This window comes from Delphinus delphis, chromosome 1 (genome assembly GCF_949987515.2).
Source record: "Delphinus delphis chromosome 1, mDelDel1.2, whole genome shotgun sequence".
Classification (NCBI taxonomy): Eukaryota; Metazoa; Chordata; class Mammalia; order Artiodactyla; family Delphinidae; genus Delphinus; species Delphinus delphis.
In genome coordinates this window covers 134,824,914-134,961,861 of record NC_082683.1, presented here as the reverse complement: position 1 = coordinate 134,961,861, position 136,948 = coordinate 134,824,914, and the positions used below count along the sequence as shown (strand labels likewise).

Below are 136,948 nucleotides of genomic sequence, written 5' to 3'. Positions count from 1 at the left end.
AAAATCAGAGGAACGGCAACTTTAATTTAGCATTAACACATATATTTGCTTAGGATTTTCCCTCTTTATCTAGGTAATAAGGATACATAATCCTAGCCCTGCCATACGTGCCTCCCACGCCTTAGCAACTTTACAAATACCAACTTTCATCACTAACTGAGAGGTAAAGGTAAACCCTTGTCAAACCAGATATTCTGCTGTAGCTGTTTTCCAAACTACAAGGGTGGCCGAAAAGAGGTGAGACAGAGACAGACTCATAGCTAATATTATAAGGGAATTGCTGGGCTGCCAATACCAAGAGAGGAAGCATGAGCTCCAGATGTTAAACAATTACTTTGGGAGTTTGAGATATGTAGAGGAATTCAGTGAATCAAAACAGAACAAGAGAAGAAATGATTACAACAAAGAATGTACTCATCAATTTAATTCATATATTTATTAAACACAGAATAGATGCTTAATAAATATATGAATTAAATTAATGAGTGTTCTTTACCCTGAGGGAATTTGCCATATACTAGGGAAGACAGATATACAAAAAAATTATAATTCAGGTTAAATGACTGGCAATTTAAGGACCTAGCTATTAGGCCTAAGTCTAGAAATCTAATGTTCTTGACAATGGATTTCTAAATAAAGCAGCTTTTTTTTTTTCTTTTGCGGTACGCGGGCCTCTCACTGTTGTGGCCTCTCCCGTTGCGGAGCACAGGCTCCGGACGCGCAGGCTCAGCGGCCATGGCTCACGGGCCCAGCCGCTCCGTGGCATGTGGGATCCTCCTGGACCGGGGCACAAACCCGTGTCCCCTGCATCGGCAGGCGGACTCTCAACCACTGCGCCACCAGGGAAACCCCAATAAGATAATTTTTGTACATGAGTTTTTTGTTTAGGGTAAGCAGAAATCCTGTTGTTTACTGAGAAAGCATTTATCAATTAATTGTACATAATATCCACACTTTTGATCAGAGAAATAACTTTGGGATTATATCGTAGTAGAAGGAGGAAACATTGTTATTTTTAATAAGGAAAAGATTGAAATATTAAATAAGAGGAAGTAAAGACAGTAGCTAGCTGCATTTATTCCCCATCCTCACAAGTGATAGAAAAAATACTTTAAAGACGGTTAATACAAATGAAAATGTCTAGAAATGAAGTGATTAGAATATAAGTCTTCCACTTATTCTTTGTTGAATTAGAAATTGCAGTCAATTAAACAGCGTCTAAGAATGTTCCCAAATCCCGTGTCCTCTGCCAAAAAAAGGATGGTTGAGAGGTGAAGACACCAAAAAATCAGTTACATGAAGAATCAGTAATCCAGTAAATTATTGAGCTAGTGCTATGTACTAGGCAAACCCTGTTCTAGGTGCTGGGGATACAGCAGTAAAAGAAGAGACCAGAAGGCAACCCTCCCTGCCTTCTAGGCTTTTATATTCTATGGGAGTCAGATAAAAATCAAAATAAGTACAATAGTGTGTTGGTCAGGAGTGTTATGGGGAAAAATCAGGAAAGGGGAAGTGAGATTTATGTGAGTAGATTTCTTCTATGTTGTATTGAATTGGTGCAGGTCAGGAACAGGACTTTTAGACTTACTTGACTTTGCCCTTAACCAATTATGTGTTCTTGCGTAAATTGCTTGCCATCTCTCAATTTTCATTTTTATAAAATTAATAGATTAAGATAATAGCTATTTTTTATTCATCATTTACTAATGTCGTTTAGTAGACACTGTTATGTACATTAGCTCATTTACTCACAACCACCTTATGAGGTACTATGTATGTAGCGTTGTCTGCATTTGACAAGAGCAAACTCGGGCTTAGATTAAGCAACTCCTTTGAGGACATGCACCTCGTAATGGTAGAGGCCGGCTTCTAAGTCAAGTCTTACTGGTGCTTGCCAGTATCATTGGCTAGTACCTCTCACTGTGTTGGTTCCATTAGTTCCTCGAGCCTATGAACTTTAGGTCTTTATGAGGGTTTAGGGTCCTCCAGGGTCTTGCAGGGATGCCTGCCTCCGGGTCTGGTAGCAGCCTGAGAACGCGGGGAGGCTTGCGGTTCTGCCGCTGCACTCACCGCACCTCCAGCCTCCAGCTCGGCCGCTGGCCGCCTGCGGGGAGGAGGGGCCGGCACCTACCAGTCCCAGCATTCCGCGGGCGCCTACCCTCCCCGCGGAGGTCGCGGTCACGTGGGCAGGGACGGGACGACGTTCTGTTCCGCCGCGTCCGAGGGGTGCAGCTCAGCGTTGTGGAGCAGAAAGAACACTCTAAGGGCCCTCCTGACATTGACAGTCGACGATTTAAAACCCCGCTAGAATTTGTAAGTAAAATTTGTATACAACTTTTCCATGTTTTAATATTTGATCTGATACCTTCTTTTTAAATATCTTTCAGAAACGGTCCTTCCCCACCCCCACCTCCTTACCGCAAAAACCTTAAACGGAGCAGGTTGGAGGTATATTTTTGTTTTGGAGTGAAAAAAGAGAAACAGAATCATATAAACATTAAACAGAATAAGGTGGGAATAAATGTTTGGTTTGGACTTTGAGACGAGAAGCAGAATTCCTATAAGGTTCAAATGTAAACGGGAAATCTACCAGTGCAGGTGTTGATTACTCCCTTTACCTTCATGCTTAACAGGATCCCATCATTCGTCTTTTTAATCTTTATAAGATAGTGTCCGCGTTCCCCCGCCGCCGCCCCGCCATCCCTCACTTGCCACCCCTGCCTTTTAGCCTTTATGGTGCTAAAAAGAGAGAAGTTTTAGTAAGACCCTGCAATTACCAATTAATTACATATTATATATGTAGTCCCAATTGTATTTCATACCCGAGAAAGTTTACCCCTTTTTCTTTCCTTCAAAAAAGTTTACTCTCTACTTAATCAGTAGTGCTTAATTGTTAGACTTTATACACAGTTACAGAAATCAGTTAATCTGATTCAACACACTGTTTCAATTTTACCTGTCTTTAGGTTTTAAAACATTTTATTTTTGGATCTATATGAGAGATCCTTTCCTTGTCTCTGTTTGTTAAGAATTAGGGCTGTGGCTGTTATCCGTATTTATCAGTTTTGTTTTTCAAGCACAGGATTACTATATAAATGGTCAGTGGGAAATAATCTAATTTAAAAAGGAATTTACTGGTAGAGGAACTAAAAATTTTCCTGGAAGCCTTTGTGTGGATTAGAACGGTTTGAAAACTGACATTTGCTGTGAAAACTTTCGGAGTCTCTCCTGAGTAATGCTTATGCTGAATGCAGAGCCCAGAACTTGATTACCAGTTTTACTCTGGTTTATCATAACCATAAGTGACTCAGTTCAGCTCTACTTCACTTGTTTTTCTTCCTAGTGTAGAGATAATACTAGCCTGAGAGCTTCTATAAGTAACAAATAAAGTAAGAAGAATTTAGCTAATTATTTGAGGATTATTGGGTATTTAAATAACGTATAGCGTCTTGTATGTAATTTATTTTTGCGTAGGCGGTAATTTTAAACTGTATACCATGGAAATCCACATTTCTCTGAAGTGCCGCTTGAATTTCCTGAAGGAAAGTTTGCTGAGAGAAGCCTTGTCTGCTTTATGCTGTTTTTCATTTTTCATTTAGAATTTTAATTGTGTTAAAATTTCATTAATAGTCTATATTTTATAATGACTACTGTGTCCAAGAGATAAGTCAATATAGTGATTATACTTTATCGTAAGTTTTGCACAGCAAATCAAGCATTTGTGAATAAAGAAAGATGTCTCCAACATTGGTTATGAGCGTAGACTTCGGAGTCAGAGCTGAGTTTGAATTCCTGTTCTGTCAATTTGTGGCTTGGGCAGGTTGCTTTATCTCTCTGAGCCCATTACCTCATCTTTAAAGTGGAGAGTCATAGGGTTATTTGGAATATTAAATGGGTTTAAGGACTCAATAAGTGGAAACAGTTATTACTAATTGGACTACTTTCTTCTTTACTAATATTAAAGGAAGTGGCACATGGTTTTGATAATCAAAATAGAAAGGAAGAAAATTCACCAATTATTCCACTACCTGGACAAATCAAATTGTTTTTATTTTTATATACTCTTCTTTAGCTCTTGATCATGGGTGTACATAATGTAAATATAATAACATTTTTGCCAAAAGGCAAATTTAAAACATTAATTTGTAAACTTCTGAGGGTTTTGTTTTAATTATATAAATAGAGCTCTCTGGTTCTGCCTTTATTTTGATCTACTAGTGAAGAAACAGCAGAACTTTCCTTTAGCACAGTGTCCACTTGCTTTCCCCATTCCGAAAAATAAAACCTCTAGTTGCACTTTTACTTAACAGTTCAAATAATAATAAACACATCCTGAGACTTCTTTTGTGCCCCCATAGCGGTAAGTGCTGCACATTATCACTTTAACCCTCATAATGCTTCTTTCATCTGGGTAGTTATTCCATTTTGTGGTTAAGAAAACCAGGGAAATAGAGCAGAGTTCACCAAGTCAGGTGCTGGAGCAGTCATTCAGGCCTAGGCAGTCTGACTTTAGAGGACTGTGCTGGGAGGATTTCATATTTATAGATTCACTATATGGATGTTGAGTCATATATGTAGGCAGGAGATGGTCCTGCAGGCTGACTTAAACTTCTTTGTATAAGAGTAACAATATTTGTACTTTATAACTACCATGACCACCACATGTAAAAAAAATTTTGTAGGAAAACAAGAGTAGGGAAGTGTTCAGTGCCTTAACAGATGAGGCATTCACCTATAGTTTTATTAGTTGTGGCAGTAAAAATATAATTTATGCACAAGTTATTAAGAGTAAATTTTCCCCTTTTTTATTAGGGATAGATATAGTAAACATAGGGTTTATAGTGATGGAAAGCTAACTCTTCTTCATTAAAGCAGTGTTTCATGTTTCTTAAATTTTATAGTGAGCATCAGAATCATCTGGTGAGCCTGTTAAAACAAATTCCTGCACCAGACCCTCAAAGATTCTAGTCTGGTAGGTCTGGGGTGGGTCCCAAGAGTTTGCATTTCTAATAGGTTCCCAGGTGATGCTAATGATTTCCAGCTAATGAGTTTAGTAAGGAAACAAATAATAGTGGGGGTTGTCCAAATTGTTGACCGGATGGTGAAACCCCAGTAGCAATGAGCACCCAGCTCTTGTTTTTAAACACTATCCTCTGATAAAAGGAACTAGGATTTTTTTTTTTTTTTTTTTTTTTTTTTTGAGCCGTACTTGATTCCAGGTCTGAGTCAGGGAAAATACAAGGTGAGCCTGGAACATCTTGTGGTGCTTGAAATTAAGTAAATGCTCAAAAAGGTTTGGGAGCTTGTTGAAAGGACACAGGAGGAACTTGAAGGAGCTTGATGGCCAAAGTTGGAACAACCTGAGTAATAAAATGAGTAATGGTAGTACTGGATTTTAACCCATAGAATAAAGTAAAGTAAGTGGCCATGAGTCCATACTGACATAGTTGATAAATAAATAGAATTCAAGAAGGGACAGCTCTTTCTTAGAGAAGAATTCCAATGAGTAAACATGGTAAAAAGGAAACAAAATCACTATTAGACAAACAGCCGCGTAGTAATTATTGCAGATAAAATCTACCTATAATACTGGTAGGTGAAATTTTGAGGAAAATCAGGGTATTTGCATAGTCTCAAAATATCTCCCCAATATAATTATTAGCTACAAAGGAAAAATAGTAACTTGACAGTGGAGATACTGTGTTAACCAACTGATTGAGGTTAACATCACCAGTAATAAGACATACAGACATCATGACCCCAGTGATATGATGCACTTAGAAGGACTCAACATTATTTCTGTGGTATTATTCTTGCCAAAAATGCATAAACTCTTTATCTTTCTACTCACAAATTGAGGGACATTCTACAAAGTAACTGGCTAGTACTTTTCAAAAGTGTAAAGGTCACAAAGACCAGGGAAAGTCACAGATAATTAGAGACAGAAACTGTCACGGATTGGAGACTCAGGAGAATTGACAACTAAATGCAGTGGTGGATCCCAGATTGGACTATGGAACAGAAAAGGGACATTAGTGGAGAAACTGGTACAATTCGAGCAGTCTGTAGTTTAGTTAATTGACTTGTACCAATGTTAATTTCTTGGTTTTGTAACTGTATTTTATGAGATGTTGACTTTAGGAGAAACTGGGTAAAGGGTATAAGGAACTCTCTGCACTATTTTTGCAACTTTTCTACAAGTTTAAAATTCGTTCAAAATAAAACATTTAATAACAATGTGCTGGCTTCCTGTAGATACTAAAGATGATTAGAGGAGTTGAGCTAAAACTGGGAATTAGTTATGCCACCCACTGTTGGAAATCGTAGCAAACTCTTTGATCTTTGTGTGTTGCTTTTTGCCTCTGCGTGGGTCAGCCTAAATGTGAAATGCAAATCGAGGGAGTAAGAAGGGTAAGAAGGAAAGGAAATTTTTTCTCTATCCTCAGAAAAAATTTATATCTGAACTGCTCCAGACATCCAGTCCCTATATAAGAAACAGTTCCCTAAGAAAGTAAGTGGAGTGCTTTTTGTTTCTAGTTTTTAGTACTTTCTCAACCTCCCCTTCAAAAATATGGAATAAGTACTATTTAGTGAAAACACTGGGAAATGAGTGGGAAATCTTGAAAATAATAATCCTGGCATATTATGACAATGGATATGGTGCAGAGGCGTGGGCAAGACTTAGATACTTAGTTTTCAACACAGACACAAATAGCTGATACAAGTATATAAATACCTAACCTTAGCACTAGGTCTCACTGTTGAAAACTGCGTATTAACTTTAAAGGTTTGGCTGCTGGTGTTTTAAATTGAAACTGTAGATAGAATTTGAACCATGGACTTTTGTCCATTGGGGCAAAGTAGATTGAAGTGCACCAGTAAAATTTTAAACCAGTTGTTCCCCTTTATGGAATGCCAGCAATGCACACACACACCTGTTATGTTTGTCAGTTCCTTTTTTTTTTTGTTATTTTTATTTTTGGCTTCGCCGCAAGGCTTGTGGGATCTTAGTTCCCCAAGCAGGGATTGAACCCAGGTCCTCGACAGTGAGAGCTCGGAGTCCTAACCACTGGACTGCCAGGGAGTTCCCTGTTTCTCAACTCCTGGGTGACTCAAGATCATATTTTTTGTTTGGCTTATCTATTTTCGTAAGAGGGAACAGTGTGTGTGCTCAACAGTGTTGAAGATTGTGCCTTCTCTCTGTGATCTCAAGACTGCCAAATTAAAAGTAGTTCCTCACAAAACAGGCTGAAACCTTTTTTCAGGAGCATGTATTTTCATAATATATTTTAAGCAAAGAATTATTTTAGATTATGTGAATTTAAAAAGAAGAGTGATTCTTTTTTTTCATACTCCTTAATCTCCCAACATCTAAATTCAGAACTAGTTAATGAAATATGAAGCTCTTGAGATTTCACTTCGTGTGTGAAACTTATCAGAGAAGCTGTCTCATACAAAAAATAGTTTTGATTATTGAGTAGTGTTAGAATAAATTATTCCATGGGTGAAAATATTTAAAATGGAAATGCAAGAAAATTTAGAGCATTTATATTTTTTCTATGTGTCTGTTCTTTTGATTTTATATATCATATGAGGACTTGGCTGAGGCTGAAGTTTAAGTGATATATTTGCCTGGAGCAGTCATCCCAGTCCTGACTCAATCTGAAACTTATATTATCCTATCACTAAAAAGAACAAGAGGGACTTCCCTGCTGATGCAGTGGATAGGACTCCAAGCTCCCAATGCAGGAGGCCCAGGTTCGATCCCTGGTCAGGGAACCAGATACCACATGCATGCCACAACTAAGGAGCCCAGCTGTCACAACTAAGACCCATTGCAACCAAATAAATAAATATTCTAAATAAATAAATAAAAAGAACAAGAGAATTTTTGTTTATCAGAGGCAGATTTGAGCTAGCTTACTAACATCAATTCAGGAAATAGCGAAGAATGATACAGACTCAATATTTAGAGATGCTAATTATTTAATATGTATTAAGCTGCCATCATTAATAGTGTAAATTTCACTGGTTTGAATAGAACTGCATTTTCTATTTTGATGTTAAAGTGCTTATTTTCTAAATTTTCCTCTAATAAATCTACAGGATGAAACTTAAATTTACTTTAGTTCTCATACACAAAAAGTCTGATCTGGGAAGTCCCTGTTGGTGCAGTGCTAAGGACTTGCCACTTTCACTGCCAAGGCCCAGGGTCAATTTCTGGTCGGGGAACTAAGATCCCACAAGCCACGCCACGCAGCCCAAAAAAAAAAAAAAAAATCTGATAGAAAATATTTGTGGAAAAAAATTCAGAAAGTTCCAAAAAGCAAAACTTGAACTTGCTGTGCTCTGGCAGCTATTTACATAGCATTTACATTACATTAGGTATTATAAGTAATCTTGAGATGATTTAAAGTATACAGCAGGATGTGCATGGGTTATATGCAGATACTACGCCATTTTATGTAAGGGACTTGAGTGTCCCTCTGGTCCTTGCATTTTGGTATCTGTGGGTGGTCCTGGAATGAATCCCCCACTGATACTGAAAGATGACTGTATAGCATTTATGTGGTAGGGAAGCCCTTTAAATTTGTTTTTTGCCCACTGTTGTTGGCTGCAAGGTTCGCTTGAAGATAAGGACATTCCAACTTCTGTGGGCCTTCCTGAATTTCCTGTGATCTCTACAGGCAGTCTTTTTATATCTATCGAAAAGCTCTTAGCCTTTACCTAAAGCATTGGTTCCAATCTGGATTCCCTCGACATCTGGAAGCTCTGTAAGATTTTTCTCTCTGTATGTATAGTATTTGGCATTGGGCCTAGTACGTGGCAGTTTCCTCAATAACTTAAACAATAATCAGTTGAGTAATGGTGGTTCCCAAGGTATTTTTTGCATTTCTACCAGCCTGGTGGTAATCATACATTTACCTCAGATCAACCACTTTTTTTTTTTTTTTCCCCAGATCAACCACTTTTGACTTAAGCTAATGGAGTTGAGGAAGGAAACAAATCCAGAGTAGCCGAAATCTCTCTGACTTTATGTTGTAGGCATTTTGAATATTATCTGTAATTTAAAATATTGAAAATTTCTAAATCAGGGCTATTAACACTAGTTTTTTTCTTGTTTTTATTAGAAGTTCTGATTGGCAGACCTACATGTCTAATTAATAAAATGAGAAAACGAAGTTATTACAAGAATGGTAGTTGTTCAGGGATCCTTCCATATTGAGATCTGGGGAGGGGGGTGCCAGGAATAAAAATTGCCTTTGATGGTAAAATGATTAGGAACCATTCATGCCCAATGGTTCTGAACCATTCCTTTGGGAATCTAAAAGTGTGTACAGTTGACCTTTGAACAACACAGTTTGAATTGTGTGGGTCCACTTACATGCAGATTTTTTTCAACAATAAATATTTCAGTACTACATGGTCTGTGGTTGATTGAATCCGAGGATGCAGAACGATGGCTACAGAGGAACTGCATATACGAAGGGCTGACTGTAAGTTACATGCAGATTTTTGATTACTTGAAGGTTGGTACCCCTAACCCCCACGTTGTTCAAGGATCAGCTGTACTCTTTTTCCAGAAAAAAATGCACATGTGTACATAAAAAATTTTATATGTAATTTCAGGGGATTTAGGACTCCCTGAAATGTATCCTGGATTTTTTTGTGTGAAAGTGGAAAATTATGGGAGAGAGTTTCTCCCACCCCCACTTTAATATAATACACACAATTGAAGAGTATCCTGTAACTTTGCAAATAGCTTATGAAAGGGTTTTCTAAAACTCAACAGTCACTGCTTCAGAAAGGCAGTGTCTTATAGTGGTTAAGAGTACAGGCTCTGGAACCAATCTTCTTGAATTCAAATACTGATTTCTCTACAAAGACCTGTGTGGCTCTGGGCAAGTTGCTCAACCTCTGTTTCTTTAACTATAGAGTGGATTATTGTAAGAATTACATGAGTTAATAGATGTAAAATGTATTACATGTATTAGAACAGATAGTGACGCTCAATAAGTATTAGCTATTATTATTAAGTATTATTATCTTGGGGACTTCCCTGGTGGTCCAGTGGTTAAGACTGCAATTCCACTGTAGGGGGCGCAGGTTCAATCCTTGATTGGGAACTAAGATCCCCATATGCTCCATGCGTGGCCAAAAAAAAAAAAAAAGTATTATTTCAGAGATGGAGTTTTTCTGTTGAATATCTGGCCAAGTGAAGTTCTTTTCCATTAGGTAGCCTAATGGAAAAATTAATTCCATTAATTAACATTAGGTAGGCCTCTTTTACCTTATTTCTTTTTTCTTTCCATAGAGATTTTTAAAAATTGAAGTATAGTTGATTTACAATATATTTTCTGTTACTTTATTTCCATGAAGAGATAGTTGCTTCCAATATTATGAGAAAAACAAAGATCCATGTCTTTCTGTAGGACTCCTGTTTTCCTCAGTCACCCACTTTGCCTCTGAGCAGAGTAACTGCTCCTGGTCTTCTTGTCCACAGGGTGAAAGTTGGTTTTGCCTATTAATCTCTTTTTCTAGCCCACTGCTATTTTCCACTCTTTTCTTTTTTTAATTATAAAATATTGAATAGAGATTGGGATTAACGTATACACACTACTATATATAAAATAGATAACTATTAAGAACCTACTGTATAGCACAGGGAACTAACTCTATTCAGTACTCTGTAATGATCTATTTAGGAAATGAATCTAACAGAGAGTGGATATATGTAGATGTATAACTGATCCACTTTGCTGTACACCTGAAACTAACACAACATCGTAAATCACCTGTACTCCAATAAAAATTAAAAGTTAAAAAAAGTAAAAATGAAGACAGAAGTAGAAAAAAATAAAATATTGAATAGAGATTATGTAAACTATTATGATGCATTCTTGTACCTCCAGCCATTCAAAGAAAAAATGTTTACAGTTATCTTTGAAATACTCTGTATGCCTTTCTCAATCCCATTCCCTTCCCTATCCCATCAAAGGTAATAGTTATCCTTGTACTTATCCTTTTCTTTTTAGCTTTATTGCATTTATTCCTAAGCAATATATTGAAACTTTATGTAAATGGAAACTATATAAGAGAGTGAGTATGTGTGTATTCTTCTGCTACTTGCTCTTTATATTTCAGCTCAATATTCTTGAGTTTCATCTATGTCTGTGTGGGACTATCTCAATTTTTTTAATCCATTCTACTGTCTTGGGCATTTTGGTTGTTATTTTGCTGTTATACAAAGAACTACCTTGAATATTTTTATTCATGTTTTTAAATAAACGTGTAATTTTCTCTAGGGTAGTTACCTGAGACTACTCTCAGGTAATTACTGAGTTACAGGAAGTGCACATCCTCAGCTTTACCTGATAATGCCAAATTAATTCCAAAAGTGGTTATTCTAATTTATGCTCCTAGTGTTAGGGTATAAGGATTCAAATTACTCTATAGTCTCATTATTTATTCATTCAAGAAATGTTTATTGGGTATGTACAGCAGTAAATAAAAACAAAACACCCTACTCTTGGAGTTTAGGTTTTAGTAGAGACAAATAGCTAAAATATTTAATATCAAAATGGTACATGTTTTATGGGAAAAAAAGTAAAGAAGAGAAGGGGATATTATCTTACTGCTGTCAGAGCCATATGGGGATTAGAGACTATAAGAGGATGAAGTATAACCAGGAAGCTCTGGGCTCCATGTGGTGATTGACATAAAAAGAGGTACAGGTGTGATGAGATTGGTTGGTCCTCAGGCTTTCAAGCAGATAATGGTAGTGAAGCTTGTGAGGCTGGGGGTGGGGGTAGTTCGAGAATCTTGCCAGGAGTATTTTCAGGAAGGAATGAGTTAGGAGGCTGGTAATAGGTGATCTTATTCTGAGCATTTAGTGCTTTGGAGCCCTGTTTTGACTCCCCTCTTGCCCATTGTGGTTTGGAGGATGAGGGGAGGGGTGGTCTTGTCGGGAACATATGGAACACTAGATTGCTCTTGATTCAGGAATACTTGGAGCTCTAGTCTTGCTTAACTCTTGAAGATAGAGAAATGAAGGTTGGGGGAAGGCCATGCTTCATTCTGAGCATTTGGAGCTTAGGGAATGGAGCTTTAGCCAACAGAGATGTGGAGTTTGAGGGGAGGGTAGTCTTGCCTAGAGTATATAGAGCCCACATTGTCAAACTTGTTAATTTTTGCCAGTCTGGTGGATGTGAAATACAGTATCTTGTTGTGGTTTTAATTGAATTTCCCCTTTTCTTTCTAAAAACCCAAAATTCTATACCTTTTCAATGTCAGACTTAGTCATATAACTTTACTACTAACTTCTGTGATAAACCCCACAATCATGTGGGTTTTATTCATCATCTATTTGTTTCATGTACTAGACATCCAAGATTTCCCAGTTCAACAACTGAAACTTTTACTGTAGTGGCTCTTGACAGTAGACCCTCAGGGAAATCTGTTATACTCTATGTTGTCACCACAAAGGTCAGGAACCCTACTTTCTGTTCACTCTGCCTGAGGAGCTGAGTTGGTAATCTTCATGCATACTGTCACCTAACCTCAAAAAACACATCAGTGTATCTACACTGATTCTATCCCACCCCATCCAGGGCTCCCATCAGACTATTGACCCCAGGTTGCAGCACTGGCAGAGGCTGCTCTTCAGTTGTCTTTTAAAGTTGCCGTTTTAAAATCTGAGAATCACAGCTGCTATTGATAGTCTGTAAGGAAAATGCTTTGGCTGATCACAGCTAAGGGTTATAACTCCCTCTGCTTTTCAGGTTATATCTTTTTTTTTTTTTTTCGCGGTACATGGGCCTCTCATCGTTGTGACCTCTCCTGTTGTGGAGCACAGGCTCCGGACGCGCAGGCTCAGTGGCCATGGCTCACGGGCCCAGCTGCTCCGCGGCATGTGGGATCTTCGCGGACCGGGGCACAAACCCGTGTCCCCTGCATCGGCAGGCGGACTCTCAACCACTGCGCCACCAGGGAAGCCCCAGGCTATATCTTTATACAGTTTTAACACTCACATCTTCCCCAGTGTCCCTTAGTGCTCTCACAGGATCAGGCCTCAGAATTCACAAAAGAACACTGGAGAAAGGCAGACTATATATTGTGCTCTGGTGATCTGTGGCACTTCCTAGGTGCCTGTCTAGTTGTTCCATGCATCCTGCTCTACCCTACCTTGTTTACTTGTTACATTCAGTGTCATGAAGGAGTACAAAGATGATGAAAGCATCTGTAAATTCCAACTGATTTACTATATATTTTCCAAGAATAGCTCAGGACCGTGCCTTAATTGCCTTCTTAAACTTAAAATGCATATGAGCCTATAAAGGCAGATGTGGACAATGAGACGTGTCCCTTGTGTTTTCTTTTTCAGCCTTCAAAAGGATTTCATCCAACTTCCTATGGTTAGTTATTAAGAATATTATCTAATAATTTTGTAAGCTTTTCCCTGCATGGATTGAAGTCTGTTTTAGAAGGCTGTCACCATTGTTAATGTTATCCCACCCATTATGGGAGAACTATATATACGGCACCCATTTCACAGAAGAGAGACAAGAAATCTCAAAGTTTTACCACATTAACCATGATTATACAGACCTTATTATTCCCAAAGTTCCAAAGGAGTAGGAAAAAGAAATATATAGTCCTAAAATAAAGCTAATACAAACCTTAAATGAACCAAAATCCTCCCTGTTGCCCAATCAAGCATAAGAATAACTCCCAACAGATAAATTGGTTTGAACCCATATGAAGTTGTTATGGGGAAACCCATGAGACAATTCTCATCCAAATGCATGTTTCTAATAATATTGTGAGCAACTCAAAGCCCACATGAGTCGTCTGAAGTTTTATTATTTACAGGTATGTGAAGCATTCCCAGACCCTTCAACCAACTCAACAGCAGCTACTTCCCTGTGACTGGGTCCTGATTAAGGTCCTCCCAAGAAAGACTTCATTGGATCCACGCTCAAGAGGACTCTGCCAGGTTTTCCTGACCCCTCTACATCGCTATAAAGTGCCAAGGCCTTAAGACTTGGGTACGTGTATTACAACGGCAAGAGTGCCAGCGCCCACCAAAGACCCATTGGACCTGTCAGCTCCTCTGTTTCACCAAGCAGACATAATAACTTACCAGCAAAGCAGAGTAAGCCAGATGCCTCTGCATGATACCACCAGCTGATAACACACAAGAAAAAATAATTAACTTAGACTAGAACCCTATCTTTTCTTGAGAAGCTGGAATTTAAAGGAGCTATTCTGAGATCTGTGCTGTTAGTAAGTGACTGATAACATAGACTGGATCAGTCCCTGAGTTCAGAGACTGGGTTGCAAGTGAGTGAAAAATAGACAACGAAATCTTGAAGAATTGCACAGAGGTGCAAGCCACATTTTACCCTCTCCAAGTAATGGTGGTTGGACTGAGAAAGTGCTAAACCAAACCTGTAATAGGACTGGTTGTTTGGGTGTCTCTCTTTATCATTGTTGCCTCTTACAGTTACATTGCTTTCTGTGTTGTCTCTCTAGGTCCCAATGTTCTCAGATAATTCACATTGCCCTGACTGTGGACAGCAGTGGTTCCCTAGTTTAGAACTAGGCCACTGGTTGTACCAAACTGAACTGGTTGAGAATGAATGTTACCAAGTATTCTTAGACCGTATTAACAGAGCTGATTATTGCCCTGAGTGTTATCCTGATAATCCTGCTAATAGAAGCCTTGTTCTTCCTTGGTCTTTCCCACTTGAGTGGGCTCCCCAAAATCTTACCAGGTGGACCTTTGAAAAAGCTTGCCACCCATTTCTTCTGGGTCCTCCACTGGTTAGAAAAAGGATACATGACTCTAGAGTTGCTGGTTTTAACCCTGCATTACAGTTAATCCTGACCAGAACAGATAAAACCTTGAACAAAAAACTTGGCCAAAGCAAATAACTTCTGAAACAGTCAAAATCATGGAGACTCTAGAGGGTTTTGTACTAGTAGCCCAAGGAAGATGGAAAAATGACTCCTTTCTATATCTGATCCAGACTGTCACTACTCTGGGAAACTGCTTAAATTGTTGTTGGATCTGCTTCCAGGGTCTGTGCATCTCTTCTTCAGCATGAATTTAATCAGTATTCCAAGCCAGATTGTTCATCTAGAACCTGACTAATCCATATCTCCTATGTTTTGAAATTAGCTTACTCCTAAAAATCTCCACAGCCTAATTATTGACGTTATTATGACATGGTAGTCCTGGAGGAGAAGCCCCATACTGTGTGTACTTTCATTATATTCTAGTGAAAACTTTTCTGGGAAAGCATCCTTGTAGCTGAATTCTAGATTATTCCAGTAAAACAACTAAACATTTTAATAATAAACTATATTGTTCTAAATTCCACCTCTTAAATATTAATCAGTGATAATTATATATATATATATATAAAATTTATTCATATATAACCATTTATTCATCATTGGCTCTATTTAGCTCATCCTCAGTGTGGCTATGACGTTATCCATAACTGGTCACTGTCAGAGGAATCACATTCAGTCAGGCAGCACCTATATAGGTGACAATAAAAACATGCAGAAATGCCTCTGTCTACACCTCCTTGGCTCTACATAAGCAAGGACTATCCTGTCTTTGTGGTGACTGAACTTAGAATGTCCTCCCCTGGCAATGGAAAAGTACCTGTCCTAGGAGATAGGTGACGAAAGGAGTTACCCAGCTTGACTGCATATATATTATGAACAGTTTAGGGGAAGCATTTTTCTTAGAACTAAGAAGGTCTTACCTGACATTGGCCTCATTCTGGCCTTCACTTGTTCATAAGAATCATGAAACTAGAGTTCAGGTTAAGAAACTTAGAAAACATCTCAGAGGCCACTGAACAATTTAAAAATTCCACTTAAGATTCTAGATAATCCAGTGCTTGTGTAGCAACTCAACAATGTTCTCAAGGCCCCAGGTTCTTGCTATCTTTCCCCTCTGGGATCTTTAGCATATTGGCTTTTTGTCCTCATAGTTCTCACCGAGTACAATGTAGCTTGTTGCTGCTCCAGACATTTCAGTCCCAGTCAAAGGCTGGAAGTAAGGAGCAAAAAGCTTTCTCCTTTCAAGTCTGTGTCTTTTATTTGGGAAGAAGATCTTTCTCAAAAGTCCCTCACAGATTTTTTCTTACATCCTTGATTCACAAAGGAACCTGGGAAACCTGGCAGAGGGGAATGGAGTTGCACTGCCTGGGTAGGACACATTGTCTCCCCTAATAAAATCAGGGCTCTTTTAGGAAGGAAGAAGTAAGGAATGAATGGCTGTTTGTATGCAACAAATCATGCCTGCCACATGTTAAAAAGTCACTTGTTAGTCTGCTTAAAGAATGTACCCCAGAGATCTGCCCTGTATCTGCCTTATGTCTGTCATGATGGAAGTTCTCTTCTGTTCTATTGCTGAATAAACTGTGTGGACTGCTAAATTGAGTGAAGACTAATTAGTTTATCATTTACCATTGGTTAAGAACTACACTATCCTAAAGCTCTTTCTAAAAAGTGAAAATTTACTTTGAGGTATTGCTTTTGAGTGTGGTGTTATGATCAATATTATTGTCTCCTAAACTTTTTCAGACACATACCAAAAAGCACTACATGTGTGCAATTTTAAATATCGGCAAAATAGAGAAAGGGTCTTTGTTTTAACCAATCTCATTCTTAAATAGTGAGGACATATTAAATGGATTTATACAATTGGTTTTCAAATCAGTGCCTGGGTGAGCTTGTCAGAAATGCAAATTTTCCGATCTTACAGAAATTTTTATTCCTTAGATTGCTTGTGGGGCCCAGGTAGCTACATTTTACAAATAGTGCCTCAGGAGATTCTTATGCAGGTACTCTATGAACTATACTTTGAGAAATACCATAGCAGCATATCCAGGGTATTTAGTTATCTGGCTTAAAAGAATAGGAAATGAGGGATTCCCTGGTGGCGCAGTGGTTGAGAGTCCACCTGCCAATGCAGGGGACACGGGTTTGTGCCCCGGTCTGGGAAGATCCCACATGCCGCGGAGCGGCTGGGCCCGTGAGCCATGGCCGCTGGGCCTGCGCGTCCGGAGCCTGTGCTCCGCAACGGGAGAGGCCACAACAGTGAGAGGCCCGCGTATCACAAAAAAAAAAAAGAATAGGAACTGAATACTCATAATACTGTAAGGTAGTGATAGTTATTGTACTTTGCCGGTGACATAAAGAGGTTTCACATCAGAGTGAAGGTCACTGCTGATATTTCAGGTTGTAACTCAGTCATTTTTCTCAACTGTGAGGAGGGCTCTATTGTAGCCCTCCTCAAAAACAGTTCTGTGTGTTGTCATTATAAGGTATGTGAGTATATAGGCAAGAGAAAGGAATCAAAAATGCTAATTTTAATATTACATTAAGAAGGGTACTTTGCCTTCATACATGATTATCATTACATACCTGATATATGGTCAGCTCTCAGAACTAACATCATGGGGTAGAGTTCATAAAATTGAGCAAGGGAAAAAATTTAGAAAGCTTTGTAGCTTTTCAGCTTCGGTCTTTTTAAGTATGACTTTACTTGGCTTAAAATATTGCAGATTATTCTAAAATACTCTACTTCATAGTTATGAATAATGAATTTTAAAGTATAAGTGTATTCTTAAAATTCTCATGACAATTGATTCACTGTTTTGGATTATATGAGCCATAATAATCTATACTTCTGTACTGTAGGAGAGTTGATAATTACTTACACGTAATGGTGGCCATTTCTAGACTTCTAGAACTACTCTCTGTTATTTTAATGCAGACCTAGGAGTGGAAGTTTAATGGAAACAGGCAACTGGAAAGTACCTACTAAAGCAGAGTCTGTCTTGAGTTGTGCGTGACTAAGTTAAGATTCATCTCTAAGTTGTAGGAGAAGGTAGCCCAGGCAGACAGGCACGCAAGAAAGAATTCCATGACATCCAAAGTGTATGTGGCAATCAGCAGAATACAGGTATCTGTAAAAGTGAGTTGAGCCATACCCCTTCTATCTCTTCAGTCTCCTCTGGCAGCCCTTGAGTCTCCATGGAAGCTTGGGAACACAGCTTGAAAACTACTTGTTATAGAGGAAAAATAATAGCTTTGGAGCCAGCTGACCTAGGTTTGTCTTCTGATTCTGGCACTATTAAATGACCTTGGGCATTTTAACCTTTCTGTATCCAGTTTCTTCATCTGTGAAATAGGTTATGTAGTAATACCTACCTCATACTGTTGTGAGGTTTAAATGTGGTAACATACGTCAATCATATGGCATGTAGTACGTCTTTAGGACTAGGAAGGGTATAAGAGAATGAGGCAGAAGTTAGAACTAGGGATGAGGGAGAGTCTTAGTTTTAGAACAGGGATTAAAGCCAGTTGTTAGAACTTGATGCTGAATTGTTAAAAACTTCTTAAATCCTTCCTGGTGAAGAACAAGATTAATCTTGGGACTGAGGTCGATCCTGTAATTATGTATGTCAAATGGTCTTAGATGTAAAGATTAAGAGGCCTGGTGGGATGAATGACCGAAGGCAAATCATTGTCATATTTTTTAGGCCCATTTATAATCATAATTGTGGTAGATGTAGTTGCTACATGATTTATTATATCACTTGAGACTTTCACAACACCAAAATAAGCAATTTGAGAAGAGTTGAAGAATATGTGCAAATTTACCCAGGTCATATGTGCTAGAGTCACAATTCAAATATAGAATCAGGATGCCTTATAGTATGTTTATGATACATATATATATTTTTTACTAGTTGTGTGTTCTTGGGTAAGATTCTTAACATCTCTATATCTCAGTTTCCTTATCTGTAAAATAGAAGGAATATTAATAGTCCATACATCATAAGACTGAGGTTTCCAGGATGGAGTAGGTTGGGTGAGGTCCTACTGCTCTCCCAGCTCTGATTTTGTTCTCATGGGTAGCTTTTCTTTGTCCTATCTCTTCTCAACTGGATATGACAAAATGTATAGGAGGCTGTGGTTGAAGTGTGCCTCTGTAACATAAGTTCATTGTGTGTGGGCTCAGAGTTACCATTACAGGCCTTTCCTTTTTTTTTTTTCTTTTGAATTTTATTTTATTTATTTTTTTATACAGCATGTTCTTATTAGTTATCCATTTTATACATATTAGTGTATATATGTCAACCCAATCTCCCAATTCATCATACCACAGGCCTTTTCTTTTGATTTTTACTTTTCCTCACAGAAGCTAATATATTTTTATTTGATTACTCATTTAAAAAATATATTAACATCAATCATATAGAAAAGTGCAGGAAATAACATTCACCTATGTACCCAGGTCTAAAATACATTAACTTAGGAAAGATATCCCATGCTCTTGGATTGGAAAAATTAATATTGTTAACATGGCCATACTACCCAAAGCAATCTACAGATTTAATGCAATCCCTACCAAATTACCCATGACATTTTTCACAGAAATAGAACAAATAATCCTAAAATTTATATGGAACCATAAAAGACCCAGAATTGCCAAAGCAATCCTGAGGAAAAAGGGAAAAGTAGAAGGCATAAGCCTCCCAGACTTCAGATGATACTACAAAGCTACAGTAATCAAAATGGCATGGCATTGGCACAAAAACATATATGGATCAATGGAACAGAATAGAGAGCCCAGAAATAAACCCACACACCTATGGTCAATCTTCAACAAAGGAGGCAAGAATATACAATGGGAAAAAGACAGTCTCTTCAGCAAGTGGTGTTGGAAAAGTTGGACAGCCGCATGTAAATCAACGAAGTTAGGACACACCCTCATACCATACAGAAAAATAAACTCAAAATGGCTTAAAGCCTTAAACATAAGACATGACACCATAAAACTCCTAGAAGAGAACATAAGCAAAACATTCTGACATAAATCATACCAGTGTTTTCTTAGGTCAGTCTCCCAAGGCAATAGAAATTAAAACAAAAGTAAACAAATGGGACCTAATTAAATCTACAAGCTTTTGCACAGCAAAAGAAACCATAAACAAACCGAAAAGACAACCTACAGAATGGGAGAAAATATTTGCAAATGATGCGACTGACAAGGGCTTAATTTGCAGAATATACAAACAGCTCATACAACTCAACAACAAAAAAAAACTCAATTGAAAAATGGGCAGAAGACCTAAATAGGCATTTCTCCAAAGAAGACATGTAGATGGCCAAGAAGCACATGAAAAGCTGCTCAACATCACTAATTATTCGACAAATGCAAATCAAAACTACAATGAGGCACCACCTTACACCAGTCAGAATGGCCATCATTAAAAAGTTTACAAATTTTAACAAATGCTGGAGAGGGTGTGAAGAAAAGGGAACCCTCCTACATTGTTGGTGGGAACGTAAGTTTGTGCAGCCACTATGGAAAACAGTATGGAGGTTCATCAGAAAACCGAAAAAGAATTACCATATGGTCCAGCAATCCCACTCCAGGGCATATACCCAGACAAGACTATAATTCAAAAAGATAGGGAATTCCATGGCGGTCCAGTGGTTAGGACTCCGTGCTTTCACTGCCGAGGGCCCAGGTTCAATCCCTGGTCGGGGAACTAAGATCCTGCAAGGTGCATGGCATTGCAAAAACAAAAAGATACATACACTCCTATGTTCATAGCAGCACTGTTCACAATAGCCACGACATGGAAACAACCTAAATGTCCATTGACAGATGAATAAAGAAGGTATACCTATATACAACAGAATACTGCTCAGCCATAAAAAAGAATGAAATAATGCCATTTGCAGCAACATGGATGGAACTAGAGATTCTCATACTAAGTGAAGTAAGTCAGAAAAAAAAAGACAAATACCATATAATATCACTTATATGTGGAGTCTAAAATATGACACAAATGAACTTATGTACGAAACAAAGACTCACAGACATAGAGAACAGACTTGTGGTTGCCAAGGGGGAGGGAAGGTGGAGGGAGGGATGGAGTGGAAGTTTGGGGTTAGCAGACGCAAACTATTATATACAGAATGGATAAACAACAAGGTCCTACCGTATAATACAGGGGACTATATTCAATATCCTGTGATAAACTATAATGGAAAAGAATATAAAAATGTATATATATGTATAACAAATCACTTTGCTGTACAGAAATTAACACAACTGTAAATCAACTATACTTCAATTTGAAAAAATAGATAAAATGCGCTAACATTTTGCCACATATACCTTTTTTTCTTTTTTTTAGAGGCTTTACAGGTACAGTTGAAACCGATTCTTGTTCTCATCCTATTCCTGTCCTTTCCTCCATAGAAGCAAGCATATATCCTTTCTGTTCATGTGTTTAAACAATGTACAGAGCAATAAAATAGTTGAACACTTTCAAAATTTTATTAGTAACATTCATATATAAACATGTATTATGCATCAATCTGTAGAGATAACCTTACAACATTTAATTTTATGTGTTGGAGTCTGCTAAACTTGGTTGTATTACTGCAGTGCAAAGGTCATTCCATATACCAGACAATGAACACCTACCAGGCTGACAAAACATTACCACTGGTACATTGAGATGGAGCAGAAAAGGTGCATCTTAAAGACAGAGCACAGGGTAGCCACAACAGAAGAAGAGGCACTGAGGCAAATTTGTGTCCCTCTTCAGGGAGGTCTCAGGATATCGAAATAGTAGGCATCCCTCAGCCTACTATCTGTTGATTTTCTCCAGTTATGGAGAATGCAGCCTTACTACTTTAACCTGGTTCACGCCCTCATGGAGACAGTTAAAGCAAAACAATAAGTTTTGGTGCAGATTTCAGGGTCACAGAGAAGTGGAGATAACTACCAGTGATAAGGCTGTTTTCTTTAAGTGGAAAAATGAATCATAACCTCCATAAATGGGGCACTGAAAACCAACATTTCACAATTGAACTTGAAAGGGATTCACTTCATCAGTTCCTTTTTGCAAAAGATACCATCAAAGGTATTTTTTTTTTTGGACATTCTTATGGAGTGGTTTTTCCTACAGCTGCAGAAAGTCTCCAACATGCCTATTTTCCATCAGCATGAGGCTCTGCCTCACTTCTATTACACAGTCCAGAGATTCCTAATGTATACATTTCCTGGTATTGATTGGACACTGTTGAAAAGATTGACCTGCCTCTGGAATAGTGGCCTCCAGATCTCCCAGATACCCCACCATGTGACTTTTTGTGAGGATGTGTCAAGAACCTCTGTGTTTGTACCACTTCTTCCTTGTAGCCTCGAGGGACTACGTTTTGGCTATGTACAACGATGTTACAAAGGGTCTGAGTGAAATGGGCTATAGGAATGATGTGTGCCTTGTGACAAGAAAGGTGTATATTGAACATTTGCAAGATTATTGAAATATCTCTCATGATTTCTTTGCAGACTGCTTATTGACCACAACCCCGTTTCCAAGTAATACGTTTTTTAAAGCATTCAGTTGTTATTTGAAAAAAAGTTTTTTGAGGATATTCTACATGCAATAAAATGTACAGATTTTAAGTTTGGTGACAAACACTACCTCAATAAAAATATGAAGCACTTTCATTACTCCAGAAGGTTTTCTCATGCCCTTTTCCAGTCAGTAGTCCTTCCCTTAGGAACCTCTGATCTGTTTTCCATCACTGCAGACCATTGGCAATTCTAGAACTTCATATAAATGGAATCATTTGGCATATAATCTTGTGTGTGGCTTTTTTCGCTCATCACACTTTTTAGATTCATCCATGTTATGGTATGTATCAGTAGTTGGTTCATTTTTTTTTCATTCGTTCAATTTGTTTTAACATCTTTATTGCAGTATAATGGCTTTACAATGGTGTGTTAGTTTCTGCCTTATAACAAAGTGAATCAGTTATACATATACATATATCCCCACATCTCTTCCCTCTTGCATCTCCCTCCCTCCCACCCTCGCTATCCTACCCTTCTAGGTGGTCATAAAGTACTGAGCTGATTTCCCTGTGCTATGTGGCTGCTTCCCACTAACTATCTGTTTTACGTTTGGTAGTGTATATACGTCCATGCCACTCTCTCACTTTGTCCCAGCTTACCATTCCCTCTCCCTGTATCCTCAAGTCCATTCTCTAGTAGGTCTGTGTCTTTATTCCCGTCTTGCCCCTAGGTTCTTCATGAACATTTTTTTTTTTTTTAGATTCCATATATATGTGTTAGCATATGGTATTTGTTTTTCTCTTTCTGACTTCACTCTGTATGACAGACTCTAGGTCCATCCACCTCACTACAAATAATTCAATTTTGTTTCTTTTTATGGCTGAGTAATATTCTATTGTATATATGTGCCACATCTTCTTTATCCATTCATCTGTTGATGGACACTTAGGTTGCTTCCATGTCCTGGCTATTGTAAATAGAGCTGCAATGAACATTTTGGTACATGACTCTTTTTGAATTCTGGTTTTCTCAGGGTATATGCCCAGTAGTGGGGTTGCTGTGTCATATGGTAGTTCTATTTTTAGTTTAAGGAACCTCCATACTGTTCTCCATAGTGGCTGTATCAACTTACATTCCCACCAAAAGGGCAAGAGGGTTCCCTTTTCTCCACACCCTCTCCAGCATTTATTGTTTGTAGATGTTTTGATGATGGCCATTCTGACTGGTGTGAGATGAAATCTCATTGTAGTTTTGATTTGCATTTCTCTAATGATTAATGATGTTGAGCATCCTTTCATGTGTTTGTTGGCAATCTGTATATTGAGAAATGTCTATTTCTTTGGAGAAATGTCTATTTAGATCTTCTGCCCATTTTTGGATTCGGTTGTTTGTTTTTTTGATATTGAGCTGCGTGAGCTGCTTGTAAATTTTGGAAATTAATCCTTTGTCAGTTGCTTCATTTGCAAATATTTTCTTGCATTCTGAGGGTTGTCTTTTGGTCTTGTTTATGGTTTCCTTTGCTGTGCAAAAGCTTTGAAGTTTCATTAGGTGCCATTTGTTTATTTTTGTTTTTATTTCCATTTCTCTAGGAGGTGGGTCAAAAAGGATCTTGTGTGATTTATGTCAGAGTGTTCTGCCTGTGTTTTCCTCTAAGAGTTTGATAGTGTCTGGCCTTACATATAAGTCTTTAATCCATTTTGAGTTTAGTTTTGTGTATGGTGTTAGGGAGTGTTCTAATTTCATTCTTTTACATGTAGCTGTCCAGTTTTCCCAGCACCACTTATTGAAGAGGCTGTCTTTTCTCCACTGTATATTCTTGCCTCCTTTATCAAAGATAAGGTGACCATATGTGCATGGGTTTATCTCTGGGCTTTCTATCCTGTTCCATTGATCTATCTTTCTGTTTTTGTGCCAGTACCATACTGTCTTGATTACTGTAGCTTTGTAGTATAGTCTGAAGTCAGGGAGCCTGATTCCTCCAGCTCCGTTTTTCTTTCTCAAGATTGCTTTGGGTATTCGGGGTCTTCTGTGTTTCCATACAAATTGTGAAATTTTTTGTTCTAGTTCTGTGAAAAATGCCAGTGGTCGTTTGATAGGGATTGCATTGAATCTGTAGATTGCTTTGGTTAGTAGGGTCATTTTCACAGTGTTGATTCTTCCAATCCAAGAACATGGTATATCTCTCCATCTGTTTGTATCATCTTTAATTTCTTTCATCAGTGTCTTATAAGTTTCTGCATACAGGTCTTCTGTCTCCTTGGGTAGGTATATTCCTAGATATTTTATTCTTTTTGTTGCAGTGGTAAATGGGAGTGTTTTCTTGATTTCACTTTCAGATTTTTCATCATTAGTATATAGGAATGCCAGAGCTTTCTGTGTATTTTGTATCCTGCTACTTTACCAAATTCATTGATTAGCTCTAGTAGTTTTCTGGTAGCATCTTTAGGATTCTCTATGTATAGTATGTCATCTGCAAACAGTGACAGTTTTACTTCTTTTCCAATTTGGATTCCTTTTATTTCTTTTTATTCTCTGATTGCTGTGGCTAAAACTTCCAAAACTATGTTGAATAATAGTGGTGAGAGTGGGCAACCTTGTCTTGTTCTTGATCTTAGTGGAAATGGTTTCAGTTTTTCACCATTGAGGATGATGTTGGCTGTGGGTTTGTATCATATATGGCCTTTATTATGTTGAGGAAAGTTCTCTCTATGCCTACTTTCTGGAGGGATTTTATCATAAATGGGTGTTGAATTTTGTTGAAAGCTTTCTCTGCATCGATTGAGATGATCATATTGTTTTTCTCCTTCAATTTGTTAACATGGTGTATCACATCGATTGATTTGTGTATATTGAAGAATCCTTGCATTCCTGGGATAAACCCCACCTGATCATGGTGTATGATCCTTTTAATGTGCTGTTGGATTCTGTTTGCTAGTATTTTGTTGAGGATTTTTGCATCTATGTTCATCAGTGATATTGGCCTGTAGTTTTCTTTCTTTGTGACATCTTTGTCTGGTTTTGGTATCTGATGGTGGCCTCATAGAATGAGTTTGGGAGTGTTCCTCCCTCTGCTATATTTTGGAAGAGTTTGAGAAGGATAGATTGTTAGCTCTTCTCTAAATGTTTGATAGAATTCTCCTATGAAGCCATCTGGTCCTGGGCTTTTGTTTGTTAGAAGATTTTTAATCACAGTTTCAATTTCAGTGCTTGTGATTGGTCTGTTCATATTTTCTATTTCTTTCTGGTTCAGTCTCAGAAGGTTGTGCATTTCTAAGAAATTGTCCATTTTTTCCAGGTTGTCCATTTTATTAGCATATAGTTACTTGTTCAGTTATTTTTGAATCACTCTATATATTATTGTGTTTATTAAATTTTATATAAATGCTTTAATATTGTATCTTTATAAATTTTTGATATCTAACTCATTAATTTATATACAATATTATGTTTTAAGAATATACTACAATGGGCTTCCCTGGTGGCGCAGTGGTTGAGAGTCCACCTGCCGATGCAGGGGACACAGGTTCGTGCCCCGGTCTGGGAAGATCCCACATGCCGCGGAGCGGCTGGGCCTGTGAGCCATGGCCGCTGAGCCTGCGCATCCAGAGCCTGTGCTCTGCAACGGGAGAGGTCACAACAGTGAGAGGCCCGCATACCACAAAAAAAAAAAAAAAAAAAAAGAATATACTACAATTTAAAAATTCCACTTCCTTATTTATGGACATTTAAGATTTTCTCATTTTTCCTCATTTTAAACAATGCTGCTACAAACATCATTGGGCACTTGAGGAAAAGTTTCTCTAAGGTATATGTCTAAAAGAATTGCCGATTTATAGAATGTGTGTGTGTCTTAACTAGGTATTGCCATATTGCTCTCCAAAGCTATAACAGTTTACTTCATTGCCAGTAAAGATCTCTGTTATCTCCAAATCCTCACCAACACTTGGTATTGCCTGATTTAAAAATTTTTGCCAATCTGGTGGTTGTGAAATGGTATCTCATCATTAATTCATTTTGCATTTCCTTGACTAAGTTTCTTACCAATTCAGTAGACTTTTAGATGTCCTCTTTATTTAACTGCTTGTTCATCTCTTTTGCCCACTGCTTTTAAAATAGCATTATTTGTCTCTTACTGATTTGCAGTAGTCTTTATGTATTCTAGATATTAATCTCTTAATGATTATATGTGTCGCTGATATCTTTATAGTCAGTGAATTTATCTTTTAACCATGATTTTGATGATTTGTCTAGAGATTAACATTTTTAACGTCATCACATTTGTCAAAGTTCCCCTTATGGTTTGTATATTTTATATCTTGATCAAGAAAACCTTGAGATTATAAAGGTATTCCATGCTTTCATCCAAAAATTTCAAAGTTTTGCTCTTTACATTTAGGTCTCTTATCTGCAATTGATTTTTGTGGAGGTAGAAATCTAATTTTTTTCCCATTTGAAAAGTCATTTGTCCCAAAACTATTTATTCACTAATCCATTCTTTTTCTTTTGTCACTCAATTTCCTTTATTTATGTATGCATATATTTCTTGTCTCTCTATTCTGTGTAATCTGTCTCTTACATCAATGCCCTATTGTTTTTAACATCTTGATATATCTGGTAAAAATATCCCCCCTTCTTCAAAATTCTTTTTTCTTTCTTCAGAATTATCTTGACTCTTCTCAATCCTTTACTGCTCTTTGTGAATTTTAGGGTCAACTTGTTCATTCCATAAGAAACATATAACAATAAAAAAATTGTCTCAAGATTTTGTTTCAAATTGCAATGAATTTATAGATTAATTTGGAAAGAAGTGGCATTAAATGGCTTTGAGTCTTACCGTCTATATGTATTTCTCTATTTAGGTCCTTTTTATGTCCTTCAGTAAAGTTTTATACTTTTCTCCCTAAAAGTTCTTTTCTTAAAACAGTTTATTGAGGTATAATTTACATACCATAAACTTCACCCTACTCTAAAATTCTTGCATATGTGTTGTTAGATTTATTACTAGGTACCTTTTAGTTTTTATCATGAGGTACCTTACAGTTATTGTGAATAGCATCTTCGCTTTCTAAAATTTTTGTAACCGGACTTTATTTTTAAAGGATTGGGGACTTTTTATTTTCTATCACAAAATAGGATAGGAGGTAACCCTCATTGCAACATATGATGGTAATGAAAAGGAGATGTATAAGCCCAGTCCCAGGAGTCTGAAGCAGATAAAAGGGTGACAAGGAACCCTCCAAATCTGAGACTTGTTTCTAAGTGTTCACACCAGCAGAAAGGAGGCCTGTTTTTAACCCCTCCCTTCACATTCAGTTTATAGTTGACACCACTCTATTCGTACATTCAAGCATTCATTCACTTATTCATATTCTTTTCAATTAAAATATGGGGTTCTTGCTGTATACTAAGATCTGTGCTAGGCATTTGGGATTAAATTTTTTAACTTGTAAAATTAGATTTTATAAAAGAGTGTTGTGAGAAGGACACAAAAAAGGCTAGTTGACTAACTTCTCAACTAGGCTATCCCAAAAATGTAGCACTTTACAAAGCTCTTTCACACATATTTTATATTTAGTCATCATAGCAATCCTTAATCATTTTTATAGATAGTGAAGGTTAAGTAACTTTGAGTGGTATGGTTTTTGACAAAAAAATAAGATTTAACTATAAAATGACATGATTAAGTTTTTATTGCTTATAAATTGCCTCTGATTTTTATTCCTTTTATATACAGCTCATAATCATTTATTTTTTTGTGTTTCTTTACAGAAACATTTAATTAAAGGCTATAGAGTAAACATAATATCTTAAGATCATAATCATTTATATTTAGTCTTCTTTGAGCACTGTATAGAAGGGCATTGTATAAAGAGATACCTGTCTCCATATTTTACAAAAGAATACTGTGTGAAAACCACTAAGAAGGCAGTGACTAAACACAAAATGTGTATTTCCTCTTCCTAACACCAAGACAGCCATCTTAGTTTGTAGGTAGCTCGTGTGCATTGTTACTTGTTAATGATAAGTGAAAGCTTCTGATAGGCAAACTCTGAGAAATATATATGGGACAGAAATTGAAGACATAAAGGAAATCTGCAGTGATTAACTCAACAGTGACTTAAATTTTTACTCTTAGAATTACTTTTCATTTCAATTTTTACTCTTAGAATTACTTTTCATTTAAGTTTCACAGATGTTCTCTTCAAGATTCTGGTCACTTGGTCTTACTTTTTACATCCTTCCAGACACATTGGAATGTATTAGAAGGCTATGGCATCTATACAAGGTTAATAATCTGAAGCTTTTCTTCAGTTTGTAGTCTAGGATTTGGAATATGATCCTCATGAAAGCCAGAAAACACTTTCTCTTCACTAGAAAAGTTTCAGAGAGGAAATATTACTCAAACTAAACAGATTTAGTAAATAAAGCTGAAATTGGCATTTCTCCCATGTATGAATAAAAAAGTCATTTAATTTTTTTCATTTTATTTTAGTCCCTGTATATATGCCTTGTTTCCTGGGTCCACGGGAAGCATGAGCCTGTTGGGACTTGGGACAAGAAGAAAACAAGACATCTGCACAAGGAAAACCAGACACTAACAAAAAGTATCCCAAAGTCTGAAGAGATAAAACGCAAATATGACCGACAGAGCACTTAGGGATCCTCCAGAGGGTAAGACTAGTTTGTACAACACTAGGTTTGTGCTGTAGGAAACTAGGGCTGTGCTAGAGAGAAAGTCTCTGGTGACTAAAACTGAAGTTTGGAAGTAAAAAAGAAATTAACGTAATTGCTTAATTTGTTATGATTCCTATTCTTTGATATTTACTGAATTTTACCATAATACCAGACCCTAATTATGAAAAAGAGTTATATTTTAGAGACTCCCATAGTAGGAAGCTATAGTATTGGAAAAATTACAATGCATCTTAAAAAAAGATGGTAGACAGATCTTTAGAGTTAAATTTTTAAAAATCAAGTAAGCTATATGCTATATATTTGGAGGGGGATCTTTCAATTATAAGGAAAGATGAAATTTAAATTCTTCATCCTACTTATGTGTATGTGTCTATATATATATATGATATAAAATAGGCAAAATATGAAGTAGGTTTTTCAGAAGAGAAGGGTATATTTAAATATTTTATTAAGGATATTTTTAAATATATTAAAGTAGAACAGTATAATGAAGTCCCATGTACTCAAAATCTAACTTCAACTTTTACCTACATAATAGTACTCTTGCTGCCTGCCTTGGAATAGTTAAATGCAAACCCAAGACATTATATCATTTTATTTGTCAATACTTTAGTTTACATCTCTTAAAGATAGATTTAAAAAATAAAAAAAAGAACCAAAATAGCATTAGCACACCTAAAAAATAAATTTATAGTTATTCCATGCTGTCATCATATATACAGCCAGTATTCACATTTCCCCCATTGTCTCATACTTTTTTTTTTCTTCACTGTTGGGTTTTTAAATTCTTTTTTCTTTACATTTGGGCCACATACTGCATTTGATTGATACATCTTTTTGGTTGCTCTTTTTTTTTTTAAGCTTTATTATGGAAAATTTCAAACATATAAAAGTAGAGAGAGGAAATGAATCTCATGTACCCATCAAACAGCTTCATCTGCTGTCAACATATGGCTAATGTGGTTTCATTTATACTCCCTTACTTCTCCTTACCCCCATATCATTGAGTTGAAGCAAATTCTAGGTGTCACATAATTTTAGCCATAAATACTTGAAACTTATCTCTAAATAAGGATTTCTTTGTTAAAACACTATCACAATACCTTTATCATAAATAGAAGATGAACAATAATTCCTGAGTCTCATCAAATATCTGGTGTTCAAAGTTTTCTGATTATATCATAAATATTTCTTTAACAACTGGTTTGCAGGACAGTGAATCTAAACAGTGTGGTCCACACATTGTTGATGTATTCAAGTACCTCTTAATCAATAGGTTACTCCTTTTTTTTCTTGCCATTTATTTTTATTTCCTGCTGTTATTAAATAAACAAAGTCTTTTGTCCCTTAGAATTTCCCTCATTATGGGTTTTGCTGATTACATTCCTGAGGCATAATTTAATGTATCCCTCTATCCCTGTGTTTCTTGGAAACTGGTAGTTAGCTCTAGAAGCTTGATCAGATTCAGATTCAGTTTGGCAAGAATACTTCATAAGTGGTATGGTGTACTTCCTATTGCATTGAATTCGAGAGGTTATAGTAATGTCTGGTTTTCCTTCTTTTTGTGGTGTTAAGATTGATCAGTGGGTTCAGCAGTTGTCAGTCTCACTCATCTCGTTCATAAAATTCCTCATTATCCTTTTGCATAATGGTTTTAGTTGCTGTTGATGATTATTGCCTAGGTCTGTTATTTCATTAGGGAAGAGGATGTATTTAATACTACCAAAAATTGGTTTGTCATTCAAAATAGTTTTACATTCATATTATTTGTTAGATTAACATGATAGTGAATTTGTTTAATCAGTCACCTTTAGTGAAAATCAAGAGAAGTAATGTTTAGGAAGAGTGCCTCATAAGCCATAAAAATCTATATAAATATTTTTATTAATCAGGGACCTTGTTAAAATACAAAAATATAGGGAAATTTTTTAAATAAAAATTACAAATTTTTATCTCAATAGACCCTCAAAAGGATTTGGAAAATGATCCATCAATAAATTGTCAGGCACAGGAGACTACAGTGACAGCAAGTCCCACTGAAGAAGCTCAGACCCCAAACCCTGCCTCTGGTCTTAACAAAGACCACCAAGAGGTAGAATCAGTTGGTCCAGGAAGTACAGATACAGATGATCAATCAGAAAGTCCAGATGAAACAGATGATAGGAAATATCCAAAGGATACAGAAGGTGAGAACAGCCAGAGTTTCCAGGGTGGAGAACAAGGGCATCCGCTCCCTTCAGAAAGTCTGGGTGAAGACCTCTTGGATCCAGAACCCAACTGTTCTCCAAGTGACAAAGTGGGAAGAACAGACGCACACTTAGTGAGCAGCTCTGCAGCCCTCCCTGAGCATGTGAGCGACAGACCCGGAGCTTTGCAGGAGCCACCTGTCCTTGACCCTCAGGATACCCAGAGTCCTGGGCATTCCAGTGCAGGGCTGGAGAGCCAGGACACACTGAGGAAGCGACTGCCGGCACCAGGTGAGAGAACCCCTGAGCTTGTCCTGTTTTGTACTGTTCTTTTCGGAGAACTTCTCTTTCCTTCATAGGATTAAGGCCTTTGCACCTTGCCCAAAGTCACATAAAGAGATATAACTGACTTGAGATTAGAATGAGGTTTCTCATATCCTAAACTAGCTCATTCCACTACATTAAGTTGCTTCCCACACATAAGCTGTGTTTTTTAACAGTTTTTATTTATTTGCTGTCTGTATTAATCCAGTATGATTTTTTTAAAGGCATGACTTTTAAAAAATTTACCTCTGGCTTTTTCCTTATTTCTAATGAGCATATCTTCACTTTCACTTTTTAAAATCTTTTACTTTGGGGGAAACTAAATGCTACATAAATCAAGAGATAGGTATATTTAAAAACCAACATCAGTGGTATAGGACCCTTAACTCGGTCATCTTTCAGTTTTATAGGACTTTAAGCAGATTAATTTTTCTATACCTGATTTTCCCCACTTGTATATTAAGGAGAACAGCATCGTATGATTCCTTACAAAGATAATAGTTGGAATGTGCAAAGTCCTTACACGGGAACTCAAGAGATGAGGATTCTAGTTGTGGCCCTACCACTTCCTAACTTGGGTGAACTTAGGCAAATCTCTCAACTTCCTGGTACTTCAGTTTCCTATTTGCAGACTGAAGAAGTAGGACAAGATGCTATCCAGCTGGTCTCTTCCAGCTTTTTTTACCTTCTGTGATTTTATGGATTTGGACTGTGTGGATTTGTATTTTATAAGTACTCTGAAAGCTCAGTCTGAAATGCCTATTTGCCAGAGCAAAGAAATATAAGACATTCTGTTCATCAGGGACTTGACTAAGGGCTACAATTCCATGTTTCACCATAAGTCAATGTCTGATCTCAAATATATGTTTCATTAGTTAATATTAGAATAGTCTGTAACTTCAGGGAAGGCAAGGGCTAGGTCTCTCTCATTTATTGTGTTTCTGTGGCACTTGGCACAGAGAAGTGACTTTATGAATATTTGTTAAGTGAATGAATGGATATGATTTGTATGGACCATTATCTGCCATCAGAATTTCACCGGTATGCAGGGTCACTGAGTAGAGGAAGAAAATACTGTTTTAAAAATGCAGTTTATGTGTGGGAAGCAACATAATATAATGGAATGAGCTAATCTAGGAAATGAGGAACCTCATTCTAATCTCAGCTTGGCCATGTCTCTTTATGTGACCTTGGGCAAAGCCCTTAACATCCCTGGACCTTTTGTCACAATAGGTAAAGTAGGGGGCTACAGTAGGTGATCATTAAAGATCCTTTCAGTCCTTAAATTCTGTGACATGATATTTTAAAAACCCGTGTTTTGGTGTGATATAACTAAATGAACTATCGTTTATAGGTGAGGATGACTCTACTTCTTTATGTTAATAGAGTATGTTATTTGAGTTATTTCTCCAGTAAGGGTTATGGGCAGTAGTCAGCTTTCATTGTTATATGAGGTACTTGGCTGGGGTCAAGCACACATCTAGACTCTAGAGTGACTTAGCTCAGAGTCTACAAAATACCGCGCTCCTTTTCACCCACACATTTTATGATTGGTGTCTCACCCCACACCTACATTTTTATATAGTTCATAACTTTTCTTAACCTTGTATTCCTTGCTTTGTATACCTCGTTCACTGTTTCAAGCTTGCTTTTGTAAGCTATTTTGCAAAGGTAAGCTATTACTGTACAGTAATCTCTCCTGTCTCTAAACTTAATGTCTCTGTTATTAGTATATTAGGGGGTCTTCAGGAGCCTTTTGAGATGTGAACACTGGAATTAGAGCATCATTGCCCTGTGATGTTGAGTCTTGTGTACATTATTTCTTAAATCCCTTCTTAAATCACATGTTAGATACGTTTGGCTGCAATATTAGGATGCTTGTTTCTTTGTCCTTGATGTAAGAGCCAGTGAAGGATTGTGGGTGTAGCAACACTATCCTGAAGTGAATTTCACAGCATTTCATTTTATTCTAAGTAGAACAAAGGTAATGGTGAGCCACAGGAAGTTAGCTTTGTATAAAACAAAATTTTATAAAGTATGGAAATCCTGTCAGGTAATTCTTTGCTTCGGTAAGAGGTATAAAGGTATACACACTCTCATTAGTGTACTGTCTAAAAATAATGTTCCTTTTTTTTTTTTTTTTTTTCCCCAGAGGTTGAGAGACATCAACAAGAAACACAAAAATTGGAAGGAAACAAGGAGAATGTACAGGATACCATAAGGAAGATTAATAAAAAGGATTTTCGGAGCTATGGTAAGAACAAAACTAGTCTTACTGTAGTGATTCACATTCAGAAATTCTCAGAGAAGTACCTAGAAAACTAGCAGATTTAAATAGTTTTAACATTGTTTTAATATTTTTTTTTAATGTTTGATAGTAATATTAGAATAGAGCAATAGAGTTCTGGGGATTTTTCCCTTAGGGGTGGCAGCCAATATTTTGCCATCCTTAACAAAATGGGAATTCCCATCTGAGGAAGGGCTTTTCATAAACAAGAAACTAAAACTGTTCTTTTTTTAATTGAAGTAAAGTTGATTACAGTATTGTGTTAGTTTCAGGTGGACAGCAAAGTGATTCAGTTATATATGTATATTTTTTTCAGATTATTTTCCATTATAGGCTATTATAAGATATATGAATAGGGCTTCCCTGGTGGCGCAGTGGTTAAGAGTCCGCCTGCCCATGCAGGGGACACGGGTTCGTGCCCCGGTCCGGGAAGATCCTGGAAGATCCCACATGCCACAGGGCGGCTGGGCCCGTGAGCCATGGCTGCTGAGCCTGCGCGTCCGGAGCCTGTGCTCCGCAACGGGAGAGTCCACAACAGTGAGAGGTCCGCGTACCGAAAAAAAAAAAAAAAAAAAAAAGAATATAGTTCCCTGTTAAAGCTGTCTTTTCAATGAAAAAGAAAGTATTAACTTCTCAAATGGCATTTTTACATTTTGACTGTTTAGGAAAAAATGGCCTATCTACAGGTAGGTAGTAGATACTTTTGAGATGGTAGAAGAATATACGGATAGTTCATTTCTAAATCACATCAGTAGCTATAGCAAAAAACATATAAACTTAGATTTTACCTTTTAACAAAGATGTTGTTACCTTCAAATTTCTTCTTAAGAAATTAAAGAAAAAGTATTTCCAGTAGATTTCAACAGCTGAAAGTTTAAAGGACTTAGGCAAAAGAAACTCACCACAGGTCAGTAAAATCTGACAGCGTATCTATCTGCCTTTTTTCAGTTTACCACAGGCTTTACTTCTGACTCACATTCTAATTTTGTCTTTTATTTTCTGTTTCTCTGATAGGCTCCATCTTTCTTGGCTTCCTGGTTCTGATTCTTGTTTTGCTAAGTTCTGTTAGTAGCTATTATTCCTGTCCAGCCCAGCAAGTGCCCAAAAATCCAGCTTTGGAGGCCTTCTTGGTTCATTTCAGCCATTTGAAGGATAAATTTCCAGGCCAGAGTTCCTTTCTGTGGCAGAGAGGACGTAAGTTTCTCCAGAAGCACCTCAATGCTTCACACCCCACTGAGCCAGCCACCATCATATTTACAGCAGCTCAGGAGGGAAGAGAGACCCTGAAGTGCCTCAGCCACCACGTTGCGGATGCCTACACATCTGCCCAGAAAGTCTCTGCCATTCAGATTGATGGAGCTGGAAAAACCTTTCAGGACAGTGATAAGGTCAAGGAGTCAGTTGACAAGAAGCTGAGCTCTGGATTTGAGAAGGGCCAGAAGGCTGCTGTGGTCCACCGCTTTGAATCCCTTCCTGCAGGCTCCACCTTGATCTTCTACAAGTATTGTGACCATGAGAACGCTGCCTTTAAAGATGTGGCCCTGGTCCTGACCATCCTACTGGAGGAGGAAACATTAGAAGCAAGTGTCAGCCCAAGGGAAACTGAAGAGAAAGTGCGAGATTTACTTTGGGCGAGGTTTACCAACTCTAACACTCCCAGCTCCTTCCGCCACATGGATTCAGACAAACTGAGTGGACTGTGGAGCCGTATTTCCCACCTGGTGCTGCCTGTCCAGCCAGTGAGGAGCATAGAAGAACAGGGCTGCTTTCTATAAGCTAAGCACAGAGTTGGTTATGTTCAGCATGGGTTTATTAAAAAGTCAGTTTAAAAGCCTTCCATTTATATGGAAGGAGGTTGACGAATGTGAGGAAATAGCCTGGAAAGCACAAATGAGCTTATTTGAGAAAAGAAATTTTCATTTTTTACTTTTTGTAAAATCTTTCTAATCTAAGCTTGACAAAGCTAAAAGTTGACCTGACTTTTTTTCCTTGCCTTTCAAGCAAATCAGATATATATAACTGAGGAATGTTCTTCAATCCAAAAGTAGAGCAACAGAATCATTACATGGGAAGATAATCTTCTCAGTAACTACAGAGTGATTTTTGTTTTCTTGAGGCTCTAAGGAGCCTTTTGGATAGTATTTGGACTCAGATTAAAGCAATTACAATTATAAAACTGAAAATTAAAAAAAAATTTCTATCACATGTTAAATATTTTTAAAATTCATTTTAATAACCTAGTTGTGGGATTACATCTTATGCTTTTTTGCACTTTTGAATAGTATGAAAAAGGAAATAAGAATTCAAATACTTATTTACCTAAATACTATATGTAAGGCACTGTGTTTTTGTTCCGTTAATGAGCTCTGAGGGAAAAGCAGCTGTGCTCAAGAAGTGTTCTTAAAAATTGAAAACAATGGAGGAATTGTTTATAATCACTGCAAATGAAGAAATTCCAATTGGCTGTGTCTTCGCTTCAATTTTCTTGAATGATTTACAGCAGTGGTTTTCAGGCTGTCTACTGGCACCCCTCCCCTTTGTATCAAAGAAGTTCTTCTTTTTCCCATTTTATATATTGGGCTCCCCTCCCCCGTAAGATTTAATTGGATTTAATTGGAATAAAGAGTTCCACTAATAATGAAGTTTGAAAATCACTAATTAAGTGAAAAAGCATCTTGGAAGATAGGAAAAAAATGAAAATATTAAAACTCATGAGTAGGTTGAAAATAAAATACAGGTTTATCAAGAGACATGCTATTTATGAAGAATGAAGACTTACAGATGAATAGCAGAATGTATAAACTACTATTTACTAGCATATTTCTATGCTTTTGGTTAATCTCTGTTATCATTTCTGTCTCCCCTGAATGGAATTTTATAATTGTCTACAATGAGAGTTTGAGTGCTTTAAGCAGAACAGATTTTAATAACCAGTTGAATCATAGATTTTTATATAGGTACATTAGCATAACTTTACCATACTGTTTACTTATTATACAGTGATGGAACGTTTATCTAATGCAGTTCATTTCTTGGCCAGCTAGTTAGAAGTATGATTAGGTTAACAATTAGAAAAATGCAAGAGATGCTATACTTAGTGAGAGGAAGTGGAAATGGTAGATAGATTCTAAGAGGTTTTAACAGATAGTATTAATTGTTGGACCATGTTCTGTGATTGTAAGAAAGCTTGAGAAAGATGTTTATGGAGACAGTGATTGTTGATTTGCATCTCAACCCCGAAGGCAGAACTTTAGTAAAATGATCTTGACCTAATGAAGGATTTGTCCCATTACATGGCATACCTAGGAACTATCACCATGAACCTGGAATATTTCAGTTAGGTTTTGGCCTCTGAAGTCATGTGACTAAATTATGGAAGGATTTTCGGAAACAGTAAGAAGATATAGGGGTCTTTGTTGATGCCTAAACAGAGAGCATAAAGACATGGGGGGAAGAATCTATTTGAAAGTGTTTGTCACAGGAAAAACAGATATGTTCTAACCAAGACCTGACATTGTGCTCAATTGAACGTAAAGCCATACCTAAAGGAACTGTTTTCATTTGGGACTTTGTGAAGGACTCTTCCGCTAGATTTGAGGAGAGACCTTCCTGAACAAAAAGTTAAAGCATAGTGAATATAATATCAATCCAATTTAAAATCAGTGGAAATTGAAGAAAAATCTATATGCCATATTCAATATTTTTTGATATTTCTGGATCTCAGATGCTAGCATTACATCACACAAAACCATTGGTGCCTTGTAGAACTGGTGCCTGCTGACCTGTGCTACCTCAGATTTATAAAGAACCAGTATGAAGTGTGCACATCTAATCTGTCAGTGACTCAGATCACAGCTGAGACAAAGATGGTTTCGTCATTCAGTTGAATATGGTTTTTCATCATTTCCTTTCAGTATAATTTAGAAAATATTTCCAAATGTCACAATTTTTTTTTTTACTGTTCAGCCTTTGTTAAAAAAACATGTCTCCTTCCATGTATAAGTGCAATCAACTGAAACTGTTGTCAGTTTTCTGTCCACTATTTCAAAAATCATTTTTAAAAGAAGCAGTATATTAGCTCTGTGTCCTCATGAATAAAATGATTATTCTTAAAGCATAAAACTTTATATTTTTTAAATGTACAAATAAAATCTATTATCTAATGTACCCTTAGGTTAATTTCTATTCAATTGTACCTATTTTTTTTACATTTTTCAAGTTTCTAAATTTTCTTTTGTGTGTCTAGTAGTTCATCTTTCATTACTATAATAGATAGTTTGCTTGTTTGACTTAGAACAATGACTTGTGGGCATTTGATACGATATATGATACCCAAACATCACCATTTAATTATTATCATAGAACAACTCTAATTATGTTATATATTAATATAAATCACTTCTTGAGTGATACCAGAGTTCTAGAACCAACTGGTAGAATTATAAACTGTCTCTCGACTTGAGTTTTTTCCCCTGTGGGGTAAATTTTAGGTTTCCCAGTTAGCTCCCAAGCAATGCTGTTGTTTCTACTTCTAATTTTTAAATCAATAAAGTAATTTAAATATATTTCATTTGAAAGCTGCCAAGCTTATGTGGTAAGGTTCAGCAGGCCTGTGACCCACCATCCTCCAGGTAATGACACAGTTGAACAGTGTTAGCAGCTGAGGTGGTTTTGACCCTTTCACAGTTTTTGTTTGTTTTATACAGGAAACATAAGGAGCATTGATGATAAAATATAACAAATTCAGCATGTAAAAGTGATACTAATTCAGCAAGATGATCTTCTCTGGGACTATATTTGCATACATCTGACCAGTTTCTATGCAGCATAGTCAGGTGTCTAGTACTTCAAAAAGTAATGTTAAGCAGAAGATATAAGCATTATAGCTGATTATCATTTATTGGGAATAAAGCTTATATCCATACACAGTTTATTTGTATATCCATACACATGTTCAAATAGGAACATGATACCTTTTTTCTTTTATCATCTGAAAATAAAATCTAACAATTATAAAAATAAACCAAGACATCTTTGTAAAGCCCTCAATATGTCATTTTATAAAAGCGGTTTTAGTCTGCTTTTCATGTTGAATGTATGGTTAAATATTAATCTTTAATATTTTGTCCACCAATCTGAGCATAATATATTTCATTTTGAAATTTGTTGAAAAGTTAGTGGTTCTGTTTTCTCTTGTTTTTGTTTTTTTCAAAAATTAAAGTACCTTTAACACTACCACTTGTTCAATGGGAATGTTGATGTTTGTCTTTATATATGTATTGTGAATATTAATGATTATGAATCACTATCATAATCCATAGAAATATGATGAAATGATTATTCTAAAATATTTCTAAGGGTATCTATGAGATTATGAAATACTGAGGCTTATGAGTCACGTGGGAAATACTTGCTATGAATAATATATTTGCAAAGAAGGTGTTACCAATTCTAGAGAGAACTAAAGATATCTGTGTAAAACAGTTTTTCCAGATGACTTTAAAATATGCCTTATTCCTATTATGTTAAGTTTTAGGTATTAGGTTGTAAAGTAGCTGATGATGTGGGCCTAAATTTGCCTCATTCAGACTGAGACTGGGCTACTGAAACTCACTTCCAACTAATACACGGCCCTATCAGTTCTGTATATGGCAGTGCTTCTCGATCTGTTTTTAAAAATATACAAACTAGTTAAGAGCACTAGCCTTATCCAAAGGGCCTGAGAACACAACCAGTATCCCCTAATCTGTAAATAATTGGTAAAGATATAAATAATTCAGTTTTCAATGCCTTTCCTTCCAGAATTATATGCTGTGTTTACTCCAGCTTGTTTTGATGTCTTTAAAAATCCATAGATTGGTTCCTATACTGGGAAATGATCTCCCACTTTTCCTCATTGAGGCTTCATAAACTAACTTTGCCCTTGGCTAAGAGCAGTTACCTGAACCAAAAAGAATATTTTTGGACTTGGGAAGCAGTGGGCTCAGTAGGTAGGGTAGAGCTGGCAAGAAGATGTGAAGGCCCGCGGCGGTTCCAGCCTTCCTTCTCCCTGTGCCCGCACTAGCCTCAGCCTTCTCAGCCCAAAGCTCCAGGCAGCTGCTTCTGGTTGAGCGGATTACAGGAGATTTAAATCTGTTTGCCATCCCTGTCATAAAAGAAACGGCACATTAACTTTCAAACAACTGCAATTTGCTTTTTTTTTTTTTAACCTAACAAAAAGAAACGGGCTTTGCCAGTATTAATGTCAAAATTCTTGGCATCCCCCTTCTTCCTTATGTAACCATGATTGTGTTTGCATTTGTTTCTTATAGATGTTGAAGAAAGTGCCTTATTCAAATTAGTTGTGTGGTTTTACGAAAAATACATCTCCTTAATTTTTCTCCATTGACTCATTCTTGATTATAGTTCCCCAAGTAGCAAGTTTATAGAAATGGGCATATGGTCATTAATGATGGGGAAGGAAACTGCCCTCCTTTGGTAACAAGTTCAAGAGCTAAAGAATCCTGTGAGTGTCAGGAGGCACCAGGCCATCAGTTGCAGGCCTCATTTAGCATTCTTCCTTTGCTCTTTCTACTTAACGAGGTTTTCTTCAGTAGGAGAGAGGGAGGGCTTGTAAGTAGAGCTCTGGGAATTGCTCCTAACCTAGGTGTGCTGATTGGGAATGTGTTAATCTTAAGAGTGGACATTTTTCAGTTGTGTGTCGGGGGTGGGAGAGGACAGTGTGTTAAGAATTTCTGCGGTAAAATGTTGTCAAACCAGAGTTAGAGCGCAGAAGCACCTGAATATCCATCTCAGCCCCTCACCCACCCTTCTCCCAGCTTTCTGTCCCCACTGTTTGTACCCCACTAAAAACAACAGACCTATCGACATTTTATTGAACAATTTTCCACCAAATCTGAATTCAGTTTTGAAAATCTGATTTATTCCTGCAGTTTAGAAAAATAGGAACTCTTGGGAGTCAGCATGTCTTAAGTAAGAGCTTTCAGTGGAATGGGCTAAAGTCAAAGGACAAGATGAGCCTGAAGGCAAAGAACATAGGGTTTTCAGCAACGTGATTTTTTAATTCATAAACTCACAACTAGAGGATGTTAAGATACTTCTCCAAATACGTAGGAACAGACTTAAGCCTCAATACTGTGAAAACTGCTTAATAAGGAAGAGAGGTGCTATGAGTTATTTAGTTACTGTAGGAATTGTAATTTTAAATAGTGTACGATAAAAATGATGTCAAGTCTGAAGTTGCAGTCTGGGTCATGGAACGTTTGATGCAGAAGCTGACAATGGTTCTTTGCTTGACCAAACTTTAGTCAGCCTCCTGAATATTTTTCTAGGCCTATCTGTGTACTTCTTTGGAAAACACAGTTTTAGCAAGAATCCTGCTAAGTCAATTTAACTAGAACCCCACACCCTCAATATCCTACCTGGCTCCTCATCTTCCAGCATCCCCTAGGTGATGTCTGATCACTCTGGCCTGATAGGTCAGTTTAGCCAGAACCCGCGTTTCCTTGGTGTTTCCTCTTAGTTGTTTTCCATCCCTGCTCCTTGGCTATAAATTCCTCCTTGCCCAAGCTGTATTTGGAGTTGAACCCAATCTCTCCCCACTGTGACATCCCACTGCAGCGGTCCCTATACCTATAATGAGGGTCCTGAATCAAGTCTGCCTTACCATTTTTAACATGCGTCATTGGATATTTTTTTCTTTAACAAAGTAGCTTCATCAAGCTAAACTAGGGAATGATCTTAGCTACTGAGTGAAGTCCTTAGCTACTTAAGGAGATCCTGTTTCATATATGGGCAGGGCACACTTTACTGAAGAATCCACCCACATGATACATGAATTTAGGGCCTCCGGAGGCCCTCATCCACACAAACAGTACAAATGAGACACAAATCGTCTTTTTTGACCTGTAGCCTGACACTTTTTAGGATCCCCGATTTTCTAATATACAAACCAGTACTTAAGATGAACCGTCAACTCTGTAATGCCTTTTATTATTATATTACCTAAGATGCCATTTTAACATCTTTTTGTAACTCCAAACATGTAACAATAATTGAATAAATTCACGGGAAATTGAAAGACACAGAGCCATCAATCATCACTAATCATTAGAGAAATGCAAATCAAAACTACAATGAGGTACCACCTCACACCAGTCAGAATGGCCGTCATTAAAAGTCGACAACAGGGCTTCCCTGGTGGCGCAGTGGTTGAGAGTCCGCCTGCCAATGCAGGGGACACGGGTTCGTGCCCCGGTCCGGGAGGATTCAACATGCCGCGGAGCGGCTGGGCCCGTGAGCCATGGCCGCTGGGCCTGCGCGTCCGGATCCTGTGCTCTGCAGTGGGAGGGGCCACAACGGTGAGACGCCCGCGTACCACAAAAAAAAAAAAAAAAAAAAAAAAGTCGACAACAAATGCTGGAGAGGGTGTGGAAAAAGGGAACCTCCTATACTGTTGGTGGGAATCTAAGTTGGTGCAGCCACTATGGAAAACAGTACGGAGGGTCCTCAGAAAACTAAAAATAGAATTACCATATGATCTTACAATCCCACTCCTGGGCATATACCCAGACAAAATTCTAATTTGAAAAGATACATGCACCCCTATGATCATAGCAGCACTATTCACAATAGCTAAGGCATGGAAACAACCTAAATGTCCATTGACAGATGAATGGATAAAGAAGATGTGGTATGTATATACAATGGAGTATTACTCAACCATAAAAAGAATGAAATAATGCCATCTGCAGTAACATGGATGGACCTAGAGATTATCATACTAAGTGAAGAAAGTCAGAAAGACAAATACCATATGATATCACTTACATGTGGAATCTAAAATATGACACAAATGAACCTATCTACAAAACAGAAACAGACTCACAGGCATAGAGAACAGACTTGTGGTGGCCAAGGGGGTGAGGGAGGGAACGATTGGGAGTTTGGGATTAGCAGATGCAAACTATTATATATAGGATGGATAAACAACAAGGTCCTATTGTATAGCACAGGGGACTATATTTAATATCCTGTGATAGACCATAATGGAAAAGAATATGAAGAAGAATGTATATACGTATAACTGAATCAATTTGCTGCATAGCAGAAATTAACACATTGTAAATCAACTATACTTCAATAAAGTTAAAAAACAAAAATAACACAAAGCCAAGAGATGCACCTTTAAGGATCAGAAACGGTACAAACAAAGTGCCGAGTGGGGCTAAAGCCATAGGCCTCCTGGGCCTGCATCCAGTCAGGCAGAGGCTCTGGTGTGCCCCATGTGAGGCACACCAGTTTGGTTATATAAGCAAGATGGCTGCTAGGCAAGCCCTGCAAAGTTAGTATTGTTATCCACAAAAAGTCAGTAATTCTTTGGTTTCAAGCAGCTTTTTAAAAAAACATCTTGTTTGAATGCCTCCTGTAAGTATGCTACAAGTTAGTTTCATAATTTCTTATATGCCATGTAGTTTGGCTGGAGAAAGATAATTTGAATATGCCCCACTGTCTTTGTGATTATAGCCAGTAATTTCATCACACGATGTGGGGCTATAATTACTTGTCAGACACATTACTGAACAGTGCAAACGTATGCTTCTGGTTACTAAATCACCATGTTGGTCTATTGTCAATGATATTGCACAACATTTTATCAATTTTTCATCCATTTGTTTATGAGTTTCACTGAGAAAGTAAGCTGTATGTAGAATATTCTCCAGGTAAAATCGAGATGAATGGCTTTTAGAAGAATGTCAGTATGCTTACAGGAAACTAACGAAGAAGTAACAAAAAAACTTTAGCGACTGCATTTGATTTGAAAATTTAAGTATACAGCAGCAGCCAGAATAAACAGGAGCCACAGCACAAGAGCTGGTGCCATTTTTTACATTATACTCTTGGTAGGTATAGGAAGAAAAATGATTCTCCCCCTTGTTTTAATTAAAAAATATCACCCCAAATAATCACTACAAGTGAACTCGAGGTAATAGTCTTTCTTCCTATAGAGTTGTCTTTAAACTTAATGCCTGAATTAGCAAATTTAAACAAAGAAGGAAAGTACCTTTGACAAGCGCCATCAGTTCAATGGTTATTATTTAGTGGTGAAAGTCTGGGGCATGATTACCAAGTGGTTAGCTATTCCAATTACAAAAGAAACAGCATAGATAAGGTGTATATTTCTTCAATCAGATTTTCACCATATTGCTTTCTGAGTGACCAGGAATTCTCAGAAATTTCTCAGAAAGCAAGAAAAGCAGAGGCACAGATGAATTCATCATCAGTCCAGCATGCTGTCAAAACCATTAGTGTTCTTTTCATATGACTAAATGTCCCTTTGTTTTATTAAATAATAATGAATATTATTTAATAAGGGTTGTTAGCATTTATATTGTACTTCTTTTCTTCATACACTCTGTTCTTTATTATATCTGATTCATAAGTGTTCTTATACATAATTTTGGAATTATTTCCTCCCCATGATAGTTTGAGGTGGCAAAGTTGACTTTTTTTTTTTTTTTTTTTTTTGCGGTACGCGTGCGGAGCACAGGCTCCGGACGCGCAGGCTCAGCGGCCATGGCTCACGGGCCCAGCCGCTCTGTGGCATGTGGGATCTTCCCGGACCGGGGCACGAACCCATGACCCCTGCCTCGGCAGGCGGACTCTCAACCACTGCGCCACCAGGGGAGCCCTGACATCTTATTTTTAATGCATCTGTACAAGATTTGAAAAATTCCTAATAAGACTAAAAACGAAAGACTCATGACCTAAATGGAAATAAATACCTGTTACTGAGTCCAAGCTTGTACTGCTCACCGCACGACAGGCCAGTAAGTCGAGAGACGAGTTGATGGGGCAAAGAATAGCAACTTTATGCCGAAAGCCAGCAGGCCAAGAAGATGGTGAACCCGTGTCACAAAGGACCATCCTGCCTGAGTTAGAATTCAGGCTTCTTTTATACTAAAAGGGGAGGGAGCAGAGTCAAGCATTTCCTGGTTCCCATCAGCCTCTGGGAGGATGTGATAATTTCTTTCCTCCTGCAGTCATTCACAGGTGGGCCTGGTCAGGATGATTCCTGCGAAGCATTTTAGCTTAATGCTCATTACCTGGGAGGCAGGGTTCCCAGAGATGGGCCATTATGTATAATTTAAGCTTATAGGCAACATTCCTTTAGTGATTAACCTGTAATAGAATACGAAGGTTCTTCCCTATTACATACTTAAAAATTAAATACAGTGTTTAAAGATTATTTTGTTAACTAATAGCACCCCAAATAATCATAGGAAGATTAAAATTATGATATCTAATCTCTTATCTGCTTTGAATTATTTATTTTTCCAGGTTTATTGAGGTATAATTGGCAAATAAACTAATATATTTCAGGTGTACAACATGATGATTTGATATACGTATATTGTGAAATGATCACCACAGTCGTTAACATATTCATCAACTTACATAGTTACACTTTTTTGTGGTGAGAACATAAGATTTACTCTCTTAGCAAATTTCAAGTATACAATACAGTATTAGCTGCAGTCACCATGCTGTACCTTAGATTTCCAGAACCTACAGCTGAAAGTTTTGACCAACATCTCCTTATTATTATTTACATTTTAATAAGTGGTGTTTATCTCAAAAAGAATGTAATGTTATTCTCCTAAATGTATCTTTCTTGATATTCATATCAACTGTCAATTTATTTCCCTATTAAGTGTTTTCAAGTTCATATTTTTTACATAAAATTAACAACTTTCACAAACGTAACTGATTCAGTATTTTACTCTTACAATGATAACTGTTTATTAAATTAAATGATAGATTTTTCAAACCTATCACATATGGTGATTTTAACTTTGAGTTACATTATAGACTTCGTTTACATATTTGAAAGTGAATATTCACATTTAACAAAAAGTCAGAGTGACCTACTTCACTGAATTACTGTAGCTGCTCAAACATCATTTACTGAGAATCTATCTTTCCCCCACTGATCTGAAGTGCCACTTTGTCACAAACTTAGTTCCCATATGTGTTTGTGCCTGTTTCTGAATTTTCTTTTCTGATCCATTGAGCTGGTCATTAGGCATAAACACCACAGTTTTAATTATTGGAGCTTTAATACTGGTGGTGGTTCATTTATTTATTTTTACGAAGTTCCTACCATTATTACTTATTTTTTCAAATGAACTTTAAAATCGCCTTGTCTAAAAAAGATTAGAGTTTTTCATGGGGATTGTATTACAATTTTTAATGATCTGGTGGGAAACTGGCATCTTCCTGACATTTACTCTGCATATCCAAGAAGCAAATAAACTGCTTAGTTTGGGTTGTCTTGTTTTTTTGATTACACCGTAGCTAGAAGAGGCTAGAAAATGTGCTTCTCAAATCTAAAAACCTACCGTACGCTGAAGTTCTTAGCTTTTGCGCTATAAAAGCATCAATTTTATTCACACTCAAATATAAGAGTGATCCCTCCGTCCCTCCCCACCCAACCCCCAATAGTGGGAGAGTTTATTCATCTTTGGAATCACTCAGTTCACTGAGGATCTTCACAGAAAACAATACTGCCTGTGCTGTTCGCTAACTACCATGGTTCTCTGTGAAAGGAAGCCCCTCTCCCATGGAATTCTGATTATTTTGCAAATAATGATGAATAACAGAAGTTCTATGAGAATATTTGTTCCTGGCCTAAGGCTGTAAATGCCCTCTTACCAAGGCTATTGGTGGTCTTTAAGTCTTCTCCTAGTACCCACCCCCCCATCCTGTAATGCTCTTTCTCCTCCCCTGACTTTGCTTTCTGTAATCTTAGGCATGAGGCTACCTTCAGTTCAGTGAATATTTCCCAAGTGCCCACCGTGTGCAGAGAACTGAACAGAACATTGGCTATCTCAATGACTTAGGAAAAATCAAAACTTTCACCTGGGGCTTCCCTGGTGGCGCAGTGGTTGTGGGTTCGCCTGCCGATGTGGGGGACATGGGTTCGTGCCCCGGTCCGGGGAGATCCTGCATGCCGCGGAGTGGCTGGGCCCGTGAGTCATGGCCGGGCCCATGAGTCATGGCCGCTGAGCCTGCGCGTCCGGAGCCTGTGCTCCGCAACGGGAAAATACTTTCACCTGGTTTGGGAGAATATTTTCTTCCACCCCCAAAGTTGGTAATCTTGAATAGGATCTTGCCTCTTCTATCTGTGGGAAGTATGACCAAGAATTTATATTTGGCAGAATGTCCTTCTTGCTGACAGTCACATACCCATAAACAACATGCTGTCCAAAGTCTGAAAGAAGGAGATTGATATTTGGGGGCTTAATAGCATCGTGGTTTCAAGAGGCTACAGGAGGGGTCACCAGCCCTGCATTAGAGATGATCGACCCCACCAGAGCCTGCAAATCACTCATTGCAGCAGACTATCTTCCCAGTTGTGTTTTGGGGCTGGTTATTCCCTGACAGGGTTTCATCTGACAGCACCCAAACACAAAACACAGAAAGAAAATGCAAGTGTTCCTCTGAGGGGGTGACCCTATCAGGCCCAGTGGGAAGGTGACAGCTGCCCTTCAGAAAGGTCTTGAAGAGATATGATCTAACGGGGAGAGCAAACTGGGTGCAGAGCATGCACAGGTATGGTCCAGACAGCACTCAGTCCCCATAATTTGCCCCTCCCTACATCCTGGTTCCCTACATCCTGGTGGGCAGCATCGAGCCTAAGTTTACAGCACACAGAACACTAAATAAAGACTAGTGGGGTGGCTTGTTCAAGTCCATGGATGGCCTTTTGCAGAGGAAGGATTTAAACTTCTAGATTTATGTTGTTTAGTGTTTTAAATAACTCTCCATACACCAACCCCACCTGGTAGCATCAGCTGTCAGGAATTTTCATAGTCATATAGCAAAAACACACTATATTAAAAAGCAAAAATAGACAGTTTTTTGAGTTCACAGATATACTTGGGAAAAATGAGTAAATGACTTTTGCTTACCATTTTCACTCTGTTTTCTAATTCCCAGTGGTCTTGGGATCCCATGTTTTGTCTAAAGTTTAGAGCAGATGTCTATGGGAGCAGTAGAAATGCCCCTGTGGGAAAAAACACAACTAGGCATTGTAATTTAAAATTTGCTCTAGTTTGGGCTTCCCTGGTGGCGCAGTGGTTGAGAGTCCGCCTGCCGATGCAGGGGACACAGGTTCGTGCCCCGGTCCGGGAAGATCCCACATGCCGCAGAGCAGCTGGGCCCGTGAGCCATGGCTGCTGAGCCTGAGCGTCTGGAGCCTGTGCTCCGCAACGGGAGAGGCCACAGCAGTGAGAGGCCCGCGTACCGCAAAAAAAAAAAAAAAAAAAAAAAAAATTTGCTCTAGTTTAACATTCTTAAAATATTGAAAAGTGGAGTGAACGCTGGTTCCATTCATCAGGTGACGCTGCGGATAATCTGTGGGGGAAGGGAGGCTTGCTGAGCCGTGCCTGCCTGGTTTGATCATCCCCATCACGACTGCCCTGCCGAGGTCTACCAAATTCCACACTCCCCTCCTCCTCAAAGCTGCCGAGGGCTGGTTGTGACCTGGCCACCACCATTGCTGAGGCGATGAAATGACAGGGTTTGGCTCTGTCAGCCACGTGGGGAACAGACACAAACGCATGCATGACCAAGCCCTGTTCCATTTGGCCCAGAAGCTGTAAACATACTTTCTTGTAGAACCACAAAGCTGTAGCAAGTCCTGGATCCTCCATGTCCTTCTTGCCCTTCCTGGAAACACTCCTGGCTTTCCTAGTTTGGTACTTGTGGCTCCAGTGTCTAAGAAGCTGACACTCAAGGGGGAGTTATGACTCCCTTTTTATTTGTAAGTACCTCCCACCTAGATATTTTCTGTAGCTCAGTCCTTTTCTTCCCATTGGTAGAGAAGCAGCAGGGGCTTAAGTTTTCTGAGAATGAGAAGACAAATTCAAGCTCTTGCCCTTCAACATTTACCTGTGATTGACTCAATCATAGTTGCCAAGCACCGTCGGGTCATGCTCTGCCAGGGCTGGCTTTGCTCTGTAACGATCACCTTAGACTCCAAAGTTGTCTGGTTATCCCTCAAAACAGGACACTTTTTTCCCCTGTCAGATGGTTTCTAACGGCTGATGGAAGAAATTTTCTCATATTGAGGGATGTGGAAGTCATTCCAGCTTGTACGCGATTTGGCTTGAACTTTATGCCAACTAGGACAGTCTGTCTGTGGCCCATCACACATACATTGTACATCTGCCCTAACCATTAAAGAAGAGGGTGCACTGTGCAGAAGTAAAGAATGTCCGTTTTGAAGATAAAGATAAATGCCTCCCTTCCTGGGACATCAATGCTAGTACTCCTTTGATGATAAGGCTCCCTTCCCAGGCGCCAAGGCCATACTGACTCACTGTGTATTTGCTAATCTGTCTTTTTTGGAAAACTTGAAGGAATGTACCCCTGTCATGTTTGTTGTTCTTCGTTCTGATAAGATATAAAACTGTGCTGAAAACCATGCTTTCTGGAGGAATTCCTCAGAGCTACTGAGAGGCTGTCTCCAGGGCTCTAGTTCTCAGTTTGGCTTGAGTAAAACTCCCCTCTATTTTTAGATTGGTTATCGATTACTTGCGTTGACAGTGCATTGAGGTGGGGTTGACTATGTGACCTCTGACTGTCTTCTGGCCCTAGGACTCTGTGATCCTGACAGCTGAGATCGACTCTTAGAGTCTACCTTCTTTCTTCTTGTGTCTCTTTAATTCACCACATTATGTACCTTCACCTCCTCAAGGCCTTTAACCTAGCACATCCTCTGCATGTCTGTACCTGTCTCTGCTTGAATTTCAGTCTCTCTTCGTTGTCTACAAATTGCCTTGATCAATGGTTTCTTGTCTCAGTGACCTGAGACCCATCTGCAATGGATTGAATGCTTGTGTCTCCCCAAGATTTATGTATTGACATCCTACCCCACAACGTGATGGTATTAGAAGGTGGGGTCTTTGGGGGGGCAGTGATTAGGTCATGAGGGTGGAGCCCTCATGAATAGGATAGCGCCCTTATAAAAGAGGCCCCAGAGAGCTCTCTCGTCCCTTCCACCATATGAGGACACAGTGAGAAGATGGCCATCTATGAACTGGGAAGTGGGCCCTCACCAGACGTCATATTTGAAAATACCTAGATCTTGACTTCCCAGCCTCCAGAACTGTGAGAAATAAATGTTTGTTGCTTAAGGCACCTATCTATGGTCATTTGTCAGCCTGAGCTGACTTAGCAACTTCGCTCTTTCTAACATGAGGACAATGTCTGGCAGGAAAGAAGTGCTGAGGCTGGTATCAACTTCCTAAAGTAATGGTGCCACATCTGGCAGCCGCTGAACACTGCCCCTTCCTGTCTTTGACCATGCCAGTCTGAGGATAATCAGCTCCATCTTCTACCCTTTGAGTCTCCAGTCTCTGTTTTAGTCCAGGGCAAGTGAATACCTGGAGGGTTTAGTATTTTACCTGTGAAATATGTGTTAATTTTCCACCCTGGAGTATAAACCTCTTGAGGGCAGGGGTGGTACTTTTCAGTTATATTTCTCCAGCTCCTAGCACAATGTTTGTTACCTAGTGTTGCATCCCCAGCAAATGCTAGTTGAATGAACAGTTTTGCCTATGTTAGTCCTTCTCTCTCATGGCTGTTTTCCACAATTTGTGCCCTTTGGCCTTCCTGCCTAGCTCAGCTTGGGAGCACTTTGGTTCACCCTTAGAACTGGGCACATGGCTCAAAGCTGTGGACACGGCTGCAGAGAGAACCACTTGGGTCACCAAGGGAATGATGGTTTCTGGCCCCTGAACTTCATTTATAACTTTCTGCAACACATCAGTTCCTGAAAGTTACAAACGAGTCAGGTTTCTGACAACCAGGTTGTTTTGTCTTTACTGAAACGTTCTGACATCATTTGATTGGACTTTGAGAACCAATAGGCTCCTTACACTTTGGCTTTGAGTTTCATTGCCTAGAAGCTTCTAAAAAAAGGGGGCGTAAAATACCAAAATGAAATGATTGGAATAGCTGTATAGTCTAAATGCCTCATTTTACAGATGGGGAAACTGAGGGACTAAGTGACCATCTAAGGCCACGTGGTTATTAGTGCAAAACTGAGACCAGAGTCTAGATCCTGAGCCCTTGGATACTGCCTTCTCTACTGGAGAAAGCTAGCAAGTGAACTGGAGAAGCACAGTATTAAAAGAACCTACTGTGACAACAAAAACATAGCATGGCGGGGCGGTGAGGGTAAAAAAGTAGCTTTAGAATGTGTTTGAACTTAAGTTGTTACCAAATTTAAAGAAGTAAAACTTGCAGTTATAAGATTAAAAGTCCTGGAGATGTAATGTACAGCATGGTGACTATAGTTAACAATACTGTATTAAAAAATATATAGATTGTATATGGGATAGTTGCTAAGAGAATAGATCTTAAAAGTCTCATCAAAAAACAACTGCAAATGTGTACCTATATGTGCTAATGGCCTTTAAACTTATTGTGGTGATCATCTTGCATTATATACAGATATTAAATTATGTTGCACACCTAAAATTAATACAATGTCATATGTCAACTGTATTTCAAATAAATAAATAAATCAGTCCACTGCTGAACCAATGCCACTGAATCATACACCTCGAAATGGTTAAAATTGTAAATTTTTGTTACAGATATTTCACCACAACAAAAAATATTCAAAAAAGAATTATCTGATAGGAACCTATGCTGGCTGACACTGTTTCTCCCTCTAGCCTTCTGCCTGCTGGCCTTGTGGGGAGAAGACTGCTTCCTACTTGCAGCACAGAAGCCTCTTTGCCTGTGGAGGGTCCCCAGGCAGAAGCTGTGACCCAGCCCCAGGGCCGGGAGGATCCAAATGCGGCAGCATCTCAGGAGACTCAGCCTCTCTTCAGTTAGGCTTCTGAGCACGGGCCTCAGCAGGCTTCCCCCCAAGGGCTCTGCTCACAGCTGGGTACGTACCTGCACGTGACTGCCGGGAAGGTACTCGCTTATTCTCACAGTTTGGTATAATTTAACAGACAAAAAAACTTTTCAAAATGTAGAGTTACAAAGTCAAAATAATGTAACCAGGCATACACTGAAAAGCTTTGTTTCTACCTTCATCTTATTGATTCCCCACTCCCTCCCAATAGGAAGCCATTTGTATTTGTTTTTTATGTATCCTTCCGATGTCCAACCTTTTATATTACCACTTTTTGACCTCACTGGAAATTCTCAATTCTTAAATTTTCTTTTTTGGGTTCCTGCTCATTTGTTGTCACCAGCTCAGGGCTCCTCCTCAGATGGGGGTACCGGGGCCACATATGGTGGGAAGGAGGCAAGAGGAGGGTGAGGGTCTGGTGAGACCCTCGGTGTCTATGCAGGGGCCTGGGCTTTGGGGTCTTCTGACCATGCTGGATTCCTTTGGTTGGGCCCTATATGTTTGGAGAAAGAATTCAGAGGATGTTGTGAGGAGGGTCAGGCCTCTGCTATAATTTCAGGATGTTTGATTAGACCCGGAACACAGATCTTCTCAGGGAATGATCTTTTGAGAGAAACAAGGATGGAATTCCCAATGGGTAGAAAGAAAACCTCTGGCCCAAGGCAAAACGCAGCCCAGGAGGATATGCAGATATTGGGATGGGTTGGCCCGGATGTGGGACCTGGCTCGTACCTGCAGGCAGGCCAGCACACGAGCCCTGTGTGCCTCCAAGGCCTCAGGCGCCCATGGCCGGCGCTGGATGAGCTGTGTCGTCTTCTGTTGAGACTTGGAGGGGAAGGTGATCTCAGATGCCCAATGCGATCCAGCCACCCGGCTTCTGGATGTTCACCCCTGTGAAGACTGGAACTGTCCTGCCCACTGGGTGGAGCAGGCCTGGGAGCCAGTGAGCTCGGGGAGAAGGCTGCCTCATCTACCTGCCAACTCCTGGCTGTGGCTGTGGTTCCCTGCTGGGGGTAGTGGTGGTGATGGTAGTGTGTGTGTAGGAAGGAGGTGGGGGGGATGACAGGATGCAGAAGAAGTTGGGAGCCAAGTACTTCCCTGGAGGCCTGGGCAGATTGTCCCCAAGAGACCAGCCACCCTTGGAAAAGGTCATCCTGGGGAAGCAGGCTCGCCTGGGACTGTGGGGGGCAGTTTGCTTGAGAAAGGGGGACTTCCGCCTTGATTAGGGCAGGGTGAATGTTCGTCTCGTAAGCTTCAGGAAGAGTTCACGGCTGCCCAACAAATGGGTTAAAAGGCAGAAAATATTATCCTTAAGAATATTCATGGTAAGTCTGTTATTCTTGAATGCATTTGAATTTGTTTGTTGGACAGTGCTTTCACAGACTGGGAGGACGCTGAGATTTTTCAGAGCCTGTGTGTGGTTGCTTTTGATGATCTTGCCTTTTAGAGATTAGAAGGGGGAGGTGCCATTCTCCACCCTCCTCCCACCCTCACCCAGGACCCTGCCCTGCTCAGGAGTCCTGCCTGAGGAAGAGTTCGAGAGAACCCCCCCGGGGGTGGAGTCGTGGCCTCCTCAGCTACACTGTTATTGTGGGGAACAGTGGGTTGTCTGCAGATGGCCTCTCCCTTTGGTTGGGCCCTATGTTCGAGAAGAGTTCAGAAGACTTTGTGAAGAGGTTCAGGCCTCTGTTTAACCTTGAGTTGTGTAGTTAGATCCAGAACAAAACTCAGGATCAAAGTGTCAACATTATACTTACAGGTTCTCTTTCCTCCCATCTAAAAAGCACTGGGAGAGGCAGGTCCAGTTCTCCTCTGGTTTCCTAACTCTGTGAAGATGCAGATGGTGTCCTACAGAAGCACATTCCCATTCCTCCCAGCCAGACACTGGGACTCCCTCCCTCCTGCTCTTTCTCCCGCTCTCACCTCCCCACTAACACCTGGGAGCAGAGCAGCCAGATGTCTAGCAAGTTCTGAGTGAGGCTCAGCAGGGCCACGGATGGACAGTCTGGGGAGTCCAGGCTCAAGAGGAGGAGCTGGATGTCCTCTGGACCCCTTCTGACCTGACTTTCAAACCCAAGCCTTGAACTTGGAAACCAGTGAAATATGCACAGCGCCAAGCTGAGAGCTGAGCCGTTGTACGTATGAATATTCTCTCCCTCGTTCGTACAATTTACTGGGGCAAATGTGAGGCCAAAATTCAGTCCTAGGTTGATAGGACCCTTGGTCTCTCAAAGAGTCACAAGCAGTTATGAGGGAGTTTCCAAATGAAGGGAGAGGCAGTGATGGGCAGAGAGGTGGTCCTGGCAGCGTCTGGAACAGGCAGGGAGAAGTGGCGAGGGAGGAGAGGCTCTGGAAGGCTTGGGGGAGAGATGAAAAAGAGCCCCCAGGAGGCTTCCACCCTGATGCCTGAGCAATCCCAGCTGCCTCCACAGCTCAGACTTGAGTCCCCACCAAATCCTACTAACGACAATGGCTACCGTGTGCGCCAGGCTCACGTAATTTTCACAGCAATGGAATAAGGTAGGCATCGTGAGCCCAGTTGTACAGATGAGGAAACTGAGACACAGAGAGGTCCAAAAAGTTCCCTAAAGTCACACGGTAAGTGGTGGAACCAGAGTTCAAAGTGAAGTCTAACACAAAACTCCACCCTCTGACCACCAGGACTAGATTGCTGGGATGTTAGGTCACAGGGAAAGAGGAGGCTTTGTGACCCAGCAGCTCTTCCTTCCCTGATTCCTGTGGTGCTCAGCACACCAGCTGTGGCTGGGGGACGAGGGGCTGGACGGTGCTGTGTGCTGGGCACCCTGAGACGCCCAGAGGCCTCCTCCGACTTTAGAGCGGGGACCTTGACCCGAATTACAGGTAGGACCCCAGGGGCCTGGACAGTGAGGGTGGAGTGGAGGCAGGCTGCTCCCCAGGGCTCCGCATCAACTGAGCTCCTTCCGCTTCAGGGACAGCCGTGGCTAACCTTCAATCCCCTCTCCCAACAAATGACACATCCTTCCTGGATGAAAGCTCCAACGGAGGCAAGGAAAGGGATGGGGGTGTCAGGTAGAGGACACGGTGTCGGGGTGGACATGGCAGAGGGAAGCAGGAAGGGAGAGGAAGCTGGTAGATCTCAGTGTTGAAAAAGGACATGCTGGGCGATGAGAAGGGGCTTTCACTCTTAAATCCATGCCCAGCTGCCCCTTCCCCAGGTAAAGAACGGAGGACCCTGTGGGATTTCTATGTCCAATTCCTCCTTTATTTTGACATTCACTTAGTTGTGACTCCAAGTTATCAAAGACGCAGGGCAAGAAATCTGTAGCAGGAGCAGTGAAGTGGGGGTGGAGCGAAAAGGCGGAGAGAGCAGGGTGTCCCCTGCCTCTCCTCTTCCTGTTTAGGGTGCAGTTTGAAAAGTGTCCACATAGTGTCCCAGAGCACAGACTCGGCAGCTAAAAAGTACAGTGCGGTTGAGTGGGGTGAGCTTCCTCTTCCACAGGCAAGGCCCTTGTGGCTGCAGGGAGGCGGGCAGGCAACCTTGAGCCTGTGCCCTGAGCAACGTGCGGCTGTGTGGCGAGGGCCGCGGCCACCATCTCTCCAATGCCCCAAACTCAGATTTTGATATGTGGGTTGATTTAGGCTGGGAAAGCTCTAGGAGGAGACAGGATTGCACGAGATGCTTTTCACTCAGGGACCCCAACAGATCAGGGCCAAGAAGCAGGTGAGAGTTGACTGGGTCTTGATTTCTCCCAAGGCGGGTGGGACTGGAACTTCTGGGTGAGGAGGGGCAGCCCCTGCTGTGGTTGTGTGACCGTGGAATCCCAGGGCGGCAAGCAAGGCACTGGGGCTGGTCGTCAGGAAGCGGCGAGGATGCCCAGGCCCAGCAGCTAGTGTCAAGGGGGCGTGCTTAGCCCAGTAAGGGCTGGCAGTGGGATGGGCATGAAAAGCTGCCGTCCTCAGCTGGTCCCTCCCAGCTCTGAAACACAGCTCATTACCCCACCTAGAGCTGTCTCCTGGTAGCAGAGAAATGTTATCATTTGAGGTCACTCAGTAGGACGGTCAAACATGTCTGCTTTCCACTGATGATTAAAATGGTTTTGCCTGCGAACCCTGTGTTTTACTGTGGTCTTTCATGCATTAACACAAATCTCTGCACACAGGATCAGGCAGTTGGCAAGTGCATCCAGCCCCTGCCAGGACTGCGGCAAGAAAGAGTGGTCTGGCTGGCTTCATGGAGCATTAAAGGGTCCTCAGAGTCCACCTGCGCAAGCCTCATTTCCCTGGAGAAAATGGAATCTCAGAGGAGATAAGAGACTGGTCCTAGAGCTCCTCTGATTCTCAACCCTGTGATCCTCGATTACAGGTTGAGATGCAAGGTGACAAGTGCCCAGAGTGATGCAAAAGGTGCGGCGAATTCTCTTCCCCTTCCCCAGCTTCACCCTCCCTGTCGCAAATGCAAAAATCAAGATTTCAGCAGAGGGGCCAGCTCCCTCCCTGCCCCACGCTCTGCAGCATTCGGTGACGCAAGAGAGTCTGGGGGTTCCTAATGCCCTTAGGAAGTGGGGGGACAGCCACCCCTCACTGCAGAGGCAACTGGGAAACTCATCAGATGCATTCACTCAAGCAGCATAAGGCCACAGCTGAGTTACAACTGGGAGTTGGACTGGGGCTAGAGTGACACAGCAATAAACAGGCCCCTGTCCTGTGACTGGGGGGTGGGTCAGCGGAGGGAGGGCAGCCAGCATGGAACCTGATTGCTAAGTCAAATCCCTCCCATCCTCAGAGCGAGGGCTGCCATCCGTGGTGAAACGAAGGGGTCCTGCTCTGTGGCCTCGTGGCTGATGCCCAGGGAGAACACCAGGTCTCTGGAGGGGCTTCCGTGGCTTCCATGCAGCAGCATTATCCCAGGGGAGACTCCGCAGGCTCTTCCTGTACCAGCCAGCTGGCTGCCGTGGGGATTGGCCGCCACCTTGATCGCCTTTCACTCCTGCTGTCTGGAGTCAGATTTTTCTTTCTAGTTGGTACATCAGAGACCCTTCCGCCCTGCAGCTCCTGCAGGTGGCAAAGTCCTGGTGTGCACTGTTGGTGACAGGCCCGTGTGCACACACCTGGGAATGCACACGTCCTCGCAGGGCTGCATCCACGCACAGTGCTCAGCGTGGCGGACCAGGGCCCCGAGACCATCAGCAGGCTTTCCTTTGCTAAGCTACTCAAACTTTAGTAACAAAACTTGCAAAAGGTTCTCCAGCCAGGGCAGCTGGTTCCCGAGGCAGAGAAAGAGGATTTGTGGGGAGACATCCATTTTGGGTGCATTTCTCACAAATAACCTTATGCCACAGCCTTTAAAGTCCAGTCGACGTGTTCTGTGAAAACAGAGGCAGATGCAGATGTGATGTGTTTCAGGAAGCAATACCCGTGTTGGAACAGCTACAGGGAGTGCAGTCTCTAGAACAGGCGAAGTACAAAACTAGATTGTGAACTAGCTCTTGGATTCATTTCAGCAAGCAGGTCCGGAAGAGTCCCTTTAACCCCTTCCTCTCCCTTCTCGAGTTCTGCCAATGCCTCAGCTCTGGCCTCTCCCTTTGCCCTACACACCCCCCTTTCTCCTTCCATCCCCCAAGGACTCCGGAGACCCCCAGAGCCTTTGCTCAGCTTTCCTCTGGTCCAGCAAAGCCAGGGGACTGAGGGAAGTGAGAGGGTGGTGGCAGTGCTGGCACTGGCCACAGGACAGTCCCAACAGAGAAACTGTCTAAGCTGCCAACGTGACCTGTCAGGCCGCCACCTGTGGACCGCGGGGCCAGGCCCTGCCCTGGTTCTTAATGCCCTCAATAGCCTGAATCCGGGTGAGCCCTCCACTGTGGGAAAAGGAAAGCCAGGAAAACTGAGACCGTCCCTGTGGGCCGTGCTGGGGGGTGTCGTCCGCTGTCCCCATTGCTCCTGCTGGGGCAGCAAGCGCTGGTGCGTGGCGGGGGTGGAAGGGGTTACACGTCTGTGCTAATAGCCCTTGGATTGGTGAAGGCCTCACGGCCAGAGCCTGGCCACGTCACCGGGTAACTCTGGGGCGCTGCCAGTTGGAGGCATGGGGGTCCCCCCTCCTTGTAGTATGTGGGAGCAAAGGAGAGCCTCTCGCCTCCGCCCCCGTTGGGCAGCATGTCAGCCGTCCGTATGTAAAAGGGAGAGCTGTATAGGGAGCAGGCTGTGCAGTGGCTGGCCGCCACCCCGCACGGCTGGCCGCAGGGCTCTCTGGTGGGAGGCGCCAGGCCGCCTCGGCCGTCCAGGGCCTGGGAGCTGCAGGCATTGCAGGTGGGGCCTCTGCGGTGTGCGGGCAGGTCGTGATCCTCCTCCTCCTCCTCGCGTGCATCCTCGGCTCTGCTCCTCTTGCAGCAGTAATACTGAGGGGAGAGTGGGGAGGGCTGCCTGAGGGCTGAATGCCCCCCTCTGGCTGCGCACAGGTGCCCACGGCCCTGCTCCGCTGAGGACCCCGCGCCAGGCGCTTGGTTGGCCCCGGAGAGAAAACTCAACACCAGAGGCCCACGGTCCACAGCGATGTCCTCCCAGCCCTGCAAGACCAGTTCCTTCCCTCTTCCTCCCCCTACTTCCTAGTGCATTGACTGCAGGCGGAGGCTGAGAGAGCGGGGAGGCAGAGAGGGAGGGACATACAGATCCTACTAAGCACAGGCTGGGGTGCGGGGAGCTGCTTTCAGAGTCTCCCCACATGGTGCCCTTCCCAGCACTCCAGAAATCTCAGACGCGCGGGAGACACACACAGTGACCCGGTATTTTCCCAGCTCACTCTCTTGGGTGCCGAAGTGTGCACGGCGTGAGGGGAACATAGCTCCCTTCTGACAGCCCCCCAACTCCCAGCCCCCTTGACTTACGCCTCCCACATTCCACGGCTTTGGGCTTTGTCACGCCCGCAGTGGGCCTCCAGGTTCTGCCCCCATGTTGGGGACGTGGTTTGCTGGTGGCCTCTGGCCACAGGCCCAGGGGACTGACCTGGAGCCTACAGTAGCACAGGACGGCGATGATGCAGAGGAGAATGACCGTAGCTAGGATTCCGCCAGTGATCACAACCGTTCCCGCTGTCATCCGCCCGACGCCCCATCAAACTCTGCAAAGACGTGTGCGGAAAGGTGAGGGGCAGCTGCCCTCCTGGGCGTGGGGCCAGGAGCCCTCCTGGAACTTTCTCAGCTGAAGGCATGGGGGACCCGCGAGCAGGGAGGGCCCTGGGCACTGGAACACCAGGGGCTTCCTGAAGACAGAGGGTAGCTGTGGCCTGGGCCAGCCTAACCTGGGGGGCTTATAGCTGCGGAAGGGAAGAGAGGAGGCAAAGAGCTAACTGAAGGTGTGATTCTGCTCCCTGTTTCCATCCAGTTTCAAAGGTTCTTGCTGTCTTTCTGCTTTAATTCTCTTCTCCCTCTCCTCTCCCCTCTCCCCTCTGTTCACATCAGGCTTAACCCTCACCCCTTCCCCTACCCCACGGGGCCGAGACACAGAGAATAATAACTTCTGTTCACTGAGGCCTTAGTCTGTGTGAGGCACTGTGTTAAGTGCTCCCCTGGTTATCTCAGTTAACCCTCAAAATAACCTTTTGAAAAAAAAATAACCTTTTGAGATAGTTCTTGATTATCCTTATCTCACTCACGATGAACTGGGGCTTTGACTGATGTGGCTAAGAGTCCACCCAGCCTGGTTCACCCCAGTGGCCATGCTCTTAACCACTGCCCTCTGGGACACAAGAGCTGACGGTCCCCGAGCCCTTGACCCAGGTGGAGGGGACAGGGTCTGAACCTCAGAAGTTCCACCCTGGCTCCAACTCATTTGAGGGGCGTATCTCCTCTCTTTCCAATTCTTGGGGGAAAACAAGGGCAAGGCGAGCTCAGGGGGAGCTGGCAGGCACATTCTGGCCCCTGGAAGGTTGGGGCGAGGCTGGCCAGACGGGTCCTGCTAATGGGGGCTAACAGGTGGAGGTGCGCTCCGGACGTGAGGCTGTCTGAGGGCCGAATCCCCTTTCAGGCCACTGAACGGGGATTCCTGACCCCCCAAGGCACACGGGGACCAAGGTGGGCTGTGTCAACGGAGCAGGAACGTGTGAGGAGACTTGGCATCTTGAGGACAGAATGACTGTAAGCACTTACGTTCATAAAGGGAACAGTGACCTGCAAGACAATGAAAGGGACGGAGATGTTGTTAGAAGAGTGTTAGCCTGAAAAAGGCCCCAAGGGTTAGATTAATCCCTGAGCTCCACCTCACCTCACCCTGCTCTCTCACCATGGGCTCTATCATCAACAGGCCTAGAGGTCCCAAATCTGCAGCTCCAGCTGTGTCTCCAACTGCTTAGTGGACAGACTTGTCCCTCAGATGCCCACACTGGCACCTCGAACCCAATTATGACAGGCTGTCATCGCCATCTCTCCAAGTGGGCTCCCCGCCTCCAACCCCTCTGTTAGTGGTTCCACCAGGGCTGCCACAAAGGGTTTTGCAGGCTGTTGGTTACTCGAAGGGTAAGTGAGGGCTGGAACGCCAGCTGCTCAGGAAGCCGGGCGCCCTGCTGTGCTCACCTGGGGAAGGGGCACCTGTCTTCACCCAGACACCATCTGTTCCTCACCATTGTGCTCCTGGAGCCCTGTGTGCACCTGGCTCCGCTTCTAAATCACTCAAAGTGCTCACAGGGCGGTCTGTGGACCACAGCCTGGCAGCACCTGGAAGCTGGTTAGAAATGTAGCCTCTCAGGCCCCACCACAGGCCTAATGAGTCAGAACCTGCGTTTTAACAAGGTCCCGGGTGATTATTTGCATATTAGAGTTTGACAAAGCTGTGGCGTGTTCCCCTAGATGCCCAGACTTTCAAATCCTCAAATTCTTCTTTGGTTTCTTCCAGTCTTCTGTTCTTCACACCAATTATGACTCTGCACCGCATACCTGCACTGGTGCAAAAGTTTCCTAACAGATCTCGCCGGTTTTGTCTCTGAGCACCCTTCACATCACCCACAGTTAGCCCTTCGTCATGCCCCTGCACCCCTCTTCCTCTGGAGACTTTTAGACTGAGCTTCAGAGGCCTTGCCCTCTCCCACTTCCCTGCATGCTCACCACCAATTATCTTTTCTTCCTCACCGCCCACTGTCCCCCCTGCATGAATCCTCTGCCCATCAGGTAGTCTCAGTTCTTAAGAAGCTTATAGCCAAGTGATGAAAAGACACTTAATATACCTTACGAACCAGAGATGCACAGACCAGGGGCTGTGGGAACACAGAGGAGGGGGCAGCTAACCACTCGGGGAAAAGTTCCATGGAACATGTTATATTTGAGCTGACTCCTAAAGGCTGAATGGGGGCTTGTCCAGTAGACCAGGTGGAGAGGATGGAATGCACGGTCCAGGAGTGTGAAAGAACACAGAGGCTCCGGGAACTGTAAGGAATCCGGGAAGGCTGGGGGTAGGGATGAAGCTGGAGAGGCTGTAAGGCAGGCAAGGAATTAGGATTTAACTCTCTTGAAGACAGTGGGGGTTCCTGAAGGGTTTCGGTAGGGGACAGCATGCTCTCACTGTCTCCATCTATTTAAATTCTGCCCATCCTTCAAGGCTCTAAGAAGCCGTCCCTGACTGCCTCATGGTGATGCACTCTCTCCTGCTGGAATTCTACTGTAATGCCTTTCCATGTGCCACTTTTCAAATCCTGTCTTGGTATGATGTTTGTCAACTTTCATGTGGGAACATCTTGACTCCTGTGCTAAATTATGAGTCCTCTGGGATCAGGAGTTGCATCTTATACTGTAGCCTATCCTCCTGCAGCATTATACACAGTGCCTGGCACACAGCGGGTACTTAAAAGTTTGGTAATCATCTCACCATACAGCATTTCTTTCACAGGCCTGGCAGTAATGACTCTGATCTGCCACCAGAGGGCAGCAAGTTGTATCTCTCCGCTCACATCTGATACGCAGACCAGAGCATCCTTGTTCAAGACCAATTTGACTTTGCCCAAATGCACAGTGAGCCATGCTTCAGGGTTCACTGGGGTATTCGCTGGGGGCGGGCAGGTGAACCTCAGCCTTGGGAGGACTTACACACCATCACAGCCACACCACTCCACCCTCCCCTGCTTCCCCTGCATGCTCACCCCTGAGGGCTGCTCAGGAGACAGAGAGGCCTAGTGACCTGAAGTTGGAGGAGGCAGCCGTGGTCCACTCTACTGAAAGTTTTGGCCTAGTCCCCTGGGATGTGTCCAGGCTGTTTTAGAGAATGGGGAATTATGAAGCCATACAAGAACAGAGCCCTCCCTTCTTTGCCCTCCATGCCTGGCCTCCCTCTTTCAGTACCATGAAGACTGCACAGCAGAAGTGGCCTGGAAATGGGGAGCACTGCAGTGCAGGCAGAGCTACAGGGCTGAAGGCCCATTCAGGGCCCAACTGTGCCGCTTAGCGGACATCCCATCTTGGAAACTGACCTTCTTTCTCGTGGTAAAAGAGCGATTACCAAAAAACTCAGGAAAAAGATTCATGTATGTGAGGGCCCCTTGTAACCTCTAAGATGTCTTTCAAACACGGTTATTTGTGGGGAGAAGGAAGGCCCAGACATTCTGTGATCACTTAAGTCTGGCCTGACAGTCAGAAACCAAGAAGGCACATGTGAAGTGCATGTGGTCAACTAGCCAGGTCCCAGCCAGCTTCCCAGAGGGCCCAGTCCTGGTGGTGCAACTTAGCATTTAAATTCCCACACCCAGTGGCTCTCTATGATTTCAGGGGTGCTTATTTTCTCTTTGCAACTAGATGCATATGATCACAATAACTCCCTGAATCTAAACAGCATTCACTGTACAGTTTACAACGTGTTTCCATTTCTGTCCCCATTTATGACGGGCAGGTTCTAAGATGGCCCCAAATGAGCCTCTCCCCTGGCAGTCATGCCTTGTGTACTCCCCTCCCCTTGAGGAGGGGTGCCACCTGTGACCTGCCTCTAACTAACAGAATACAGCAAAGGGGATGGGATGTCACTCTGTGAGTAGATTCTCAAAGATTCTGACTCCCCTCTTGTGAGCCAGCTCTCGCCCTGGCTGGTTTTGATGCAGCAAGTTGGATTCTGGCGAGGCCCATGTTGTAGCAAGGAACTGAGGATGGCCTCTGGCCCTCAGTCCAATGGACAGCAGGGTGTTAAAGCTATCAATCCAATGGCCCAAAAGGAACCGAACGGCCACTTAAGTGAGAGTGGAAGTGAATCCCTCCCCAGTTGAGCTTTCAGATTACACTGTAATCCCAGTGGACACCTTGAATGCAGCCTCATGACCAACCCTGAAACGGTGAACCAGCTGGCGATGCTTGGATTCCTAACTCACAGAAACTGTGAGATAATCGATGTGTGTTCTTGCAAGCTGCTAAATTGTGGTAGTTTGTTATACAGCGCAAGATAACTAACACACCTCCTTTGAACCATACAAAAACCCCACTCACAGGAGGGAAAGCCAGACCTTTATACGATTTGCCTAAAGTCATACAATAGCAAGTGTCTGAGTCAGGACCCAAGGGCCAGTGCTGTGGAGTTTCTGTCGCACCAGTTGCCTGATTAATTTCCTCAGGCCTTGAGAACAAGGTCCCTATGTTCCCTCGCAGGGTCTAGGAGCTCTGGACAGAATGGATTCAGTAGTGACCAACTCAGGGGCTGAGGACAGCCAACAAGGACAAACCTGTTGCCAACTGCAGACCCCCGGGGCCCGCCCTCTGTGACCAGGACTTTCTGGAGCTCCCTCTCCACCAACACCTCTCTCTACCCAGCATCCGGGCACCTTCTCCTGTGCCTCACACTTACGTGAAACAGCTGGAGCAGCGACAGCCCAGTCACGCAGGCTGTGCCTGAGCAGACAGCAGCTGGGGGCACGTCATGGCCAAGGGTGTCAGTCCCTGACAGAGAAGAGAGGGGAAGGTCAGTGAGAGCTGGAAAGGGAGGCTGAGAAGACAGACGGGCACACGCTGGCACCTGGTTGTGACCCCAGGACATCCCCAAGGGGGCTTGTTTCCTGACCTCCACGGCTGCCTTGGTCTGAGGTCCCTGAGCCTAAGAACCTGAGGTCAGACCTCTAAGGCCACATCGTATCCCGTCCTTGTTTCCCTCCCTCAGTGTCGCTGTCCGGAACCCTTGCCCAATGCACCATCAGGACAAGAGCCTCTCCCTGCTCTGGGAAGCAAGGCTCAATGGGGGAAGGGAGTCCAGCTGCCTCTTTCATACTCCACTGGAGAATGCCGACCTGTTCCCCGGCGGATGTGTCCTTGGTGGCTGCATGGCCGATCCCCCTCTCTCTGGCCCCACACACCTCTTTCCCATCTCCTTCCCCATTGTTTCCTGGGCCTGTCCGTATTCCCAGTGCCCAGAGCTGATCACTCCTTTCTCTTACTCCAATATCCCGACTTCCTCAGGCCAACCCACCAACCAGAGAGTTGGATGGGTAAGTTCACGCAGATGTGCTGATGGAGGAGGGGGAGGTGAGACCCTATTGAGGAACCCAGTGTAGTCTAATTACTGGGGGGTCCCTTCAAGCCAAAATTCTTTACCCACTCAACATGGAGCATCTAGGCCTTACACTGGGAATGGGGTGAGGGTGGGGTGGAGGGGGGAAGGACACCCCCTGGTGGTGACGCTGGGCCCCTGCTCACTGTCCTGAGAAGGACGTGCCCCACTGGGTGTATTTGTACTGGGGAGGGAACTCAACCATTAACGGGATGCACTGAGCCACCTTCCACAAGGACAGGGCCAACCACTTCCAGGTTCTCTGCCTCAGCCAGAAGCTGGAGGTCAAAGGACAGACATTTTCATGCCTCAAGGACTGGCACCACAACTACTGAGCCTGTGCTCTACAGCCCACGAGCCACAACTACTGAACCCATGACCCACAACTACTGAAGCCTGTGTGCCTAGAGCCTGTGCTCTGCAACAAAGAAGCCACCGCAATGAGAAGCCCACACACTGCAACGAAGAGTAGCCCCCGCTCGCCGCAACTAGAGAAAGCCCACATGCAGCAACGAAGACCCAATGCAGCCAAAAATAAATAAATTTTTAAAAAAGCAATGGGGCTGGCACAAGTTTTAATCTAGGGGCAGGGGCAGATTTCTCTCACTAAATACATTTTAAAGTAAAGGGATACTTGGATCATACATCATGATCAAGTGGGATTTATCCCAGGGATGCAAGGATTCTTCAATATATGTAAATCAATCAATGTGATACACCACATGAACAAATTGAAGAATAAAAACCATATGATCATCTCAATAGATTCAGAAAAAGCTTTCGACAAAATTCAACACCCATTTATGATAAAAACTCTCCAGAAAGTGGGCATAGAGGGAACATATCTCAACATAATAAAGGCCATATATGACAAACCCACAGCAAACATCATTCTCAATGGTGAAAAACTGAAAGCATTTCCTCTAAGATCAGGAACAAGACAAGGATGTCCACCCTCGCCACTTTTATTCAACATAGTTTTGGAAGCCCTAGCCATGGCAATCAGAGAAGAAAAAGAAATAAAAGGAATCCTAATTGGAAAAGAAGAAGTAAAACTGTCACTGACTGCAAATGACATGATACTATACATAGAAAATTCTAAAAATGCTAGCAGAAAACTACTAGAGCTCATCAATGAATTCGGTAAAGTTGCAGGATACAAAATTAATACACAGAAATCTCTTGCATTCCTATACACTAACAACAAAAGATCAGAAAGAGAAATTAAGGAAACAATCCCATTTACCATTGCCTTAAAAAGAATAAAATACCTAGGAATAAACCTACCTAAGGAGACAAAAGACCTGTACTCAAAACTGTAGGATACTGATGAAAGAAATAAAAGATGACAAAAACACATGGAGAGATATACCATGTCCTTGGATTGGAAGAACCAATATTGTGAAAATGACTACACTACCCAAAGCAATCTACAGATTGAATGCAATCCCTATCAAATTACCAATAGCATTTTTCACAGAATTAGAACAAAAAATTTCACAATTTGTATGGAAACATGAAAGACCCCAGACAGCCAAAGCAATCTTGAGGAAGAAAAATGGAGCTGGAGGAATCAGGCGCCCTGACTTCAGACTATACTACAAAGCTACAGTAATCAAAACAGTATGGTACTTGCACAAAAATAGAAATATAGATCAATGGAACAGGATAGAAAGTCCAGAGATAAACCCATGCACCTATGGTCACCTAATCTATGACAAAGGAGTCAAGACTATACAGTGGAGAAAAAACAGTCTCTTCAATAAGTGGTGCTGGGAAAACTGGACAGCTACATGTAAAAGAATGAAATTAGAACACTCCCTAACACCATACACAAAAATAAACTCAAAACGGATTAAAGATCTAAATGTAAGGCTGGCTACTATAAAACTCTTAGAGGAAAACATAGGCAGAACACTCTTTGACATAAAGTGCAGCAAGATCTTTTTTGATCCACCTCCTACAGTAATGAAAATAAAAACAAAAATAAACAAATGGGACCTAATTAAAAGCTTTTGCACAGCAAAGCAAAACATAAACAAAATGAAAAGACAACCCACAGAATGGGAGAAAATATTTGCAAATGAATTGACCAACAAGGGATTAATCTCCAAAATATACAAACAGCTCATGCAGCTCAATATATATTTTAAAAAACCCAATAAAAAAATGGGTGGAAGATCTAAATAGACATTTCTCCAAAGAAGACATACAGATGGCCAAAAAGCACATGATAAGATGCTCAACATCACTAATTATTAGAGAAATGCAAATCAAAACTACAATGAGGTATCACCTCACACCGGTCAGAATAGCCATCATCAAAAAATTTACAAACAATAAATGCTGGAGATGGTGCTGAGAAAAGGAAACCCTCCTACACTGTTGGTAGAATGTAAATTGGTACAGCCACTATGGAGAACAGTATGAGGTTCCTTAAAACATTAAAAACAGAACTACCATATGACCCAGCAATCCCACTCCTGGGCATATACCTGGAGAAAACCATAATTCAAAAAGATACATGCACCCCAATATTCACTGCACCACTATTTACAATAGCCATGTCATGGAAGCAACCTAAATGTCCATCAACAGAGGAATGGATAAAGAAGATATGGTACATACATACAATGGAATATTACTCAGCCATAAAAAAGAACAAAATAATGCCATTTGCAGCAACATGGATGGACCTAGAGATTGTCATATTGAGTGAAGTCACTCAGACATAGAAAGACAAATATCATATGATATCACTTATATGTGGAATCTTAAAAAAATGGTACAAATGAACTTATTTATAAAACAGAAGTAGAGTCACAAATGTAGAAAACAAACTTATGGTCACCAGGGGATAAGGGGGGGCGGATAAATTGGGAGATTTGGGATTGACATATACACATTACTATATATAAAATAGGTAACTAATAAGGACCTACTGTATAGCACAGGGAACTTTACTCCATACTCTGTAATGACCTATATGGGAAAAGGATCTAAAAAAGAGTGGATAGGACTTCCCTGGTGGCACAGTGGTTAAGAATCCGCCTGCCAATACAGCGGACACAGGTTTGAGCCCTGGTCCGGGAAGATCCCACATGCTGTGGAGCAACTGAGCCCGTGTGCCACAACTACTGAACCTGCGCTCTACAGCCTGTGTGCCACAACTACTGAAGCCTGCATGCCTAGAGCTCATGCTCTACAACAAGAGAAGCCACTGCAATGAGAAGCCCGCGCACCGCAATGAAGAGCAGCCCCCGCTCGCCGCAACTAGAGAAAGCCCGCACCCAGCAACACAACCCAGCGCAGCCAAAATAAATAAATAAATAAATTTATTTTTTTAAAAAAAGAGTGGATATGTGTATGTATAACTTTGCTGTACAGTAGAAGCTAACACAACATTGTAAATCAACTATATGTCAATAAAAATTTTTTAAAAATAAAGTGATAGACCTTCAGTGAGATTCTGATCAATAAAAGTGAGGGAAAACACAACTACAGACTAGGAGAAGTGAAAATGGATACTACCACATATGCTGCAAACATAAGGAAACTAAAGGGTATTAAAAACAACCTTATGCCAATAATCTAAAAATACAGATGAAATGAATGCATTCATGGAATAATGTAACCTACTAACACCTCCTCAAGAAGTTACTTGAAACATAATGTGAAGAATCAAATCATCGAAAATTGACTTTCAAAAAAAAAGAAGAAAAAGAGAAAAGAAAACACCTAGGCCCAGAGGGCTTCACCAGAAACACCTACCAAACATTTAATAAAGAAATCATTCTATCTTACACAGAGCATTCCAATAACAGAAAAAGAAGAAACATTCTAAGTCATCTTATTACCATTTCTCACTAGCAAAAAAACAGTAAGAAAATGTAATTTTAAAGACATATAAAATGATAAAATTATTAGGTCCTAGGTATATACATAACACAAGCTATACAGAGACTTTATGTAGAAATCTATAAAATTTTATTTTTATAAAGACTTTTTTTTAACATCTTTATTGGGGTATAACTGCTTTACAATGGTGTGCTAGTTTCTGCTTTATAACAAAGTGAATCAGTTATACATACACATATGTTCCCATCTCTTCCCTCTTGCATCTCCCTCCCTCCCACGCTCCCTATCCCACCCCTCCAGGTGGTCACAAAGCACCGAGCCTATAAAGACTTTTAAAGGTTACTAAATAAATGGAGGGGTATACTAAAAAAAATTAAAATTAAAAAATAAAGGGATACTAGAAGAAAAAAAAATCAAAGTTGCTTTTTGAGCATAAACCATGCAATATGCTTGTTTAACAAACCAGTTACTTACACAAAAATGGTCCATGGAAATAGAAGGACTCTAAGAGATCTGGCCCAATATCTTTACTTTTCTAGATGAAGAAACCAAGTTCAGAGAGGACAAGTGACTTGCTTAACCACACACAGCAAGATAGAGATGGAGCTGGAGCAAAGCCTCCTGGCCCCAGTCCAGGGCCCTGCCATTAGGATGCTGTCTCTCCTCCTAGAACATCCGCACTTGTCTCCCCAGGAGCTAAGGTGTCCCCTGAAATAGGGTTTCTCAAATTGGCTTGATGGTAACCATCACCTGAGCCACATGTTAAAGCAGAGACTCCAGACCTACTGAAGCAGCATCTCCAGGGGAGGGGCCCAGAATCTGTGTCTTTAACAGGTTTGAGTCTTACTATCTGGCCCTTTCGGGAAATGATGCAGGAATGAAGGTCTTTGGGAGGATTTCAGGCTGGAGGCAGCAGGGGAGGTGGCTGGAGGCAGCAGGGGAGGTGGCTGGAGGCAGCAGGGGAGGCGGCTGGAGGCAGCAGGGGAGGCGGGTGACCTTGCAGAGTTTGTGGCATCATCTGCTGCCCATAACAAGGCTGGCTCTGGATTCTGTGTCCTCGGGCCAAGCAGGCCAGAAGGAGGAGGAAGGGAGTGCAAGGAGAACCAAAAGTACATGGTGTCTCTGGGTGGGTTGGAGCCAATAAAGAGGTCAGGATGCGGAACCTTAAGGCCATTCTTCTAGGGGAAGAATGGGGCTGGGGGAGCATTAAAAGCCACCCTGGTAGAATGTGCTGGAAATGGGTTTCCCATTCCTCATAAGACCAGGGGTCTATGTTCTCTCTGAAGGGCCCCTGCCCTCAGTGACTTCAGCGCCCAGAGGCAGGGTCACCTCCCTCACTGCCTGGACCAACAGTGGCAGAACGCCTGCTGTAGCTGACCCTAGCACATGTAATTAACGATTGGCTGCCCCCTGCACCCTGCTTGGCCCCCTTAGGAGCACAAGTTAATTGAGTGGGGCCTAAGCACCGGCTGATCTCAATTTCTTCCGATGCAATTAAGCCTTCTCCAGTCATTTATTAACTCATGAAATTGACACAGCAGGTTAGCAGCCCCGGAGAAGAGGAACAGTTTTTTTCCTTGCTCCCTGTCTCCTCGGACATCAATGCTTAGGCATGGCTAGCAGAGGGAATCGGAGGAAGGGGCTATTTTCACTCTGACTGTACTTATGGCCATCACCAAGCCCTGACCCCGCGGATGAGGGTGGGAAGAGTTGGTGGTCAGATCGGTTCCTTTGCTCCAGATGAGGTACTACAGCAGCAAAGAGAGGCCTGTGCTGTTTGAGAAGGGGCCTCTCTAAGAGATGCAAGGAACCTCTGCAAATCATCAAGGGAAAAAAAGAGACCCTCAATATAATAATGGGTAATAGACAGGTGGTTTATAAAAAAAGTAATCCAAAAGGCTAACAAGAAAATGAAGAGATGCCCAAACTCATTAGTAATCTGGGAAACGCAAATTGAAACCACAGTGAGCTATCACTCTACACTGGTAGACTGGCAAAAATTAGGATGCTGGATAATGTCACGTGTTGGAGCAGATGTGGGAATTTAAGGGCACTGCTGGTGGAGTGTAGTTACGACAACTGTTGAGGGAGAGACCTGGCACTACTTGGTCACGTTAAGTTCAGACCCCATGAAGCAGCAACTCTGCTCCTGGGTCTGTATCCCCCAAATTTCTCAATATATCCATAAGGGGCCATGTGTGGAGACGTTCATCACTGTGTTTTATGGTGGCAGGGAATTGGAAGCAGGCTCAGTGATCATCACTAGAGAGTGGAGGGGTAAAGTCAGGTAGAGGCACACCTCAGAGGATAATGCAACTGCTGAAAGCAATGGACCAAGTGGACCATAGTAACACAGAGCAACAAGGATAAACCTTAGCAGAAGGCTAAGTGAAAAAAAAAAACCCAGAATTAGATGTATAAAGATGTATAATACTGCTTATATAAATTTAAAATACAGGCACACAGACCAACAATTTACATTTTCAAGAACACATACAAAAACAACAAAGACAAAAACCCCCCAAGTTCACAGATACAGAGAACAGGTTGGTGGTTGCCAGAGGTAGGGGTGGGGGTGGGAGTGGAGGTGGGAGAAATGGGCGAAGGGGGTCAAAAGATGCAAACTTCCAGTTATAAAATAAGTAAGTCATGGAGAAGTAATGTACAGCATGGCGACTGTAGTTAACAATACTCTATTGTATATTTGGAAGTTGCTGCCAGAGTAGATCTGAAAAGTTATCATCACAAGAAAAACATTTTTTGGCAACTATGTGTAGTGACGGATGATAACTAGACTTATTGTGATGATCATTTTGCAATGTATACAAATACGGAATCACTATGTGGTATACCTGAAATTAATACACTGTTATATGTCAATTATACCTCAATAAACAAAACAAAACCGAAAACACATACCCCAAAATGTATACACATTAAATATGCTAGAATGGCTGACTGTGGAAGGAGGAAAATGAGAACAGGAATAAGAATAAAAGAGAAAAAAATAAATAATAGAGGAGAGGGGCCTTGCCAAGACCAATGATGAAAAATAATGTGGACTATCTGAGAAGTAACACTGAGGAGTATAATTAACTTAACCTTCTATGTCTGAGGTCCAACTCAAAAAAGAAAGAAGGGGTCTCTCACCACCCCCAGGAGGCCTTCCATGATTGACTCAATGCTGCACATTTCTATTCGACCTTCCTATTTGTTCTCAGGTAACTGTATTGTTGACACACTGGTGTCGAGTGGCTGTATTTTGCTTCCTTCTTAAATTCCAGACCATTTGAGGGCACAGACTTGGAATCTTGTGTCTTCATAAAGCTCCGTTCCCAATGCCTGGTGTTCTGCACATTCTAGACAGTGGGATGGCAGGTCAAATGGGAAGCTGCTCTGCATGCAGAGTGCTGTCCCAACACATGCCTTCCATTCTGGTCTCACCTGCTGCAGGTAGTGGAAAGAGCACAAGGCTAAGAGTCCCAAGATTTTGGTTTAAATTCTGTTTTCTACGCTCATTGCTTGGGCGATTTTGGACAATGAATGATCTCCTTGAGGTTCATCTACAAAACGAAGGTAAATGATTTATCTTCCCTTACGGGGTGAGGATTATGGGAAAGGGTGTGGTTATTTAAAATGCTGCAGCCTTATAAGGAGGGTGGGTGTTGTTCCAAGGACTCAGAGTCCCTGAAGTCCTCTGTGCTGCTAACAGGAGAGATGGCCCTTTGTGCTCATTCATCCCTTGATGAATTGGCTATGCCAAGTTTGGGGAGCAGACCCTGGTAAGAGCTGGACCACTCGGTGTAAGAGAGTGAGAAGAATTTATTGGGGTGTAGGGTGGCAGGAAGAGCAGGGAGGGCAGCGTGAGGAAGAGAGAGGAGCCAGAAAGAATGGCCCAGACTGGGGGACCCTGCTGAGCCTCTTGGCCAGATAAAACCCCAGCAGTTAGTTTGAGAGAAAGCCTTTTAAGATTTGGGAGGTCTCTAAGTTTTTTGTATTGTCTTCGCAAACTGTTGGTAACTCACAAATGTGAGGGATATTTTTCTTGTTTGTGGCAATCCAGTGAAGGCACTGAGCTCAGACCTGGGTGCATATCCGTGGAACGCAGATGACACAGGAACTAATTCGGTGTGCGCAGTTTAGAGCCAGAGGTCACCGTGAGAACGATGGCCCTTGGGACAGATTCTGGCTTCCTATGAGCCCTGGAACAGGGGTTAGAGCAAGTCCGATCTAGATCCTTAGAACACATGATCCCAGCTGATATATGAGTTATGCCTGAGGTATTGCATGTGAAAATAGATGGTCATTCCTCTTTTGTTCTAGCCTAGACCTAGCTCTCAGATTAAATGTGTCCCTAAGGCCCCTGATCATGACCGTGACTAGCGTTCTGGCTGGGACCTTGTTGTCTCAGCATGATACTCGTGGAAACTGTGCTATTCCCCTCACTTATTCTTTATCTGCTATTTACTGAGCACTAAGTAAGTGCCTGGCGTTGAGCTCTGCTCCAGAGACACAAAGATGAATAGGCAGAGCGCTCTCAAGGAGCTCACAGGTTGGGAGACTAGTAAACAGTAGTGGGCACAGTCTGTCCTCAGGTCCCAGGACCCCCAGATGGAAGGCCTGGGGGTGACTCTGCAGTTCCTATCAGCCTAACACAGTGCGTGAGGCTGCAAACTCCCTGGGGCAGGAAGAGCTGCTCATCCAGTGCTCGGGGTTATCAGCGAGTATCTGCTGCAGAGAAACAGCAAAGAGGAGACAGCCCTGCTCCTCAAAGCCCAGCGTCACCCCAGAGGTGCTGCCTGTGTCCTTGATGCCTCTGTCAGAGGTGAGGCTGAGCTCACCTCCTCCCTGACGAGGGTGTCCCAAAGATGGGCTGCCCTGTGTGGTCCCCCAATAAAAACCATGCCGATCATGGAAGAACAGTGGGTGCATGTGTGTAGGAGCCCTCAAACCTTAAGAGCCTAAGAACCTGGCTATGGGCCCCTCAGGCTGGGGAGGGGGTGTGACTTTGATCTAAAACCCAGTAAGCACGCTGCTTTGTGTCTGCCAGCGAATCCCCAGCCCTAGAATGTAGTAGATGCTCAATACATGCTTGTCAAACAAAGAGACTAGTGAATAGACACATGCCAGGTTTGTGGGACGTCTTCCTCGCCACTCCCCCCGCTCACCCCCACTGCCCACTGCCCACCGCCCCTGCCACAGAGCATCTCACAGCACCTCCAAGCCCCACCTGCCTCACCTCTCAGCCTTCCCTGAGCTCTCTGCCTGCCAACTCCCACTGTGCTAATAGTCTAGAGGGCATGGAGGGACTTAATTATGTGTCATTTTAGATGGGTGTGGGCTATTTTGTACAGATGACACTTGTCCCTGCAGCTCTTGGGGTCAGGGTTCCTGATCATGGATCTGTTCTCTCTGCTTCAGAAAGACGGGTGCAGAAGCCAGTAAAAGTATCAAGGGCTTTGTTCACCTTGGACTTGGCTCTCTTTCCGTTTCTGCCTTTCAAAACAATGTTCATTACTGCTGATAGTTTTCTTATGTTCATCTTGTTTGATGTTCAGGCATGGCAGTTTTTTGATTTCTCTTATTTCACAGAAAGCAAAAAGTTCAGAAAGGCCAAGTGGCTTGGCCAAGGTCACACAGCTATTTTGGGAAGAGCTGGGACACCCTGCCCACACCATTCTTCCATGACTAGCATAGTTCTAGCTCTGCAGGGAACATGTGCCCTGTGCCATGGGTCCCATCTCTGTCCCACCCCAGTTCTGACTCCACGTTCTATTTCCTGACCTGACCATTTGCAGGAGGCTCAGGGGCACCATGGCCTGTGTGTTGGGAAGGGGTTCACTTTTCCTTTCCACAAGATGCATTGCTCTGCACCACACGCTTGGATTTCTCTCCATTTGATCTCTACTGTTGTTTGGATGGTGTTCCGAGATCCCCAGGCAGCAGGCCTCCAGCCTGATGACTACTGAACGGGCTTGTTAGGAAAGGCAGAAGCATCTATGGGGTTTGTTTCTTCTTGCTGGCAAGATGTCAGGAGACTGGAAGAGATACAAATAAGAGAACCCAGGCCACTGAAGGGACAGAGAGTTTGATTTCTGAGGCCAGATGGAGATAAGGAAGGGCAAGGCATTAGGCTAATGAGTGGGCCAGAGGGAGCTAGCCTGTGAGGGACTGGTCACAGGACCCTAGAGTCATCTAACTCAGAGTAGCAGGAAGGGGGAGGCTTGCTCAATGTGCTCCAAGGGGACAGGATTTGAAGTAATGGGATAAAAGGAGACCAAGGAAAATTTAGACCAAATCTAAGGCAAATCTCACAGGACACAAACAAATGTAGCAGGAAGATTGGAAAACTGTCAACCCATGTGGTACAGCGAGGTGTGGGAAGCACTACTGAGCTGCCTCCTCTCCTGTCCTCCAGCCCAGAGACCTGGTCCATTCATCCTGCCAGTCGGGTCTGATGGAACCAGGCTGAGGGCAGGATGAGGGTGTGACGAGGCAGCTACAGGGTTTGGGGGCCTTAACAATCGCACCAGGATTTATTCAGGATCCTTAGTCACTTCAATGAAAACATTCTAAAATGGGCAAGAGGGCCCTGAGGAGGACTCTCAAAAGTCCATTTGCAGGTGATGAAGTGATGCAGGCAGCAGACCTTTTGCTACTTGTGCAGGTGGGCGCGGGACTCCACGAAAACCACGGGAGAGCTCCTGGCAGAACCCCGTGGGCTTAGTGAGCAGAATGGGAAATTCACATCCAAATATGCCTCCTATTCTTTTTTTTTTTTTTTTTTTTTTTTACGGTGTGCGGGCCTCCCACTGTTGTGGCCTCTCCCGTTGCGGAGCACAGGCTCCAGATGCGCAGGCTCAGCGTCCATGGCGCATGGGCCAAGCCGCTCCGTGGCATGTGGGATCTTCCCGGACCGGGGCACGAACCCATGTCCCCTGCATCGGCAGGCGGACTCTCAACCACTGCGCCACCAGGGAAGCCCATGCCTCCTATTCTTAATAGTTGACACACACACACACACTCAAGTCAACTGCATCCCACAATATATATGGTTCCTATTCCACATTCTGGGTTTGCTAATTCTCAACTAATCCCTTGGGTGTCTTCGTGAAGTTCCAAGTTAAACTTTTCTAAAAACTGACCTACTTGACTTATCAACATATTGTCGTCCAGAGGGAGCAAAACTAAGCAAACAGTAGTTATATCTCCATGAATCGTAATTCTCTCTGCATTACATGCTCTAATTTCTCTGGCCATGGGAGGGGCCTGTGATGGCTCTTCCAGCGGAATCTCTCACTTTGCACCCTGTAGGTGTGGTGGGGAGGCTTGTGCTGATTCTAAATTGAGCTTCCAACTGCCCCCCAGAAGTGAAGATGGAGACAGGAGTCCCATTTCATCCACTGGCCCCTGAGGGCTGAAGTGGGTGAAAACTGCATGTGGCCAGATTACCCATCAGGGAAGCCTCCACTATTAGGCTGATCCAGATGAGCCATGCTTTCTCAAAAAACAGGTTAAAAGAGCAATTTTACACTTTTTGGTGCAATAGGAAAACATATTGTGTAATAGGGAAACATATAATGTTTATATCCTCTGCTTTCTGCTAAACTCTGCCTACCAGCTCATGTCCTGGACTGGGGAGAATAAAAGATAAGTCGGGAGATACCATGCTGTTTGAACTGATATGACCTGACCTGAATACACTTAGACAATGAAAGGAGAAAAGGAGAAGTTCAAGAGCTGGCATGAAAGGTACTTGAAAAACATTCTGGAGAGACTGCAGGGAGGAGTAGACTCGAGGTGGCTGCTGTGTGCGTGAGATATTGAGAGAGATGGAAATGGGAAAGAGACTTTTTAAGTTTTTTTGTATATTATGAATGAAATTTATCCCATTGGGACTTCCCCAAAATCTTCAATAAAGGTTTAAATTGCTTTCCACATATGTTTTGCATATTGGATGTGAGTTTCTTTAAATAAGACACCTTGAAGAGACAGCCCACAGGCAACTTTTCCTGTTCTTTCAAGGGTTATCATCATAAAAGAGGATGACTTGTCCAAAGAAAAATGATCGGTAGGAACTACCAGTAATTCTCAGAGATGGGAGGATGCCAATTTAGGTAAAGTTGAAAAGAGACAGAGAGATTAGCATTTATGAACTTCCTAAACAGAAAGACACAAAGAAGATAGGGATTTGGTAGGAAACATAAACGATAAACAGTTTCTCAAAATTTTCCTAGTAAGTAGCCCCTCTGCGACCAGCCAACGTAAGCCCCAGCCTAGGCCAAGGCACAGCCTGCACCTGGGTCTCTGACCCAGGGGGATCAGGAGGATTTTTTTTTTTTTTTTTTTTTTGCGGTACACGGGCCTCTCACTGTTGTGGCCTCTCCCGTTGCGGAGCACAGGCTCCGGACGTGCAGGCTCAGTGGCCATGGCTCACGGGCCCAGCCGCTCCGCGGTATGTGGGATCTTCCCGGACCAGGGCACGAACCTGTGTCCTTTGCATCGGCAGGCGGACTCTCAACCACTGCACCACCAGGGAAGCCCCCATATAAATTTTAAGATTGTTCTATTTCTGTGAAAAACGCTGCTGGAATTTTGATAGGGATTGCACTGAATCTGTAGATTACTTTGGGTAGTATGGACATATTAACAATATTAATTCTTCCATTCTATGAGCATGAAATATCTTTCCATTTATTTGTGTCTTCAATTTTTTCATTAATGTCTTGTAGTTTTTAATATACAGGTCTTTCACCTCCTTGGTTAAATTTATTTCTAAGTATTTTATTCTTTTTGAAGCAATTATAAATGAGATTGTTTTCTTCATTTCTCTTTCGGATAGTTTGTTATTGGTGTACAGAAGCACAACAGATTTTTGTGTATAGATTTTGCCTCCTACAACTTTACTGAATTCATTTATTAGTTCTAACAGTTTTTTTTTATTGATGGGATCTTTAGGGTTTTCTATATATAATATCATGTCATCTGCAGATAATGAGAGCTTTACTTCTTCCCTTCCAATTTGGATGCCTTGTATTTCTTTTTCTTACCAAATTGCTCTGCCTAGGACTTCCAATACTATGTTGAATAAAAGTGGCAAGAGTGGGCATTCTTATCTTGTTCCTGATCTTAGAGGAAAGGATTTCAACTTTACACCGTTGAGTATGATGTTAGCTGTGGGCTTGCCATATATGGCCTTTTATTATGTTCAGGTATGTGCCCTCTGTACTTGCTTTGTTGAGAGTTTTAAATCATAAATGGATGGTGAAGACTGTCAAATGTTCTGCACCTATTGAGATCGTGATCATATGATTTTTATCCTTAATTTTGTTAATGTGGTATATCACATTGACTGATTTGCAGATGTTGGAACTATCCTTGCATCTCTGAAATCCCATTTGATCATGGTGTTTAATCCTTTTAATGTAATTTTTTTTTTTTTTTTTTTTTTTTTTTTGCGGTACGCGGGCCTCTCACTGTTGTGGCCTCTCCCGTTGCGGAGCACAGGCTCCAGACGCGCAGGCTCAGCGGCCATGGCTCACGGGCCCAGCCGCTCCGTGGCATGTGGGATCTTCCCAGACCGGGGCATGAACCCGTGTCCCCTGCATCGGCAGGCGGACTCTCAACCACTGCGCCACCAGGGAAGCCCCCCTTTTAATGTACTTTAATTAAATCCTTTAAATGCTGAATTCAGTCTGTCAATATTTTGTTGAGGACATCTATATTCATTAGGGATAGGGCCTGTAATTTTTTTTCTCGTGGCATTCTTGTCTGGTTTGGGTATACGGGTAATGATGGCCTCATAAAATGAGTATGGGAGAGTTCCTTCCTCTTCTTTTTTTTTTTTGGAAGAGTTTGAAGAGGATTGGTACCAATTCTTCTTTGACTGGAAGAATTCACCAATGAAGCTGTCTGGTCTGGGCTTTTGTTTGTTTGGAGGTTTTTGATTACTGGTTCAATCTTCTTACTAGCAATTAGTCTGTTCAGATATTCTACTTCATCATGATTCAGTCTTGGTAGGTTGTATGTTTCTAGGAATTTATCCATTTCTTCTAGGTCATCCAATTTGTTGGCATATAATTTCACAGTGGTCTCTTATGATCCTTTGTATTTCTGTGGTATCAGTTGTAACATCTCCTCTTTCATTTCTGATTTTATTTATTTGAGTCCTCTCTTTTTTTCTTTGTGAATCTAGCTAAAGGTTTGTCAATTTTCTTGATTTCTTTCAAAGAACCAACTCTCAGTTTCATTGATCTTTTCTATTATCTCTTTAGTCACTGTTTCATTTATTTCTGCTCTAATCTTTGTTATTTCCCCCTTCTACTAACTTTAGGCTTTATTTGTTCTTTTTTTTAGGTCCTTGAGGTGTAAGCCTTCACTATTTGAGACTTTTCTTGTTTCTTAAGGTAGGCATTTATTGCTATAAACTTCCCTCTTAGAACTGCTTTTGCTGCATCCCACAAATTTGGGTATGTTACATTTACATTTTCATTTGTGTCAAGGTAATTTTTTAATTTATCTTTTGGTTTCTTCTTTGACCCGTCGGTTGTTCAGTAGCATGCTGTCTAAATGCCATATATTTATGAGTTTTCCAGTTTTACTTCTGTAATTAATCTCTCATTTCATACCATTGTGGTAGGAAAATATGCTTGATATGATTTTAATCATCTTAAATTTATTAAGACTTGTTTTGTAGTCTAACATGACCTATCTTGGAAAATGTTCCATCTGCACTTGAGAAGAATGTGTATTCTATTGCTTTTGGGTGGAATGTTCTGTAAATATCTGTTAAGTCTCAACTGTTCTAACATGTTGTTTAAAGCTGATGTTTTCGTATTGATTTTCTGTCTGGATGATCTATCCATTGATGTAAGTCAGGGTATTAAAGTCCCCGACTCCTATTGTATTGCTGTCTATTTCTCCCTTTAGGTCAGTTAATACCTGCTTTATTGTTGTTGTTCAGTTGTTCCTATGTTGGGTGTATAAATATTTACAAATGTTATACCAACCTGTTGGATTGACCCTACATCATTATGTCTGTCATAAATGCCCTTCTTTGTCTCTTATTATAGTCTTGTTTTAAAGTCTATTTTGTCTGATATAAGTATAGCTACTGCAGCTTTCTTTGGTTTCCCAGTTGCATGGAATATCTTTTTCCATTCCTTCACTTTAAGTCTGTGTGTGTCCTCACATCTAAAGTGAGGTAGCATATAAATGAGTCTTGTTTTTAAAAAAATATTCAGCCATTCCATGTCTTTTGAGTGGAGAATTTAGTCCATTTACATTTAAAGTAATTATTGATAAATATGTACTTGTTGCCATTTTGTTAATTGTCTTCTGGCTGTTTTTATAGTTTCTTTCTGTTTCTACTCGCTTTTACCTCACTATGAGAATTTCTTAAAGCATGCGACAGAAACACTGAGTATGCTAGTTTAAAATCCAGATTCCTGGTAACCCCTAGACCTAGTAAACCAGACTCTCTGTGGGTGAGGTCTGGTTATCTGAATTTAAGTAGGGTGATTGTTCAATTTATGGCCCAAACTGGAACACTTCTGAGTAAAAGGGGGCACTATTAATAACTATGCTGGGACAACTGGCATAAACCAGGATAGTCACCCTCATTTCAAGTATTTCCTTTTACAGTGAAGTGTGAGAACCACTGCCCAAGGCTCTAATTCTTTCATGATGGAAACCAGGTATCTTCCCTCCTTTAATTCCCTAGTAGGCCACAGCAAGGACAAGGCCCTGAACTGACAGGCTGAGCAGGCAGCTACAGTACTACCATTGGGGTAGGCAGAAGCAGAAGATGGCTGAGAGTGTGAGCAAGGACAGCTAGTGTCCTAGGTAGATCTTGTCCCACAATGGCCTCCTGCTACCTTGAGAGATGCTGGCTGTGGCCACCGTGAATGAAACGGACAGGACTGGTGCCAGTGTACCCCTCCAGCTATCCTTCAAGGACCAGGCTCTTTTCACCCAGAGATGGGGCTTTAAAGGGGACTTCATTTACACAAATAATGCCCCATATTCAACAGTGAGAATGAACACCATGTTAAGTCAGTCAGCCTGGGGCCAACAAGAGCCACCTAGCTTGTGGTGGGGCTCTGTCATCTGCCCGATGCCCAGTGTGATATTTAAGACAGCAGCAGGGCCTCCAGCTCCTGTGGTTGGGCTGTTGTTTCCTTCCAGGGGAACTTTCCTTCTGTTCATTTTGCTTTTCCTTTTAATTTACAATCATGGAAAAGCACCCAGTTCCATCAAAGCCAATTCTGAGACCTTTGAGCCTAAGAGAGTTTTAAAATGACACCTGACCTAGTCTCTGACCTATTCCACCAAGATCCCTTGAGATTTAATAAGACACCATCTAGAATTGAGGTTTTCATTGTCTCCTAAGAGCATTAAGCCAGCAGTCCACAGAATCTCTGCATGAGCGTGTACACGTTCTTTTCCTCTTTTCTATATGCCTTATACTCTCTTCACACACATACTTTTTCTATGTCCATGAGACAAGCCCATACACCACTATGTGAATAGATGATGAACGTCCTGATTTGTAGTGTAGCTTACAGACTCCTGGAATTTTGGAAAGTATAAATGGCTTTAAAATAAGGTTTTAATTATTCTATAGCTAATAAACTGGTTATGGTGATTACGTGATATATATAGACCTTTAAGTATTCCCTGCCATTGGAGCATATAGGGAATGGACCATGTTCACAGCCAATCAAGTGAACAATGGTTGAAGAAACTGGGCTTGTTGAGCTTGTATAGAGAAGATGTTGGAGAAAAGATGGGAGGAGAGGCTATGATAACTTTTGTCAAATATCTGAAGACCTGTCTCTTAAAAGAAAGACTTATTTTTGTGCTCTATTTCTGCTCCATTAAATGATGTGACCCCATGCTTTCTTTTTCATAATATTCCCCCCCCCCACTGCCTCCACCTCTTTCAAGCGCAACTTCCTCCATGAAACCTTGCCGAGACAGAGCCAATTGTCCCCTCCATCAGGCTGCCAGCATTTATCACACTGTGTTCTTTTTTAAAAAATTATTATTATCTCTTTGTCTCATTCACTAGAGTGTAGGGCCCTTGAGGGCAGGAGCTGGGGCACACTTTCCTATTTCAGCACCTAATACAGAGTAGACCTTTCATGCATGTTTACAGGATGAAAAACTGAAAAATGACTGTTTGGGTAGGAGCTTTTTAATATAAGAGCTCTGTGAGGTGATGGAGTCATCATCAACTCCATTTCGTTGATGAGGTAAATGAGGCTCAGAGAGAACAGGTGACTCATCTAAGGTCACACAACTAGTAAGTGGTGTTGCAGACTGCTTCTCTGGTCTTCTAGGTCGAATGCCAATTTCTTACCCATGAGAAAAAGTGTAAGAGCACCTAGGCAACAATAACAAGCAAGCCACTATTTATTGGCACTAACTATGTCCTTCCTCACTGGGACTGGACCTTCTATTAAGATATCAAGGCTGGATACTGTCCTCATAGAAACAAAGAACAGATTGATGGTTGCCAGTGGCAGGGGGTTGGGGGGTGGGAGAAATGGGGGAAGGTGGTTAAAAGGTACATACTTCCAGTTACAAAATAAATAAGTTGTGGGGATGTAACATACAGCATGGTGACTACCAGTTAATAATACTGTATTGCATATTCAAAAGTTGCTAAGAGAGAGTGGATCTTTTTTTTTTTAATTGGGGTATAGTTGCTTTACAATGTTGTGTTAGTTTCTGCTGTACAACGAAGTGAATCAGCTATATGTATACATATATCCCCTCCCTCTTGGACTTCCCTCCCACCTTCCCCCATCCCACCCATCTAGGCCACCACAGAGCACCGAGCTGAGCCCCCTGAGCTGTACAGCAGGTTCCCACTAGCTATATGTGGTAACGGATGTTAACCAGACTTACTGTGGTGATCATTTCGCAATGTATACAAACATGGAATCATTATGTTGTACACCTGAAACTAATATAATGTTATATGTCAATTTTACCTTAAAAAAGGAATGAATAGTGTCAATCATAGATATTTATTAACCATGACAATCCTTTGAAGTGGGAATTATTATTTCCATTTCACAAATGAAGGAACTGAACGTGAGAGAGATTAAGAAACTTGCCCAAAGCACACATCTAGTAAGTGGCAGAGTCAGGACTTGGATCCTGGTCTATGTGACACCAAAGCTCATTGACCTCAGCACCCTATTACTTGGCAGAGTAAGCCTTCAGTTAGTACTACTAAATGTTATTTCCGGAACAGGAAGATGGACTTTCACTCAAAAGAAAGGAGCACTTTTTAGAAGTGAGAAACTGCTGAGACAGAGTAGTCTAGTGACTCAGGGGGCAGTGAGACCAACGCCAATCATAACTGGAGGTGTTTAAGCATTTAATGGGATCCCAAGCTTGGCTGGGTGATTGAAGCAGATGACTTTTATGGTTTCTTTTATCCAAGTTCTTCCTCCTAACATCTGTGGGGCCCAGGGCAAGATGACAAATGGAGGCCACAGACCATATGTCTAAATATCTCAAAGTTAAAAATCAAGCTAGCACCTGTAAGATAAAAAGTGTTCTACCTTCCTGCCTTGATAAATATACTTGGACACCTGGACATCCAGTTTCAATTTTAGAATGCCAAGACTACTTGGAGCTCCATGCTGAAATGAGGCAGCATGGGGACAGCTGGCCCAGTTGTTAGCCTGCAGCTCACCCCCCTCCTCTTTCCACTCCAGACTTGATCCTGTACCCATGAGGGACCTCATGTGCACAGAGTGTGGACACTCCAGCCTAAAAGTCCAGGCTCCATTCACTGTCCCCAAAGAATTGCCTCTTGGCCACCCTGCACAGATGTATGCGTACCCGTGGAAGGACAGACAAGGGAGAAGAGGTCTGAACAGGTCCTGGAAGCAGCTCAGGGCTGTTTGGACAGGGAAAAGGAATGGTTTAAAAGAGAAGGCACAGACACGTCCTTTTGACCCCACAGACTTGTCCTCACAGAGCAGGGGCGTGGCCAAGGAGACCCAGGGCAGAGGCCTCTCTTGCCTGGGTCTAAGGGCTACTTCCAATATGAGAGTCCCATGATGTTAAGTTCCTTGGGTCTTTCCTTTCTTTTGGATGTTTATATTATCTGAGTTTAAGAGCAAAATCCTCTGTCTGGGACAAAGACATCTACGGTGGATAATTCTGAGCTAGGCATTAGGGAAGCTTTGCTAGGCTGTCAGACTTTGGGTGCAGAGGCCTAAAAGGGAATATTGCTGGAGAAACCCAGATAAAATAACTGGTGGAAATGAATTCATTTCCTTTTGTTTTTGCTCTTTTCTCCCTGCCTGGCTGCCCATACAAAGTCCTTTACTTAAAAGAATGTTTTGGGCTTTGGGGAATTTTCCTCCTCTATCCCACGACTTTCTTCCACTGATCTCTTCTCTCTCCTTATTCTTTTCTTTTTTTTATTATTGAAGTATAGTTGATTTACAATGCTGTGCCAATCTCTGCTGTACAGCAAAGTGACTCAGTTATACACATATATAGATTCTTCTTTATATTCTTTTCCATTATGGTTTATCACAGGATATTGAATATAGTTCCCTGTGATATACATTAGGACCTTGTTGTTTATCCATTCTAAATCTAATAGTTTGCATCTACCAACCCCAAACTCCCAGTACATCCCTCCCCCTCCTCCTCTCCCCTTTGGCAACCACAAGTCTGTTCTCCATGTCCACGAGTCTGTTTCTGTTTTGTAGAAAGGTTCATTTGTGCAATATTTTAGATTCCACATGTAAGTGATATCATACGGTATTCGTCTTTCTCTTTCTGACTTACTTCACTTAGTATGATAATCTCTAGCTCCATCCTCTCCTTATTCTCTGATGTTCCAAAGGCCACTATCTTCCCAAGTCTGTCCAGAATCTGAACTGAAGTTGCCTTCTCCCCTCACACCCCCCACCCCCAGTCTACAGTACACCTTTTCTTTAGCAAATATCTTAAACAGAAATCCCAATTTCCATGAGAACTGACTGCCATCTACCCAGGTCAGTGGAAGGGTGAACTTGGTCTCTTAGGGGTGACAGCAGCTACAGAGGCCAGGTTTGCCTAGCTCACCAAACCAACTCTCCCTTTATCCCAGCTTATATCTGCAGGTGGGTTGAAAGTGCTGTTCAGTGCTGGGTTAAGAATGTGGATTCTAGAGGCTGTGAGCCAGACTTGGGTTGAAATACTGGTCCATAGCTTACGAGCTTTGTAATCTTAAGCAAATCATGTAATCACTTTGGGTCTCAATTTTCTACCTCTAAAATCTCTAAAATGGGGATGATAATTTTAGCTATGTTACAGGGCCAATAGGAGGACTTAATGAAAAGATTCACAAAAAGCTCTTAATTTTGCAGTGGCTAGGACATTACAGCGTCTCAAAAAAAATGTCAGCTGTTATTAATAATACTTCCTACCTCTGTTGTTGTTATTCCTTCCATCCCAAAGGCTTGGAGCCTTGGTACTATCTCTGACATCCTTTACTTGTCTCCTGCGTTTAATCTGTCTCTTCCTTTCTATGCCTACTGCCACCATCTGCGTTGAGGATCACATTTCAAATAGTTTGTCCCCATTTGCAGCAACATGGATGGACCTACAGATTATCATACTAAGCAAAGTAAGTCAGAAAGAGAAAGACAAATACCATATGATATCACTTATACGTGGAATCTAAAATACTCCACAAAGGAACATATCTATGAAATATAAACAGACTCACAGACATAGAGAACAGACTTGTGGTTGCCAAGGGGGAGGGAACGGGGGAGGGAAGGATTGGGAGTTTGGGATTAGCAGATGCAAAGTATTATATATAGGATGGATAAACAACAAGGTCTCACTGTATAGCACAGGGAACTATATTCAATATCCTGTGATAAACCATAATGGAAAAGAATATGAAAAAGAATATATATATGTGTAACTGAGTCACTTTGCTGAACAGTAGAAATTAACACATTGTAAATCAACTATACCTCAATAAATTTTTTTAAAAAATAAAGAAATCAAATAGTTTGTCCCTTTCCTACTAATCTCTTCTTTCCAACTTTTTTGTGTGCTGCTACATTCACCTTCCTAAATCATTTTTTTGGTCATGTTCCTTCCCTCCTCTAAAACATTCTGGGACTCACCATTGCCCACTGCATAAACACAAACTTGGCTCTTCAGCCCTGCAAAATGTAATCCTCGTCCTCCTTTTCACCACCATCTGAAATGAGTCTTCAGTTCAAACCAGATTGGTCTATTTGTGAATCCTGCCATTCAGATATCTTGGGTTGAAATCCAGTATGTGCCATTTATTAGTTGTGTGACCCTGGACAGGGCTCTTAATTGCTTTCAAGTCTGTGTTCTCATCCTGCAGAATGGGGGTGGTAATACTACTTTATTAGAGAATGACTTTACCTTCCTCCTAGGGCAGTTGTGTGGACCAACTAAGATAATGTGACAGCACTTTGCAAGCTTAAATCACTCTGCAAATATTAAATTTTTAGTCCTTGCAGGTCTGGTCCAGGATACTCTTTGTCCTTCTCTTTTAAGAGACACCTCAAAGCAAACTTCCTCCTGGCTAGATGATCAAAGCCAGGACTTAACAACATTTTAAAATGAGAAAAAGAAGGAGAAAGAAAAAAGAGGATGGTAGAAGAAGAGGAGACAGAAGAATTTGATCTCTTCTAGGAATGCACTGGAAGATTCTGAGATGAAATAACCAGAAATTTTCACTTATTTTAAATTGATTTGATGACTGACCAGAACCATCTTTGGGCTCACAGAAGGGGATCTGGTAACAGATGTGTCCACATGGAGACCATACTGTCTGCATGAGCATGGGGCTGGAGGTAGGAGGCTGATATGTACTAACTAAGGAGATTGTTTTAGGGAACATGGGAGGCCAACAAGGTCTGAAGCCTGAACATAGTGTCCAGAGAGGGACAGTTCTCTGTGCCAGGTGAGCACACAGCCTGCTAAGTGAGGCAGGCTGGAGGGTTAGGCCTTGCATGGGAAAGCGCTCACAGAGCCAGAGTGCCTTGTTCACAGACTTCTTGAGCCCTTTCACTTTTTGTGACATCTCTCCTCCCAAAAGCTGCAGCTCTGCAACTCAGTGTTCTTGCACAATGCCATACCCTGCACATGACATGCATCATTTCATTGCAATCTTATAAGATCCCTGGGATATAGGTCTTATTTCTCCCATTCTAGAGGTTGTGAAACTGAGGCTCAGAAATTTAAATTACCTGTCCAAACCCATGCAACTGTTAAGAGGCAGGACCAAGATCGGCACCTAAATTTGCCCCAAAGCATCACACACCACGAGTTTATCTGGACTCAGCCCATTAGAGATCTTGCAAGCTTTGGCCAGTACAAGACAGTCATAGGGTCAGTGTAAGAGCAGGTCTTGGCCAGAGCAGGCTTTGCCTGTGAGGCTGAGGTCGAGGAAGCCCCCGGGAAGAGGTAAATGGACTCTGGATGGTTAACAAGAGCAGTCTGCGAATAAAATGGTCTTATTTAAAACCAGAGGAATATCATTTCGATTTCCCAGATATATGAACAGGTGAGTCAGTGGTGGGAAAGAGAGAGGATTATTTACTGTCAAAATTATCCCCTTTTTGTTTCCCTTGGCTGAAGAAGAATTCTGTTTTGCCTGGACTGTTAGAGGCTGGAGGACCAGAGAAACAGATGCAGAGTGTCAGAGACTGAAGGTCAAGCCTGCCACTGATTGCACACTGAGAGAAGCGATCAGGTGGTGTTTGGTAAAATTACTTTCACTCAGAAAATCCTGAGAAACATATCACTCATGTTTGCATAACATTTTACAGCTTACAAAGCCTATATATTGACTTGTCTCCTAGAATATCCAAGCTGGAGGACACATGGGCCAGTAGTTCCCAAGCTGGCACTAGCGTCATCTGGGGAGCTGTGTTACCATGCAGGTCCCCAGATTCCACCCAGACCAAGGGAATCAGAATTCTGCAGGTGGAAGCTGTATGGTTAAATGCTCCCACGGGGCTTCCCATGGGGAGCTGGGTTTGAGCCCTGCTGCTCTCAGCCAGGCCAGTGTCCACTGCCGCCCATCACTCTCACCTGGGCCCTGCAGTGGGCTCCTTGCTGGGCTCCTGTCCCCAGTAATTCCCCTCCCACTCCCTTCTCCACTCTGCCACCAGACCGAGTTCCCTAACACACATCTGATCCCTCCCCTGCCTCCCTCAGGCTACAGCCTGGAGCTTTGGGGGAGCTATAGAGTGGTGTGCCTAGACCCCACTCTCACCTCCACCCGACTCCTGCAAAGCTCCTCTGGGAGGTGTTTCCTGATTTCGCCCCAGGCCTGTAGCAGGTGCTGTGTGTCTTCTATTAGCACTGCTCTCAGGGATTACAGACACATTTAACTGCACAATAATTTGGGGGAGGGAGCCCGCGGTGCAGGGGGCTGTGCCTTTTCATTTCCAAATCCTGCATGCCTGGTTAGGGACCGGCACATGGTAGGGGCTCTATAAACACCAGCTGAATGAATGAATGCATACATGCACGCAAGTACCTCGAGCTGCCGTTTATGTTCACTTTAGATCAAGTATGTTTCAAGAATGGATATGTTTATGAGCTCTCCTTGCTCAAAGACCTAATCGCACAGCTAAATAGCTTGACGTATTTACTACAAATTAAGAGAAGCCTTGGACTAAAGAGATTGCTTAGGAACTGGAAGACTCTCCTTTGGGTTTTATACCACTTGTTCCATGACCACTTAATGTTTCTGATATAATCTCATTTCAAACATTATTAATAATATTGCTTTGTAAGTCAAAGGATGTCAAGGTTTGCCTAATGGACTTTAATCCTACCACAGCCCTGATGGTTAAGGAGATCTCGCTCCCTTTTCCTGGCAGCAGGCCTGATGTGGCCGGGGTGCAGGCAGAACTGGCAGGGAACGGGGTGCCAGCGACGGCTCAGGCACCCTGCTTTCCCAGCCAGCACGTTCCACAGCCGGACCTTCAAGAAGGAGTTCCTGGGTCCTGAAACTCACACAAGTACGTAAGGATGAGGACAGTACTCCTGGGCTAAGAAATGCCAGGGGCCAGATATGTTATAGGTCACCCTGGAAATGCTTAGTATTTGGGGTCTGAAGTCTAGATTTAAATCCTGGTTTTCCTTCCAACCCCGGGAAAATCACTCAATCTTTCTGAATCTTGATATTTTCATTTGTAAATGGGGATAATATTTGTATCTTCCTTCCTGGGTTGTCTTGAGGATTAAATGACACAATTATGTCAAAGGGCTTAGCAGGTGGTTATGTGCTGCACACACATGTGGCTGAAGAGACTGAGCCCCAAGACCCCTCTTTGTTGCTGAACTGAAGGCTCTGGTAGGGAAGCAGAAAAGCCAGGCCCTGGGCCTGAGCCCACAGTCTAGGTAAGGTTCCCATCCAAATTTGTGCTTCACTTTATATGTGACTCTCAGGCCTGCAGCCCAGGTTGGTGGCTGGCCCTGAAGTGTCCTTCTTCTTTGGGATGATCAGGACGGGGGCCGTTGTGCTGGCTCTGGATCTGTCCTGGGGGAACCTGGGGCCCCAGTGCCGTCACTGCCACTCTCCTGAGGGTGAGGACCTCAGAAGGCCTAGCCAAGGGTGGGAGGAAGGGGCATCCACTCCAGGTCAAGTTCCTGGTGGCTCTGGGAGCCTCTGTGATGTGCTAGTTGATGCTAAGTGGCTTTTAGATTAAAACCATATGAGCTCTTTTTGTCAACCCAACAAGGTGGTCAAGATTTTAAAAAATATATAACAAGGGTCAGTTTTTGGCAAGGGTGTGGGCAAATGGTCACAAGCATACACTGGTGAACCGGAAATAGGTTCAACCTTTCTAGAAGGCAACTTGGCAACATGTACCAGTCTTAAAAATAAAGGGGTCCAGCAATTCCACTTCGCATATTTACCCAAAAGAAGTAATTATGGCTATATGCAAACTCTAAGTCAGTAATGTTCACTGCAGCATTATATGTGAGAGACAATCTAGAAGCAATCTAAATGCTTAACAGCAGAAGAAGGTTAAATACATTCTGGTACATAGAGAATACTATGGAAAAATAACATTAACATAAATATTGCTGAGTAAGCAGGCTCCAAACAGTATCACTAAATGATACTCTTTAAGCATGTTTTTGTAAAGAAAAACAAATATGGATATATATATATATATATATAGCCTAGGGAGAAAAAAGCCTGGAATAATATATCCTAAAATGTTAGATTTGTTTTAAGGGGTGGAATTATGGGTTCTTATTTCCCCATTATGCTTTGCAGTGTTTTCTAAGTTTTTACCTTGAACTCATATATCTTTTATGCATTGCGAAGAAATGATTGTTATGAAGAAAAACAAAATAAAACATGGAGTCCGGCTGGGGTGCCTAAGGCCTACGGTCCCACCAGAGTTCAGAATTCGCAGGTACACTATAAACAGCAGGCTGCAGAATGAAAACCCAGGGAATGCCTTTCTGATCCTGGGCTGGGTGTGCTCTCCGTTTATCAAAGGAAAGCCTCAGCTGGAAGACGTGGGTGTGGAGAAGAGAATGGGCTTCGGATAGACTTCCATTCACAGTTTAGAAACGCCTGTATTTATAGCCTGTTTAGTGACCATTCGAGTCCACCACAATGTATGGTTTTTCAATTGGTTTTCTTGAAACAAGCTGTAGTAACTTACATCCTAGGCAAGGGAGGAGCAAATCTGGTCAGAGGCGGGGGTGAGGGCTGGGGGTGAGTGGAGGGGGATGTGGACGGGGGGGACAGCAGGAGAGGGTGAATCTGTTCTCTTCCCAGCCTCCCTGACACACTGAATTACAGCATCTTGAATTGATCTGGTGAATCACAGCAGGGAGATGTTCGAGGAGCTGGGCTCTAAATGAATAATCCCTTCATGTTCTATATTTATTTGTGCTCCCGCAGTGACGTCCATGGCCAATTTCTAAGGTTGGGCAGCCTTTTTTTTTCCACATTTGAGACCACCTGCCTGGTAGCCAAGCAACAGAAGAGTCCAGCTTGCTTGGCAGAATTGAAAGGACAGGAATGGGGAGGATTCAAGTCACTTAAGTCAGTGAAATACAATAATCACAGGAAAGGTGACTGGAAGGAAGGTCCTAAACCCCTAGCATCTAGCTCTCATACACTGTGAGTATCTCAATTCTGGGCTATCTTCTATATCAAAGCAATGCAGTATCTTTTTTCTTTCTCTGCATATAACAGGAATTCAGCAAATGTTAGCCTACTTTTCTTTCCAAGCTTCATATGTGCAGGGTTTTTGCCTTCACAAGATGATAAGCCCCTCAAGGGATGATGCCATGTCATGTTTTCTCTGGTTTGGGTATGTAGATATTTGGGGCAATGCTGGACACAGAACAGGAAGGGAACTGCGGAAGGTTACAGCAGAGGGATAGCCTCGATGTGCCAGGCACTGCGGTAACTGCAAATTTAGCTCATCCTCACCACAAATTCTATAATGCGAAATTGTCTTTATTTTCAGACAAGCATTTCAGAGAGATTAAAGTAACTTTTAGCCCAGGTCACTCCACTGGGAAGCGAGCTGGGCTGTGAACTTAGCAGTGTGGCTTGGATCCCACACTCACCTCTTCCACCACTGCTCTCAAAGAGGAGGCACTGGCCCAAGAGGAGGACAGGGACAAGTAAGTGTAGTTGTGGCCAGGTCATTCTTGGAGAGGACAGGAGGTTCTGGAAGGCCCAAGGTTCTCGTAGGTATAGAGCGGGCTTGTCTTCAATTATGACCAACTCTGCCCAACCCTGATCTGCCCCAGCTTTCCAGGAATCCTCCAGCCTGGTCACTGCAGACCAGAGCCAACCTCCGGCTCCTACATAGATGGACAGGCCTTAGTAAGCCCAGAGGAGGAAGGAAGCTCACTTGCACATCTCTCCTTAGGGACTTTTATTCCAAATGTGTCCTTGAGGGTGAAAATGGCCAATGTTTGAGCAAATTCTGGAGTCGGGAGGTATAATCAGAGGGATGTTCCTTACAGCCACCTAGCCTAGCCCATCAGGAAGTACAATTAGGTTTTTTATATGCTCGATTGTAAAAAATCTGGAAAGTATAAAAAAGTACAAAGCATGTGGCAGTCCCTCACAGTGGTTGAGGGTTCATATAGACTTACGATCAGATTCTAGATTTGCTACTTATATTAATACTTAATACCTATGTGACCTTGGGCAAGTTTTAAAACCTTTCTGTGCCCTGCTTTTCTCATATATAAAATAGGATTATCTCTTCCTATTTCTTCTATTATTTCAATGGAATGTTGGGGGATAGGAAAGATAGACTTAGGGAGGCCTGAATTGCAACCCTCCACTGCCTCTGATAGACTAGGTGGCCTCAGGCAAGTTCCTAAACTTCTCTAGGAAACAGTTTCCTCCTCTGCAAAAGGAAGGTGTGGATTCAGGATCTTTAAGGATCTGAATGGTGCTCATGTTCCTTGTTCTCAAAACAGGAGGCTGCCTGACGGGGCGGCCTAGAACTGGAGGTTCTGGAAGGGGGAGGAGATGGCAGCAGCTGCAGGTCCCTGGGAAGGCAGATGGGCACAAGACACTGTCCTGAACCCTGCCGATGGCCTTTGAGAATCCAGTTCCCCACAAGCAGAGCGCTCCCAGGCAGCCCTATCGGTACCAGAAGAGGCTCCACCCCACACCTGGTTGCAAAGCTTCCTCGCCAAATGAGGAGGCATGGAAAGGCAGCCCCGTGACCACATGGCCAGGCCTTACTTGTGTGTCCCTGCTGACTCACCCTTCAGGTCCCCATCGTCCCTGCCCCGTCTCTGCTCCAGCATCCCTCACACCAGCGCCCGTCTCATCCCCTCTCCACTGGCTAATTCAATGAGTGCGGGTCTGTTAAATTAAGCCCACTGCTGCCCCTGCCAGAATCCTCTAACAACCCTAATTGGAAAAATGCCTCAGCCTCTGCCCATCAAAGCTGATTATATCTGCGAGCAGAGGGGCCTGGTCCTTGTCCGTGATGCCCGCTCGACCCAGAACCGTGAGATCATCCCGCCAGGTTCCCTGGGGCTGTCTGCGGCTGGCAGCAGTCAGCCCAGGAGAGGCGCCTTCTCCACATCAAGGATCAGCAGCTGGCCTCCCAAGCTTTGCCTCTGATGGCATAAACAGATTTGTGCTCATCACAGGGAACTGGAAGCAACTTGCTCTCAAAGCAAGAAGTCATCTTTCTCTAACCTGCATTCACTTTTCCCCTCCATGATCCCAGTGGAATCTCTCGAACCAGAGGTGAAGATTTATTCCAAGAAAAGGTACGCTTGCCTCAGGGACCGCAGTCCAACCGTGTTAATCCCCAGGTGCCTGCTCATTTGAACCCCCTTCTCAGGGGTCAGAGCAGTCAGCCAACTAACAGAGAGCTCTAGAGCCCGCATGCCTTCACAAGATGATAAGCCCCTCAAGGGACAACTACTGAAGCCCGTGCGCCTAGAGCCTGTGCTCTGCAACAAGAGAAGCCACCGCAATGAGAAGCCTGCGCACCCCAACAAAGAGTAGGCCCTGCTCACCGCAACTAGAGAAAACCCGTGCAGCAGCAAAGACCCAACACAGCCAAAAATAAATTAAAAAAAACACTTTTTGAGATAAAATTCCCATGAACAAAACTCAAATTTTAACCATTTTAAACTATACAATTCAGCAGTGTTTTAGCATAGTCACAATGTTGTGCAACCATCACTACTTTCTAATTCTAGAACGTTTTCGTCACCCCAAAAAGAAACCCCATACCATTCTCTTCTCTTCCCCAGGCCCTGGAAAACCACCAATCTACTTTCTGTATCAGTTAAATCACTGGATTTAAGAGCCATCCCTACACACCTGCTTCTCCCCTCCCCATCTCTACATTGTTTCATAACTGGGTACCAGGAGACCTTTGCATGAGACACATCAGGTGCTTTTACTCCTGAGATCTCAAAACACTTAAATGCTGCAGGTTCCTGGGTTCCTGCCACACATTGTGATTGACAGGTGCCCTCTGTTCCCGCACTACTGCACTCCTGTTTCTTTGGTTTAAGCCTGGGAATATAATTCTAGTCCAGCTGATATAAGTAGTTAGCGTTAGAAGTTTAACCAATGTCAAGAACCTTATTTTAGCATTTAGAATAAGGCATTTTAAGCAAACACGAGAAACCACCAAGATAATTCATGCCAACTGTTTGGGGGGCAAGTACCTGGACAGGAATCATGCAACCTTTAGCCAACATGAGAATCCCCTGGACAGCTTGTTAAAATGCATTGCCGGCCCCAGCCCCCGAGTGTCTGATTCAGCAAGCCTGGGGTGGGGCTTGAGACCGTGCATTTCTAATTAGTTCCCAGGTGATGCTGATGCTGCTGGTGCAGGAGCACACTTGGAGAACCACTGACACAGTACATGCACGGTTACCATCCCTGTATTGACTAATGGCCATAGCAAAGAAGAAGAGTCACCCACCTCATGCATTTGGCTTATTTAGATGTCACTCCTTCAAGCTAATTAAGTTGACATCTTGTCTTGAATATAGTCATTGGTAAATAACATTGCTTGTATCTTCATAAGTGTGTTTTATGGTCAAAGTTTTCCATTTCACACTAGGCATCCAAGATCAGCAACTCCTTAATGTGCTTGCAAAGGGCATGATCAAATAGTAAATAATTGCCTTTCTGAACACAAGCGTGACTGTGAATTTACAGATTATATTCTCCTACTAGTTACGGTCACCTTTGAGATGTCTACCCATAACATAAATATACATTCACGTAGTCCTGGGCCCTTTTGTTCCATCATCTACAGGGTTCTCCTTTGAACATGTGTGTCATGGCTTGTATCATAATATCCATATGAACCTGCTTGGCCCCAGCCCCTCACGTGTTTTGCTTCAGAGATGGAGCCAACATGAGACTTTGGGTCATGGCCAGGCATTCTTAGGGGCATGTACTCTTTGTAAAAACAACCATATCTCTTCTGAGAAGAAACAGTAATATTCATAACAGTGACTACACACACACTCACACACACACACACACACACACACACACACGGCTCTTTATACTTTATATAGTATGTTCACATCATCTACTATAAAGCTCAAGCAACACTATGACACAAGGAATGGCATTATTATTCTATTTAACACACAAATAAACTGCAACTCAGTTTACTGAGGTGATTTTCCTGAGATCCCCAGCCAGAGGTGAAGTCAGCCCTCTAACCAAGGCCATGGCCACATATTACCACTTTATCATTCACATGGATTCCTAGAGTTAAAAACCCCACCTGTCATTATGAAGGCCTTGGGACCTCCACTTGAAAACAACATAAATTTGTTTATCTACAGGTGAAGAGCAAAAACCAATGGGAGCAGATAAGCAGGAAATGTGAATGCCTATTAGTATTCAGTTTTTAGTCTCAAATGCCCGGAATGAATGACCATGTTCCCTGGAACATTTCAGTCTATTCATTTAGCTGAAACATCATCTCTTCACTGCCTGGGCTTCTTCTCTGAGACCCACTAACCAAGTCCCACTGGGGCTTTTAAGGCCTTTGGGAGGAAGCAGCTCTCTGTGTCAGCTAAGAGCCACCACAGTCCTCAACCTCACTAATTCTCATTAAAGTAGCAGGGGAGCAGGGACACTGATGGGCCAGGGGGGCACTTGGGCTCTCCAGGGGCTGCTTGACCACAAAGGAAAAGCGTGATCCTGACTGCTCCAGCCCATGTTCAACCCTTTTCTCTCTCTCTCTCTCTCTCTGCCTAGGCTAACTCCCACTTCAAAAAAGGCTCAAGTTCACCCACGTCTTTCTACCAATGTCCTGGTTACCAATGTCCTGGTTCAGAGCCTTATGACCCCTCGCAGATTACTGCCCATATAAAATATTAAATGTTTATTTTGCTATAACTTTTATTGACTCCATTTCTAATCATATAAACATGAGTAAAGACAAAAAGTATAAGGAAAATAAAAACCACCCAGATTCTTAATATCTAGGATAATCACTGTTAATATTTTCTATCATTTTCAACACATGAGTGTATATTGAGAGCACTGTTTTCTTTTTTAAATTTTATTTATTTATTTTTATACAGCAGGTTCTTATTAGTTATCTGTTTTATACACATTAGTGTATATATGTCAATCCCAATCTCCCAATTCATCCCACCACCCCCGCCCCCTGCTGCGTTCCCCCCTTGGTGTCCATACGTTTGTTCTCTACACCTGTGTCTCTATTTATGCCCTGCAAACTGGTTCATCTATACCATTTTTCTAGATTCCACATATATGTGTTAACATACAATATTTGTTTTCTTTCTTTATGATTTACTTCACTCTGTATGACAGTCTCGAGGTCCATCCCCGTCTCTACAAATGACCCAATTTCGTTCCTTTTTATGGCTGAGTGTGAGTTACTTTCTAAAATACAACTATATCGTTCTCCTGCCTAAATATTTTGAAGGCTCCTCCTGCTTCTAAGATAAAACCTAAACATTCCCTGAATTCCTGGGTCTATCTAATCTCTCCTTATGAACCTCCTTCCTAAACCCTGTGATCCTAGCCTGCAGCCTGAGTCACGCAGCCATCAGACATGTGTCTGACGGGCTGGTTCATTATTCCCCATAGCGTTTGAAAGGACAGTGTTACAGGTGGGGTGGGTGGTACCTGGCTCCACTACAAGCCTCTTGGCACTTACTACCACACACACACACGCACACGCACATGCACACGCACACGCACACCCCTTATACATGTATGTTAACTGCACACCCCATGCAGGCCTTTGAGTTTATAGCCTGTGTGTCTAGCTACACTAATCTATGTACCTCCCCCCACATCTGCCTATAAGTCTTTGCTCAAGTGACTCCTGCTGTCTGAAATGCTATTATTCTTCCTACCACCACTTGTCCGAAAACTCAGAATAAATCTTCATTTTTTCAGATCCCATGGTCAGAAAAGTCTCTTTCTCCCCTTGCTCCTGGGGCATGCACTCCACTTCTATGTACTTATCACGGTCATTAATGCCCACACTGTCTTGCCCTCTAGAATCCCTAGTGGCCTGAGATCATCCTTATGTTGTCTTTTATTCCATAAAGTGCTGCTCACAAGCAGGTGCACAGGGGTGGTTGAACTGAAACTGATGATATAAGGCCTTGGGCCCACCCACCTTCACCTGATTTGTCCCAGGGGACGTCTCCTCCTTGGAGTCAGGGCCAGCAGGGTGTGAGGGGGCTGCTCTGGCCACCTCATGATCTAACCTAGGCCACCTGGGGTTCTAATGATGGGAGGACATTTATACTCATGACTACCAAGACGAAAAAAATGATTCCTTACATCTTACCTTAACCCAAAAAGGACTGGTGCTTCAGAAATGCATACCATCCAGTAGAATAAAAATTGAATAAAGACAGCAAGGAGGGTAGCATAACAATGCCCAGCCAGTCATAAAGCTGATACACAGAATTGCTGGGTATGTGTGGGCTGCAAATTTAACTCTAAGCTTCTGAGCAACCAAAGCAAAAAGGGAAATAGGGTCAGTTAAAACAAATCAGAGTTTAGGAGGAGTTCAGCTTTTGTTTCCACTAAGCCTTAAGAGGAGTTGCTTCCAAGGACCCTCTTAAAGGGGAGGACGAGATCTATAGGGGAAACTTGTTACTACATCATTACATATATAAAAAAGCAGCTTCTTACTCTATCTCCCAGGGTAGTCTAAGGGCCTAACACCCAGGGACAACTCTCTGAAAGGGGGTGTACCTGAAGGTGGCAGTGTTTAAATCTGCAGCTCTCTGACAGGGCAGCTTGATCTGGGGCTTAGGGTTTTTGGAGCAGCGGTTCTGACAGCTGCTGCCCAGAGCCTAGGAGGTTTGGGGAGCTTCCTCGGGTCTTGGGCAGTGGATGAGGGGGGTGGTGTTGTATGAAGGCTGATCTCACAGGGCTTCTGACCTCCTCACCTGCCTCACCCAGAGCATCTCTGCTTTTCTGTTTTATTAGAGTTGGGGTCAGCTGTTTGACAAAAGGATTTTCCAGCAAAAAACTGAGGCTTAAAAACCCGTCACGAGTAACATTTCTCTTCACTGAGCTTTTGATAAGCAATTGCCAGCAGAATTTAAATTCATTTTTAAATTTTGGGGTAAAAACGTAGAGGGTTTCCTTTACTAGGTACATACCCAGAAGAAATAAAAGCAGGTACTCAAACAAATACAAGTGCACATGTGTTCATAGCAGCACTACTCACAACGGCCAAAAAGTGGAAACAGCCCAAATGTTCATCAACAGATGAATGGATAAAAAACCGTGGTATATACATAACATGGAATATTATTCAGCCATAAAAAGGAATGACATTCTGATACATGCTACAATATGGGTGAACCTCAAAAACACTGTAAAGTGAACGAAGCCCGACACAAAAGTTCACATAGTGCGTGATTCCATTTAGATCAAATTTCCAAACTAGGCAGATCCATAGAGACGGGGTGCAGACCGGGGAGAAACTGCTTAGTGGGTTATTGGGTATTACTTGCTTGACGGAAATGTGGAAGTAGATAGAAGTGGCGATTGCACAATACTGTGAATGTACTAGATGCCACTGAATTTTGTACTGCAAAATGGTTATTTTATGTTATGTGAATTTCACTCCAGTAAATTAAACAGAAAAACTTGAAGGGCAGATCATCAGCATTGCCAATTAAAGGCCATTTCACAACCTGACAATTGACTGAGCAGAGGGCAGGGCTGACATCCTTGTGGAAATGAGAGAGCTTCACCAAGGCCAACACTCACCTCCTTATGGGGCAGAGCTGAGGTGATAGTGAATGTGAGGGTGGTAAAGTTGTAGGTTCCTTCTCTTCCACGTTGAGTCCTGCCTCAGGTTTATACTGCTTTTATCTCTTCAGCACCCGGCCCACAATGAGTACTCCTAAAATGCAGACTGCTTAACTAGACCACAAATAAGTAGGCTTTTGTTTTGAATCCGTGACTCACCTATTCCACTCACCCTCAAATGTAACTATTTCCCTAATGTCTCCCCACCCCATCAATTCATTCAGCCTCATCTGCTTTTGAATTTATAGCAAAGAATTAATGAAAATAAATCTTTCCTGCCAAGGACACCATGGGGTGTATCTTGTAGGTAGAATTAGGCTTTACCTCAATGGAGTTACTTCACAAAGTCAGACTCATCTTTCTCCCATTCTTCCCTGCTGGATTAAAGGTCAGCCTCTGCTGTTTCTCTGAGGGGCCTCAAACTATTCCCTGGGTGTCATGTCCTCACCCATAAGGCAACATACTCTTTTATATTTTTATCCATCCATCCATTCAATTAATATTTATTGAATATTGAATGTCTATCATATGCCAGGCACTGGGCCAAGCTATTGCGGAGGCTACAGCTGTGAATAAGAGAGGAGGGCTCCATACAGATGGAACGACAGACACTGGCCACAGTGACAAGTGCTGGGGCTTGGACAGGGAAACGCAGTGGGGGTTAGGGAGTGTCTTTCAGTGGAACAGACGGGTCTGGGGGATCAGGGAAGTTCTCCCTGAGCCTGAGGGCTTCACTAAGCTGAGACAAAGGATTAGATCAGGAGGAGCCAGCATAGAGAGGGGCTTCCCAGGGCCTGGGAGTGGAAGCAGGCTGTCCTGCTGCCCTGGCCATGACTTCTGCCTGGAATGAGCACAGGTCAGGACATCTGTCCTCACAGGGAACTGGATGTTGCCTGTACCAGCTTGGCCTACAAGCCACAGCTTAGTACTTTCTCACAGGCTTTTCTACTTCCCTGTTCCACCTGGCCCTTACCTACAGCTCCCTCACCACTCCTCCCTCCAAAGCGCCCTCCCTTTACATTACTGAGTAGTATTCTCAGCTTTGAGGGGTATATGGAGCTTTCTGAGAGTCTGATGTAAGCCATGGACACTCTTTCTAAAGGAAAAAGCACATACTCACAGAATTCTGCCTACCAGTTCAGGGAATTCATGGGACAGCCAAAGCCCATCCCTGAACCCCCTGGGGAGTCCGTGGCTCAGGGTTGGGAAGCCCTGACCTACAGCCCAGTAGGCCTCTCCATAGCGGGCAGCCTCTGCCACATACTGTGCTTGCCCCTCAGGTGCGAGGACAGCTCCGCCAGGCAGGCCTCCAGGTTCTCATTCCGGGCCCCTTAATGCTGGCTCTGCCTGACTCCATCCTTCCTCCTCGTTCTCCCAGGTCTGTGCCTACATCCCTTTATTCTTTCTTCAGATGTCTGTCCCTTCTCTCTCTTCAGCATCTTTCTGCCACCAAGGCACCATTCTTCCATGGTGTGGCTCCATTCCAGGTCCTGTACCCTCCTCCTTCACTCCCTCCTCAGCACCTTCTTTGCCCCTTTTGGAGCAGCTCAGAAAGCTGTTGGGAGAAGCCTCTGGGCAGGATTCTGGTTGAGCAGAAGCTCCTAACAAGCAGCTTAATTCCTTCCCGTGGGGGCACAGTCAAGTTCAGCAAAGCTGCCCAGAGGTGAGAAAGCAGCTGGTGCTGGGTAATGCCTTCAGGAAATAGCATCAGAACAGGGAGAAAGATGACAGGATGGAATTCTTTAAAAGTCATTTCAAAATATGCTTCAGTTCTTCCTGCTCTCACTATAGTCACTACAGCAACATATGGATCTAAAAAAAAAAGTCCCTCTTTGCTCACTGCCCCTTTTGATTGGAGAACAGCCATTTTCATTCTCTTTTAGGTTGGCAACACACCTAGGAATCTTGGTACTTTCTCAGAATGGAAGCTCCTGAAGGGGAGAAAAATATTTGTTTCATTGGCTCTATTCAGGACCTTGTAAGTGAAAAGATAAATGCTTCATAAATGCCCTTGGAGCCTGCCTTCTAGAGGTTTATGCTTTAACACAAACAACACAGACATGGTGACAGAGTTCAGGACATGTCACCCCAAAATATGCCACTTTGCAAAGCTACAGTCATCAAAACAGTATGGTACTGGCCCCAAAACAGACACATAGATCAACGGAACAGAATAGAGAACTCAGAAATAAATCCAAGCACTTACAGTCAATGAAACTATGACAAAGGAGGCAAGAATATACAAGGGAGAAAAGACAGTCTCTTCAATAGTGGTGCTGGGAAAAATGGACAGCTACATGTAAAAGAATGAAATTAGGACATTTCCTCACACCATATACAAAAATAAACTCAAAATGGATTAAAAACTTAAATGCAAGGTCAGAAACCATAAAACTCCTAAAAGAAAACATAGGTGGAACACTCTTTGACATAAATTGTAGCAGTATTATTTAGGCTTGGTCTCCTCAGGCAAAGGAAACAAAAGCAAAAATAAACAAATGGAACTTAATTAAACTTAAAAGCTTTTGCACAGCAAAAGAAACCATGAACAAAATGAGAAGACAAGCTACTGAATGGGAGAAAATGTTTGCAAATGGTATGTCCAATGAAGGTTTAATATCCAAAATATATAAACAGCTCATACAATTCAATATGAAAAAAAAACCCAAACCAAACAACCTGGCTATATTATAGGCAGAAGACCCAAACAGACAATTTTCCAAAGAAGACATACAGATGGCCAATAGGCACATGAAAAGTTGCTCAACATCACATCACTAATCATTAGGGAAATGGAAATCAAAACCCAATGAGTTACCACCTCACACCTGTCCTGTCAGAATGGCTACTGTCAAAAAGACCACAAATAACAAATGCTGGCGAGGATGCAGAGAAAACAGAACCCAAGTACACTGTTGGTGGGAATGTAAACTATGGAAAACATTATGAAGGTTCCTCAAAAAACTAAAAATAGAACTAACATGTGATCCAGCAATTCCACCCCTGGGCATATATCTGAAGAAGAAAAAAAAACACTAATTTGAAAAGGTACATGCAACCCAATGTTCATAGCAGCATTATTTACAACAGCCAAGATATGGAAGCAACCTAAGTGTCCATCAAGAGATAAATCGATAGAGATGTGGTGTATATATACAATGGAATATTAGCCATAAAAAAGAATGAAATTTTGCCATTTGCAACAATATAGATGAACCTGGAGGGTATTATGCTTACTGAAATAAGACAAAGACAAATACTGTATGTTTTCACTTATATGTGGAATCTAAAAAATAAAACAAAGGAATAAATATAACAAAAAAGAAAGAGACTCACAGACATCAAGAACAAACTAGTGGTTATCAGAGGGGAGAGGGAAGGAGGGAAGGGCAAGGTAGGGATAGGGAATTAACAGGTAGAAACTACCATGCATAAAATAAATAAGCTACAAGGATATGTTGTACATCACAGGAACCATAGCCAATATTTTATAATAACTTTAAATGGAATACAATCTATAAAAATATTGAATCACTATGTTGTAAACCTGAAACTGATATATTGTAAATCAACTATAATTTTTTAAAATGCCATTTAAAAAAATGCCACTTTGGCATATTGATTATTTTGAGTTGAAGGCACTTGAAAAGCAGTAAATGCATGCAGAGACTTTCTCTTAACTTCCCTTATCTGCCTAAGGACAGTTCCTCCAAAAGGAACTCAATGGTCATAAATCCCCAGAGAGTTTCTTCACAGAGACTGACTCCTATCACAAGAGAGGATACTAGAAGTCAATACCACATGCAGACAAACTTTGTCACAAACTGTCATATCTTCCATCTATTCTCCTAAGGGCCCATTCATCCTTCCTAAAAATCATTTACTCTCCCCTAAGTTCCTACATTCCCTCTCCCCTTCCCCTGTTAAGACCATATACAAGCTCTTAAATCTCATGACCTTTTTTTCTTCTAATTTATTTATTTATTTATTTATTTATTTTTGGCTGTGTTGGGTCTTTGTTGCTGCATGCAGGCCTTCTCTAGTTGCAGTGAGCAGGGGCTGCTCTTCATTGCGGTGCGTGGGCTTCTCATTGCGGTGGCTTCTCTTTGTTGCGGAGCACAGGCTCTAGGCACGTGGGCTCAGTAGTTGAGACTCACGGGCTCTAGAGCACAGGCTCAGTAGCTGTGGCACACGGGCTTAGTTGCTCCATGGCATGTGGGATTTTCCCGGACCAGGGCTCGAACCCGTGTCCCCTGCATTGGCAGGCAGATTCTTAACCACTGCACCACCAGGGAAGTCCCTCACTGCTTTTTTGGATAGTCATCTTTTTTCCCCTGGGATGCCCCCATACACATAATATTAAAAATTAATAAATTTGTATGTGTTTTATCCTGTTAATCTGAATATTGTCAATTTATTTCATAGACCCAGATATTGAACCTAGGACTGTACATGGAGTTTTCCCTCCCCTACAGTGATAAGGTATGGGTTGCTTGGGAGGTTCCTTACTGCTAGATTATAAAGGTCTTGATTATGCTAACAAGCTTGCACTGATTACAACGGGAGAATGGGTGAGGTTTATGGCAGAAACTGCTAGTTGTTTATAACATCTCCCCTTTCTCATCAGAAACAGAACCTCAATTTTTTTTGTTTCTTCAATTTTTAATTTTGAGATAATTGTGATTTATATACAGTTTACAATAAATAATAAAGAGATATCCCATATGCCCTTCACCTAGTTTCCACCAATGATCACTGCAAAACTATAGTGAAGCATCACTCCAGGAAATTGACACTGATACAGATTTCACCAGCTTTATATGAACACATGCATGTCTGCACATGTATATTTAGCGCTATACAATTTTATCACACGTATAGATTCATGTGACCACCACCACAGTCAGGACACAGAACTGCTCCATCACAAGGACGGGCTCTTGTGGCCCTTTGATAGCCAGAGTCAAATCCCTTCCTCCCCATTCTCCAACCCCTGGCAACCATTAACCTGTTATCCACTTCTATAATTCTGCCATTTTGAGAATTTATATAAATTGAATCATACCGTATGTAACTTTTTGAGAGAACCTCAATTTTTACCTGGGCATTTTGCCGCCCAGAACAAAAACTGTATTTCCCAGCTTCTTTTGTATCCAATACGGCCATGTGACCAAATTCTGACCAACTGGATTTAAGTGGAAGTGTTACTTGGGTCTTTTGAGGTGGCTGCTTAAAGGGACTCATCTGGAAGAGTCCATCTTTTGGCTCTTTTGCTTAACCTCTTGGTCTGTATTAGGATGTGAGATACTGTGGTATTTATAATAAGAAATACATAATTGTCCCATTCCTGGCACAGAGCTCCTAAAACCCTTGGGATTTCCTAAGTGATGAGAGCATAAATGTGTCTTTGGTTCTGTTAATTGGGTGGCTTTTGGAAAACCCCTAAGTAACCAAACCAAAAACCCCCAGGATGGGGGCTGGTTGCCAGGGGTACCAACCCTGTGATTAGAGGATTGGAACTTTCAGTCCCACCCTCCAACTTTCTGGGAAGGGAGAGAGGCCGAAGATGGACTTCAGTCGTCAATGGCCAATGATTTAATCAATCGTGCCTATGAAATGAAGCCTCCATAAAAACCCAAAAAGAGAGAGTTAGGAGTGCTTCTGGGTTGATGAACATGTGGCGATTGGGGGAGTGTGGCGCACTTGGAGAGGGCATGGAAGCTCTATGCCCTTTCCCCATACACTACCTTAGGCATCTCTTACATCTGGCTTTCCTGAGTTATATTCTTTTATGATAAACTGGTGATCTAGTACGCAAAACATTTCTCTGAGCTCTGTGAGCCACTGTAGCAAATTAATCGAACCCAAGGAAGGGGGTCATTGGAACCTCTAACCTAGAGCCAATCAGTCAGAAGTACAGGTGACAACCTGGACTTGCTATTGGCATCTGAAGAATGGGGGTGGTGGCAGTCTTGTGAGACTAAGCCCTTACCCTGTGGGATCTGATGCTATCTCTGGACAGACAGTGTCAGAATTGGGTCGAATTGTAGGACACCTAGCTGGTGTCTGAGAATTGCTTGGTGTGGCAAAAAAAAAAAAAAAAAAAAAAAAAAAAACCAAAACAAACAAACCCTAAATGTTGGAATTGGAGCAAAAATGATAGATGTGATAGCTAGAGCTCTAGCAGCCATCTTGGACCACTACAGCCATGCTCCAGGAGTTGAAATAGAAAGCTAGGTTCTTGGTGATACCATGGAGCTGCTATATCCCTGCACTATCTATGGCCTGACATTTTTTAAGTGAGAGAGATATAAATTTCTATCTTGTTTAAGCCACTTTTTAAAGTTATATCCAGCTGAACTGAGTCCTAACTAAACAAAATGTTTAGGTTCTTCAGCAGAGGAGAAATTTGCTTATTGCTATGTTTTAGGTCAGTGGTTCTCCAACGTTTGTATACATCAGAATCACCCCACACAGATTTCTGGGCCCCACTCAGAGAGTTTCTGAACCAGTAGAAACTGGACTGAAGCCTGAGAGTATGCGATGCTGAAGCTGCTGGTCCAGGGACCGTACCTTGAGAACGACTTCTTCAAATGCATGGACTTGGCAGCAGAGTGTACAATGGACTGGAGGCATAAAGGCCAGAATAAAAGGATCTAGGCGAGAAGGAAAGAGGGCAAACAGTTTCTGCCAGTGGCAGTGAGACCTAAACTAAGGGTGGGGTAGGAAAAACTCAAAGGAGATAGATGTGAGAACCTTGGGGAGAGCATAAGTGACAGACCTAGAGGCTGAGTGGATGTGGCCAGAGGAAGGTGCCAAAGGTGGCTGTGGGTTTTGAGCCTGGAGGAGCAGAGAATGACAGTACTGCTGACAGAAAGAGAAAGTCCAGAAGAGTTGCCATTTAGAGGAGAGCAGTTTGAGTTTAGCCTTATTCAGCAAAGTTGAAATGCAAAACAAGAGCAGGAGAGATGCTTGGCCTGGATACTCTGTCCACTTAGAGGGGTCTTTCGGAGCAGCTGGGTAGCTGGTGTAGGCAGAGGTCAGAATCTCAACAAAACTTATATTCAGAGGTTGGTAAGATGGGGATGTGCCAGCAGATGAGTCAGAAAGTGTGGACAAGGACAGAAGCCAAGGCAGGCTTGTGCTGTGCCAGGGAACCTGAAGAGAGTACCCGAGAGAAGAGGATGTCATTGGCATCCAAGGCCGCAGAGAGGTCACGGAGACCACTTAGGATTTGAGACTAAATGGGCACGGGTGGCTTTGGTGACAGTGGTGGGGCAATGTGGGGTGAGGAGCTGTGATGACAGAGGTGGCGAGATGCCTCTGGTGAGAAGAGGGAGCAGAGAGCCAGGATGTTCACTTATGGGGGTCAGAAGGGTGGGGGGGATTTTATAAGAGATGGATGTCCAAGCACAGGTGTAGACAGAAGGAAAGAACACAGGGAAGAGGGGGACAGATTAGATACTAGAAAAAAGGGGGCAATGATGGCACAAGGTCCTGAATGAGGAAGGGGAAGATGGGGTTGGAAGTACAGGTCAGAGGGACACTTCAGAGACAAGATGAGAGAAGGAGGGAAGGACAGAAACTTTGCAAAGGGGAGATTAACAGTGAGAGTAGCTCTCGTAGAAGCAGCACAGAAAGGCCAGGAGATTAGAGTGAAGGCTGATGGATTCTGAGCATCTAAGGGGCAGGAGAGGACCCCACTGCTGGGTTAGGCTCTGTGGGTGCAGAGGTGGCAGGGCTGCAAGCACAGGAGATGCATCTGGGCAGGAACGTCCACTAGCTGGGAACGCCCAGCTCCCCTGATGAAAGGGGGCATGGCCAGAGGGTGTTGTGCTGGTCCTGCATGGTGGTGGGGTGGAAGTGAGGGGAGTGACAAGTTCAGTAGAATGAATGTCAGAAGAGGGTGAGATCACACCATGAGCAAGCAGGTTCCTACAGCAGAGAGCGGCACAATGGACTCAGCAGCAATTGGAAAACTTCTTTCAGTGACCAGGGAATATTTGTGGGTTGATTGACAGATCAGGGGGTATCTGGGGACTGAGATACTGTAAACCTGCTTGTTGGAATATACATTTTTATATTTTCCCTTTCTTTCAAACCAAATTTACTCTGTCAATTCAAAAAATATTTACAGAACACCTCCGAATGGGTGTAAGTGCTGTGATGGGAGAATTACGTGATGAGCTCAGAGCAGGAACACCAAGTGACTGGGTCAAGGAACACTTCTAGGAGGCAGTGAGATTTTGCTGACACCTGTGGGATGAGAAAGAATTACCCAGAGAAGGGGGTGGGGAGGGAGAGTATCTCAGGCAGAAAGAACAGTTTGTGCAAAGACCTGGAAATGAGAACGTGCATGGTGTTTTGAGGAACTGAAAGAATTTCAGGGAGGCTGGGGCACTGGGAACGACGGGGTGGGAATGAGAAATGAGACTGGAGAGGCAATTAGAGTCAGGTTCCCAAGGACTCTGTAAGGCACTGACAGAGTTTGGACTTCATCACAAGGGCAGTAGGAAGATCTTCTGGGTTTTAATTAAGCAGGGATGAGTGAAAAGATCAGAAGAATGGATGGAAAGGAGTAGAAGAGAGTAAGAGTGGTGATAAGGACAGCAATTAGGAGGTGTTAGAATAACAGAGCTAAGGATGACAGTGGGGTGGACTAGGGTAGCGGCCACGGCTATGGGTTAAAGTGAGCAGATACAAGATATTTAGAAGCCGAATTCAATCACAGATAGTGTTGCTTGGATGTGGGTGGTTAGAAAATGGGATGAATTGGGGATGGGCAGATGAATGAATATGTAAACAAATGAACAACAAACTGACATATTTGCTTCGCACTGTGGCCAAATATTTGAAAGCTGGGAAGCTGGTGACTGCTGACAGGAGGGTCTGGTGGAGAAGCTCCCCAGGTTCAGGATGAAAGAACTGAGCCCAGAGCCTGTGATGCTCCAGTAGAGAAATCCGAGCCCTTCATGCCACTGACCCTCTGCCAAAGGGCTACACACCTATTTGCTGGTGTCATCCCCACAACCTGCAGGGGTTTTTTTGTTTGTTTGCTTGTTTTTACACTATTTGCCCATTGGTGGCAGTATTTTATTCTCTACAATATACCATTGATAACTGTCAAAAGTGCTGCAATTTCAGCAAGAATTTAAGTTCCTGGAAAGTGGGCATGTGTCACCCCAACTAAATGTAAGATTAAGAAAATTTTTTTAAAGAATAAAATCTTGGGCTTCCCTGGTGGCGCAGTGGTTGAAAGTCCGCCTGCTGATGCAGGGGACACGGGTTCGTGACCCGGTCCGGGAAGATCCCACATGCGGGAGCTGCTGGGCCCGTGAGCCATGGCCGCTGAGCCTGCGCCTCCGGAGCCTGTGCTCTGCAACGGGAGGGGCCACAACAGTGAGAGGCCCACGTACCGCAAAAAAAAAAAAAAGACTAAAATCTTTTTACTAGATAAAACTTTAAACATACATATACAAAAGTAGAGAGAATGGTATAATGATTCCCCAGCCTGTTCCATCCATACCTTCTGCTGATTATTTTGCAGCACACCCGAAGGCACCACACATTTAATTTATAAACATTTTGGTACGTATTTCTAAAAGTGGTTCTTTTTAAAACATATAACACAATACCATTAGCACCCCTAAACAAATGAATAATAATTGCCTAATATCATAAAAATCCAGTGTCCATACACATAGGGCATCTGGCCACACCAAAGCCGAAGCTGGATGTTCTCATAGGCTCATAGTCATCAGGACTTGCCTGGATGCCATCATTTGCCTCTGAAGCCTGCAAAAATCCTGGAGGGCCTATCCCAATAACTTCAGGTTGAACTAGATCTCCCCAAATGCTGATGCCGGAACCCAGGAGACAACAATAAAATCCTAAAAAAACTGACATCTGATTGGCTGTGTGGTCTTAGACAAGTCATTTAGTTTAAGTGGGTGACCAGTTGCAAAATAAGGGGTTAAAAACCTGAGGAAGAAGCTCAAATGTCTATCAACAGACGAACAGATAGAGAAAGTATGGTGGATACACCCAATGGAATATTTTGTAGCCTTAGAAAGGAAATCATTCACATACCACAACATGGATGAACCTCAAGGAAATTATGCTAAGAGAATTAAGCCAGTCACAAAAGGGGGCAAATACTGCATGATTCCACTCTTATGAAGTATCCAAAGGCGTCAAAATCATAGAAAGTAGAAAGGTGGTCGTCAAGGGCTGGGGGTAGGGAGAAGGGGAATTAGTGTTTAGTGGGTATAGAATTTGAGTCTTGCAAGATGAAAAAGCTCTACAGAGATCTGTTGCACAACAATGTGAATATACTCAACACTACTGAACTGTACACTTAAAACCGGCTAAGACGGTAAAGTTTATGTTATGTTTTTTACCACAATAAAAAACAAAAAAAAAAAAACAACTTCCGAGGTCCATATACAGTTCTAGGATGCTGTTAGTTTGATCTGTGTTGGGAGGCGCCTCAGAACACCACTACCTCAGAAAGGCCACTCATGAAAATGGGGTGGGAGGGAAGCTGTATTCGGAACCTTCTCAACTTCCGCCAAATCCATCGGGAGGCAGGCTGCCGGTAGGGGGCGCCAGGGGGCTGGGCAGGTCCTGTATGGCTGGAGTTGGGGGCTGGGGTTCAGCAAAGTAAGAGAAACAAAAGAAAGTGGAAGCCTTTATCACGGGCTGGGTTGTCCTCGGGGAACATTATGGGAATAAAGGAGAAAGCCCAGCTGGCCGGGAGCAGCCATGCGGGGGGATCTGAAGTGACAGATACAAATGTGTCGTACACTCGGCAGACGTGTGGGAGATTAAACGTGCGCGGATGCTGAGAGCGGCTGTGCAGGGAAGGGAGCTGGGAAGACTGAGTCCCCCAGTCTCTTCCAGGGTCTGCAGAGTGCTTTTAGCGCTCATTATCATAAGGCCATTTTTCAAATTAGCACAAGTCTGGCCTCAGGGAATCCAGGAAGCAGCAGGCAGAATTGGTCTTCCAGCTCCTTTTCTTTGACCTCTCTTGCAAAGTTTCCTCCCGCATCTGTACAGGCCAGAGAGCAGAGAACAGATTCACTGCACTAGACGGTGATATTATCTTGGTGCCTGACAGGGTCTTGGAGGGAAGACGGATGGCAAGAGAACTCCTGTTCAAGGTTTTGGAAAAGAAGTAAAGACTCCTCAAATGTAAGGAGTCTGCTCTTTATGCTTATTTTGGTACTCAGATTGTTTGGGAGAATTGGGTCCATAGATCCAGAGCAGAGGTGTAAGATCTGGACTCATGTTCTGAGGTGGCTGAGGAAGTGTTAGACGCCTCCCTCTGGCAAGGTCACTGAGGGAGTATGGGGTGGGACACCAGAGTTCTAGGTTTGGGGGCTCCTGTCTCTTCAGGCCAGTAGCTCTGAACCTTTCTGCAGCCCTACTCACCACGTGTGATTCCTGGGCACTGGTGGGGCACTGCACCCCTCTGTGTACCATTCAAGAGAGCAAAGCCATGGACAGAAGCGGGCTAGGAGGTCGGATTAAAGCAATAGTCTTGAACCAGCTCTGAGGCTGAAAATAAGCAAAAATTCCTACCCCAGCCCCCAGGACTAATTCTCTAATCTCAGGAACTTGTTGGGCATGAATTTCACAGGCTTTTGCTCAGACCCACACAGGCTGACATACGATATGGCCTTGGTCTCACAGTGTGGGCCTTGGACCGGCAACATCACCTGGGACCTTGTTAGAAATACAGAATCTTGGGACTTCCCTGGCAGTCCGGTGGTTAAGACTTCACCTTCCAACGCAGGGGGTGCGGGTTCGATCCCTGGTCAGGGAGCTAAGATCCCACATGCCTCATGGCCAAAAAACCAAAACATAAAACAGAAGCAATATTGTAACAAGTTCAACAAAGACTTTAAAAATGGTCCACATCAAAATAATCTTTAAAAAAAAAAAACAGAATCTTGTGCCTCACCCACACCTGCTGAATCAGAATTCACATTTAACAAGCTTTAACAAGATCCCTAGGTGATCTGTGTGCACGTTCACGTCTGAGAGGTACCACACTTAGCCATCACACCCCACTCCCCTGCCACCAGGTGAAGTGGAGTAGCATCCACACAGGGGCCGATCAGACTAACCTCCACCAGCTGCAGTTGTCACCACTGTGGGGAGACACAGAAAAGGCGGAAGGTAGACACAGAATGGGTTCACTACAATGTGTGAAGTGCATTTAATAACAGATGAAATCTAAGAAGGCATCCCATCAATTCTGAGATCCTGCGATCTTTGTAATTTATTAACAAAATAATAACTATAGCTAACAGTCACTTTGAAAAGTGCTTTACAAGTACTGATTTACATGATTTCACATAGCAACGTCTTGAGATACAGATTATCATTATCCCCATTTTACAGATGAGGCAACTGAGGCACAGAGAGGTCAAGTGACTTGCCCCAGGTCTGGCAGGGACGCCTGCCAGAGCCAGGATGTGCACCCTGGCCATGTGCCCAGAGCCCATACTTTAGCTACCATGTGAGACCACCTCCAGAAAAAACTTGGGGAAACAATCTCACTCCACAGGAGTTTCTTTTGAAGCAGTGACATACCTTTAGAGTGACCAACCATCTGGGTTTGCCCGGGACTGAGAGGGTTCCCTGGATGCGAGACTTTCAGTGCTAAAACTGGGAGTCTTGGGCAAGTTGGTTGCCGTACCGATACCTGATACCTCACCTCCCACAGAAGAGTAACAGAAGAGAAATAGAAGGAAAGGAAATTAAATGTAATAGGAAATACTTGAGATTATAGAATTCGAGCTGTTAGAGCACTGAATCAGAGTGTGTGTAACCTGTTTCTAGTTGAGGAACCCGAAATCCTGTCCACAGGAATTTAAACAAGGCTCGTTCTCCATCTGTGGCTCAGTTTCGCTACTCCTCCCTACTCCGCACATGAGTATACGCTGTCTTCCCCATCCCTTCTGCCCAGATGTTATGAGAACAAACAGGAGTCTGTTACTGGTGCATTCAACAGCATCAATGTCCTGAGAAAAAGAAGGCAGATAAAAATACCAGCTAGTACTTTCCTTGTCAAGGTCACCCCACACCCACATGGGGGTCTCCATCAGCTCTATTTTCTGCAGTACTGCCAGCCAGTTCTGTGAATCTTGTTTCTTTTGAGCCCCTGGGAAACTCATTTGATTGGTTCAGGTTTCTATTTAGCCTGAGAGCCATTTATGATTTCCCGAATAAAATACAAAGAAAGAGCTCACTCAGTGTGTATGTGTGTGTGTGATCTTTTAGAAATAACTTTGAAAAGCTGTTCCCCAATCCAAATTGGATGGGGCTGGTGAGGAAGCACCAGGGAAAAAGTGTGCAGGAAGATCAAGGAGAGGAATGCAGACCCCTCCACACACCTGGCTGAGGCCTCTGGGAAAGGACCTCTTCTTCTCATACAAGGGAAAGCATCTGTTCTGCAGCCATTGCACAAGTCCAAGCATTAGGATTTCTCTGCCACTTTCAGGGGGTATGGGGGATGTCTGGTCTTCAGCTTCCACATCTGTAAAGTGGGACTTGCCACAGCCTACCACCAGAGACCATGTGTCTCCTCCCAGGATGAGATGCAGTTCTCCAAGTGTCCTATGCCCTTTCTCAGAAGTTAACTTCTTCAGGTCTTCCTTGATTAACCTCATTAGGCTTGTGATTAAAGAAGTACACATTCTTAAAGCAGAAAGAGAATAGGAAAAAGTAGAGTCCATCCAAACTGCCCTCATTTTTTCATAAGAAGAAACTAGTCAGTCCAGTGTTCTGCAGCCCCTTCACTCAGAGACTTTTCATCATTGCTTCAGTGGCATTGCTCTGTGATCTAAAGTTGGTGTACACTCTCTTTTCAAGGAAGCTATGAACCCCTAGAAGACAAGGACCATCACGTCGCCTGAAGTATTTCTCTTCTAGGCTCCCACAGTGGTCTGGACACAATGGCCTTCATTCCTGTTGCTGGCTGACTAAGGCAGAGCTGGAAAAAGGAATATGTGAACCTCTTCTATGCAGAGCAAGGAAGATGACTCAGGAGATAACAGATGTGAACCAACGCTTCCTTCATTTTCTACTTGCTGACCCAATAACCAATCTCCTGCATTCCTAAAGTTGACAGCACACACGGAGAAAAACAGCTCTTCATTTGAGCCAACAGAAAGCTGTCAGTCTCATACAACCTTCAAAAATAAAATGAAATAAAGCATTTCTCTCACAAGTAGCCCAGGAAGCAGCACTGTTTAGGTCTCCTTGCTACTTTGTGTCCCAGGACCATGAGAATAGAGCAATGCAGGCAAACTGGTAGGACCTGGTAGGACCTTGGTAACCAGTTTGCAAAGGAGAACAGGAGACATCTAAGCTTTGTGCATGGGAACTCTACCAAGCTAACACCTCTCCTACCCAGACTGTGATAGAACTGATTGACCCACATACCCCGCATGATCCCAATTCTCTCCAGCACTCGAAAAATGACTCTCCTGATGTTTACTCCCATTACAGGCACACACTTGTAAGTCTTTGGTAGGGAACAATCCTGGCCACATCCATTTGTAGAACTGTCTATGAGACACATTTATAATGTGATTATTTCTCTGTGCCTTTGTATGATTGTAAGACCTTTTTGGGGGGGGGGGGGCTGTGTTGGGTCTTCGTTGAGGTGCACAGGCTTCTCACTGCGGTGGCTTCTCTTGTCACAGAGCATGGGCTCTAGGTACGCGGGCTTCAGTAGTTGTGACGCGCAGGCTCTAGATCACAGGCTCAGTAGCTGTGGCGCACGGGCTTACTAAGCTCCGCGGCATGTGGGATCTTCCCGGACCAGGGCTTGAACCCGTGTCCCCTGCATTGACAGGCAGATTCTTAACCACTGCGCCACCAGGGGAGCCCTATAAAACCTTTTAAAAATCATTCTTGGGCTTCCCTGGTGGCGCAGTGGTTGGGAGTCCGTCTGCCGATGCAGGGGACACGGGTTCGTGCCCCGTTCCGGGAAGATCCCACGTGCCGCGGAGCGGCTGGGCCCGTGAGCTATGGCCGCTGAGCCTGCGCGTCCAGAGCCTGTGCTCCGCAGCGGGAGAGGCCACAGCAGGGAGAGGCCCACGTACCGTAAAAAAAAAAAAAAAATCATTCTTTCTTTGTTCATCCATCCATCCATCCAACCAGTCATTCAACAAGAGCATTTGGCATCTACTCCATGCTGAGTAACTTCTAGGCCAAAATCAATAGGGCATTTTCCAAGCCTTAAAATTCCCTTCCTTTAGGCCACATCCATTAAGTAGGGAGGGGTATGTGTGCGGAGGTATGTTTCGTTGAAGAGATAGCTGTGTTAAAACCTAAGCTCTTATTAACTAATTCTTCATCCTCTCTGAGTCTCAGTTTCAACAGCTCTAAAATGGGAGTAATTCCTCACAGAACTGTTGCAAAGTTTAAAGGGAGAGAAGTGTATACAGAACTACACTCGATGCCTGCCACGATAAAGGCATTCAATAATTGTTAGCTTAAAGAAAGTGACCCAAGAATCCAGTCTGCTCCTCAACATGCTATTCTCCTAACACCTCACCAGCCCTAGTCAAAATCTTGCAAGTTCGTTTTGCTTCCTAGGACCGTGTTCTTGTTGTTTTAATTCTCTGGTGAGCCGGCCTTGTCTTTCTTCTGACTGGATGGGCTGTACCATTTTGAGAATGTGATCTGTATCAGAGTCAGCTGTGAAGCTCCTGGAACTGGTGGGAGGATGGATACATAAAGTCCTGTTAATAAATAAACACACAGACATCAAGGCTACCGGCTGTCGTAGTAACAAGACTTTATGCTTTCCTGGCTCCTGTCATCTTCAGGACTGAAAGAACTTAATGAATTAGTCTTGCTTGCAGTCCTCCTGGAGAAAAATACTGCTGTGTCTACAACGAGCAGTCAGGGTAGCCAGCCAGAGGTCAGTCACTCTTGGGAACTTTGCCAGCCAGATCTCTAGAGCAGCTTTGTTCGTTGTTTGTTTCTCATCATGAAAGTAATAATTGTGTATTAGAAAATTTTTAAAATACATTAAGTCAAAAGATAAAAATTAAAATCACCTGTAACTGTTCACTTGGAGATAAGCCCAGTTAACGTTTTATTATACTCTCGTACACATACCCACATATACACACATGCTTATTACTGGATTACACTATGTACATGCCACTTTATAATTTAGCTACAGATCATGTAAACTTTTCATGTAAAGTGTGTTTCTACATCATTTTAAGTGGCTGCTAGTTTACTAAAGAAATCCCTGATCAGTAAACATTTCCGTCGATACTAGTTATTTTAACTGTGAGGACAATCTTGTGCTTTCTCTTTCTGGTTTTTTTTGGGGGGAGTTAGGGAGCCGCATGAGAGAGGGTACGTGGCATGGAAGAGAGTGGCGGGTTTGTAAAGGTAAATGTCACTTGGTGTGGCAGGAGCTGAGTGCGATGAGGACAACTGTGAGCCATTGTGGGGAACTCCGTGGGACATACAAGATGAGGGGAACCCTGAGAGGTCTTAGGTAGTTCTAGACCTTAGAGAGAACCCTCTGGTAGCAAGAGGGGGAGCTGGAGACCCCACACCTCTCATCTGCTCCTGTTTTCCCCTTGCTGTCAGTTGCCCCTTGAGACCCAAAGGTTGCATTTGCCATCATGGTCTGGCCCTTGCCGACCCCTGCAGCCTCCTCTCTCATCTGCCCCTGCCCTGGTTTTTATGCTTCTGCCCTGCCATGCTCTTTGCATCCTCTGGGTCTTGGCTGGGTTGTGCTAGGCCTGGCATGCCCGTTCTCCTCCATTTCACTTGGTTAACTTATTTTTTATAAATCAGTTTAAGTGCCACCTCCTCCAGTCCTCCCCTGACTCTTCTCCCCGCAGGCTGGGTTAGCTTCCCCTCTACAGACTTCCACAACACTTCATGCTTACAGAGTCATGGCACCTCCACACTCTGGCATCATATTGTATTTGTTCCCCTACTAGACTTTGAGCTGCCTGGGTCAGTGTCTTACTCACTGAGCATGCAGTGGGCACTCAATAAATGCTACTGAATAAAGTAAAGGTAGTCCCCAAACCAGCACTGCCAACCCTTGGATATGACCAAAATGTGTGAGGCATCAGGAACAAGCAAGGCAAATCCCAAACCCATCCACATCTCTCCATCTCCACTGCCCTGACCCAGGCTACCCTCAATCTCTTGCCTGGACCACTGTAATCATTTCCCAACTGGCTGCCACTCAGCAGACAGATGACCTTCTTCAAACATCAACCTATGCATATTGCTTGCCTACTTAAAACGCTGTACAAGTATTTGGATTACTCTTAGAATACCACGGTTTACAAGGCCCCGCATAATCTAGCCCCTCTCTACCTCTCCACACTCATCTTGCACCACTTTTCCCTTTGGTCCCTAGGCCCCAGTAAAGAAGTCTCTTTTTCTGTCCTCAAACAGCAAAAGCCCTTTGTTCAGCCCCTCATTCCTCATGTGACTGGCTCCTTCTCTTCCCCTGGGCCTCTGCTTAAGTGTTACTTCATCAATGAGGCCTTGCTTCATAATCAAACCTAAAGTAAGTCTCCTTTCACTCTATCATGGTATCTGCTCATTTTTTTTCAGAGCATCTTTATACTTGGTCCTTGTATTTTTATCTTTGTGATCAATTGTTTGATAATACTTTTTATCCTTTCAATGGGGAAGGGGCGGTATTTTGCCCTCAAGGGGACATTTGGCAATGTCTGGACATATTTTTGGTTGTCACGATGGGGGGCGGGGGGGCGGGGAGAGGTTGCTACGAGCCATCTAGTAGGTAGAGGCCAGGGATGCTGCTAAACAACCTACAATGCACAGGACAGCCCCACAACAAAGGATTATCAGGCCTAAGTTTGTCAAGTGATGAGACTGAGAAACATTGGTCTAGACTATGGGTTTCACAAAGGCAGGGGCCTTGCCTGCCTTGTTTACTGTTGTATCTCCAGCACCTGGCCTGGTATCTGATACACAGTAAGCCTCAGGATGGAAAAATAACTGGTAGGGCCCATCATGACCAGTCAGTACTGATGTCCACCACAGCACTGGGGCTATGAAGAGGAGGCCCCCACTGTGCCAGGCATTAATTACCCTTTTGGTTGCTGGACAATGGGGAAATCTGGGAGTCTTAAGCGAGGGGCTAGAGCAGCCCCAGGGGTAGGAGACTCAAAGAACTCCAGAAAGTGACCATTTACCATCCAACAGGAAAGTATATAAAAATTGTAATAACCTGCATGGCCCTACCAATACATAACTGCTAAAAGTCAGATGGATGGGTGGACAAAAGGCCAGGAACACCAATGAAGTAGCTAGTGAGCTGAAGAAAGGAAAGGGACTAGAGGAACTATTTATAGCATCTACATAGTCATACATTCCTGTACCCTTCACACTTACTCAAGCTCACCCAGTAAGAGGAGGCATGCAGACTGGTGGAAGCATGAGCAGACAGGAAGACGGGGTGGAGAGAAGGGGTGATAGGGTTAGGGGAAACATTAGCTTTTATTTTTTCTGTTGTTTTTCTCCTAAACCATTAAAAGCCTGTTTTGGAGAAACAGCAGCCTTTTGTCCTCAAATACTGTACGTAGTAAAATCCCTTCTTTTAGATTCTGAAAGATCCAGAAGATACAGTTACCATTTGTCTGCCAGTAGGGAATCATTTGGGAAGATGATCTGGACTGAGGAAAGCTCTGGCAACCAGATAAGCATTTTCTCCCAAGGCAGAGCTGCATGTTCTCTGATTCAGACTTTGTTAATAGAGACAGAAGAAGAAAAAAAAAAAGCTACAAGAAGAGTTCTCGCCCAACCTATCTTTCCCCATATGACCTTTCAATTAACAAGGCGTCAAGAATCCAATAACAATACCAACATCTATGAGCCCGTATCACTTGGTGTTCAGAGACGCTCTCATAGCATGTTACTGAACATCTCACTGGTTTCATCACTTCCTCTGTCTGAGGGGAGATTCTGTGCAGTGGCTGGGCTAAACAGCTCTGTTAGCAGAGCCTGGAGGCTGGAAAGGATGCTGGCTTTTAGGAGTCATGTACCCTGAGATAGTCTCATCACCCGTAGGACTTGTGCTTGTGGATTTCCTGCCACCACCCTGAATTTAACATGCTCAAAAGACCCTTAGCATTCTCCTCCCCATTTTCCCTTGAACAACTCCAATTTCTGTCAACGTGATCATCATTGTTCAGTTGTCTGGGCTTAATAACCGGAAGCCTTTACTCCATAGTACTTCCATTCCCCTTAGGGATTGTTCTAAACCTTCACCCTCCTTCTCATGCTCCCACCAGACCCCCATTCTCTTCACTCTCAGCACACAACCCTGTCTCCATCATGGAGGGTACTGACTCCATCAAGGGTGAACTACTTGCTCTGCTTTTCCCCGTCCCTAGCCTAACACAAAATCTTACCCAGGCCGACCCCAACCCTCATCCTCTTTCCTGACTCTACAAAGACTGAAAGACTCCTCCTGTTGGTCAGCCCAGCCTCCTACTGTGATCTAGATCCCACCTCCTCCCTCTCCTCCCAGTCCAGGCTCCACTGAATACCCTCTCTGACTGGACTTTCCCCTTTTCTCCTCTTGGCTTTATCCCCTCAGCCCATGGGCCTGATCAAGTTTCTTCCACTCTTAAAAACAACCCATTGCTTCTTCTCATATCCCCCTGTAGTTACTGTCCCAACAATCTTGCTTCTTCCCAACAAAGCTACTAGGAATAAAAATCTACACTTGCTGTCTCCACATCCTCATAATATTCATCCAGCTACTGCTGCCTGTCTCTGCCGGTCTGCAGCAAAACTTCTCAAATATTTGTTTCTCTACTTTCGCACAACTTCCTTCTGAACTCCCTGGTTCCCAACTCCCACCCCTACTCTGAAATTGCTCTGACATAGGTCATCAATGACCCCATTTGCCCCTCCCAAGCAATCTACTGTTGGCTACTCACTGCTACTTGAAAGTACTCCTACTCCTCACTCTTTAGCCCTTAACTTTTCTCCTCTTCAACCATCATGATCCTACCTCTCCTGGTTCAACTCACACCATCCAGACTATTCCTTCTTTGACTGTCTCCTCTAGACCAGCAGTCCCCAACCTTTTTAGCACCAGGGACCAGTTTCAGGAAGACAATTTTTCCACGGGGGTGGGGGGGCGGGAGGGATGGTGTGGGCGGTAATGCGGGCGATGGGGAGCGATGGGGAGCGATGGGGAGCCTCAGATGAAGCTTCACCCGCTCGCCTGCTGCTCACCTCCTGCTGCACGGCCCCGTTCCTAGCAGGCCACAGACTGCTACCGGTCCGAGGCCCGGGGGTTGGGGACCTCTCTCTAGACCATTCCCCTCATAAACATGAGTCTTTCCCAAGGTTCCCTCCTTACTCCACCATGCCTGCCTCAGGCACTCACCTGTTTACAGATGATTCCCAGAGCTATGTATCTGGGCTGAATACTCCTTGAGTTTCAGACTTGCACCACCAAGTGGCTCCTAGACACTGTATACTTAGTTATCCTGCAGTAATCTCCGATTCGAATGTTCCAAAACAGGCCTTATTATTTTACCTGCTCTTCTCTGCAACGTGCTTTCCCTCCTCTTAATTAGTGGTACCACCGTCCACCCAGTCCCCATGCCCAGTAACTTGGAGTCATCCCAGTCTCTCCCCTCACATCTGATCAATTACCAAATCTTGCCCATTCTTATCATGACTGTTTCTAGAATATGTGCTTTCTCCATCCTTTTACTACCATTGTCTTCATCTGGCTCCTCATTAACTCTTTTTTCCTTTTGTTAAGACATTTAGTCTTAATGCACGCTCAGAACTTTCCATTGCATCAACATAGAAAAATGAGTCCCACATCCACCTAAATAAGCCTACAAACTCTCCATTTCCAAATCGGAGGTCTTCACCTCCCCTCCAAGTATCTCTTCTATTGTACTTCCTGTCTCTCCAAACGGCACCACCACTTCCCACGCCACCTCCTCCCATCCAAAAAATCTGAAGGTCTTTTCAGATTCCTTACGCTCTCTCTTCCAACCCCCTGAACTCTTGACTAGATAGTAGGAATACACGTACCTCCTTTCCTGACTGTCTGTACCCAACACCTACCCCTTAAACTGGACAAGGCCTCTTACTATTGCCTCTTACTATTCCAGGTGTACTGGTCCAGCTTTTCTAATTAGACAATGCGATCCTTGAGGGCATGGACCATGTCTGGTAGTTTTCTGAATCCTCCAGTGTGCCCAGAACAGCACTGGGTACAGAGTGGATGACCAACAGAGAAGTGAGTCGGCAATGAGACACATCTGCCAAGAGAAGACAGGTGCTGAACAGCCAGTGCCCTGAGATGACGGCTGCTGTGTGCCCAACTCCTTTGCCATAGTGAGAGGACAAGACCTCAGCAAAGAAGCTGGAAATGGTTCTTTGACGGACTGGGAAAAGGACTCCACCAAGGACAACGTCATGGCTTGTGGAGTTATCATGACGACTCAGCTGAATCTTGAATCTGTGGGTACCCATCTGTCATGTTGTAGGGTGTCCTCAAGCAGTACTCAGTGGCCTGAGATCTTGGAAATATGTGCTGTTTTATGGTGGCTGCCTCACCTTGGACATAAGCAACAGTTAAAGTTTTTCATGAGTCTATTCTGCTTTCCAGAAGTCGAGTCTAGAGTGTTTTATTTCCATTATCTAGCAAAAATCCTTAGTCCTTTGAGGTCCACGCTATTTGAGTATTCTTCACTCTACCCCTTGCCCCACAACTGTTGCTCCCTTGCTCACTGAGGATTTAGCAATTGTCTCCCCATCACCTAAGCTTCTGCCATCATCCCAGAAAGTTTCAACATGTACAAAGATGACCTCTCTAACAGCCTAGCCTCAAACTTCCACGACTTCCTTAACACCAATGGCTTTTAATTTCATTTTACTCATCTACTACCATGGCCATGCTTCGACCCACATCACTGAAACTGTGCTCTGGTCAACCCTCACTTAGACTACCACCACTGTCTTCTGACCCAACACTCTGCCTCTATTCAAAAATCTGCAGTGGCTCCATATCTCCTACAGGGTCGAGTCAGGGTCCTTAGCCAGGGAGGCAGCATGCCACCCTCTGCCCAGTCTCTCATTTCTTCTCCATAATCTAACATTTCCTATTCTGACATTACTGATTATATGCAGTTTCCAGTTCCTCCTGCCATTTCTTGAGCCTCCTAGGCCTCCCTCTGACTGCAAGATCCAGGAGACTTCCCTCCTTGTCTGCAAAGACTTTCATCTTCACGTTCCAGCTCAAACACTACCTGCTCCGGAAAGCCTTCCCTGCCTTGTCTGGGCACAGCCAGGAGCTCTTTCTCCCATGCACCTAGCATGGGATACAGTCATTACAACATTTATCTGATCAGATTAATACCACGAGAGTAGGAACCATTCCTATTCATCTCTGTATCTCAGCCCCGGATGCAGGCCTGGTGCTAAGTTGGCTTCAACTAACATTATGAAAGGAATGAAGAAATGAGTTCCTCTGTATATGAATGAGGTCAGAGGAGATTGGGCTCTCGAATTAATTGAACCTCTTCTCTTTTCACCCTGGCCCAGTGCCCTGCCCGTATGATTAAATCCCCTAATAGAATCTGCCCTGGCTAAGCACCATGTACAAATCCCTCAGCATTAAGTAGTAGAAAAGCTTCCAAGCGCTTGGAGAAAAAAGAGATTGGTGCTTCAGAGATGGGACATGAGACAAGTGGCAGATGGAGAGGTGTCCATCTACTTCTTCGCTACTGACTTCCGGGGAGTATTGATGACTATTTCATACTAAAACCAATTATGTGTTCAACAGCTAGCCACCGACGGTGAGGATAAAAGTTAAAAGAGGAGCCTGCATTTGTTGATCACTTTCTACGTGCCAGGCATAACTCTTTAGAGTAGGCATCATGGGTACTATTCTCATCTTACAGGTAAGAAAACGGGCTCATTGTCACACACCTAATAAGTGCTTCAGTATCATCTTTCTCTAGCTTCTTCACTCTCTCTCTTCACTGTCCTCACCATGCCCATTCTAAGATAATGCCCTTCCTCCTGTCTCCCCTCTATTCACCCTTCCTTTTCTTCATCAATGGCAACACCCTCATCTTGCCACCACCGCTTACAAGCATCACTTACAAGCATACTGACATCCGCCCTAACCCTACCCTCCTCCTCTCCAGTTAGCCCCACGAGTGGTCCCTCTCCACCCTAAGGCCAGTCCCTCCACCTGCACGTTTGATGCTGTTCTCCCATCTTCTTAGGAATCTCACATTGTGAATTATCCTTCCTTTAACCTATAACTTCTCCATTCAACTGGATCCTTTCCATTGGCATTTAAATGTGCTCAGCTGTCTCCCATTAAAACAATTAAACCACCCTATCTCTCTATCACAGCCAAACCTCTGGAAAGATTTATACATGCAGTGTCCATTTCCTCACTTTCCACTTTCTCCTCCACCGACTACAATCTGACTTTTGCCTATCACATCGCTGAAGCTTTTGCTTAAATCACTTGTGATCTCCATGTTGTGAAAGCCAATGGACTTTTATTGGTCCTTGTTTTCACTGACCTCTCAGCAGCACCTATGCTCTCTCTTCTCTTCTTCAGGAAACCCTCTGCTCTTGGCTTTCATGAAGTTTTCGCCTTCTGGTTTTTCTCTTATCTCCCTGGATCATCCTTCTCTGGTTATTTTTCATCCTCCTCTACTTGAAGTTAGTGCCAGGCCTTCTCTTCTAAGCCCATCCTTGCTCCATAGGCAGCCTCATCCATGTCATGGCTTCAATTACCCCTAGATGTTGATGACTTACAGTGGTATATTTCCTGCCCAGACTTCTCAAAACTCCTGCCTATATATCCACCTGCCCTCCTGATCTCCCCATTCAGATGGCTCAAAGGCTCCTCAAGTACAACATGGCTGAGGTTGAACTCGTGATGTTTGCCCTAAAGTCTTTTTTTTTTTTTGCAGTACGCGGCCCTCTCACTGCTGTGGCCTCTCCCGTTGCGGAGCACAGGCTCCGGACGCGCAGGCTCAGTGGCCATGGCTCACGGGCCCAACCGCTCCGTGGCATGTGGGATCCTCCCAGACCGGGGCACAAACCCGTGTCCCCTGCATCGGCAGGCGGACCCCCAACCACTGCGCCACCAGGGAAGCCCCTGCCCTAAAGTCTTGTTCTCCCTCACTATTTCCTGCCTCAGGGAATGGTACCACCATCCACCACACAAAGCTGGAAGCCTAGGACTTATCCTCAATACTTCCTTCTCAACTCTCACATCCAAGCCATCACATCCTGTCCATTTTATCCTCTAAACCTCTCAAATCTGCCTACTTCTTTCCATCTCCACTATACACGTCCAAGCCTAAACAACTGTCATCTTTCACCTGGACTCACCTGAAGTATCAAGTGAGTCTCCTAACAGGTCTCCCTGGATATACTCTTGACCACCTCAAATAGACTGTCCACACTATACGACCAGAGTGATCTCTTTGAAATGGAAAATTTGACTATGTCACTCTCCTGCTTAATACTTTAGTGGCTACCCACTGCTTCAGAATCAACATCAGATCCTTACTGTGGCTGATAAGACTCTGCACGTTCTAACTCCTTTCTACCTCTCCTGCTCATCTCGTGTGTTTCTCCCTCTCACTCTCTGCACCCCAGTCCACTGCGAGGCCTTTGGCATCTCAAAATGCCATGCTCCCTGTAGCCAGGGACTTTCCCCATCCCTGGAATATCCTCTTCCAGCTCCCCAAGTCCCCTCACCTCCTTAGCTCCTGCTCACTCTTCAGGTTTCAGCTCAATCATCACTCCCTCAGGATGACTTCCCAGGTCCTCCCTGGATGGCCCCAGACCTCCCATTAAACCCTCTTATAATGTACCATGTTCTCCACTTTAGAGCTTTTTTTCACAGTGTCACTTTACATTTCCCTTGTGACAAATTTGTTTCCCGCAAGCGACTTCAAGCTCCATGAAGGCTGCGGCTTTGACTGTTTTGGTTTTTGTCCCCCTCAGCGTTGTATCCCCTGTGATACTCAATAAGTACTTGTTGACATGTTGAAAATGCGATCCTCACTTTTCAACCCGACTCTAACTAGCTTCTGGCCTCGTTACTTCTCTGAAATTGCCCTTGTTGAAGTCAAAAACCTTCAACCTGCCAAAACTGTACTCCTGTGGAGTCCTGATGTTCTACCAGCTGGACTGAGGGTTTCCTGCACTAAAATAGACACCTGGCAGTCTTTCCCCAATTCTTAGGGGAAAAAATGAGCTGACAGATCATTCTCAATGTAAAGATTTTGTTTCAGAAAGTTTTCTTAATATGTGACACCTACTCTTCTATGTCTGTGGTAGAATCTGGCATAGGATGCTCTCTGATTTAGTTCAAAATTATAATTCATCCATTTTAATATATAAATATATCATGGTGTTCTCCAAAGAACACCATGATTCCCATGGGTTTCATGACATGAACAAGTGTTTGAGACTTACTGGCCAAATCCAAAGAAAATTTTTTAGTTTTCTGATTTGTTCTCTTGGTGGTATCTCATACAATTTATCATATTGGTTATTCATAGCAACTGGCATTTTTAAAAAATTATTTTTAATATTATTTATTTATTTTACTTTTTTTTTGCTGAGTTGGGTCTTCATTGCTGCACGCGGGCTTTCTCTAGTTGCAGCAAGCAGGGGCTCTAGGTGTGTGGGCTTCAGTAGTTGCGGCACACGGGCTCAGCAGTTGTGGCTCGTGGGCTCTAGAGCGCAGGCTCAGTAGCTGTGGCACATGGGCTTAGTTGCTCCAAGGCATGTGGGATCTTCCCAGACCAGGGCTCGAACCTGTGTCCCCTGAATTGGCAGGCGGATTCTTAACCACTGCGCCACCAAGTAACTCCCTAGCAACCAGCATTTATTGAGAAAATATTACGTTTTCCCATTGCCCTTTGTCCCTATTTTTACTATAGCATTTATCACTTTCTCCTGTGATCTCTTTCATGTACTGCAAGTTCCTGGAGGGTACAGGGACTGTGGCTTTTCCTTCTCTCCCTCTCCCTCTCCCTAGTGAGCCCAGCATGTGGCCCAGGCACATGGATCACATTTGTTGAATGCAGGAATAAATGCTTGAGTGAATAAAAGACCGAATAAAATAGGAAGACAGAACTTAAATCCTCAGCCTCAGTGCTCTTCCTCCTATTCTCTGCTGCCTCCCAACTGGAAAACTCAGTGACACAGTGGTTTGATACAACAGAAACGTAGATTTTACATATGAAAATACCATCCACTGTTATTTTTAAAAGTAAAATGAATCCGATATAAACCTATTATAACTTTACAGGTCTAGCCCTTGTGAGCTTCACTTCTAATATCTAATCCATCATTAAGCCCTGTTGATTTTACCACAAAAAAAAAAATCATAGTGACTGCCTACTTAATGGGGAGAGAAAGTTTTATTCTGCAGCTAAAAATGCTATGTATTATGTCTGTAGCTGAAGTTGGGTAAATCATGACATTTTACTGATACAAGTATATCTTTAAACACTCCATATTCTATCGTAACCCTGTGCCTTTGCCCAAGCTGTTCTCTTAGCCACCTCTGCCCTTTCTCCTGAGCTTGTCTGTCAAAGTCATACTTAACCTTCAAGGCTCAGTTCAAAAATCACCTCCTCCAAAAATACCTTCATGATCTACCAGAATTACTGGGGCCAGCCTGATTCACTTTAGCCCCTCTGCATGTGACAGCACGTTGCCTGTACCTCTACTTGGCATTTACTTCTTTAGTCTGCAGAATCCTGCTGACGTTATGACTGTTCCTCTCCCACACCGCCTTGTAGGCAACTCCAACCCAGGGACCAGGCCTTGCTCATCTTTCTGTCTTTCCAGTGCCTTGAACAATAGGCATTTTCTGAATTGAAGTGTGTTAGGCTGATCATCCACTACTAGTATATATGTAAATACCATTTGTGTGTGTGTCATAAGGTGACTTTTTAAAAAACAGCTGTGGTATCTGGCTTTCCCCCTTCTGGCTAGGTTCTGACAGCCTTAGCTGAGAGCCCAGTCCAGCTTCTCGCTCTCACCCCTATTGGCAACAGAGCATATAGAAGGAGCAGCTGCCTGTGTGCTCCAGAATCTATTTGGAGAAAAATTCAAGCTGTTTTTTTTTGAAGTGGAATGGGAGTCAGAGGTGAGTCCTAGCCAGTGAGCTGCATGGGAGAAGAAAGGTTTGCAGTGAGCAAGGCTCTCAGTTCTCAGGATGTTTTGTTTCAAACAGCAGACGGACTCCCAGCACAGCCCTGGCGTTCAGGGGCCACCCTGCTCATCTTCCCCCTTGGCGGCAGACATCGGGCCTCCCGAGCACATCCTCACAGCCCTCCACACCACTGGCGTCTGGACCAAAGCAGAGACAACCCCTCCTCCCTCTGTCCCTGGGGAACATCACACTTGCAGTCCACTCAACCCAGCCCTAATGCACACACAGAGACAGAAGCAAGAGAGATGGAAATCCAAGCCAAAAGCGCTGACTGCTTTGTCCCTGAACCATGCCTTATACAAACCTATCCAGCCTGCAAAGATTCCAGCTCAGCCACATGCTGTTATAACCCAAACTGAGTATGCGAGCACCTCTGTGATGCTGCTGTGGCTGTGTTGCTGGTTACTGTGCAGAGATTGGAAAAGTCATTGAAAGGAGAGCATAAAGGTGTCGTTGCTTGCTGGCAAAGAGCCTGGGTTCTCACATGTACCTGATCAAGTGGTTAAATGAGATAATGTAGGCAAGTGCTTAGCAGAGTAATGGGAACAGAGTAAGCTCTCAGTGAAGGCTTCCTACCTAACAGTGCTGGAGGACCCCTTCTCGTGTGATTAGAAGCAAGTCTTTCTTCCACTGCTTCTGCTATTCAACAGCTGCCCTACATGAAGCAGGGAAGGCAGTGCCTAATACCTGTCCCCACACCCTTCGTGCATCTGGTGGCTTCCAAGCTGCATGGGGGGAAAAAAACTGAACTGGGCATCTGTGCAGATGGGAAGCAGCCAAAGGGGCATCTGGAGACATACTGATTGATGCAGGTGACAACTGCATCAATAACCTACCTTCCTTCCTTCTCTGGGGCAATACAGCCCAAGAGACCCCAGAGCAATTTTCAAACCTTTTCTTTCAAGCGTATCTCCCTTCCTCTCTTTTCTGAGGACCAAATGCAACGCCAGAAATAGACCTTCCTCTGCTCTCTCTGATGTCCAGCCAGTGCTCCTCCTGCGCCCTCACCTAGCGCTGTCCAGGCACTGATACTTTATTCTGTATAGGGAAACAGCAGGGCGGTAAAAATAAGGATAGTTTCTATTTCTTCATGTTGTTTTCAAGATTAGAGGTTCATATCTTGCCTACCCAGCTCAGAGAGGCTAAAGACACCTCTCTCCCCAGCTTTCCAAGAAAACTTGCACAGTTAAATTTAAAGGAATTTTAGATGGCTCAGAGCCTATGAGCCCTGTGTGGTCTCACAGCCCTTTGGCTTTTATCCCAAAGGGAACCTCTCAAGCAACCTGAGGGGCAGTATTGCCCCACACTGTTCAGCTGGAGAAGAGCTTAAGGGAATATGTCAGACACAGGGCAAGGAAAGAGGGTTTTTTAAAAATAGTTAATGGGGGATAGCTTCAAGATGGCGGAGGAGTTAAGACATGGGAGATCACCTTCCTCCCCACAAATACATCAAAAATACATGTACATGTGGAACAGCTCCTACAGAACACCTACTAACGCTGGCAGAAGACCTCAGACCTCCCCAAAGGCAAGAAACTCCCCACGTACCTGGGTAGGGCAAAAGAAAAAAGGAAAAACAGAGACTAAAGAATAGGGACGGGACCTGCCCCAGTGGGAGGGAGCTGTGAAGGAGGAAAAGCTTCCACACTCTAGGAAGCCCCTTCACTGGCAGAGACTGGGGGTGGGGAGCTTTGGAGCCACAGAGGAGAGTGCAGCAACAGGGGTGCAAAGGGCAAAGCGGAGAGATTCCCGCACAGAGGATCGGTGCCAACCGGCACTCACCAGCCCGAGAGGCTTGTCTGCTCACCCGCCGGGGCCGGCGGGGCTGGGAGCTGAGGCTCGGGCTTCGGTCAGAGCCAGAGCGCTGGGAGAGGACTGGGGTTGGCGGCATGAACACAGCCTGAACGGGGCTAGTGCGCCACAGCTAGCCAGGAGGGAGTCTGGGAAAAAGTCTGGACCTGCCTAAGAGGCAAGATACCATTGTTTCGGGGTGCATGAGGAGAGGGGATTCAGAGCACCACCTAAATGAGCTCCAGAGATGGGCGTGAGCCGCAGCTATCAGCTTGGACCACAGAGACGGGCATGAGACGCTAAGGTTGCTGCTGCAGCCACCAAGAAGCCTGTGTGCAAGCACAGGTCACTATCCACACCTCCCCTCCCGGGAGCCTGTGCAGCCCGCCACTGCCAGGGTCCCGTAATCCAGGGACAAGTTCCCAGGGAGAACACACGCCGCGCCTCAGGCTGGTGCAACGTCACGCCAGCCTCTGCCGCTGCAGGCTCACCCCGCATTCCGTACCCCTCCCTACCCCCAGCCTGAGTGAGCCAGAGCCCCCTGATCAGCTGCTACTTTAAGCCCATTCTGTCTGGGCAGGGAACAGATGCCCTCAGGCGACCTACATGCAGAGGCGGGGGCCAAATCCAAAGCTGAACCCCAGGAGCTGTGCGAATAAAGAAGAGAAAGGGAAACCTCTCCATGCAGCCTCAGGAGCAGTGGATTAAATCTCCACAATCAAACTGATGTACCCTGCATCTGTGGAATACCTGAATAGCCAACAAATCATCACAAAATTGAGGAGGTGGACTTTGGGATCAACTGTAGACTTGGGGTTTGCTTTCTGCATCTAACTTGCTTCTGGTTTTATGTTTATCTTAGTTTAGTATTTAGAGCTTATTATCATTGGTAGATTTGTTTATTGACTTGGTTGCTCTCGTCCTTTTTCTTTAATATATATATAATTTTCCCTTTTTCTCCTTTTGTAAGTGTGTATGTGTATGCTTCTTTGTGTGATTTTGTCTGTATAGCTTTGCTTTTACAATTTGTCCTAGGGTTCTGTCTGTCCATTTTTTTTTAATACAGTTTTTAGCGCTTGTTATCATTGGTGGATTTGTTCTTTGGTTTGGTTGCTCTTTATTTTTTTAATTACTTTTTTATTTTTAATAATATTTTTTTAATTTTTTATTTCAATAACTTTATTTTATTTTTCTTTCTTTCTTTCTTTTTTCTCCCTTTTCTTCTGAGCTGGGTGACTGACAGAGTCTTGGTGCTCCAGCCGGGTGTCAGGCCTGAGCCTCTGAGGTGGGAAAGCCAAGTTCAGGACATTAGACTACCAGAGACCTCCCGGCCCCACGTAATATCAAACAGTGAAAGCTCTCTCAGAGATCTCCATCTCAACACTAGGACCCAACTCCAACGACCAGCAAGCTACAGTGCTGGACACCCTATGCCAAACAACTAGCAGAACAGGAACACAACCCCACCCATTAGCAGAGAGGCTGCCTAAAATCATAATAAGGTCACAGACACCCCAAAACACACCACTGGACGTGGTCCTGCCCACCAGAAAGACATGATCCAGCCTCATCCACCAGAACACAGGCACCAGTCCCCTCCACCAGGAAGCCTACACAACCCACTGAACCAACCTTACCCACTGGGGGCAGACACCAAAAACAACGGGAACTACGAACCTGCAGCCTGCAGAAAGGAGACCCCAAACACAGTAAGTTACGAAAAATGAGAAGACAGAGAAATACACAGCAGATGAAGGAGCAAGGTAAAAACCCACCAGACCAAACAAATGAAGAGGAAATAGGCAGTCTACCTGAAAAAGAATTCAGAGTAATGATAGTAAACATGATCGGACGGAGAAATTAAAACATTTACAGACAAGCAAAAGCTAAGAGAATTCAGCACCACCAAACCAGCTTTACAACAAATCCTAAAGGAACTTCTCTAGGCAGGAAACACAAGAGAAGGAAAAGACCTACAATAACAAACCCAAAACAATTAAGAAAATGGTAACAGGAAAACACATATCAATAACTACCTTAACTGTAAATGGATTAAATGCTCCAACCAAAAGACACAGACTGGCTGAATGGATACAAAAACAAGACCTGTATATATGCTGTCTACAAGAGACCCACTTCAGACTTAGGGACACGTACAGACTGAAAGTGAGGGGATGGAAAAAGATATTCCATGCAATTGGAAATCAAAAGAAAGCTGGAGTAGCAATTCTCACAGCAGACAGAATAGACTTTAAAATAAAGACTATTACAAGAGACAAAGAAGGACACTACATAATGATCAAGGGATCAGTCTAAGAAGAAGACATAACAATTGTAAATATTTATGCACCCAACACAGGAGCACCTCAAAACATAAGGCAAATGCTAACAGCCATAAAAGGGGAAGTCGACAGTAACATAATCATAGTAGGGGACTTTAACACCCCACTTTCACCAATGGACAGATCATCCAAAGCGAAAATAAATAAGGAAACAAAAGCTTTAAATGATACATTAAACAAGATGGACTTAACTGATATTTATAGGACAGTCCATCCAAAAACAACAGAAAACACTTTCTTCTGAAGTGCTCATGTAACATTCTTCAGGATAAATCATATCTTGGGTCACAAATCAAGCCTTGGTAAATTTAAGAAAACTGAAATCGTATCAAGCATCTTTTCCAACAGCAACGCTATGAGACTAGATATCAATTACAGGAAAAAAATCTGTAAAAAATATAAACATATGGAGGCTAAACAATACACTACTAAATAACCAAGAGATCACTGAAGAAATCAAAGAGGAAATCAAAAAATACCTAGAAACAAATGACAACGAAAACACGACGACCCAAAGACTATGGGATGCAGCAAAAGCATTTCTAAGAGGGAAGTTTATAGCAATACAATCCTACCTCAAGAAACAAGAAACATCTCAAATAAACAACCTAACCTTACACCCAGAGCAATTAGAGAAAAAAGAACAAAAAAAACCTAAAGTTAGCAGAAGGAAAGAAATCATAAAGGTCAGATCAGAAATAAATGAAAAAGAAATGAAGAAAACCATAGCTAAGATCAATAAAACTAAAAGCTGGTTCTTTGAAAAGATAAACAAAATTGATACACCATTAGCCAGACTCATCAAGAAAAAAAGGGAGAAGGCTCAAATCAACCAAATTAGAAATGAAAAAGAAGTAGCAACTGACACTGCAGAAATACAAAAGATCATGAGAGATTACTACAAGCAACTATATGCCAATAAAATGGACAACCTGGAAGACATGGACAATTTCTTAGAAAAGCACAACCTCCGGAGACTGAACCAGGAAGAAATAGAAAATATAAACAGACCAATCACAAGCACTGAAATTGAAACTGTGATTAAAAGTCTCCCAACAAGCAAAAGCCCAGGACCAGATGGCTTCACAGGTGAATTCTATCAAACATTTAGAGCAGAGCTAACATCTATCCTTCTCAAACTCTTCCAAAATATAGCAGAGGGAGGAACACTCCCAAAGTCATTCTACAAGGCCACCATCACCCTGATACCAAAACCAGACAAAAACGTCACAAAAAAAGAAAACTACAGGCCAATATCACTGATGAACACAGATGCAAAAATCCTCAACAAAATACTAGCAAACAGAATCCAACAGCACATTAAAAGGATCATACACCATGATCAAGTGGGGTTTATTCCAGGAATGCAAGGATTCTTCAATATATGCAAGTCAATGTGATACACCATATTAACAAATTGAAGGAGAAAAACCATATGATGATCTCAATAGATGCAGAAAAAGCTTTCGACAAAATTCAACACCTATTTATGATAAAAACTCTCCAGAAAGTAGCCATAGGGGGACTTACAGTCCCCTCTTAAACAGTCATGTACCACAATGTTCATTGCAGCTCTATTTACAAAAGCCAGGACATGAAAGCAACCTAAGTGTCCACCGACAGATGAATGGATAAAGATGTGGCACATAATGGAATATTACTCTGTCATACAGAGTGAAGTAAGTCAGAAAGAGAAAAACAAATACTGTATTCTAACATATATATATGGAATCTAAAAAAAAAAAAAAGGTTCTGAAGAACCTAGGGGCAGGACAGGAATAAAGACGCAGACGTAAAGAATGGACTTGACAACACAGGGAGGGGGAAGGGTAAGCTGGGACGAAGTGAGAGACTGGCATGAACATGTATACACTACCAAATGTAAAATAGATAGCTAGTGGGAAGCAGCCGTATAGCACAGGGAGATCAGCTCGGTGCTCTGTGTCCACCTAGAGGGATGGGATAGGGAGGGTGGGAGGGAGGTGCAAGAGGGAGGAGATATGGGGACATATGTATATGTATAGCTGATTCACTGTTATACAGCAGAAACTAACACACCATTGTAAAGCAATTATATTCCAATAAAGATGTTACAAAATGTACAAAAGAGTTTACAGGTCCGCTCTCCCTGGAGGCAACAGGTATTATTAGGTTTTGTGTATATGGTTATGCAAATGCAAGCAAATATCTTGGACCGCTCATTCTTCCTCCTCTTTTATAGCATGAAGAGTAGCATATTATAAACACCCTATGTATGTTTTCCACTCAGCCCTATATCTTGAAAACTGTCATATATCAGTTATATAGTAAGCTTCCTAAATCTTTTTTTATGGATGAACAGAACAGTATTCAACTATCTGGAAGTACCACAAGTCCCCCTTTGATGAGCATGTAGGTTGTTCTTTCATAGTTCAAACAATGCTATAATATACACGTCTTTGTGGCCACATGCAAGAACAATGGCAAATCGGATTCCTAAAAATGAAATCACTGAGTCAGATGGCATGGGCATTTCTAATTTTGATATACTTTTCTAAAATGCTCTCCAAAGGAGTTGTACCAGTTTACTCTCCAACCAGCAATATACGAAACTGCCTATTTTTCCAGAATCTCATCAACAGTTTATCAATCTTTTTGATGTTTGCTAACTGAAAGGTAAATAAATATGTCACTGCAGCTTACACTTTACATATTAAAGAAATTAATCCATTGTGTATGAATTAAATGCCTGAGTCCTACTGGGAAAAAAAAGCATCCAGTTTTACTAGGCCAGCACTTTCTCTGAAATCTAATGGGGTCACAAACATCTCTCGGACCTACAAATAACAGTCTTTATTCACAATGTTCTAGATTTTCAGCTACCACATGTGCATCTATTCTTAGTGGGAGAAGTGTTGCACTGTGGAAGGAGCAGAGACTTTGGAATTAGACAGACCTGGGTTCCAGGCACAGCTGCGCTACTGACTAGCTTTATGATCTTAGCAAATTACTTAGCCTTTCCCAAACTCAGTCTCCTCACATGAAATATGGGGATCATAATACTGATTTTGCAAAGCTTTATCTCTGGTACATAGAAGGTACTTAACAAATAGTAGCAGCTTTCATTAGTGTTAATAATCATCAGGCCAGATTCTAAACCTCAGGGCACTTTTCACAATTGACAGGACCTGGAACAGCCCAGCCAGGGCCGAATGGCTCTTTTGTTAAGTGGCCACCCAGAGGATTCCCAACTCCTGGAAGTCACCACACCCTCCTTCCAAAGTTAGCAGGAGAGCTCACTAAAATCCCACCCAAGGCCTCTGGGTGAGGGGTGGGCTGTTTCTGTGCCAGCCTCCACTGCTGCCAGATGATGTTTGTATTCAGCCTAAGGGCACTCTGGTCTAAGTAGAGCTCATTTCCAATTTCAGATGGGCAAGTCAGAGGCAAAACAGACATCCTTGGGCAAAACATGAAGGACTTGCTCTCATCGGCACCAGAGCCCATCTTTCCTTTCCCAAGCACTATTTTTGATGATGTCACTAAATTTAGATTTCTAGTTTTGGCAGGAATGCCAGTGGTGCTAGGGCTTCTATCTAGGTATGTAATACTCCCTCCTCCCAAAGAACTTGAGGCTTTTCCCATTTACACATGGTCCTGTCTCATTTCATCCCCCAGGATGGCAGAAATTGTGATAGTGAGGGAGGGCACTGCTGCTGATCGAATGCCCTGGCTGAACCTCAGGAAGCCACATTTCAGTTCCTCCCTGAGTGCCAACACGACCCCCATCTCTATATTCTATATGTGGGTTTGGATCCTCTCAGGCACGGGAGCTGGAACCTCCTGGCAGAGGTCTGAGAAATTATAATTGCTTTCAGAGAATGTTCCTTTGCTCTTTCTTCCCCTTAGTCCACCTCTGTCAGTTTGAAGGAAACGGGCAAGATCTGAACATAATTTCAAGTACTTCATTAGTACAGAAAGAAAGTGGCCTTTCCCCCCCAAGACTCCAGATCCCAGTCAATCGCAGGCAAAGTGAACATGCAGGATCTGAAGTCCCCCATCGTTAGTCTTTCACAAGGTACAAAACGTGGGTCTACCTCAGACACGGGCGGGCCGGGCAGGGCACAGATACCAGACTGCGTAGACGTCGATCCCTGCCAGTTACACGTCTGTCTCCTCAGAGTCCGACCCCTAGCCCTGCCGGTGAGAACCACCCTCCCCGCAACCGGGGTCCTCCAGCCAGGCCGCAAGCGTGACCTGGGGCTAGGGGAGGGTCCGCAGCTGGGCAGACTGGAAAGAACGAGAGAAAGTGCCTCAACTGACTGCGGGGCCCCAGCCTGCGGGCTGGCTACATCCCCGCCACATCAAACCAGTTAGAGCGAACTTCCAGAGCCCCACAGTTTCACCGGAGAAAAGCAATGCCCACGTGAGACACAAGAACACGGGTGGTGTAAATAGCCATGGGGCACTGACAGAGAAGACAGCTCTCCAGCCCTGCCCTCCTTCGCTGCCTTCGGAGGCGCAGAGCAGCGAGGAAGCCCCCCTGCAGGCGGTCTCCCGGGCGCCGCGCTGGGCACTCCACCCGCCCATCCCAGCCAGACTCCGAGTGAAGGGGATTCGAGCAGCAGAATGCGGGTTTCACCCCGACACTGCTTTCCGCTCACCTCCCGATCTCTCTACCCCGGCCAAACCCTCCTCCGGGCCGCTGAGCGGAGCTTCGATGTGCCCGGCGCCTCGAGACAAGCCCGCCGCGCCCGCGCGTCAGCGCACGGCCCTGGGGGATGGGGTGCGGGACGCCCGCCCCGGGGTCTCAGGAGGAAGCGGACAGCGGCCCAGGTGAGAGTCCGGTTTCTCTGTCCCTGAGGCAGACGGTCAGCCCCCGGCGGTCCTGGACCTGAGAGGCCGACCCGGCGCCGCAAACGCACCTCCGCCCGCCTTATTTTATAAAACTTCAGGAAAACCACCAGCACACCCAGCCCAGATTGCAAGGCTGGCCCGGGAGCGCCCGCGCGCTCGGATCCACCCTGCCGCACAGTCCGACCGCTCCCACCCACCCCGGGTCAGCAGCCCCTGCCCGGCGCCCCGCTCACTCACTCGCGCCCGGCCAGCGCTCGCAGCCCGCCGTGTCGCGGGCCCAGGCAGCCGCATGGTCCCCGGGAGCTCGCGGGCGCCGAGGCGCAGCAGCCGCGTCCGTGTGGGGTCCCGCCGGACGGAAGGCGCCGGGGAGCAGGTCGGCAAGTGGGGCTGAGGCGGCGGCAGCAGCAGCAGCAGCAGCGGTGCGGCCGGGGGCAGGGACCCGGCAAGGCCCGCCCCGGGGCGGGGACGGCGCGACCCGCGGCCTCGCCTTGAGGCCCAAGACGTCCACCCCCACCCCCTCGGAGCGAACGGCTCGGGGGCCGAGCAGAAGAGGCGAGCGCGGACACTGAGCCAGCCGGGCACAGCCACGGCCAAGATAGGGGTAGGCAGAGGGCGGCGGCCCCGGGGAGTGCTTACCCGGTTGCAGAGGCGCCCTCGAAAGTACACGCTGGCCCGACACATCCCCGTCCCAGCGCGGAGGCAGGCGCCCCGCGAGGTCCTCGGCCCGCCCCTCCCCTCCCCTCCCCTCCTCTTCTCTCCCTCCCCTCCCCTCCTCTTCTCTCCCTCCCCTCCTCTCCCTCCCCTCCCCTCCTCTCCCCTCCCCCTCCCCCTAGGAACCTCGGCGCGGAGCAGCGCGTTACACATTACCTCAGCTGAGCGGCTCAGCTCCGGCGGCGACTCCCGCGTTCGGTTCCCACGGGGTCTGCGCGCGTCCTTCCGGGCGCCCCTGGTTGGGGAGGCCCACGTGAGGCTCCTCCGCCCTCCCCGACGCTCAGAGGACTGGCTTTGCACCGAGCCGAGAAGCTCATCGCCCCTCCAGGTGCCGGGGCTGGGGGCAGGTGCCGAGCGTCCTGATTGGCGCTGGCCCCAGTCCTGGGAGAATCCCCTGCTAGAGAGGCTGCCTGCTCCAGGGAGAAGGGAAAGGATAAAACAGCGCAGGCTGTTGCCTTCCAAAGAGGCTTCCGTTAGCTCCACTGCCTTTTTGCCTAAGAAATGTAAACTTGGAGTCGAGCGCCCTAGGAACGCTCGCGCGGGGGACTTGGCTTGCTACATACGGATTGGGTCCAGCACGGACGCTCCCAGGAAAATGAGAGTCTTAAGGACCAGGGTGTGTCGCTATCCACTGGACGTTGCCTTGAGAGCAGCCTGAAAGGCTCATCTGTTTTCCTGTTTCCGGCCCGCAGTGGTCCCTGGAAGTCCAGTGACACCTGATGTTCCCGCCGTCGAGGGGTACCCGGTCCTCGTGGCGGGGCAGGGAGTCAGTGTAAGATCAGAGTTGTGATGGCAAGATCTGGCAGGAAAAAGCAGGAAAGAAGAAGCAATGCTCTTCCCCACCCCACAACACAAGAAGAAAACGTTAACGGTGCTCTAGGTTTCTTGTTAAATCATCCTCTTGTAAAGTCTTTTAAAAGTTTTTAAAGTTGCTTATGTGCTGTACCCCAAACAATAGTTCTGACATCAGTAGGTCAGAAGATCTGCTCGAAAAACTTGACAGGATGAGGTGGAAACTCATCTTTCTGTCACTTTCTAGCACTTGCAAACTTTTGGAACTTTTACCTGTTTGGGCCTGTTTACCTTTCTCCTGACCCTGCTCTCCAGTCTTGGTTGGACTGACGACTGGGGAGGAGGGAGGGATGGAGTCACCCAGGTTAATGCTCAAGGAGGGAGGGTTCTCCTCCACATCAAATGTTTTCCTCTTCATACCCCGGACAGTCTGGAGGATTCAAAGCAAAGGTGAATGAAGTATCTATTTGAAAAACAAACAAACAAACAACAACAAAAAAAAAAAACCCTGAAAAAACATAGTCCCTCAGCTCAGGTCCTAGTTGTAAAGGAAGGGAGTAAGAAATATAGTACTTGGAGCAAACTTTATTATTCCTAAAGCACTTAAAAAAAACACAACCATCCATAGGCACACCTAATCATGCCAGCAGGTTTGCCATTCCCTCAAGACTCCACTTTTTTTTCCCTCTCTCTCTTCACAAGTTTTAAATTTTGACCTCAGATTTTCTTGTGCTGCCTTTTCTCACACAAAACCTCACACCTACATTCTTCCCTCCTCATTTCTCCTTGAAGACAAGGCAGTGAAATATGAAGAGATGCGTTATTTTGTTATAAACAATTATACACAGAGAAAATGAAGACAACATACAGCCTTAGAAATCATGATTTACTAAACCTTGTAATAACCACCCAGCTCATTGCCATCAACCCAGATCCCATTCCCTTTCATAAGTACTTCCCCCTAAAGCAACAACTATCCTAACTTTATGGTAATTATTTCCTTATACATCTTTATAGTTTTATCATCTTGTTATACATCTCTAAACGCTATAGTTTTTGAACTTTCTATAAATGGAGTAGTGTAGCATGAATATTTTGTTGTGTATCTGGCCTCTTCTTTCACTTGGTTATGTTTATGAGGTCATCTATTTTTGCTGCATGTAGTTGT

At 43.4% G+C, this 136,948-nt stretch overlaps 3 protein-coding genes across 5 annotated transcripts; 2 read left to right on the top strand and 1 right to left on the bottom strand.

The window, feature by feature from the left end:
• Positions 1-2,202: 2,202 nt before the first annotated feature.
• Positions 2,203-39,139, top strand: LOC132439920 (torsin-1A-interacting protein 2-like). Of its 3 annotated transcripts, XM_060034800.1 has the most exons (6): positions 2,213-2,313; positions 9,418-9,497; positions 28,911-29,089; positions 31,075-31,590; positions 33,776-33,877; positions 34,925-39,139. In XM_060034800.1, the coding sequence occupies exons 3-6, from the start codon at positions 29,056-29,058 to the stop codon at positions 35,683-35,685; spliced, it is 1,413 nt and encodes a 470-aa protein (XP_059890783.1). In that variant the 5' UTR covers positions 2,213-2,313; positions 9,418-9,497; positions 28,911-29,055; the 3' UTR covers positions 35,686-39,139. The 3 variants fall into 3 exon arrangements, with proteins under 3 accessions (XP_059890776.1, XP_059890783.1, XP_059890767.1); XM_060034793.1 differs by lacking the exon at positions 9,418-9,497 and having other exon boundaries at positions 2,203-2,313; XM_060034784.1 differs by lacking the exons at positions 2,213-2,313; positions 9,418-9,497 and adding an exon at positions 13,940-14,048.
• LOC132439934 (torsin-1A-interacting protein 2) lies at positions 14,041-16,959 on the top strand. Its single transcript, XM_060034812.1, has one exon. It carries the CDS (start codon positions 14,542-14,544, stop codon positions 14,935-14,937), a length of 396 nt encoding a protein of 131 aa, XP_059890795.1. The 5' UTR covers positions 14,041-14,541; the 3' UTR covers positions 14,938-16,959.
• Positions 39,140-57,811: 18,672 nt separating the features above from the next.
• On the bottom strand, positions 57,812-133,645 carry LOC132423860 (protein FAM163A). Its single transcript, XM_060009731.1, has 5 exons — positions 133,518-133,645; positions 63,630-63,721; positions 59,969-59,989; positions 58,827-58,941; positions 57,812-58,222 (listed from the first exon to the last, which is right to left on the bottom strand). The coding sequence occupies exons 4-5, from the start codon at positions 58,917-58,919 to the stop codon at positions 57,812-57,814; spliced, it is 504 nt and encodes a 167-aa protein (XP_059865714.1). The 5' UTR covers positions 58,920-58,941; positions 59,969-59,989; positions 63,630-63,721; positions 133,518-133,645.
• Between the last annotated feature and the right edge of the window lie 3,303 nt (positions 133,646-136,948).

Bases quoted from the DNA above. Each gene is read 5' to 3' on its own strand.
- LOC132439934 (XM_060034812.1), top strand. From the start codon at position 14,542: ATGTTCTCAGATAATTCACATTGCCCTGACTGTGGACAGCAGTGGTTC.
- LOC132439920 (XM_060034793.1), top strand. From the start codon at position 29,056: ATGACCGACAGAGCACTTAGGGATCCTCCAGAGG. The intron at 29,090-31,074 runs GTAAGACTAGTT...TTATCTCAATAG, and splicing joins ACTTAGGGATCCTCCAGAGG to ACCCTCAAAAGGATTTGGAA. The intron at 33,878-34,924 runs GTAAGAACAAAA...TTTCTCTGATAG, and splicing joins AAAGGATTTTCGGAGCTATG to GCTCCATCTTTCTTGGCTTC.
- LOC132423860 (XM_060009731.1), bottom strand. From the start codon at position 58,919: ATGACAGCGGGAACGGTTGTGATCACTGGCGGAATCCTAGCTACGGTC. The intron at 58,223-58,826 runs GTCAGTCCCCTG...CTCTCCCCTCAG, and splicing joins TGTGCTACTGTAGGCTCCAG to TATTACTGCTGCAAGAGGAG.